Source organism: Trachurus trachurus (genome assembly GCF_905171665.1).
Source record: "Trachurus trachurus genome assembly, chromosome: 19".
NCBI classification, from domain to species: Eukaryota; Metazoa; Chordata; class Actinopteri; order Carangiformes; family Carangidae; genus Trachurus; species Trachurus trachurus.
The window spans coordinates 19877931-20022109 of NC_139913.1; the positions used below are offsets into that span (position 1 = coordinate 19877931).

The 144179-nt window shown below is 42.5% G+C and overlaps 5 protein-coding genes across 7 annotated transcripts in view; 3 read left to right on the forward strand and 2 right to left on the reverse strand.

The window, feature by feature from the left end:
* Positions 1–7058: 7058 nt before the first annotated feature.
* trrap (transformation/transcription domain-associated protein) lies at positions 7059–86187 on the reverse strand. Its single transcript, XM_083994215.1, has 72 exons — positions 86155–86187; positions 85411–85591; positions 84828–84877; positions 84472–84582; positions 84218–84322; positions 83990–84073; positions 83807–83863; positions 83566–83691; positions 82852–82929; positions 82475–82563; positions 81822–81918; positions 80895–81033; positions 80087–80165; positions 79238–79472; positions 78798–79134; positions 78588–78685; positions 78262–78456; positions 77935–78126; positions 77679–77844; positions 77329–77585; positions 76733–76933; positions 74213–74364; positions 71951–72150; positions 71489–71706; positions 71110–71307; positions 70652–70912; positions 70269–70430; positions 69952–70048; positions 69484–69605; positions 67750–67920; positions 67028–67096; positions 65166–65285; positions 64744–64863; positions 64279–64443; positions 63909–64090; positions 63158–63356; positions 59191–59319; positions 57897–58163; positions 57254–57460; positions 54553–54711; positions 54175–54312; positions 53009–53119; positions 52044–52190; positions 50057–50270; positions 49674–49802; positions 47624–47773; positions 46014–46213; positions 45430–45551; positions 43574–43787; positions 43194–43373; positions 42738–42884; positions 42236–42355; positions 40464–40751; positions 39492–39629; positions 39143–39255; positions 38283–38418; positions 36068–36259; positions 33447–33642; positions 32711–32829; positions 32247–32393; positions 31012–31112; positions 28420–28621; positions 26716–26877; positions 22456–22546; positions 21858–22063; positions 20548–20809; positions 14722–14947; positions 14082–14299; positions 13099–13283; positions 11915–12118; positions 10019–10213; positions 7059–8211 (listed from the first exon to the last, which is right to left on the reverse strand). The coding sequence occupies exons 2-72, from the start codon at positions 85508–85510 to the stop codon at positions 7927–7929; spliced, it is 11532 nt and encodes a 3843-aa protein (XP_083850341.1). The 5' UTR covers positions 85511–85591; positions 86155–86187; the 3' UTR covers positions 7059–7926.
* Positions 86188–90416: 4229 nt separating this feature from the next.
* nptx2b (neuronal pentraxin IIb) lies at positions 90417–94697 on the forward strand (the record flags this gene model as incomplete). The annotated part of the gene is made up of 5 exons (XM_083993617.1): positions 90417–90857; positions 91485–91704; positions 92305–92549; positions 92641–92820; positions 94414–94697. The coding sequence occupies 5 exons, from the start codon at positions 90417–90419 to the stop codon at positions 94642–94644; spliced, it is 1317 nt and encodes a 438-aa protein (XP_083849743.1). The 3' UTR covers positions 94645–94697.
* Positions 94698–99138: 4441 nt separating this feature from the next.
* Positions 99139–106765, reverse strand: tmem130 (transmembrane protein 130; the record flags this gene model as incomplete). The annotated part of the gene is made up of 7 exons (XM_083993901.1): positions 99139–99279; positions 99794–99900; positions 105200–105402; positions 105815–105899; positions 106209–106354; positions 106438–106609; positions 106693–106765. The coding sequence occupies 7 exons, from the start codon at positions 106763–106765 to the stop codon at positions 99139–99141; spliced, it is 927 nt and encodes a 308-aa protein (XP_083850027.1).
* A 2266-nt stretch (positions 106766–109031) lies between these two features.
* Positions 109032–134666, forward strand: baiap2l1a (BAR/IMD domain containing adaptor protein 2 like 1a). 2 transcript variants are annotated; one of them, XM_083993999.1, is made up of 14 exons: positions 109032–109269; positions 111015–111090; positions 111226–111312; positions 120107–120168; positions 121443–121514; positions 122180–122314; positions 125683–125835; positions 125944–126087; positions 126681–126798; positions 127292–127496; positions 130230–130289; positions 130382–130532; positions 133937–133977; positions 134098–134666. In XM_083993999.1, the coding sequence occupies exons 1-14, from the start codon at positions 109219–109221 to the stop codon at positions 134168–134170; spliced, it is 1428 nt and encodes a 475-aa protein (XP_083850125.1). In that variant the 5' UTR covers positions 109032–109218; the 3' UTR covers positions 134171–134666. The 2 variants fall into 2 exon arrangements, with proteins under 2 accessions (XP_083850125.1, XP_083850126.1); XM_083994000.1 differs by having other exon boundaries at positions 130385–130532.
* A 2471-nt stretch (positions 134667–137137) lies between these two features.
* Positions 137138–144179, forward strand: part of tecpr1a (tectonin beta-propeller repeat containing 1a) — a 13421-nt gene continuing 6379 nt past the window's right edge. The window contains exons 1-11 of one of the 2 annotated variants that reach the window (XM_083994713.1): positions 137138–137262; positions 138835–139074; positions 139669–139851; positions 139952–140077; positions 140169–140288; positions 140904–141078; positions 141168–141268; positions 141693–141794; positions 141886–142034; positions 142354–142964; positions 143095–143240. In XM_083994713.1, the coding sequence (XP_083850839.1) occupies positions 138850–139074; positions 139669–139851; positions 139952–140077; positions 140169–140288; positions 140904–141078; positions 141168–141268; positions 141693–141794; positions 141886–142034; positions 142354–142964; positions 143095–143240 (1938 nt within the window). In that variant the 5' untranslated portion in view covers positions 137138–137262; positions 138835–138849. The remainder of the gene's footprint in view (positions 137263–138834; positions 139075–139668; positions 139852–139951; positions 140078–140168; positions 140289–140903; positions 141079–141167; positions 141269–141692; positions 141795–141885; positions 142035–142353; positions 142965–143094; positions 143241–144179) is intronic. The other variant, XM_083994714.1, reaches the window with a different exon arrangement.

Consider the following 144179-nt stretch of genomic DNA (forward strand, 5'->3'; position numbering starts at 1 on the left):
CTCTGAGTCCCCAGCCTCTGCTTCCTCGATGGAAGACGTGTCAGTGGGATTGAGGAGATCCTCGAAGTATTCCTTCCACCGCCCGACGATATCCCCAGTCGAGGTCAACAGCTCCCCTCCTCCACTGTAAACAGTGTTGGCGGAGCACTGCTTCCCCCTCCTGAGGCGCCGGATGGTTTGCCAGAATTTCCTCGAGGCCGACCGGTAGTCCTCCTCCATGGCCTCCCCGAACTTTTCCCAGACCCGAGTTTTTGCTTCCGCGACCGCCCGGGCCGCCGTCCGCTTGGCCTGCCGGTACCCGTCAGCTGCCTCGGGGGTCCCCCGAGCTAGCCAGGCTCGGTAGGACTCCTTCTTCAGCTTGACGGCATCCCTTACTTCCGGGCTCCACCACCGGGTTCGGGGATTGCCGCTGCGACAGGCGCCGGAGACCTTACGGCCGCAACTCCGGATGGCCGCGTCAACAATGGAAGTGGAGAACATGGTCCATTCGGACTCAATGTCTCCGGCCTCCCTCGGAATCTGGTCAAAGCTCTCCCGGAGGTGGGAGTTGAAGACCTCCCTGACAGGGGATTCTGCCAGACGTTCCCAGCAGACCCTCACGATACGCTTGGGTCTTCCAGGTCTGACCAGCTTCCTCCCCTGCCAGCGGATCCAACTCACCACCAGGTGGTGATCAGTTGACAGCTCAGCCCCTCTCTTCACCCGAGTGTCCAAGACATACGGCCGGAGGTCAGATGACACGACTACAAAGTCGATCATTGACCTCCGTCCTAGGGTGTCCTGGTGCCACGTGCACTGATGGACACCCTTATGCTCGAACATGGTGTTTGTTATGGACAGACTGTGGCTAGCACAGAAGTCCAATAACAAAACACCGCTCGGGTTCAGATCGGGGAGGCCGTTCCTCCCAATCACACCTCTCCAGGTAACACTGTCGCTGCCCACGTGAGCGTTGAAGTCTCCCAACAGAACGATGGAGTCCCCAGTTGGGGCACTTTCCAGCACCCCTCCCAGGGCCTCCAGGAAGGCCGGGTACTCTGCACTGCCGTTTGGCCCGTAGGCCGAAACGACAGTGAGAGACCTATCCCCGACCCGTAGGCGCAGGGAAGCGACCCTCTCGTTATGCGGGGAGAACTCCAACACATGGCGGCTGAGCTGGGGAGCTATGAGCAAGCCCACACCAGCTCGCCGCCTCTCACCATGGGCAACTCCAGAGTGGAAGAGAGTCCAACCCCTCTCAAGGAGTTGGGTTCCAGAGCCCAGGCTGTGCGTGGAGGTGAGCCCGACTATCTCTAGTCGATACCTCTCAGCCTCCCGCACAAGCTCAGGCTCTTTCCCCCCCAGCGAGGTGACATTCCATGTCCCTAAAGCCAGAGTCGTCATCCGGGGATTGGGTCGCCGGGGCCCCCGCCCACGGCTGCCACCCATATCACACGGCACCTTCCCCTTATGTACCCTCCCGCGGGTGGTGGGCCTACGGGAGGGCGGGCCCACGTCGCTCGTTCGGGCTGCGCCCGGCCGGGTCCCGTGGGCCAAGACCCGGCCACCAGACACTCGCCTGCGAGCCCCGACCCCAGGCCTGGCTCCAGGGTGGGGCCCCGGTAACGCCAGTCCGGGCGACGTACACGTCCTTGCTGTTACTTTTTTCATAAGGGGCCTATACACTGGAGGTAATTTGTGGGTTCAGTCTCTTGCCCAGCGATGCTTTAAAGGAATAGTTCACCAAAACATGGAATTCAGTCATTATTGACATTATTGAGTAGTGCATCTCAGAGTGCATCTGGAGACCCGGGAGGGGGGTTCGTAATCCAACAAAATCCTTATATGAGAGTCATAGCGCCCAAAACAAAAAGGTCCATAAACCTGAAGGGATATAGTCCAGAGTTTACTCGAAAACGGAGTATTCATCAGCATGAGGGTGAGTCAATAATGACTCATGAATGAATTTCATTTTTTGGTGAACTATTCCTTTAACATGAGGACCAGAGGAGCCATGATTCGACCACACACCTTCTGATTAGTGAAGAATAGCCTACCTCCTGAGTCACAGCTGCCCACTAAAGGTTTTAACACCATCAGATGGCCTTCTCTCAGACCTCCATGTTCACTCAATTCCTAAATCCATCACTGGAAAGGAACTTGCTCGTTACTCCATGTTTTCCTCACACAGTAGCATTGACATTGTCCAGCACAGCTCCAGCTGTGTAGCACTGAATCGATGTGTGCAGCACCAGCAGGAAGGTTTGTGAGGAGCCCTGCTGCGCGCAATCTGATTTCTGAAGCACTGTGATGCTCTATATGTTTGACATCAGGAATCATGCAAATGCCTCTCAGCCAGGCTCTTATCTGATTACCATAGCGTTTGATTTAGCAAAAAGAAGAGTTCCCAATCATGGAAATTAAAGAGACCCCTGGTAAGTTAAACTAAAATGGAGGACAAGTAGATGATGTTACACAAAGTACATTCGGAAGAACAGGAGAAAAAGCTTAGCAACACATATTTATAGTATTGCTACAAGTAAAAGAGAGAACTAAAACAGAATTCAGGTCATTCATATTTCATGTATTTCTGTCCTAGTCAGGACTGTTTGTTGCGTTCTGTTCCAAAGCTGGACTCTTACCTGTTTCCACCTGCAACCTACTTAACTATGTCACACGGAGAGAAGAAAAGCAGAAAATTGCCACAGGTCTTATCTCAACCAAACAAAGTAATACAGCAGATAGAGTTGAACATCTTTTTTGACATTCTTTCCGTGACATTTTTTCATGTGAGTAACTGTCCATGGGGGGAAAAAAACAGAACAGGAAGTTTACCTATGGACCCAGGGATACCAGAAATAACTCTTCTGACTTTGCAACTCTGTAGGAAGTGCTGGATTACCTCCGGGGCAAAGTAGGGTAATGCCTCAGGAGCACCACATTAATTCTCACTCAGTTGTTCCTGTGTCAAAATGTGCTGTATATTTTAAATAAAATTGAGTCTAGTCAAATCACTACAGACAGGAGGTCAGTGGGGGCACAGATCATGTTTCATGGGTCCTCAAAATCCTCTTTACAAGTGCAGTGTCAACATTTACTTAGAGATGAACTCAAGTACAAGAACGTGGAATCCAAATACATAGAGAGTGAGAGGCTGTGGCCTTTTTATGATGCAACGTCAGCTGCTGCAGTATGTTTACTCACATGCCGGTGAAGATGTCTCTTAAAATGTAGAAGATGGAAAAAAAAAAACATGGTTTGACATTTTGAGAAATGTATTCATTTGCTTTCTGGCAGAGAGTTGGAAGAGAAGATTGATACTCCTCTCAACCCCTGTCTGTTAAATATGACGCCGCAGGCAGCAGGTGGTTAGCTTAGCATAAGAGACAGGCATGCAAAGTATATCAATACAAATTTAAATCAGCGTGTGAGCCGCTGCATCAATGTCACCAAGAAAAATAGTGACTTTGATTGCTTCCCATACAACTGTGTGTACAGCTTGGGCAATTAAAATCATAATGGCAGATTTTAGACACAGAACTAATGAGCTCAACTCCTCTGAGTGGAAACGCCATTAGAAGTCCTAATGGGCCCGCTTCACCGAGTAACAAAACAAATCCTCAGCTGCTAGATATGAGATGCGCCGCTTCCCAGACTAGAGATCAACACACAGTCATTATTTGATTAATACTGTTTGTTTACATAAAGATACAAAGAAGCTGCTCCCCCCACTGTGTGCTACAAGGCCTGACACAATGTGATGTATAATTGGATGCTGGCTATAAAAGCAGAGGAAGAGTTGGTGGCATCCTGATCTTGAATGATGAATTGTGAGGAGGAATAAAAGAAGTGGATGAGGGAGTTGTAGTGAAGTATTTTTTTTTTTACCACTTTATTCTCTTTCCACTGAAAGAACCTTCATCCAAGTGTCTCTGGACTCAATGTTACACCCACTGATCTGTGTACTTGCGTGCCTACTGTAAGCTTTCATTACACTGTATCCAAAAAGTATCCCTAGAAAAATATTATGACAGCTTAGTTTCTGAGCCCCCGTCTCTCTCTGCAGCCCTCCTCTATCCATCCATCCATCCATCCATCCATCCATCCATCCATCCATCCCCCCGCCCCGCCCCTTCCTTTAGCCGTCCTCAGTGGGGATGAGGATCATTGGAGGGGGAAGATTTCATCATCTGGTCCTGCCAGGATCTATTCCTGCTTTGGTGTGTCCTCTGAGATCTGTGCTCTGTGCCAGCGCTGATGATGATCCAGGCTCTACACCTCCACTCCCACCGGAGCACATCAATCACCTCCACTCCTCTCACACTACTGGAGAGAAAAGGGAGGGAGGTTGTGGAGAGAGGGGGCGTTGGTGTTGAAGCCTTCGCCTTCAATTCACTCTCATCAGGCAGAGACAAAAAGGGAGAAAAAAGATGGAGGTGGGGTTGCCGCAACCGTCACCTCTGCCCCTGTGATGTCTGCCTGCAGTCACCAGATGCCAGGGAAAGAGCCTAAAGGCAGGTTATGACAGATGTGTAGGGGAAGGGGGTGGTGTGTGCGTTCTGCTGTTGCGGATTTCATATTTCACATATCTCTCTGAAATCAGAACAGACACCTGAGGCGTGAAATGGATGCCTGTCCCAACAGAAGGCACCCACAACTTCAAACATAATCACTCAAAAGGACCAAACAGACTGTATCTGCCTCTGTCTCCATTTACGGACGAACTAAATCCCTCCGTTGTGCTTTGTCCCTACTTGACGTGAGGATCATTCCTTGTTGCTGAGGAGACACCTGGTCGCGGGTCACGGGGTTAGCCTGGCTGCCTGACTCTGCCATCCAGGCACAGACTGGTTTTGGCCAAGTCGGGGAAACGATACACGTCGCTGCTCGGCTGCCTCTTTGTTAGGAGGAGATTAAAAACCTGAGATGAGAGATGTTGAGGCACGGTGCCACAGCATCACAGCACGCAGAGCCAAAAAGACAGAGAAGTTCCTCATGTCTCCTCATGCAGAGAGGTGTTTAAGAACAGGTATTGAAAAGTAACGGCACAAAAAAAGCCTTTAAACTATTTGGATTTAAATAAAGATGAATGAAATATCTCAACAACTATTTGATGGATTGTTATGAACTTTGCTACAGATATTTTTTGCCTTGAGGGAATGAAATCCTGGCCGTCCATAAAGACCCACCAGTGTGTCTACGTTTTCACTCATCCTCCTGACTACCAATAGCCAGAGTATGGACTGCAAAGAATGTTTCTGCAGATATTCATGGCTCCCTTTTGATGTTTCTTTAAGAGTTTGATCCCAACTTTTTCCTCCGGCGCAAACATTTCATAGTTTGAGTGAACTATATCAGTAACTTTTGGATGAACTGCCTTGAAATTTGATGACTTAACGTTTCATCTGCATTGAAAAATGACAAATTGGCATCTTCTCCCTGTGCCTGTGTGTGGGTTTTCTCCAGCTTCCTCCCACAGTCCAGAGACATGCACAGTACATTAGCTTAATTAGCAACTTGAAGGTGTGAATTTGAGTGTGAAAGGTTGTTTGTCTCTACATCTGCCATGTGACACACTGCCAACTTATCCATGATGTACCCTGTCCTCATCCAATGTCAATAACCCTATATGGATAAGTGGTATGGATAATGGACAAATGGATGAATGGATGGATAGCTTGGATTCAAGACAACTTTATTAATCCCTTAAAGGGCAATTCCATTTGGCATATGGCTGTAGACTCGTTAGCCTTGTTAATATTTCTAAAAAATATTAATTCTTTTTCTGATTTCTGAGCTCTATGTATGTAACATTTTGGAGGAACTGTGGTGACCGTGGAAGGACACTTGACTATGACATCAACAGGATGTAATACATTTAACACACAGACCTTGTCCTTTGTCATGTTAGCCATTTACCTGATGAAGACCCTGCGGGGCTGAAACATTGTCTCCATTCGCTTCACCTCAAGGCAAGGTTGGTGCTCATGACCATAAAGGACTCTGTGTCTCTACGATGATGTCCAAACATAAAAGAAATAAAATCTGTTAAGTATTTTTAATAGACCTGGTTTATCTTCTCAGGAAACCTTGCAACCTCAATTGAAAGATAAATAAATAAATAAAACGATCTATCAAGCATTTGTAAAGAAACCAATCACAGTCCCACTACACTTATCCAGGAGGGTAAATAAAAAAATAACGAAAAGAAAATTCATGGTGATTGTTGGAAACCACCTTACAGACCTGAGTGTTTCTTTTATTCTGTGGCTCAGGGAGAAGAGAAATGTTGGAGAGAGTGTGTAAACATGTTGTGAGGCAGAGACTGTGTGTGTGGATTGCATAGAGGCGAACAGAGATATAACCTTTGTTTATGAGTGCAGGCGGGCCTGCTGACAGTGTGTATAAGTCAAGCGAGGCCGGCCCACTCTGAGATCTACTGGCACGCATTAATCAAGCACCAGGGGAGGAGACAAACGCCTCAGCACACCTCCGCAGGACTTTCTAACCAGAGGGGGGGAAATGACCACAAGGTTATTGTACCTCCACAAGACAGAGTCGCACTTTTGATTCTGACACTGCTGCGCTGAACTGCCTCTCTATAAATGTCGACTAACTGTGAACCACAAGGAAGACGGCAATAGACTGTTTAACGTCAGAGATCGCTTCGTCTGGAGTCATTTCCCAGCATGAGTTATTACTGCAATAATATCCAAGAGTGCGTCCTTCAGGGTGATTATGGCTGCGACAGTGATGCAGTAGATAAGAAGCGCAGATGGGGATTGTGGGTTATTATTGCTGTTTTACAACTGGTAAAAAGACAACTTAGGAAGGGAACTAATTGAGAGTTTCTCTGTATATTACTTAAGAGCACAGTTGATTCATTCTTTGAATTCATGGGTTGAGAGTGTCTTTTTGTACTCTTAATATCAATATTATTTATGAAAAGATAAAAAAATAAAGATTGCAAGAGATATAAAAGGGAAAAGATCTTCTGTATTAAAAAAGAGCATTTTATTAAAACAAAATGCTTATTTACAAGGCAAGAGATAATACCTCTGTTGGAAAAGGCTTTGTACCTTTACAAAAAGGAGAGGAATATGCATACACAGCCAGCTTGGGAATGATATTTGCATTACAGCAGTTTTAGCTTATAACAGTGTCAATTCCGCCTTAAAGTTCAACTTTGTCACAACGGGCCTGATGGAAAGACGAAACAAATCCAAAGTAAAATGGCTTTCTGAATAGTCGGACATCTTAATAGAGTTCAAGCAGTGGGTATAAAAAATGAAAGAACATCATCTATTATTCACAGGACAACAAAATTCCTCATTCGGCAGGGATGGAGAAAGAAGCTACACAGTTTTCTGCTTAAATAAAAATCCAAAATTTGAAGGACAAAATAGTTTTAGGGAAAGAAATATTCTGGGCGCAGGTGAATGTGACACAGATGCAGCTGAAGCACATGACAGGATGTTCCCATCTCATAAGTTAAAAAAAAAATCCATTAGCTTGAGTGAGTGGCTCATTATGATACCTACACCAATATTTGTACAGCCCTCTCGTCAAGTTAAAGACAGGATGACTGGCATCGTAGATAAGACTCCTTGTCATTTTGTTATAAAAATAAATATAAGTCGAAGGAGGAATTGTGTTTTCATAAAAAGGTCATCTATCAGTCCAGGTATGGGTATTCAACTTACTGGCAGGCCCCGTTTACACTGCCACTGTGACAGTCAGGGTCATTGTTTCAACTTGATTCTTCTCAGCCAACGGATTCAGTGTACTGTGATTGAGTCCGACACGTTCGTGTGGCTTCCATCACAAATGAAAAACAACACACATTTAACAGCTGCTGTCCGTTTGTCACGCGTTTAAATAAAAAAACAAAACAAAAAAACGGACAAAAAGACCTCGTCTCGCCCCGCTCGCTCTCCTCAACCTTTCTCAGAGCCAGGGGTGCCAGGCGGGGTCCATGCGGCACAGATTGTCCAGGCTGTTTGCTGCGGCCACCAGGGTGTTGACTTTACTCTCCCCTCCCTCGAACTGAGCCAAGTTATGAAGGCGGGTCATGATGGCAGTGACGGCCTTCTGGACCAGTGAGACCAACTGCTGGGAGTCCATGTTCTCTGGCTGGCCAGCGGGGGACAAGGGCATTGACGTGTCCTCTTGGGTCTTCTTGTGCCACGCAATGATCTCGTCGCGAAGGACGGCCTTCAGGATGCCGTCCACCTGTCAGACGCAGAGGAAACGAAAGACGTGAATTTCTAGAACTAATGTTGCAAAGGTAAGTAGAACAAAATTTCATTTAACATTTTGTCTGTAGCTGGTTCCACAGTCACCGCTCGTGTTAAGACACTTCTCAGCTTGTGTGGTTTTTTGATTCAGGACAAAATGTGCCTGCAAGAGCTACTGTTTTCTTCATCTCATCAAACTCGTCACAAAAAAATGTGAAAATGTGATTATGTTGCTGTTGCTACAAAATCTTGATGATAAATGCATCTGGTGGGAAATAAAAGTCTGGAAAAATATTACTAACTTAATTTAAGGCCAGTCTTTTTACCCAATTCAATCTGTTTTGACAACAACACAAAAATAACATATTTTCCATATTGTGCATTTTAGTTAATTGTTGACCTTGGAAACAGAGTTTTGGACGTCCCAAAACTAATAAACTAAAGACTAAAAAACATCTTCCTCTACCAAACCTCATGGTCCCTTAGAGGTTATACTCAATAGATGGAGAGTGTGTTTGATTTAAACAGGCGGGATTACAGTTCCCACAAAACACAACTCAAGTTTCATACAACTGAGGACAACCACAAGATGTTGTTGAAAAGCACCAGAGAAAGTGTGGACCTTAGTGGCTATTGCTGTAAAAACATTTACCACTTTTTCACATATTGTTTTGTACTTCAGCAAATATTGCAAAACTCCAGAGGTACATAAACCTCTGCAGTACAACTATATAGGTGGCAACTAATGCATTAATCTGCTCATGAGGTCCCTAGCCAATTTGGTAAGCGCTGCATCTATCTGATTATGTGTCAAGGAATGCTGTTTATATACACTAGGTCTGCCAGTCTCCTGGGCACTCTCCTAAGCCGTGTGTTCAAAATGCCCGTCATGGGAATGTGAGCAATTAAACACGATAAAGCTCCAGTTTGTATGAAGCCATTTCCAATCTCAAACATACACATAAAACAAAGCTGTTAACTCCAATTAAGGATGTGTCAATCATTCTCGGGGAAATCTCTGTGTTGTTAAGAGCTCATTATGATGGCACAGAGCTGAAATACATAACCATCCAAACCATGACGGGCCTCAGCTCCAGCACTCATCACCTAACTACTGTAGGTACATGCTGTTCCTTACTCTTAGTTTAAGTGTTTATATGGTTTCAGGCAGCACTGGATTGTTTATATGGTTTAAGGCTCCACTATATTGAGTGAATGATTGTTGTGTGTTTGCCGTGTTCTCCTGGAAACGTCCATTTTCTCTGACCGCAAGAAACGCTGGCCTCCGGCACTGGTCCTCAACTTGCTCACATCATTGAGTGAGTGTTTATTTACATCTTAAGTGCTCCTGTTCCCTCCACACCGGCCAGACTTTAAGTACCAGCCGGAGCTATACATAGGCACCACACGCCTGTCATTACTGCCCTGCTGCAGATACATTATGCTACACCCTCACTCTGCTCCATTTTTCATTGCATTGTTTTGGTTGTGCCTCGGATAAAAGCACAGAGGAAGTTCACTCGGTTTAAGTCCAAAACAATACTGGGAAAAACTAGTTGTTAAGACGCCGCCTTAGCACAGAAACCCCAACTGCGTTTTATGTGGACATGCCTGATTAAAGCTCTGAGTATATAACAGCTGAAGTGCAAAAACAGTGGTTCAAACCCTCCATCTTCCACCAAGCCTCTTATTATATGGTTTATTCAATCTCTATGTTTATACGTGTAATAAGATGTTGTAATGGGATGTTGAAAACACTGGATGATCATAATAAAGTCACAAGCTCTTGCAGGGAAATTTACCTTGAAGTTGGGCTGTGCGAAGCAGCGCGCCACGGCGATCATGGAGGCGGTGAGCGGGCCCGACACGCCGATGGTGGTCAGGAACTCGGAGATGTTCGGTGTCAGGCGGAACGGAACGGGCCGATTGGCGTCCAGGTCGCCCGTGGCGTCGTTGATGTCAAAGCGGAAGTAGGAGACGTTGAGTTTTCCAGTGTCCTGGAACAGACAGTGGTTGTTAGAAGTCTGACAAATGAGGGTGTGAGGTGAACTGTACAGGTGAGGGTGACATTTTTTTAATAAAGCATTGTTCAGAGGTATCAGCTCAGAGAGCGAAACAGGAAAAAAATATCTATAAATATTCCTCTACATTTTTCTCTCCCTGTGTTCTTAGTCCACGTGGGCCCTAGAAGAAAATGACTCTTCTTCTCCGGGAAGGCTATGGGAGTTACAAAACAAGCTCACGCCGACGAAATGGCTGCCGTTATTGATCCGCGTGCTCTAGACACAGTAACACGTCAAACTATCAGCAGCAGAACATCTATAATCCTCAATTCACTCCCACTCCCCTCTCCTCCGTCGCTCCCCCGCTGACTTAAATTTATACAGCCGAGTTTTCATCTTTAAGCCTGCATTTATGTGCGTGAGGACCGCTACACAAGCAGCCATTCCCGGGCAGATAAGCTCCCTTATATGAAAAGGTGAGTGGCTCTGACAGCTTTATAGCAGAGCATTTCATTCCAGCTCGTGCTCCCTCTCCTCCTCTGCCTCTCCTCCCCTCCCCTCCTTCTCCTTAACCCCCCCTCTTGTCTCCCTCTCTCCTACTGTGATTTGCTCCCACGGGCCCCAGAGGAGGGCCTCGAGGCAGTGGGCTGAAACACCAGCCCCCATGAGGCTCCGATATGCCCACAGACAGCTGGATGTGGAGGAGGCGTTCAGAATGCTAAATCACCGGACTAGTGGCCGGCGACGGCTTCATTTTGGGGCTGGTGTGATGACGCAACAGTGATGTGTTGCCCCGTGGCTGTGAACTTGAGTGTGACAAATGACAGATACTCTGTGATTTTTAAGAACAAATGTCAAGTATCAGAGGAGATACAGAAACAATTCCACCGGGCAACTCGGCCGATTCCTCGAGAGATGAGACACCGCCTTATAAAGACGTAAGTTGAGAGAATAAAGGCTGAAACTGAATTAACACACAGCGGGTGCCCTGTGGACCGACGCCTCGCGGCATCACTCTGCTCTATGAGAGACAACTTAAAGGAATTTAAGGTGTCTGTTTAGATGGGGTTAAGCATGGTGCTACTGCTGCGATGTCCTGCCCTTGCACTCCCTCGCTGTGTTTGTGTTTGTGTGTGCGTACACGCTCCGCACCGTAATCCTCCTGTGTCTAATGGGATCTGCGGAGTGGAACAGGCAGAGAGGGGGCTTAATACCAGCGCTTAGCTGCCCGGAGGAACGCCTGTCAGCAAAGGCCGATTAGGATCAGAGGGGAGGGGTGGCCGAATGACACAATCATCTTTAATAATGACTTTAAGAAAGCTGTCTGCGGACCCTGAGCACCAGACGGATGCATGTGGACTGAGGCACACAGACACACACACAGACACACACACACACACACAATATGGACTCTTTAAATTGAAACGTCTTTGATAGCTGTAGAGCAGGGGAACCGAGTATAACGTTCTGTCAAAACATCCTCCGCATTGACAGTGACTGGCTGACTGATAGGCTCAGCGTGAATGTCACGGGGGAGAAAGGTAAATTCATACGGTCAGATATGAGGGGGGTAATGGAGATCTCTTAATGCATCTGTGAGAGTGTATATCTATTCAATTAGCTTCTGTCACATGGATCCCTCTTGCCCTTGACTGAGGGTTTTATCATGTTTCTGTTTGTGGACGTGTTTCCTACCTGTGCTATCTGCAGCATCTCCGGGTTGAGCCTGTTGAGGTGGAGCATGAACTCCGCCAGGCCGATGAGCGCCAGCTGGATGGTGAACATCTTTCTGAAGGTCCAGTAGTCGGTGGCGTTGGGGAAGGTGTGGAGGGCCCACTCCTTCAGCATGCTGCGAGGCACCATGTTGCCCTGCACCTCCTTCAGGATGTCACGCAGGACCTGGTAGTAGAGACGAAGGAGGTAGAGGTGAGGTATGTGGCTGTGGCTGAGCTCCTATTGATGAGCACATTCAGACTGGTTTTTACTAAATTATATAGTCCAATAGTTAAATATAATGCGGTGTCCACATTTCAGCACTTTGACATTTTCTTAAAGCCAGAATTTGACACAGCATTTTCTAGCTCTCTAAAAGATCAACAATAATAAAAATATGGGTGTTACATTTACATTTAATCAGATTCCATCATAGAGGAGGCCATACAACCAAGATGTTAAATTAAAATGAAGCAACCGGCCTAGTTGGCCTATTTTTTTCGGATTGATCCTTTAGGGAATAGCCAGTCTCTGGGAGCAGCCACCACAATTTTACAGTTTGTGACCTTGAAGTGTTAGAAAATGACACAGCTAGTAGTGCGTTCAGCCAGTCGGGTGAAGGATTTGTGTTGATGGTTTTTAACGAGGAGCACATTATACGGTTGATGTAGTAGCTTGGCTGACAACCACTGATTAATACAGTTATGAGAGCAAATTAGAGCTATTCAGTGAAAAACCACAACACCACATTTGTTGATTTTAATTTTCTCAAATGAAATGAAAAATCAACTGTTCCCCCATGGGTTGAGAACACAAAACAAAAGCAATTACAAAAAAACTAATTGGACAATCTGAAAAATGAATCGTCACAAATCTGAAAACAGCTGTTTGTCTTAACTTTTCAAGAACTTACATTTGGAAACACGTGGTTTAAACAAGAAATTGCTTAAACGCTCATTAAGCCTTCTGTGGCTACTGTGACATGGCTACACAGTGCTACTCTTAAATTACAATTCAACCACCTTGACTGCATATTAATTCAGGGCAAAGAAATGAGGTCACAACTTTACCAAGCATCGCTACTGTGCAAGTGGCATCTATGCTGTGTGAGTGTGTGTGTGTGTGTGTGTGTGTGTGTGTGTGTGTGTATGCAGATGTCTCCATACCTGGTGGCTGGCCTGGGTGCCTCTAGCCTGCACAGTGGCCAGACGATCATAATATCTGGAGATGGGGTTGTCATGTTCGATGCCCTTCTTGGCACAGCGCTGTTTATAGATTTCCACCAGTGACAGAGATGAGGGGTTGTCCTCGACCAGCCGCATCTGAGGCGACACTGCCACCACTCGGGGCACTGGAGAGATGGACGGAGAGGAAGAGGACAGGATACAGGTGAGAGAGAGATGGAGAGGGGAAAGGCGATGAATTGAGGAAAAGGGAGAAGAAGAGAGGAGAGAGAGTGGCAGAAAGAAGAAGGCAACAAGAGGGAAAACAACCAAGTCAGTGACACGAGCTGTAAATACCTGGTTGCACCTACTAGTGAAAAGTCCCCGTTTAACCACAGCATAAACCAGAGATCTAACCCTACAACTAAAACACTCCATGGCTGGTTAACAGCTGCACTGAAGATGTGCCATCCATCAATGCCAGGTGAGGTTAAAGACGGTAATAAGGCTGTGCATGGGCTGCCCAGTGAAAGCAGTCTCAACATTTACATACACTGGCAACCCAAATCGAATCAATAGCAGCCATTTCAGTTGGGAGGAAATGGGTTGGAAGGGACTGTTGAATTCCCCTTCCATATTTCCCCTTAAACAAACCAATCAAGTGCATAAATGGAGAGTGGGCAAACATCTGGGTGGAGGCAAACCACAAGAGGATGACAAGAGAGGAAATAGCGCTTGAAAGCGAATTGAAATGTGTGTGTTTGTGTGTGAGTGGGACAGACGCGGCGAGAGAAAAGAAGAAAAATGAAAGGAGCTGGGCAGTGCCAACTATTCCCAGTGGACAAAAAGGCTGGCGACGGTGCTTCAAAAATAAATACATGAAGATTCGATTTAAAACAAGAAAAATATGCCTAACATAACCCTTGCCAGGTTCCGTTCATTGTCCCTATGTTTTGAAACAACATCTCTCTTCTCCCTAGTCCTACCAGTGAAGAAGAGGTGTCTCTTGGTGGTCTCCTTCCTCTTCTCCAGACAGGGGTTGAGGAGGCGCAGGAGCTGCAGGACCCTCTCTTCTCGTCGTGATTCGGTCAGGCAGGCGTCATTCATCACCAGGTAGGGGTAGATTTTGCCATTGTGACCGCGGATATAGAGACGGCGTGCCGCAGTATTGTGTTTCTGAACAATTTCCACTCTGGGCATGAACCTGGAAAAAGGTGCAGAGAAACAGAAGTGAAGTAATAAATGGTGTTGGGGGGAATGACACAACAGTTCAGTTCTGTGATTCACTGTGATTCACTGCGCCTATAGAGCACTGTAGTGAGAACTTTGTGTTTCTGCGTCTAAAAATGATCAGGATTTATCAAATAAGGACTTAAAGTTTGGATTAAAATCACTAGATAATAAGCACGATGCTTATACTTTGTATGCATTGTTAATACTATTATATTCGTTTGCCTTTTAAAATCATTTACTGAGAAGTGAGAACGAGTACCTGGAGAAGAGAAAAGAGAATCTAAAATGTAATCTGTGCTTGATGGAGCAGAGCTGGTATTTGGCTCACGGCTGGTGTAAATTCACTCCCTGGTTTATTAGCCCCGGGTGTGTGCGTGTACAAAAGCCCTTTACCTTGCAATCTTGATGTAGTAGTGCGTGGGTTTGGGCATGAGGAATTCCCCGGGGATCTCCACCTCGGCCGTCTGCGCGGAGAAGTTGCTGAGGAAGCGGCATTTCTCCTCGATCAGGAAGAACTTGGGCAGCTGCTTGGTCTTGGCCTCCAGGATTTTGATCCACTTTTTCAGCTTGGAGATGAGATTGTGAAGCTTCATGGAGCCAGGCACGCTGAAGTCAAAGTCTGACGGGGGAGGAGAAGAAAAGACATGGTTACAACAAAGATCTCATTATAACACTGGACTTTTTTTAATCTCCAAAACTCTTCAAGTGTCTCCCACTCTTCTAACCTGTCTTTAAAATAAGGAATAAAAAAAGGAGGAAAAAATATATCACTTGTACATCAAATAGCTTTTAAATTACAAGGACCAGGTGAACTTAATGATTTAATATCAATGACTGAGAGAGCAGAATGTGAAATGAAAATTGGATGAAAAAAGGAACAGAAAACCACAGACAAAAGCATGTGCAGGCAGCTGGTGATTTGATAGTGGCCAGATGAAATCCTCAGGCTGGCTCAGGAGGTCTTTTCAGGGGGTCAATGTGATACACTTTTCCTTCTCTAATTCAACTATCCTCAAAAAAAAAGCCCTTCAGCAAGACACTAACCCTCCAACTGCTCCACTGGAGCCGCCAACAGTACAAGACCAACAGTAATGCAGCTCCCAGGTGTGTTTGTGTGTGACCTTTAACCTCCCCCACAGCTATGTGCTCCCATACTTGTGCTATAAATACCACTGTTTCTAAATAACCTTGCCAAATAAAATACTATAGATGGTTACAACACAGGCAAACTGCACACGCACATAGTACTGTCAAAAAAATCAAAAAGATTGAACTTGACAGCTTATTGGCCAGCTGACGTTTCTTTGGAGACAGTGCACTGGCTGTTTGAAACCACAAATGGTTAAGATTAATTAAAGTGTGATCTGGGTATTTACTTTCCTGTTATTTACCCAGTAACATGTACTAAGAACACCTTGTTATTCACAGCGATGGCCTGAGGGAGGGCAGCGGTTACACAAACTTACATCTGGGAAATGTCCATTATAAATATTGTGTTGCGCCGTTGGTCACTCCACTCCAGCCGTGTGTGTGCACCGCAGTGCCTTGCTTAAGAGAACTTCATGGATAAGTTATTCATGGCAGGACGGCAGCACAAGGAGAGCTGTTTGCTCTATCGACTTAAAGCTCCCTGGCGGAGGGAAGGGAGCTGATTAAATTAGAGCTATAAAAATGAGAGTCTTAAAGTATTAAATTCCTGTTTCAAGTCACAACTTATATTGCACATAACATATTGTGATGAGCTGTAGCAATAACAACAGAAGGAGGGGAAGTGAGCCAGGCAGGTTTTCCATTTTAGAGAAAAGCCCCCAGGACATCTCTGTAACATGAATGTGCGCACACACTCGCACACAAACATTCACCTCTCCTATTTCAGTACACCCCGTTGTGCTGCCTGTTATAATGAATCCATGAAACTGCAAGGCCTTGCCATTTCAAACCCGTTCAATCTCTCCCAGAGTGAGACCTCCTAATACTTTAAATAAGCCCTTTAAAACAGCCAATGTTCTTTTCGGAGTGGCCCTATTTCGCTATCCGTCTGCCTGCAATTCACCTGCCTCGATACCAGAGGTAAAATTGAAACAGTCCTGAGAAATTGCAACCCGACAACAATTCAGCACCATAAAAGTGTATAATGCCTACAAATAGAAAAAGCGAGGCATGCTGCACTCCTTCAGAGGCATGAAGCAATATAGTAATATCATTCCATCTTTATTAGATATAAAGCATTTACCTGTTTATCTGGAGACGACTGCACATAGGACAGGCGTTATATTATTAGAACTCCTAACAATGCCTGAATATTTTAAGTAGCGAAGACTAAAATGTTTTGTAAAAACACAAACACACAAGTCTTTTCTGGGACAATTAGTGAACTATATTCCACTTGTATTGTGCTCTAAATGTGTCAGAGATAACTTGGGAGTGATCAGCTGCAACACTTCCGCAGTGTTTGTTAAAATCAGATCAGTGGTGCACGCTGCATGACACATTACATGTGAACAAATGATGCACCCCCCACCCAACCTGAGGCCACTCAGTGAGGGGAAAAAAATAATTCCTTGTTTCAGTTAAATCCAATTAGTAAAACTGACACACGCTGAAGTGCCTCCCTCAGGTCGACCACTGCAAAGTGCTTTAGATTCTGCACATGATGCACAGATTGTAGCTACTTCAATTTCAGTATTTTACAATGTATCCACTGTCTCATTACGTTTAGGGTAATATTCTAAATTGTCATAATTAACCCTGTGATAGAAAATTTGTTTTCTTTGGACCGTGAGTCTTAAAGGCGTGACAATGTTAAAAGTACAGACAGGTGCTGTGAGGAACTGCAGAAGGACTCTGTAGTGAGTGCAATTTAGCTTGTAAGACCAGAGGAGAGTTATTTTCAGTCCCCGTGAACTCATCTTTGACCCCTGCTCTGTCACCTAGCAGGGGGAACGGGATGCTGAGAGAAAGAGTGTGGTGTGGAAAGTAACCAGGCTGCTCTCTGACCTGTGTGTAGAAACCAGGGCTAATATTCTGCCCTACCTGACTTGCCTGATGGACCACAGCAGAGAATCTGCTCTGCTGTACTAAATTATGGATTCAGACTCCGGGGGTGGGCCACCTCGGTATATAGAACCACCATTCCCCCATGTACTGCCCCGTTACCGAGTGGAGGATAGTATGTGTCCCACGAGCGCAGTGAGATGGAGTCGAGTCGACTTTATTATGTCTGATTGGTGGGTTGTGCTTCTGAGCATTTACAGGTCATGACAGCAGCGAGGGTGGGAGGAGAGGAGTTTCTGGCAATAAAAGTTCACATTCAGAGCTTCTGTCTGCTGACTGAATGACGGTACATAGGTCATAGGTACCGAGCCAAATTGCTAAACAGAATTATATTGATTTACATTTAACTATGTTAAATATAATTTTAGCATGACAAATGACTATTCAGGCCCACAGTTCAAAATCCAAGAAACTTGCACATTTTTTTTTTTTCTTCAGAAAAAGCTCTTCTGACAAAAGTCTCTGGAACAGATCCACTGCTAAAACAGTAACTCATGCAAATAGCATTCGCCGTAATTGGATTTGAATGCCTCCCTGCTGCCAAATGTTATATGTGCAAACATAAACCCATATTTTCCGGCCCACAAACCCTGTGAAAGCGAGTGAGCCACTAACGTGGTGCGGGGAATGGGAGCTTGGCTGCTCAGCAGCTCTGTAAACCCTGTTTGTTCCGCTCTAGAAGGCTTGTGTGGTTTCAGTCTCTGTCGGCCCTGCTCCCACGTCGCCGTGGGGACAGCTGGGTAGCGATGGTCGGCAGGCACCCTGCGAGGCAGAAGCCCCGGTGACGCCTGGCTGCGTGAGCACAGCTGGCACTGCAACATCTGGTAAGATTCATCAGCACAGCGCTCACCGTGAGTCTCAATCAGTCTTGTTTGTGTTGTTCATTCAGTCAGTCCATGTGCTGTTCCCATGCTTTTGCCTGCTAATGTCATCACACCTGTCTTCATGTTTCCTCTTAGGCTCTCATTACTAATGTTACTTATGTTGGGTGATGATTTTTTCTCTGGCTGCTTCTTGTTCACTTGTTCTCCAAGTCCACAGCTCTACTGGCCACTCTCAGGACCAGTGGATGGGGAAAGCACAGTAGACACTGTTTACTACTCTGTGAATATGTATGTGCAGTCGGTCCATAGGAGAGGAGCCAGCCAACAGGTTATGTGAACATTGAAAGCTGAAGGAGCTGCGGATGGTCCTCGTTTAAACCAGATCCAGTGGACTGTGTTCAACTCCCTTATGTAACGTAGGAAAACAGCCACGTGGCTTCCAAAAACAGGGGAATGATTGTTTTGAGAAAATGTCTCAGAGGGGGCCTTGGCTTTACAACAACGGCACCTGTCCTGTTGGATTCCACAGCTTGCGTATGAATCTGAACACACAGGCCAAGATACTGGAGGCTTCATCATTAACAAGCAGGCCTCACAAGAACATCCATGAATACCACAGACTTCTTTTTGCTTTCAAATGTGTTTACCCAAAACCCCAAACCTGGGGACAGACCAGAGAACTGCCTCTCACAGAGGACTGTCTTCCAACTCCTGATCTTTGATGCTGCATCAACATCAACAACACCTGAGAGATTACAAAGAATTGGAAAGTAGAAAATGTGCCATAAACGGGGAGTGTGGAGATTCAGCTGGATACAATTTGATATGATAATTCAATGTCGAGTAAAACAAAGACCAACAGATGTTCCTGATGATAGCCCGGCATTAAAAACCTCTGGATTCACCAAGGATGATACGACAGCACAGCATGAATGGTTACTTGTAGGTGATTTGTTCCCAGCCATGTCTATGGTACGATGACTGATCGTGATTGTATTAAGAATATAATATTTACCCTGGTCTTGTTTTGGACTAAAATATAGCAGGTGAATAAAGTGTTTAATCTCTGAGTCAGGTAGAAGTAAACTGATCCAGTATTTTGAAACTATATTCACTTCTGTTGTGGGCAAACAATCTATAAACAGTGCTTTTAATGCAGTGGTTTCCTGACAAAGAAGATAGAACAGCAGGCACAACCTGTAATGTAACAGCAGCTGACTGGGGGCTGGCAGTACTTAGTCTATAGCAATAGATACTTAAATTTACATGTCAGTATAAAGTGGCAAAAGTTGCCCAGTGCCAATATGGTGAAAATCATTTAACTTCCATTGCTATGGCCTTCAGGTGGACTTGGAGTCCATAAAACCTGCATTGGGAATCCATTTTACTCTGACACAAAAAACTGCCAAGAAATAAAGTAATTTCATTACAGTGCGTTTCAGTGGAGAGATATATAGTGTTACAGACTTGCTACTACTACTCAGACTAAAAACTGAACTTTTACACTTTGAGTTCTTTTGCTTATAGTTTTTGTGGAGGAAGGAGCAAAATGAAGTCTTTTGCTATTTTTCATTAAACCTTGGCAGGTTGTTAAGATCAATGCTGCACCAGCTTAGACTGGAAATGCTATGTAATGAAGACATAGAGCAGACACACACACACACACAAAACTATTTTTGACCAACCACTAACCCCAACCCCTGACTGAAATCAAATCATCTGTTTAGAAACCTTAATTACACCGCACAACACCGATGCTCCAGCTGCTCTAAGCGACAGTGCAGTCTCTCCTGACAGCACTAATATGAGCAGCACAAGTGCCCGTGCAGACACAACAAAACCAGTTCAGTATATTGCTGCAGAGGCCAGTTGGGCACCTGGCTCATCATATATACTCGTGTTGACTTACAATAACAGGAGAGCTTCTTTTGTGTGCAGGAAGGTGGTTGATGTCTAAAGGCTTTAGGGAGTGGAGATCAGAGGAGGTGTTGCTGGTTTCACTACCTGGACATTTCTTGCACCTTGTCAGATACTCACAAAGCTGGGTTTTTTTTTCATTGTCTGAAAACGTATTCCTCACGGTTTTTTTTTTGGTCTCTTCAAATTTAAAAGTGTTATGATGAAGTTGGAAAGATGTAATACCAGCGGTGCTGAATGTTAACACGGTTGTCAGGTTTGAAACTTAAGTGAACAAGGAACAAAGTTCAAAAAGCAAACACTGGAAACAGATGGCAGGGATTTGTCAACAACAACCTCAAAAAAAGGACACAACATTTTTGTTTTTCTTTCAATTTGTTATGTATGATTCTGTTTTGTTTTAAAAAAAAATTGAGCAACCAACCTGTTGTGAACTGCCCCTTCATCTTCTGGAAAACGGGGTCCTGGGCTGTGGCCTGAGCGCGGCGGGCTAGGGATTCAGAAGCGGCGCTGGAGAACATGGTGGAAACATTGGAGACGTTCTCCAAGCCGACGCCAAAGGTGCTAACCAGCTTCTTGACAAAGTTGAGCGTATGCGGCGTGATCTTGGCGTCTGACACTGCCCCACTCTTTTCAAAGGCCACTGAATAGCATTTAGCCAGGCCCTGCTGGAGCTGCCTCAGGACCTGCAGAGAGAGTTATATTAATATGAATTAACATGATCTTAATGTTATTCTACAATCTTAGTTAGGTCACATCTTTGTCAAATGGACATAGATTAAAGCTCAAAAAGCTCATCTGACACACATCTATGCAACAAAGACACACACACACACACACAGAAAAGAGAAAGGTGCAGTGGTGTGATGTCGTACAGCAACCGAAGCAGAGGAGCAGGGTGAGGTGATGATGGTGTAGCATTCCTGCGCCCCTGCTTACCCAGTGGAACGAAGCATAGAGCCTGCAGCTGCTGCTGTGCGCCTCAAACCATCACAGATAATCACACGGACACACACACACATCAAAAAACTTCCAGCCCTAAATCCCTTGCTCCATCCCACACACTCATCGCACCCATCCATCAGCTGTCTCAGTCTTCTCTCCCCCCCCACCCACGGACAAGTTCCCCAGTGGAGATGCCGTCCAGAATGGCTAAAACAACTGACAACACCGAGTTCAGTTTGGACTATTGCGTAAAGCCTTACTAATGCGCTGGCAGCCACATAACTTGCTAGGGCAAAAAAAGAGTACGAATTGAAAGAGTGATTGAAGTCGACAACAAAAAGGATTTGAGAAAATTCCAGCTGGGACATAATTAGGTTATGGGGGAAATCTAGTATCTGAAAGTACACTGGCCAATTGGCTATTCTGTCTTCAATATAATCTGTCATTAATATGGTGCCATGGCCTCTTTATGGCAACAGGTTAGTACAGTCAGCGGTGGACAAGACAAGAGATGACCTATTCACAGACAACTTCTATCACCTAAGACTTAAACAGATGTGCTGAACAACAGCAGAGACAGCATCTCCCCAACTGTGGTCATCTGCTTGACCAGGTGGCGTGATACACACATACAGGATTTGCACACTAACTTGCTTTCTCACATATGCACAGGTGCACGACGACAGTCACATCCAGCTGTATTGTTTTCTCACCATCTGATCTGTTGAAATACACAAACGCGTGGCGACAAAGTCAGACACACGCAACCAACACCTTTGTTCTTCTCACCTCTTCGTGCCAGTTCTCCCTGAACCACACCATCTGGTCCACGATGCCCTCCAGGGAAGAGAGCAGGGTGGGGTGTAACTCCCGCTGCATGTGCATGATGCGGCTGCAGCGCCACATCGGGGCAGTGGCCCGGATGGGGCCTGGGTCGGAGGCCCCCGAGTGAGGCTGTGCCCCCACTGAGCTGGGCTGCTGCTGCCCAGATGCATCTGAGGAGAAGAGTGGGTAGGAGGAGGAAAATGGTAGAGAAGGAGATGAGACAGACAGAAAAAAAGGTACACAAAGGAACCAGGAGAAAGCAGGGTAAAAAAAAAAAAAGGATAATCAGGATTGGAGGTGCAAACAGAATGAAAACAAGCTGGCATATTCTACACTTTCTGGCAGTACAAACCATTTTGATGAACAGAAATACAGTCTAGACAGACAACACAGAAGGTTCTGTGGTCCAAAGCACACTGTATTCTATAAACAACTTTTTTCACCCATATGTACTTTAAAATGTAATAACTCGGCATGGTAACTGGAGAAATAAAATAAAAAAAGCTTTTAATGTTCAGAGCGTGGTTAAGAAGAAACACTGCACACAGCTATGTTTACTTACCACTTTTGTAGCGCTCCCTCTGCTCGATCTTGAGCGTCAGGTAAAGGGTGCGGATAGGGAAGTAGACAGCCTGGGGGTACACTCGTCCCACCTAGCAGATAAAAGAGGGTCACAGATTACATTTCAAAGACTCCCCCTCAGGACCACAAAGGAGGGAGAGAGAGAGAGAGAGAAGAGGGAGACAGAGGTGGAGAAGGAGGGGATGGAGAGAGCGAGAGGGACAGAGAGATACTGTTTGTGTCTGGGTGTCAGAGAGAGAGCGAGAGATCATACTGATACAGCCAGAAACCTCTGCTATAACAGAGGGAGTGTTTGAAGCTTTGAGCCAGGGGAGTTATGGAAGTTAAAAACACGTCATGGCTGAATTACAAAACTGAATGTGACTGATGATGAAATTGCCCTCAAGACTTTCAAGAAAAGTCACTGACAACATTGGAAGGCTTAATGGTTGAAGTCGGGACATATGAGGTTTCAAGTTTTAAACGCATAGCAAATTCACCCCAAACTTAGTGGAGTAGGATTCCTTTGATAAGTAATGCAGCAGGTGAATTCAGTGTGTACCTTTGGTGTATAATTTATAAATCTGTCTCAGGTTACAGCTCCGTGTGAAGGTAGGACTAGTTAGCTACATGGCCTGCAGTTCACCATCCAAGATGCATCATGTTCTGAAGTCAAAAGTGCTGATTTCACTGAAAATCTGAAAATCTATTCTAAACCAAGAAATTAATTAACTTTTCAAAAGGAAACTATTTTAAAATGCACACTTGGATATTCTATTTATTTCTGTTGTTTATTCTAACTCAATTTTGAGTTGTATTTAAAATCGCCAATTACTCTCATTATTGCTTCTTAATATGACAGTTTATGGAGGGTGAGTCCTCCATTAGTGAGGGATGCGCATAAGGCAACATAGTGCTACTGTAGCTTTCCTTCATTAATCATTCATTCATTCCTGTAAGCTCAGGTGGCAGAATAGAAACAGTTTATCTAGATACACACCAATTCAGTAAAAGCTGGCAGCAAAATCTCAGACACCCCCCTTCGTTGCCACAATCCCAATTCCACACTTGTCACCAAATTAATTTCTAATTCATAGGAGGGCGCCCACTGTGACACATCGCACACAGAAAATTGCAAAGGAATGAATGAGAGAGGTAAACTAAAGTCGACATTGATGTATGTGTGTGTTTGACACTTGACTATCACCGCGACTGCACAAAGCAAATGCCTAAAGGCACGACATGAGCTGTGACAGAGCTCCCAAAATGCTATGGAGACAAGAGTAAACCCCTGGCATTTTAGCAGAGGTAAAATAAGCTCTTTCCCACAACATTTCCAAATTTGAACACATGAATGAAGATAAATATATACAAACATTTTTATAATTTATCTGCTTCATGTCAAGTATCTTATCTTGGAGGTTTATTTATAATGTGTGGGCTTGTTTGACCATTTACATTCCTCCTTGCCCTGGTACACCTTGTTGTGGTGATGTATTAATAATTATTAAAACGATAACTTACAATAATAATGACTGAAAATACAAAAACAATAACTAGGTTGTTAAAAACTAGAGGAGAGTTTTCCTTTAGATTCTAGGTGGAAGTCATCTGTAAGCCTGGCTTTAGGCCCACTGGTTATTGGGAGAAGACCAAACCACAAGGTTCTCTCAGATCTCAGAGCAAAATTTCACATGCTGCAATTACACAGCTACTTGATCCCTTCTAGGCTCTCGATACGCCTGCAGGGCAGAAAAAGATACCGCCACATCTCAACAACAAAACTGAGCTCAATACTGACTAAAGGTGGGTTGAGGATGGTGGAGGAAGAAGAGAGAAAGGAGAGGGAAACAGAAGAAGCTTTTTCCCCCCTGATATTTTAACCTAAGGCCAAAACCTTTAGGCTTTTCTTCACTCAGTCGACATTCCTCTGATATCCAGCCCAGGTCTTCAGAGGGGCTTTCAAACTGAACAAATCAAGCTTGCACAAAAACTAGCTCAGGTTTAAGGTTGTGAGAGGTGAGAATAGGTCGGCCAACAGCTAACTAGAACATACTGTAGTTCTCCTTAGAGTTGGGACGACTAAAAGAACTGTTCCAGGTCTCGAGTTCTTCAAAAGAGTCCGGTTTCTTAAATGTGAATAACTTTTATTATTAGATGTTCAGTCAGTGGTGTGCTGTAAATGCAGCAGCAAGGCAGGGGAAACTGATGGGATTAACTCAGTGGTAAAAAGGCTGCTGCTGTTGAGGGTCTACGTCTGGGCAGCATGGGCCATACAAAAGGGAAGAAGGAAAATTTCTATGTAATTCACCTACATATAGATAAACATTTTACACTTTCTGTTATAGTTATAATACACATTGGCCACCAGCAAAATACCTTAACTGCTCTTCACTAGCAAAAGAAGAACCACTAAAGTCATGAACCACTCAAAAAAAAATTAGTGTTGCCTCTTACAACTGCAAATTTGCAGTAATATATTAAGAAGCTGGGCTTATGTGTTTAAGTCAAGTGAATACTATACACACAACTCTGCTGCTTATTCAGCAACCACACATTAGCACAACATGCAAGTATGCTGATTCTGCAATTGTTTACACTGGCATTCCTTAATCTCTCATGTTTCCAATTTTTAGGTAATGAATATACAGTAAATGTTCAGACACATGCAAAATGAAAAAATTACACCGCCAAGATGAGAAGTGAAAGACTAGAGTCAGGAGTAACGAGAAGAGGGAGTTCTAAGTGGCAGCTAACAGCAGCATTAAAGATGAAAGAGGAAGTACAGCAGAGAGGAAGAGGAGGAACCAGAGATCAGCACGCTAATGGGAAGATAAGAAATGTCATATTTTGGCGAGGTTGAGGTGGGCTGAGGGGAAGAGGGCGAGCGGTAGACAAGGAGGAGGCAGCAAGGGAGGATGGAAGTGCATGTGGGGAGGGGTGTTGAGATTCTCTGTTAACTTCTGATTCATCTTCCCGACTGCCCCCAGGCGCTCTTCTCCTCACCTTCATCAATATTTCAACATACGTTTTTTAAACATCCCGCCGCCGCAGAGAAACTCTAAATAATTCAGGGACGCGGCAGAGATAAAGCCTGCCATGCATTAAAATGTGGTTCTCTTTACATAAAAAATGGGAGGAAGAAAAGAGTGCCAACCTTTTACCCTTCAGTCATTACAGGGTGATGAGGCCGACCAAAGGAGGGTTCAGTTGGAAAAACCTCTGCATTCATATACATGCAAAAGGCAGCTGCTAGTTGAAGTGATTCAACTCTAACGCAGAGGCTGCAACCTTGTAACAACCAAATGTCCTGCTGAAGTATTCTTTAGATAGATGAACAAGGTACAAAAGTGTTTTATCCATCTAACAATTAATATAATCTAAAAAAAAAAAAAAAATCCAAGACAAAAAACAATAAATGCAAATTATTCAACATTTTCATTTAAGATGCATCAAGATAGGTGGTTAATAGGCTTCACAGTAGACCATCTGCATGTTAAAACATGAAACAGATTGTCAAGTGATCATCACTTCATCACAGCCTTGGTCTGTCTTTTCAGGGTCCTTCTACACATGAAAACTGCATTACCCACTTGGATTTCAAAACCCTGTCTCTTCCCTCTCTTCTCCACATTTCTATCATGTGCTCTATACAATATTCCTGCTCTGCTGAGAGGATTGGTTGTTTGTTATAGGAGACTACTCTTTGAAGATCACCCTCTCCAAATTGTGCAGAAATAATACTCCATTAAGCAAAGCAAATTAGTCCTTGGTTTAATTACTAGCTCTGTTCCCGCAGTGCGGATGCGTACGATATTAACTTTATAATCATTTCTTGAACAAATAATTTAAGAACCAATTCAGCAGGGACTGGTGAAAGCCAATAAATTGCTAAAAGGGACAGTGAAAGAGTCTGAATGCTTAGTTTGGTAAATAGAAAGCAGGAGAGAGGCCACTTTGGCGTGAATGCAGTTAATTTATCTTGATTAGAAAGATGTGCTTGAGCACTAATGCTAACACACCAGCCAGATGTGAACCCCCCCTCCCCCAGAAATGGATGGAGGAAGCCAAAGAAAGCATCAATATTTGATCTGAAGGGCAGGCATCCAGACACGAAATTTAAGAACATGAAAAGTAAAAGCAAGAAGCAATAGATGACATATTCAAAATAGAAAGATTATTTGACAGAAGCTGTTTGACGGATGTTTTCATTGGAAGCTGAAACCAATGATTTTGTCATTTTTGTTTGTTCAGGCCTCACCTGACTGATAAGGTTGAGCAGAGGTTTGCCTTCTGAGCCGACCAGGCAGGTGAGGAGCTGTGGTATCCACGCCAGCCACTGGATGGGTGGGACTCCAATGCAGTACTTGTCCACAGCATCTGCCAGGGTGTTCTTGTCATCAAAGCTGAGCAGCCACAACACCTAGAGGAAAAGACCGGTGAGAAAAGCAGGATGTGAAAAACAAAACAAAACAAATGCAAAACTATCCTGCCAAGGTAGAAATATTCCATGAATTTAACAAAAATAACTATTGTTAGACAAGAGGTAAGGACTCTGTCATTAATCAGACCATTGGTGCTTGGCTTCCCTGGCTCTCTCACAGCAGGGAGGGGACTGCAGAGGAAAGAATGAGTACACCTTCTCCCCATGATCAAAGCTGAGCTAATGTGGAGGTGATCTCTCTTCCCCTGGTGTGCCTCTGTGTGCGTCTAGATTATGATGAAGACATTAACCCCACTCAAACCCCCCAGGCTCTCTTCGGCGAGCCAACCCGGGGTACACAGATTGTGTATAATTACTGATAATGACTGGTCATCTCACTTCATCCATCAGGACTAAGCACTGCCAACCCAGCTTGGCAGCACAATACCAGAGAGGGTCAGCAGAAAAAAAAAGAGAAAAAAATCTAACTGGAATGGGAAGCTCGTATGAGCCATTATTAGACCAGATAATGACAGTAATGTCTGATGTTAACACAGAACATGGCAAGACCATATTTACTATTTATTCAACCTGACACACAGTAGTTGGTAGCTTTGGCGCTCTAGCTGAGCCTTTCCAATCCAACTCTCCTGTGGCTCTTTGAAAAAAAGAGACCCAGCGGGCAGTACACTGAAGTTTTCGCAAATTTCTCGTTCCCCTCCAGCCCATAAATTATAGAAAAGAGTCCAATTTTTAAAAGCCCTTTTTAAAAAGTAAAAAAAAAAATCAAGAGAGAATTTACCTAAATTTGCAATAATTTTCTTGCATTTTGTGCTGTAATTATCCATTTAGATGTTCCTCTTTTTTCTGATATTGAGCACAACCTGACCTGAATATATTATAGCAGAGCACAGGAGCTCTCAACCTAGTGTGAGCATAGAGAGGATGCTTGTTAACAACGAGTCTATGCCTTCACCTCCCAACACGGAGCTGAACTGGTAAGTAGTGTAGCGTTAGACTGTTTGCCATTAAGTCTGTTAACCCCCCCCCCCCCCCCACCCCACCATGTGCCAGAGGATGGCCTTCACCCCACTATTGATCTGCCATGGGAACCCATCCACATTGTATACCCCAGGACTGTAATCGATCAAATTACTTCTCTCTGCTTGTAACTGTGGCAGCATCTGAGAGAGTGGGGGGTGGTGGAGGTGCAGTCCTCTCCTCAGCACCAATAATATATGGACTGGATAGGGTCAGGAAACAAGGGAATTAACTGTGACCCAAGCTGGGGAAAAAAAGCCCAACCGAGGCTTTATTTTTATATATAAAAAACTGATTAGGTGCAGAAACAGTTGCTGACATGCTATTTTCATATGCCCTGGGGGTGGGGGGGTGGGGGTGGGGGGTGGGTTAAGGGTCCAATGAAGACAATAGATAAACAACAGTGATGTATGTTGATTCTACATTTACAAGCAGTCACTAAATTTTGCCCACAACACATACGATCCCCACAACAAGCCTCCTCCTCAGATCCCTTCTCACCTTCGCTAGGTATTTGCGGGACTTGCTTTCGTTCTGGTGGCGGCAGGCGTGGAGGTAGCAGGTGATGGCAGAGACCCCCAAGTGGAGCTGGCGGTCCTTGACAAAGATGTTCTCCAGATAGTCGCCCCACATGGCCCAGGCCTTCACCAAGACATCGTGCATCTGTACAGCTGCTGAAAAGGCCTTGTTGGCCTCCTCTGACCTGGAACAAAGAAGGAGGTGTAGACGGGTTAAAGTGGCGAGGGCGCGTGAGTGAAGGGAGGCAGCTGGAGGGGGAGGAGAGGGAAATGGATTGAGTGAAAGGGAGGCCAGAGGATAGAAGAGAGACACAAAATAAAGAGGGACGCTTAACAGACGGGGGGAGGGCAGAATGAATTGAAGAGCTGGATGTAATATTTGTGTCAAGACTGGAGAGGGGGGTTGGAGGGGCAAAATAAAAAGAGAGGGATGAAGTGTAGGAAACAGATTATGATGATCATATTCTATATTATGTACTGCACATCAATAAGCGCCATATTTTATTTGCTGTAATCTTCAAGGCCTTTCCACTTGGCATTACAGAGTAAGCATTTAACCCAGCATGAATTAATGTCACAGAGGGTTCAGCTGTTTTGCAAGACTGTAATATGAGTTGAACCCAACTCTATCATACTGTGAAGATCAATCCATTTAATACCGGGTGACATACGAGCTTAACGTCTTCGTATTTAATCAGAAATGACAGAGCCTCAGCAAGGTAAAAAATCTCAGCGCATCATCTGTATACAAATACATTGACCGTGAAGAGCATTGCAACCGCTTAGAGAAATCTGCAGCCTGATAAAACCTGAGGATCCTTGGGATTTTTTTTATCCTGCTAGTGCAATCTAGCAGTCACACTTAAAAGTATTCAATTTGGACACCGTTAAGTAGCAGGTAAGGGAACAGGCAGGTGAAATCTGGCATGAGACCCAAGTTTTGACTGCACCAGTTATGCTGACAGGGAAATATATTCTGACTCATCAGCTGTTTTCACCACGCCAAGCAGTTTCTAACCGCTCGCTGGCACCCACTCTGAATAATCTTCACACACCTTTCAGCCTTTGATTAATAAATAAGATGCAAGAGGCACCTCGAGACACACTGCCTCGCAGTCAAAACAAGGAGACAGGCCTGTCAATGGAAAAGGCTTCCTGAGCTACAGTTGGTAAATGGACCTCCATTTTTAGGAGCGCTTCCAGAACTACTCTCCCACTTACTTACTTATAGTGAAATGGTCTCCCAAGCCAATCAATTAAAATGTGTTATTATAAAAGGCATTTTGGCATGTGATTAAGAAATGGGAGCTTGATTGCTATGGGAGTCAGAGCCGAAGACCCTCCAGTAATACTTAATGGGGTTGCCACAGTCACTTTGCCAGTGTTAAAGAACATTAACAGTTTCTACTACCCGGCTCAACAGGAGCGCAGGCACCCAACAGACTGTCAAATCTCTGACACCCGTTTAATTGAATGATCCCAAAATCCTGTGTGCATGTGGATGCACATGCACACACTCACGCATTGCACAAGCACACATTGCACACAACGACTCCTTCTCAACCCCTAACCCCCACTCTGCTGTTAATTCTCCCCCAGTGTAGGGGAAACTTAATGATTGCAATAAACCCTGCTGAGGTGGAGGCAAGTTCTGCTGATCCCATAGATTCCTGCAAATTGCCTCGAGTTAATTATTGAGCTGCATATACATTTATTAAGCCTTCCTCAATTTGTCTTTCACCCCTCAGGATGCCATGTCACGTCAAAGATGATGGGTGAAAAGGGGGGTTGCTGAAGGGGAGGGGCTGTTAAAAAGAGCGCTGCTGTGGGGTGTGCACAGCCCAACAGCATGGAGGGAGCAGTCTAATGCTCCACAGGCAACTCCTGTAGCCAAAAACACATTACTGAGACTGTCACAAGCTGATGACACAGATGTGCATCAACATCGAAGCCACGTCATGGGGGTTACCTAGTAACATAATCTCAGAGATGCGTCAGCGAGAGGAGCTTATTAAATACGAATGCCTTGTCCTCGCAGGAGAAAAAAAACCACTGACACAGTTTTAGGACAATGCGATAACGAACAAAGGGAAGACATTGACAGAGGGAATTGCTTTACATTGTCAGAAACATAAAAGGTGAGAGAAGCTAATCTAAAGTTGGCCATACAGTGACAGGGCCTGTGTTAAGGTGGAGCAGTAGTCAGAAACCTCTGTTACACAGAGATCTGACTGTACTGCTGTTAAAAAGCAGCCTTTGTTACGGTGCCTTTGTTTAGACTGAACCAAACAAGCCGGCGTAACGCTGCCCCGCGTCTGGAATGCAGGTGTGACGGGGAGCACTACGGAGCTGGGCGTCCTGTCCAGCCGTGAAAGCTCTCTTTCACACAGACGTTGGTCCGGCTCCGCGACTACCTCCGCTGCCAACATAGAGGCGGAACAAATGCCCCCCCACTTCTGTGTTTGTACCGTTTTATACTGAACAGCGAGGGGGAATAATAGCACAACATTCCCACCCTGAGCAGCCGCTGTAAAAGCGGCTGAAGACAGACCAGCTGGAGCTCTAGTGGACGTACTTGTTGATTTGAGCCAGGAACATGCCCTTCAGAGCGTAGAACTCCGCCGTCATCTCCTTGGTGAAGTACTTCAGGTTGGTCGACTCTATCACCTCCAAACCCTGACAGATAGAGACATATAGAGATTACACTTCAAACAAAACCGCAGTAAAGGAGATTTGCATTTGAGTGGAACGGAACCCCGGCATTTTGTTTAAGAAGGAGCCATAATTACAGGTGAAAAACAAACAAACTGCAAGGTGTTCATTAAGAAGTAAGAAAAGAGGTGTTAAGGGAACTAAACTTCCATTATGGCGAGCCTCTGATTAGGTGTCCCCTATGTACCGCTGTGACAAACGATGTGTAGCAGGAGAGAGAGACGGAGAGCACCAGAGGATATGAGATAGAAGCGAGAATGAGAGAGAGAGAGAGGAGTGTCTACTGGCACTTTTAATGACTTGTGGTGTGCTGGACTGCTTCTATTAATCAGAGTACTCCATGGGCTTAAGAGCAAGCTCCTGAGTTACACTCTCTTATAAGTCTCCCTGCTATAACTTGTCACCTAGAGCCACCCTTAACACTTCTTGCTCTTACTACTTTTCCCACTCAAAGTATCGCTAACTATGCTTCCAGCTACTGCCAGCAGAAATCCACCCAAGTGCTTAAATGAGACTACATGCATCAAATGTGTTCTTCAGTAGAGATGGGCTCGTTTCAAATTTGGAGCATTCATTACCACGGTCCAAATCTCCTGCAGCTGTGCTAAATTATGGTGCAGATGTTGCATGGGTACGATATATTTATCATGTTTTGATCACACATAATTGGATTGTACAAGCAAAAATGATTTTTGCTCTTTCTGCAGAGTGACTTTGCCAATAAAATATTTCTAGAGTTGCTTGAATAAGCTGAAATGAAAATGGTGAAAATATAAAAATGTGTGTATTTGATTGATATTATTTGAAAGATTTTTAACAGGACAAAAAGACTAAATTTATGTGTGTAATATATTACACATTGTGGGGAGAGTCTTCATAAATAATCCTGGAATAAATATACTGAATACATCAATCTAGTGCAAGTATTTCTCTAGGATAATACCACATTGAAAGACTTCAACACTATTAAGTTACAATATCTGAAGTTTTCTTCAGTAAAACATCAAAGGAATGGGAGCAGAATAAGTCATGTAAGTTTATGGTTGCATATCTATATTTGATGCACAGTAACTGAGAGATGGTCACATCCCATCTTACCTGCATGCATTCATTCTTGCCCATGACGCCAGCCAGCTGCAGATAACATTTGACCTGCTGTCTGATCTTCTGGAAGCAGTCAACAATGGGCACAGTGGGGATGGTGTGGATTCGACTCAGGATGTCCAGAGCCACATTGACCAGACCCTACGGAGACAACAGTGTGATGTCATTTTGCAAATACATTCAACATTTTTTAGAGATCTTAGACTGTTGATACAAATCATGAGTGAGATTGACTGATCCATGGTCTCTCTCTACCAATAATTACTGGCGTTTAAGGTGGTGTGACTTATATCAGTCTCAAATACTTTGTAAAAGCTCCACATGGCAGGTGGTGATGGTTGACTATAAATAGAAATTCCAATGACCAATCACATGTTTTTAATGAAAAACTGGCTGATGATGATCAGTGGGTGATCAATCTGGGCATCCCTACTGAGAAAGACAAAGTGAACCATTACCTGTTTGCGTCCTATCTTGCCGTACTGAATGATAGCAGAAGCCGATGCATGAACTCCTAACATGGCATTGTTGTTGTTTGGATCGTGCTGTGTGTTTGTCTCGTACGCTGTCACGATGGCTGTGGAGAGGAACAATACAATCACAAACATGGCATTGTCATGGTTAAAAAAAAATAAGCAAGAAGAAATGAACTTAGAGCAACATGAACCCTGGGAATATTCTAGCTCTCTGAAAACGCTGCTGTCACAACACAGAGGGCACTGGGGACACCGAATGTATTGAACATGAACAGTAAATGGGCCATGGCGATGAATTTCATCAGGAATATTTCATTTCACTTTAACATGAGTTTGAAGGCTGTCACGTATAAATGAAGTGGATTTCATTGGCATGGTGCTGCAGAACCAGTGCTATTATTTCAGCTCCTCACAGAGCAAGTTGGAGTTCAAGTTGCTTGAGACATCACATTTTGCAGTGGCTGCCTCTCTGAATGGTTTCAAAGTCACTGCGGGAGAGAGCTGGGGCACTGAGTAAGGTAAATACAGTATGTGTGTGTTACGTCCTGCAGTAAGACAGAGTGCTTTAACAAGCTGACATTTGGAGATGCACAGAAACCCTGAGGTGCTTCTGCACTTTGTTACCTTTTAAAGAAGACCCCTTTCTGTTAAACATAAGCAGCAAAAAGAGAGGTCTGCATGATTTCTAAAAAACACAAAAAAAACATGTGTGTCCTACCTTGGTAGTGGTGCTGCCGCCACATGAAGATGCTGCTCCAGTGGGACAGGTCATCTGAAACAATGGGCAGTCGGTTCCTCCAGGTTTTCACCACAGTCTTCATGTCGTGCAGGCTGGTGTTGCGGCCCAGGTTAGCTGGCTGAAGCCCTGCATTAATCTGGGCCGCCTCTTGGAGCTCAATTATCTGCTGTGCCGCCTGGAGAGAAATCATAGGGTTAAACCTGAGCCCTCATACGACATCACTTGACCACACTTCACTCCTTTGACTCTTAACTTTTAACGGCGCATGCCAGATGGCAAATCTGGAGCCACGGCAACTGGTAAATGCTTTTCCGTGATTGCAATGGCTACCTTTTTTGTTTACAAGTAAAATTCTGTGTTCCCAGGCCTGCTCCACAGTCTCCTTCAAAGCTTTGGTCCAGACAGTGGACCAGCTGCGCTTAATCTTGTTAATATTTTGTCCACACATCTAAACAAATGTACGCTCCAAGCCAAATTTCCTGCTTGCTTTGCACGGCATTAGACAGCATTGTGTCCATCTGCTGTCCATCCGCAACGGGTCACTTATTTGTAGTTTATGAAATCTCCTTTTCTTTCATGTTCTTTGAATGCTTTAGAATGAAACACAGGTCTTTTGTATTTCTGCCTCATCTTACTCCCAATATATATTTTTTTCTTTGGTGTTTGATGTCCAGCACAACACCGCAGAATATGCCTAAAAATATCTGAATGAATCTGAGGCAAAAGAAGGGTAAAGGAGCATGATAAGAAATAGTAAGATAAGGTGATACCATGGTTAGAAAGCAAGGTGGATATGTGGGATATGGGCTGTTCGGAGATCAGGGTTTAAGTGGATAGATGGTGTGGGAGATGTGGTGATATAGATGAAAGAAACCAGAAAAAAAGGTGACAGAAAGACAGAAAGAGGGTTCATGAAGTTGCTGCAAAATAAAAGAAAAACTGAAACTCAACACATGGACAGTCAAAAAACATAGAAGTCAAGTAGAAGATGGAGTTAAATTATAAGAAAATACTGCGTGGGTATTGACAGATAAGAAGAAAGAAGACAATGTTAGGGTTTGCCCTCCTCTAGGTCACCAGCTTAAGACTCATTCTTAACAATCCCATGGACTGAAAGCCTCCAAAATGAGATGGATCAAAGCAACCGAAAACCTCTGAGGGCAGCTGAGCTCAGGATCTAAAACACAGCTGCGAAAAAAAAGCAATGCTTTCTCTCAGCATCTTGCTGCAAATTAGCACACTTATTGTTTATTAATGACCCAAGGTAATTTGTATCTCCCCTTTCTAATCAATTAGTAGACTTGGGACTGCCCAAAGCACATGTGAACAAAAACATTTTCTTTGGTATCAGAAATGCAGTCCAAGAATATATTTTTACACCACCAAAATAATTTTGCAGAGAAAATCATAATCATTTCCTACAGCGCTTCAATAACTCGAATATAGCACAGAAAAGACAAGGAGATGGGAAAATGATAAGCGAGGGCTTTCTATCTCATTCCATGAAAAGAAGCCTCATTGATTGGCCCAAAGCTGCTTTGTGAACATATGATCAATCATTCCATTATAACTACTCATCAGTCAATATTAATGCCAACTCTCATAATCAATACGGTGGGTGATAATCCATTGATCGTCAGTTAGTGCTGACAGCTGAGATTTGATGATAACTTGATTCAAATGGTATTTGAACCTTACTGTATTTGTGGAGCCCAGGCTTCTCATTCTCCAAGGCTCATGGAGTCGTGAATGTGAGATATAGAGTTGGGGATGGAGATTTACAACAAGCCGCTTGGCTGGGTAGAGGAATAAATAGCTTGTTTTCTCTCGGCTAGGGTAAATAATTGGACTGCACATATGCGAACGTGCGCATACCCAAATACACACACACAATAACAAAGAGTGTAGTCACCCAATTCAAATACCCATTTTGAAAAGATAAATGTAGTGAATCATAGCTGTACTGAAGACTTACCCCCCCCCCTCCAAAATCAAATCTCCCAAAACAAAATAAATTAGGCAATACAATATTTTTCACAATTATCTGTTAATATCAGCTGATGGCCCATTTCTAACCTTCATTCAGACCGTCCCATTCATCATGTAAATGTAATTCTGCTGCAGGTATTTAATCAAATGGTATCTGATGGCAGGGAAGTAATTACAGCCATTCTAAACTAACTCCCTTTCTTCCCTCCTCTTCTTCCCTCTCCCTTTCTCCCCATGTCCCCCCTTTCTGCTCTCTTTCCACCTTTTTTCAATTTTCATCGCCTTATCCCTTATTTTCTCATTCTCCTTTTTCATCTTTGCCCCCGTCTATTGTAATCTCCCATGGTGGCATCAAAGAGGCTTAAAGGTTTTTGATTTTTTTTTAATCATCTATCTCAATTTTACAAAATGGAGTGAGAGACGGAGATAGAGGCCGTTATCAGTGTTACTCAACAACGCAACGTCTCAGGGCTACGGATGATCTCTCGACATGCATCTCTTCAAGTGCTTATCACAATATAAATGACTTACCGTCACTGCTCTCTTCCTGTGTTAGTGACTGCCACGCCACTCTGAATGGAAAAACTACTTTATGCTTCCGATATACTGACCTGAAGCAGCGGCGTGTGCACATGAGAAACGATGTGCGGCAGCCTCCTCCACTCCCGGATGGCCAGGCTGGAGGCCATCTCCACCAGCCGCTCTATGAAAGTCAGCTGCTGCTCCTCTGGGTGGCAAATGGCCAGGTAGCCGCGGTGCATGTTCACCTTCCAAGCCATCTCCTTGGGGCAGCTCAGCTCCACCTAGGAATTCAAGAAGAAGTTACTTTCCGTATCTACACACAAATCTATAGCAGCAAATGTTTTTCCTCAGAGAATAACAGACAGACAATGAGTAATCTTTTCTTTTTTTTATGTTGCGCTATCAACATAATTTATAAACCTTGATATATAACTACAGTAAGAGAAGATGAGTTATAGTACAAAGCTCAGTCTTACACTGGCAGTAGTCTTAATGGTTGTGTACAACTGTCTCATACAAGATGATCCATGTCTCTTTACTTTTTTCACCATCAGTCTTTAATATTATACCATCTGCCAAAACTAAAATTAAACGTGTGCTTCACTTGATGTTGCCAAGTAATCCTACAGTTTTCTTGTAAACTCCATACCAATAGCATCACAGGTGAGAAGGATGCCAATCACTTCGACGAATCTCACTGAAGGTAATAATAGAGACTGTTTTTATTTCTGAGGTTCTCTGCAGTGTCCTTGTTGACAAAACAATGTTATTGTCTGACTGTAGAGTGTGTGAATAGCTGACTGACTAACTGACAAAAGCTGTTTGTCGCAGCCAAATAACAAAGACTGGAGATTGTGAGCACATACAGGATCTATGCCCTCAGTTAATGTATGTCACATGCTGCTTTTCTGTGCGCACTTCACAGCGATGTGAGGGCTTATGACACTTTGTTTGCATAATTTAGCACTTGTATAAACAATGCAGATTCATTTTCTCAATGGTTTCAGCAGGAGTTTTGTACTAATGCCTATTCAACCTGATGAGCCTGACACAGACGGAGGGAAGAGGGAAAAAGGCTCTGCTATCGATTAAAACGCTGAGTGCATTAACACCAAACAAACAACAGCCCCGGGGAGGCTGCGACGTCAAACGTGTGGTCCGCTGTGGGGTGATTATAAGTGAACGAGAGGTAGACGGAATTAAAACCAACAGGAGGACGAGTGAAAAGAGCAAGAGAGTGAGAAAAGCGCAGTTGTGTATTTGTGTAAGCTCTTCCGATGTTGGAGAAAATTACAGTGATCGGTCAAAGCGCACTTATCAGGGGTGACGCTTGATGAATATCCTGGAGACAGGGCCGCCCTTATCAAGAGCCAGCTGTAATTGAAAGCAGGGATATTTGGACTTTGGCTCTGAGCTGGTGAGCTTTGGGCAGGCAGGTAACTGAAAGCCTTGCTCCTCTCCTCCGCCATAAAACAAATCACCCTGCAGCAGATGCCAGGGTAATTATTCACACACGCAGCTGTCGTAAATATTAGCTGCTAGGGCCGGAGCTACGGAGCGAGGGATGAAGAGATGGAGGTGGAAGTGAGAGTGGAGAGGGTGGAATTAACAAAGAGACGACCACGTGGAGAGAAGAAGGTGGGGGGGGAGTGAGAGACAAAGGAAAGAGAAATGGGTACACAGAGGAAGGAAGGAATGAAACAAGGAGGAGGGGATATAGCGGAGTTGGTGCTGCCATCCAGACAATTTAATTAGGTGTCACCTTAGGACAGAGCGGCTCAATGGATTGGTTCCAAGTCTCCTTGAAAGAGCAAAGCAGGAGTATTTGTTATATGTCCGGTACTATCACGCGCTCGCCACCCGTCCACACTTTGTTTTAGGAAACACGAGGCCAATAAATTAACGGACCAAACAGCTGAACTGCATTTCCACAGCTTTACGGCCAGCTCTCATTCTCCCCAGGGGTGTGGGGCTGTGTGTGTTTTGTGTTTTGTGTGTGTGTGTGGGGACTGGACGGTTTCAATATCAAGTTTCTATATTTCACGCTGACATGAGGCCTGGGCTTAATATACAGCACTGTACCGGAAACTGGGAATAACATGGGAAAAAAAGAGGACGACAGAGTCTCTAGTTCACAGGGTACAAACCTACAGGCTCCAGTGTGTCTGTGATTGTGTTAGTGAGAACCTGTGGTCACCTTTTGGGAGACAGTGAGAGCGCAACCATGTATAAGAGGGTGTTTGTTCATGTGAGCTGAAATCTATACACGCACACGTTCACACGATGCGACCATGCACTCCTCACCTGTACCAGAGCCTCCTTCATGGCAGCCCAGTTGGAAACCCTCCAAGCACACTCCAGCACCAGATAAGGGTTCGAGTGACCTTTGGATTGGCCGTACTCTGTCAATGGTTCCCACTGGTTCAACTCCTTAGAACAGCTGGATGTGAAGACACAAAGTGGGATGAAAAATGTAGGCAACGGAGATAAAGCAGTTAAATATTTGTGATAAAATATATCCTTTCGTATTTGTCCAATTCAGTGTCACTTGAAGCCACCACTGTGGGAGGCTGACTAAAAATTCACTGTTTATCATTCTGACTTTAGAGAAAGAAGAAGGAAAAAAAAGCCTTCTGGGTTTTCCACATTTGCATGGACCCCATGAGGTTTCCCAGCCTCACCCATAGTGTTTGTGTGTCTCATTTTAATTTTATGAAAGATTTGCATCCTAGACTGTGGCAAGTTGGTAAGAAGCCACTTAATTTAGACTGATCACAAAAGGAATGGATTTGATGCAGATTTCCCTGCTGACAGAGACATATTATCCCAGTAACATCGCCTGTGACACATCCGTATATAAACAAAATTGTGTTACAGGCTGCAAAGAAAAAAGGTGACAAGGACTTGTTTATAGTGGAAAAATATAGATGTAAGGCAATTCTGTTTGTTTATTATATTCTTCAAATAATTTGGTTACTAGATTGCCCTGCTGTATAAATCATTCTGTGGTGAACAGAATGAATAAATGTTCAATATTGCCCAGTCTATATAAAGGTATTAAAGTTAAAATCCACTGTGGTTTTGTTCTCTGGTGGTTTTCACTTGATGTGTAAGACAGAGAGCCCTCAGGGATAACAGCATCTTTTCTGTTCCAGAAGTCTTACCGTATCCAGTGGTCCTCCCAGAGCTGGTACTCAGGGAAGATGGCAGGGGAGACGTTACTCCTCTCATGCTCTTTTCTAGCCTTCTCCATCGCTTTCTCGTAGCTTTCCTGGGCCTGAGTAAACAGAGTAAAAGTTTTAGCAGTTTTCGAGAAAAATAAACTGATTTTCAGTGCAACATGCCTTCATGATGCAACTTGGTGTAAATACTGAATATCAGAAACACATGAAACGCAATTTAAAATCAACCCAAACTACAGCCTCCTAAATAATCATGGTGGTGTGTACTTGGCTTGCAGGAGCCAAAGTGTATGTTAAGTAGTTTTGTCGGTTTGTCGAAACTTTCTCTAACCTGTTCAAAGAAGCCGTGCTGTTCGTAGGCGATGGCAGTGGCCGTCTCAGGAATCTTGCACCTCTTCTGCCACAGACCTGCCCACATGTCCTCCTCCTGGAGCAGAGAGTAAAGCTCCGCGAGGGAGTCCAAAATCTCCTGTAGTAAAATAGAACAAAAATGTGGATGGCAGCAGAGCAAATTGGAAAATCTGCAGAGAGGAAACTGTGAATTGATTGGGCAGCTTTGTTAATGAACCTAGTTCAGGATAAGAGGAAGATTTAAACATGAAGCTATAACAGACACAAGCTAAATTATATCTCCAGACCTTCCACAGCGGGAGAAAATGATGAATAAAAAGAACATCCACACTTCTGCAATATAATAAACTCTATTAACCTTAATGTTAACCACTGCCGAGTAATTCATGTATGTACAAAATGATCGAGGCAGTGAGTTAAATTATTAGGTTGATATTGGACTTCAGTAAAATACTTAATCTCAGAAATGAATATAGCTTTAATAATTACATTTATTCCAATGTAGTTTCACCTACAAACACCTCTGAAAAATAATATGTCGCATTTAAGAGGTTAACCCATCAATTAGATTACAGTAGATGAATTAGATGAATTTATTTGTCCTTTTCAAGGAAAATTGTTTTCACTATTGGCCTCGGGAAGTGTAAATTACATTCATTTACATACATTCCCACATTTCATACACCACAAATACATAGAGACATAAGAACATAAGACATAAGACCCCGCACCCCACATTTACATGTACATTCCCCATGGTTATGTTCTTTTCATTGTCTTATTTAGTTCAGCTATGGCAGATGGGATGAAGCTCAAGACAAACATTATATGACTTATCAGATTTATTGTATAGCATGAGAATGATCAATAGACAGTAAATAATAGTGCAAACTACATGAAGAATATAATCTATCAAATCAGTGGATACTTTAAAAGGTTACGGGTGCATTACCTGCTGAGGTGGTGTGATGCTCTCCTGCTCATAGAACTCTGTGCTCTGCTTGGGTTTGCTGTGCAGGCTGAGGCCCTTTTCAAAGGCCTGCTGCTCCAGCATTAGAGTGGAGCGCAGCCAGAGGTTGTGTGTCTTGCCCAAGTACTTCAGCACACAGGGGCGGATGGGAATAGGGGGCACACACTGAGACATGGCCTCCACAAAGCAGTTCAGAGCGCTGGGCTGGCAGTCCCGCTGGGCCTGGTGGCTGCCACTGCACAAGAATGGACTCATTTCTCCTGACAAAGCCTGAAGAGGCGAGAGAGAGAGAGGGGGAGTTAATCAACTACACAGTTTCACTTGAGCAGCAATACACTGACACAGCATATTGATAAAAGTATTCTGTTGCATGTACACCATGCAACGTGATGCTATTTTCCAGTAATAGAGAGTTGTTAAAAAGTTGTTTTTTTTAAATGCAAGAGAAAATAGGTAAGAAGACTGGAAACGCTGACAAATTTTATGCAACCTTCCTGTATACTGAAATGAAAACAAACATGTTCAACAAGTCACTACTGATGCATTAGTTTCCTGTACGGGTAAGCAACATGTAGTTTGTATATAAATATTTACAGTAGATGTAAATAATACAATACAAATATTAGTAGTGTCACAGTGACTTTACGTGTGTTTCCCACTTTGCTGAGTTCTATTCGGATGGCTCCCTGTTTTACTATCAATCTATTCACCTATTTCACACTTCTACTTGAGGCAATGAAAGAAAAAAAAACACAGAGGAAAAAACATGATTTTCTTGTTGAACTGAACTGCACAGAGCTACACAGTATAATCACAAACCTCTCACAACGCCTACATTTCGATAGAATAGACTTTGAGCGTGACCAGGGGGTTAGTGCACCAATAATCATGACTGACACACACTCAGAAATAAATGATGTATTGGTAATGGATATAATTTTCACTGACTGTTGACAGGCTGGAATAATTAATGCTTTGACGGTCACTTTAATTAGGCTGGTGGTGGAGAAGGCCAATATGTCAAATTCCTCCCTATGAAAAATATGCTTTTCTATCATTCCAATGAAATAATAAGCCCAGACATATAATCGCCGAGCGTGAGTAATCAGTCTATTTTTACCGTAAACTGATATGGTGTAATGGTGGCGTGAAATGCAGAGCTGAGGCACACATCAGAATAAACACGTGCCCTATCTGTCACTTAATGTCTGTCACTGGGGGGAAAATATTATTCTGAAACCATCTTTTCTCCTCGCTGCATCTTTCAGCTGTTTAAGAGGGTCAATCACTTGAAATCAAGGCCTTTTCAATGAGTCTCAAAATACTCTACGCGCATCTCATTCGTTAAACTCATTACAGCTTTCCTCCCTCAGCTTTCTCGTTTCCGTATTTAGCAAGAACGAATCTGTCCTCATTAAGTGGAAGTACACACTTTGAGACAGAAAGGGGTGAGCCGAGCTCACGGTTCCTGTCGGCTTGTTAATGTCGTTGTTAAAATATATAAAAGGATATACAAGAACTAGGTGTGTGCATAAAGGATTGTTTTCAAATAAGCACGTTTCGGGTCAAAATTACTTAGAAAAAAAACAAAACATGTCTGTGTTTATGATTTCTATTTGGCCTTTTTTGTTTGTCAACCAATCAACCTTGCTTGTTGACACAGGAAGCATACTAAAACATGCTGTCTAGATATCTCAAGTTTCCACTTATCTGCTCTGGTTGCAACTAAACAGAAGCTACTAAGTTATACTCACATGCTGCTGCCTGTCAGACAGGATCTTCCAGAGGCGAGGGAAGAGCTGAACCCAGGTCCTCTCAGCCAGCGGCGTGGAGATGTGACAGAGCTGGACCAGAGCGTTCAGAAGTGCCCCCGTCTAAAACGCAGACCAGAGAAAAATTATAGCTGCTGACTTGGCGATCTCTGCTTCTTTACTGTCCTACTGGGTGGTTAATTGTATTTGACTGATGTCCAGCGTCAAAATCAGGTTTTGATTTTATAGCCGGAATAAAAAAATCAGCAGGGTTCTGAAAAACTTCTGCACAATAAAGTTTTAACACCTCAAACACTGCAGTATCTTGTAATGCCAGTAGTTACCGCTGAGTAATCGGGGGAAATTTAAAAATCCCTTAACATAATGGTCAGATATATCATCCCCCCCCCAGCCTTGTCAAAACCCAGTCAGTTTAATCAACCCTGCAATGCGCTCTGAAGTAACAGTCAGCGTACGAGCTGGTTCCATGAGGACAAAACCTTACCTTGACTTCCCGCAGCGAGTCAAGGAACTTGTCGTGGCGGTTGGTGAGCATGTGCAGTTGGTTGCCCGTGTCTCTCTCGGCCTGCTCCTTAGTCTTTGGGATGGCAGTCTGGTCACCTGGAGCTAACTCGATGTCTATTTCCACATCCTGCCATGGGCCGTGAGAGAGGAGAGGAAAACAATTATCTTTTCAGAGAGCTTTGACATTTAGTTTCATGTTGGACACAATGCTGTTTTGAAAGGGGATTACATGACATCAACAACTGACAGCCTCTTGGTAATGGCCGAGGGATGAGAACAGAGACTTATTTAACAGACAGACAACGAGGCAAAGCTTTAATCTTTTTCAGGATCACAGTATGTAACACACTCCTAATGGGATAATGTGATGATTTGTGTGGGAGACCATGCCTCCTGATGCATTATGCTGTTTGTGTGTCTGTTTTGCGCGTCTCACCTCCTCCTTGGTCTCACTGTTCTCCCTCTCGCGCGGCTCCTGTTTAACATGCGTTGCCATGGCGAAGGCGGCGCGGTCGTGGCTGTCAGCCAGGTTGATGACGTTGGTGATAGACGGCAGCATGGATCCCTGGCAGCTGGTGCCGATGATGGTGTTTCGTTCACACACCGCCAGCAGCAGCTAATATACACATAGCGCAAACACACACACGCCAAGACGATCAGTAACAGAAAACATGACAAGTGATGGGCAAGACAAGAGGCTGCTGGAACCGGAAAACAAAAGAAAGATTTATTCTCTGAGTCAACAACACATTCTTTTATATTGCTGGATAAAAGCTTAAAGGCCTGCTGAAAGATCACAGACAGTACTCTGTTTACCTCTATGCACTGTTTGATCCAGAAGTGGCTGCCCATGGCCTCCCAGTTCTGAGAGCAGCAGATGTAGAGCAGCCTCTCGTAGACGCGCCGCTTCATGGAGGCATCAAACACCTCAAAGAATTTGGCTCTGATCAGTGGCTGTGTGCAGCGAAGCCCTGAGAGGAACGCCGGCTCTAGCTTGGATGTGATATCGCTTCCCGAAAGGCTCTCATCCCTGAATAATGTGGGGGACAAAACATCTATTTAGCGGAGCCTGCATGCCGCCTTGTACCCATTTTACTTCCATGATTTATGAAAGCAGAATACAGACATTTTGTTGTTGATGAAACATTTAATGCACTTCTGAAACGCATTGAAAGAAGTCACGGCATCGATGCCGAAAACTACACCGAGGCGACTGTGGAAAACAAGTCGCAGTATCAAACAAACCTATGAGCTCAGATTCAGAAACTCAGAAAAATGAGAGCACCTATACCCTGCACTAACTTCACGCTTGTGAAACTTATATTCCAACTTATATGCTTTCAATTATTAACAGTGTTTCTAAAATATTGCTACATGAGTGCAATAAGTTTTTGTCCAAGGACAAGAAGTAATTTCCTTTTTAATGCACAGGCATATATTGATTTTTTTTGGTCATGTTTTTACAACATATTTCAAGGAATTATCTGATAAACTGTTAAATCAAAAGAAAATTAATCAATATTTGCAGCTCATTTTCTTTTATTTCTGCGTAATTGCTCCTAATTAAAAATATATATCAATGACCGAATCAATTTTTATTATATTTAAGAGGCATTTGTAAACAGGGCAGGTAGATTCTAGTATTAAGGGTTATCTAATAGCAACAGTCAAATGCAAGGTGCCAGGAGGTCTGAACAGCCTTGTTGCTGAAGATCAGTGAAATGTGCGGAGACGGCAGTTCACGCTAAATATTGGAGGAAATTAAATCTCTTTGATGTGGATATTGCAGTGGTAGTAAAGCATTAACAGCCATGCATTAAACACTTAAATAACAAATGTCATCACTTTGACATCATCCTGCTGCGGTGAATGCGCCTCATGGGTATGATTCACACAACAGAAGGGGAGAGTGGAAGGTGGGATAAAAGCGACAACAAAAAGGCACGGCTACACCAGCTGCACACTGCCTCTATTTGTGCTACTCTCTTAATCACACATTGTTCGGGAACAGCTGCTTTATCATTTCATTATGATTACTCGCTGTCCATCATGGCTTTACTGCTCGTTTTAAACCTTCTGACATGAAGAGCAGATGGGGTGGAGGGATACAGGCTACATTTGGCTGATTAAATGTGTATGTGTGTAAGACAGAGAGGAAAAAAGAGCGGTGGTTTGATGAATAGCTGGCAGTAGGACAGTCTCTCCCCTTTGGCCTCCACCTGCTGGGTGTCCTGTCATGAGTTGGCCGGAACCTGGCACTACTGTAGCACTGTGAAAGATCAGCTCGCAATATCTATATCACTATCTGCTGTCTGTCTCGCCCCCCTCTGCAGAACAACACCCTCTTCTTCGGCTCTCTTTTTCTATCTACAGCTGCAATTGCTGTTTATTTTAAATGCATTGTTTCTATGTCCCAACTCTAGGCCTTTTCATGATCTATCTTTTCTCATCTTTACTTCTATCTTTCAACAACAACAAAGTAGAATGGTTCACTGCCCATGCTTCAAACTCCCTCCTCCTCATCTCCACTCTCCATTGCTCCTTGACCCAACCTCCCGTGTCTTTTCCCGCCTCAACCTCCCGACCTTCATCCCTCCTGTGAAGATGGATGCAAGGGCGGCATGGCTTTTGCGGCACGGCCATTTGGCCATGTGATGAATGGCAGTAATTACCTGTAGACGTAATTAACGAGGTCCAGGAACTGGGCATTTAACTCAAGTTCATCGGGGAAACGCTTCTCTATATAGGTCATCATCTTCACCAGCAGGATGGACTTCTCGCGCAGGTTCGGCATCTGAAAGGAAGAAGAATGTCGATTAGAAAATAGAAATAAAGGGAGAGGATATAAAAAATAAAAGAGACAGAGCAGAGGGAGAGGGGAGAAAATGAAACACAGATAATCCCTTTAGTTATTTTCCTATAACTGCATTATTGTCCACCTCAGTCCTGTAGTGCTCGCTCTCATTCTACAGCTTAAAAGAAAATAGAGACAGAGACAGCTGTTTGGGTATTATGCTAATTTTAACCTGACTGGATGTAGAAAATATGCTTTGCTTGTTGTTTGTCGAAGGTTTCACACCTTTTAAAATGTACACTGCTGATTCAGTTCTTGGCCCCCCCTCCCCCTTCCATTATAAGAGAAATAATTCGATTATGTACTGAATCAAGTGTTTACTTTGTTTGTAGGCACAATGTTTAAATATTTAACCCTAAAACTTGAGGTTGTTTCAGAGTCTGAGAAATGCGGCTTCCCTACCTGGTTGGCAGCCATGGGCGAGTTGTTTTTCACCCACTCTTCCACGATCTTGACGACAGCGCGGAGGATCTTGGGGTCAGGTGACTTCTCGATCAGCGAGGTGAGGATGACCTGGATGAAGTTCTTCCTCATTTCCATGCTCATGACCGACAATCGAGTCTTCACCAGGTCAAGACTCAGCATTACCAGCTCACTGGTCACTATGAGCACAGAGAAAGCAGAAATATTAACAATTTTAGCATTTTAGCATTTGTACTGCTCCGAGATCAGATATGTAACCTGCCGTTTTATAGGAAATGGCTTTTGTTATTTCCTTCTTTTATTGCTCTTTTAAATCTTCACCTCATGTCCTGAGAGTCAAGCAAACCTTTGACACATCTACACTATATCACCAAAATGGTATGTTAATTACATGGATGTTAAAAAGACAACGGAACAATACAAAGAGTACATCAGTAAAAAATTATATGATTAGAGACACAGCCTTTAGCAGCAACAACCTTGATGGTCAAACAGCCTCTGGTCTTGGTGACTATAACTGCTCCTAGTGGAGAGTTAATGCCTACGTTTCCTGGTACAGTCATTACGGTCCCATTTAAACCTCAGATAGCATCGTACAACTATTACCTCCTGTCTGAGGTAGCATCAGGAATTATGTACTGCCTGTTTCTACAAACCTGGTAAAGCTTAGCTCACAAAAAAAGTGAATAGAACACTTTAATGAATGTTGTTATAGTCATGATAAAACTAGAAAGCCCAAAGCTTTTAAAAAACAAGACTCAACCTCGTGAAAATCTTCACTCGTGCTGGCAGAAAGAACAGTTGTGTTTCCTCGGCAAACAGTGTCTACGCTCTCAAACCCAGAGCAGAACAACACAAGGTGACCGTCTGTTTGCTGTATCCAAAGAGAGGCTGGGACACAATACAGGCTGGGAACTAGAGCTGAGGAACATTCCCTGTGAAACCGGCCTATCTGTGAAGTGGATCTCCCCGAACCACGACACCTATTGAGAACACAGCTAGGGCGACTGATATTCAACTTTTCAAAAGGGGTCTTCAAATGCAGTCAGGCGCAGCTGAGATACATGGGATATCCGAGCTCCTCGGGAGTCTGGGGAAGGTCACCCAGTGAGAGGGCGTGTGTGTGTGTGCCACCAAGCTCACACACATTCAACCCCCTTGTCAGATCAGGGTTGGCGAACACACGCAAACTGACCATCTTGATAATGTCAGCAACCTTTAACTGCAGCCGTGCAGAAGAAGTTCAACAGAAACACGAGCTGAACACAAGACCCGAGGTAAATATTTAAACCAGGTGGTAATAAAAATGCAGTTACCAGGGCAAGACCGAGTGTGGGATGGCTATGTTTGGCAACATTTATTTGCATGTGTTGCAAATGTGTTCGGGTTTGTGTGGACACATGAGTGAGTTGTTTTAATTCATGCTGTATTGTCATGTTGCCAACCAGCCAATACAAGCTCCTCTTAATCATAAAACTAGTTGATCGATTTCTATAATGGCCAAGCATGCTTTATGTGCTTGTTCTTTATGTTTGTGTTTGTGTGTGTGTGTGTGTGTGTTTTCTCAGATGTCCCATTCTCCTATGTACCTGTGCTGTTTTCGGTGACCCCTGGGTTGGCCTGCTGGGGGCTCAGGTGTTCCCGCACCATCTTTTGCAGCGAGCGCATGAACACGGAGATGAGGCGGTCGATGTAACTGGCATTGTAGCTGCAGGCCGACTTCAGTATCATCAGTGTTCCTGGAGGACAGACAAACGGGAGGGGGAGGCAGATGAAGGAGGGGGGAAAAAATTGGAAATACAATAATCTAGACAAGATCCTCAACCTCTGTGCAGCAAGGTAACTGACACATACGCCTGCGGTGAGCTTGTGTTCATTCTCAGAGAACGACTAGGACTGGATTTCTAACAAAAAAAGTTCCAGCGTGTCTCAGAGGCAGAGGAGAGGTATGAGTAACATCCCTCTCTGTTTCTGCTCCCTGGATGGTGGACAAAACGTTAAAATGTCATCCCCCTGGCCAGATGGATGCATCACATTAGTGCTACCTCTTTTTGACAGCAGGATACAAAAAGCTGTTCATTGACCACAACTGCCACTTTGGGAAACCATTTCAAATAGTGTTACCTTTGGACTTCTCTCCAATAGCCATCTGGTCACTGGAGGGCTCTTTATTTGGAGAGCTACTGTACTGTAGGGCTGGGTAAAAATATCGATTCAGCAATGCATTGCAATTCTTTTCTCTGCAATTCAATATCGATTCAGCAATCTTCTGAATCGATTCAAGCCCCTGGCCAGTGGGGGCGCTGCGAGCAACACCCTCGTGTGATTCGCGCTGTACGGACGGGGGCCGCACTAGACCAAACCATAACAATATGGGAGTGAGTAGCAGCAGCAGCGTTAAGCCAGCACCTTCAAACCTGAAAGCAGATGTGGGGATTCATTTTGTATTTATAGGCGCCGATTCCGTGGGTGCTCCGGTGCTCAAGCACCCACTGACCAGGTTGAGCCACCAGATGCGCATTTCTCCGTGCCGCGAAAAAGCTAAAGTCAGACCGACAACTGCCCCCTTGTGTTAAGCACACGTTGTTATTGATATTGTAGCGTCAGACCCGACGACAAGTCAACAACATAACACAAACTTATCTGACAGCTGCTCTCACTTCTTCCTCTGCTCCTCCTCACTCACTCACCTACACACAGACAGGACTCTGTCTTCCTCACACTCACCCCAGCCCCTCAGTTTCTCATCCCACCTGCCCGTACCATACACATTGACAGTCAGTCAGAAATCACAGAACTTAAACATCATAACAAGAACATTACTGCGGGGTCGCTACAATATTTTCAGTTGTGCAGTAGGCTATTATTAATAATATTGTTTTGTATTGTTTTATTACTCAAAATGTTATGAGTTATTTTCCAAGAGGAAAGTAACACATAGCCTAATTTAAATTTAGCTGCACTGTAGTTCAGTGTTAAAGCAGTGTCATATTTTGTTATGCTATGAGTTATACTATGGCTGTTCATAAGGCATGAAACTAAACAAATAATTATTTAAAAAAAAAAAAATCTGGTACTCTTATTTGTGTATTTCTGCTTGATACTGAATCGATATCGAAGCATTTCAATCAATATCGAATCGAATCGATATCGAATCGAATCGTGACCTAATGAATCGAAATCGAATCGAATCGTGAGATTCTCAACAATACCCAGCCCTACTGTACTGTGTTTTAGAACAGTCGCAATTCTCTTAGAATAAGCTTTGATGTGAACTTTTCTCATAAATACTCTGCTACATCTGGGTGGATAACAGTAATGTCTGTACAGGGAGGATGGCCGAAAGAAGCAATCCTTCCCAAGACGACCTTTCCCAAGCCACTGGACTGTGGCCTGAGTTTAAACAGGCCAGATGTTAGCCGGAGCAGCAGCGCCCACCGGCTTGCATTTTAACGACCCACTCACCAGTTTAATTGCTCAAAGTAACCGAGAGGTGGCTCGATTTTGTAGGAAAAAGAGTGGGAGTTTTTTTTTTTAAACAGGGTTTATGAGCAACAAAGTAAGTGTAACAGAGCGCAAGAGGGCAGAGAGGGATTAATGAAAAGAAAGAAGGGACAACCGGAATGCTTAAGGTCTTACCAAAGAGCTGCGTGGGGTTTGTGTTACTTGTGGCTTTTTCGTAGTTGGTAAGTCCCTCATAGATGACTTTGCCCACAGCTGCATACAGACACTCCAATTCCTCATACTTAGACGCCACAGTTGATGTGCCTGGAGAAAGAAAGCAACATTTGTTATAAACAAAGAACAGCTGAAAAGGGAATATCTTGCTTTAAACACATGGCATGGCAAAACAAGCTGAAGAACTGAAGCATTAATGATCATAAACAAACAGAACAACGGTCCAAATATTTTGGCATTCTTTAATGAACACAGCAGGGAGTGAAAGGCAGAGATTCAGTATTAAGTATTACTGCTCTGACTCACTCCCTGTCTGATTTAGGTATTTGGCTCTGGAAACTTACTAGGCTCAGTGGGGAAGATGCTCATGAGGCGAGAGAGGAGGGAGTGGACGGCCCGCAGGACTTTGGTGTTGCCGCAGGTCATGCACGCGGCGATGCCCCGCTGGAGTGGTTTGAAGTGGGCCAGGATGGCTGGGGACTGCAGCACAGTCAGCAGGAAGCACAGGATCTCCAGTCCAGTGCAGATGTTGGAGATGTTCGCCTGCGCCGGTTGCTCCTAAGTGGACACAGAAGAAACAGTGAAACCAGGAGTTAAGCAGAGTAAAAGAAGTGTGCACATCAATAATGTGTGTGATTTTTCTTTTTGTTATAAAACAGAAATATTCAGCACTTTCCCAATAGAGAAGTGTTCTCAGACTTTAACATCTACTATACCTACTACAGTAATGTTTCAAGTTTTAATACAAAGTCAAGTCAACAACCAAAAAAGAAAAGGAAGGAAAAAAAGAAAATCAATATTCTACACACAGAGGTATTTCTCACACAAAAGAACCAAGGCATCGGGATCACTGCTAAACCAAAGATCAATGGCCAACATCAGGTAGTAATTTTGTCTAAATTGCAATCAAGGTTTACGACAATGGCAGGGCCAAGAGGATAATCTGGGACAGATCCATGGCACTAATCTTGGCTAATGAACAAGGTGACTCTTCTGATAAGACTGCTAGTAGATATTAGGGTCCTATTGATTTTTGCACTGTATTAACAGAACGGGACCTTGTCTCTGGGGCCAGGCAGATAGAGCATATGCATGTATTTGCCTGTGTGACTGTGTGCATCTTTTTTTTGTGGATGTCCTCTGCCCCCTCCTAATTTGCCCTCTCACGCCACTCCTCCTGACTCTTAATCACTGTCATGCCAGTACAATGAGATGATAAAAGGTAATCCGATTTAGAGCATTGTTCATTAGTCTGAGTAAGACGGCTGAGCAGGTAGAGCAAGCTCCCGAGGGGGAATGGCCTGTGTATGTGCATCTGCGTAAGACCTACAGTAAGCCTTGTTTGTCAGACCGTTCCTATGGGATCTGGGGGGGGATGATTGTGTGTCTGTGTGTGTGTGTGTTCATAGGCAGAGAGAAAGGCGTGGCCGAACCCCCAGTAGAGAACAAGGGAAGTACGTGACAATTGTCGGCACATGGCGATAACCTCGTCGAACAGTGGCACTGAATCAGACTGCAGAGATGAGTAGAGAGGAGGAGAGCAAGAGATAAAGTGAGAGAAAAGAGGCAGTGATAAGGAGCTGAAAAGAAAAGAGGAGATGAGAGGAAGAAGAGACACAGAGCGAGTGGAGGAGAGATGCAGAGAGTCACAGTGGGGCGATGCAGAAGGCGAGGATGAAGAGTTTAGGATGAGGAGGACTGTGGGGTTGAATGAGAAGGCACAGGCCAACCCGGATAGACTCCTGTTATCTCACCACTGTCATTATTTTGTCATTATGGCAGTTTGCGCCTCACTTCATGTATTACAGATAACAGACAAAGGACTTGGAGGCATTAGAGCAAATACTAAGAGCTTATGCGGGAGAGGGAAACTTCGGGAAGGCGAACAGCAGAGACACATTACTTATCCTTTACTGTTTGCTGCTTATTGCTTTGAGTCGAAAACAACAAGTCTGAATATTTTGAATTTTCTTCAACGCGCTTGCCTAAAACACTTGTGATATACGCTTTCAATAGCAATTTAAAATAATCCCTAACATGCTCACATAAACAAATAAAGTTGCAGGACTTAACATAAGAACAACAATAGTTTTCATCACTGAAAAGAAAATAAAAGCCAGACACTTCCATCAAACGGGAAAAGCTATCACAGGTTTGGACACGGTGATCTTTGACAAAAGTTGTGCAGAATTTAAGCAGTAATGACAGTTTACAAGGCCGCAGACCAACTCTGTCATACCAGAAATGTCACTAACACAAGCATGTCTGGCTGTATGAAATATGCAGACAGCCTAATAAGGTACAGCCGTTCTGAGGGCATCGTCGCCTTACCACTGTCATAAGCAGCTTGTCAAACCACTGTAGCTTGAGCTCAGCACGAGGCCACATGTCAGGCCTGAGGGCAGTCTTCATCAGGCTAACGCAGCGGCGGGACAGCAGCTCCCCCGGCGAGCCCGCCACGTTGGTGCTGTCGTTCACCTGGAACAGAAGAAAAAGGGGGAGATTGGTATGATTATCTTCTTCTGCGACAATGTGTCTTTTATCCTCAATATCACAATGGTGCTCTGATAAGGTAACAAATCACATCAGACATGAGGAGATGAGGCCTTTTGCCATATATTGTCATTTAATTGTAGCAGCTATACTTCAACAGTGGCATAGCCTGGAAGGAGGTCGTCCTTCAATCAGAAAAGCTGTGTTCAAGTCCACATAGCGATAAGCATCACCCTCTGAGCTGTAAGCATCCCTGAATAAAAAAAAACATGAATCCCTCTTAGCTCTAGGAGTGATGTTCTTTGGTTGCTGGGAATCCCTGGAGCCAGGCAAAGATACACTGTTTTTACAGGGATACATTTTGTATCACAATACACTCTGATTAAGCAGAATACAAAGAAAAGATCATGTTTCTATAGACTATTCTGCGAGCAGTGAGTGATCCCCACCGGTTATATTTCACAGAGATGGTTGGGTGAACAGTGAGAATGGAGCTTGGCCCAAAAACAAGTAGGAAAGTCAAGGTGAGTGAAATCTCAACAGTCTATTTCAGGCGTGTGACCAAGGTCATCACTGCCACTAGACCGAGGGACAGCTGTGTGAGGACACGCACACAAAGGACTCTGTGTGTGCGAGATGCGTTCAGGACAGCCACCAGGTGCGTCCGACCTTCGCCGCTGAGAGGTTGGGATGGCTGTGTTCTACCTGGCAGGCGCTATGGATGGCGGAGCTGTACCTGGTGTGTGTCTGTGTGTGAGTGAGATGGAGTGCTGTATGTGAGGCGGTGCTGGTGGAGGTGTTACCTGGCACGCGATCCTGATGAGGAAGTTGACCACGGTGTCCGTATGTTGTTTCTCAACAGGCTTGGTGAGCATCGTCTCTGTGCCTGGCATGGACTGGCTGCGGCCAAACACCTAAAATAAACATACGAGGATATTCAATTAACATGTCAAGGGTTTTTTTTTCTCCTTTGAAAATTGAGCAAAGAAAGCTTCTACTACAAGAGAAGACTTAAACTTTGATTGGCTAGGAAACTGCAGACATTCGTAATAAGACTCTGTGACGGCAGTGCTAACACCACATCGTCTTTCGTTAGAGGGGAATATCAAAGAGCCTGCATTAAGTCAGATTTTGCACTGCACTGCTTGCAGGGAAAAGGAGAATGAAGCCATGGTTTCCTGATAATTATCCTGGCAACTTTCTGAGGAATTAACATTTCCATGGCTCCAGCAGAAACAAATGCTACTGTTGCATTTCCTGACATCAGGCAAAGGAGGCTGGAAATCACGACGGCATTAAGGCCGTAACTACTGAGACTTGTTCTAGTTTCCTGAAAGAACAGTTTAGGTATGAAAGGGATTTTTAACACATCATTATGTACAACGAGCCATCTTAAAGGCACAGTCTGTAATTTGCAGGATGTTGTGTACATAAGGGAACACAACATTGTTGCATCTGCAGTTTTGTTTCCAGAGTATTAATTTTATAAACAACATGCATAATTTGCAATGTATTATACCATATTTCACCAAGAGAAACTGGGTACCATCATTAGAGTGCCATGACAGTGAGCTAGTTTTGCTCTTAATATGAAAAACTGATTTTTGACTTATTAAAGTACTGTATCTAACTTGTATCACAGAAAAACAAATGCAGATTGTAAAGAGGCATGTCTTGCAAAGCGAGCATCTTATTCAGTTTCGGGGCTACAAAGACGACGCACCACAGGCAATTTTTGTCTCAGACGGATGTAAATTAGTTGTTTGAATGATTATAGAACATTCTGAAAGATACTTTCATCAGAGAACGCAGGGACACCTTATGTCGACAGTAAGAAATGTACCTGTTAATTAAAAAGTAATTTATTAAGATGTTATATTGAAACGCTCTAGGAGAGACTGAGCACTGGGGTTTAAACCAGCCACGGGCACATTTTACTGGTATCTGAGAGACGGCTGATTGAACTCACCGTGGAGGCAGCTCCAGCTGCTGTGCGGAACCTCTTGACATCCTGCCCACCGGTAACACCTTCTAGAGAGAGTCCTCTTTTCACAGCTGCCCCGCTGGTTCCTTCACCACCACTAGCCACTTCAGCCTCAGACTCAGGCTGCCATAACGAAAAGACGGTCAGACAGGAGCAGGGAGAGGAGGCCGGGTTAAATTAAACATACATACAGACCAACTCCTACAAGATTATTAATCATGAGCATCTATGGAATATGGGTAAGAACATTAAATATTTTAATGTTTTAGATTAATAGCTGTACCTTGTGAAACTGTGTTGTGTTCAGGCAGCTTCTCTGTTTGTGTTTGAGTGTTTTTGTGTATACATAATCTAAGAACACACCTGTTGGTCTTTGATTCTCTGTAGTTCCCACTTGATGACCACCTCAGCCAGGTCAACAGCCAGTTTCCTTTGCTCTATGGTCACACTGGGGGTGAAACCCAGACGCTGCATTGCACTGATCATGTGCTGCACCAAGTGGTGGCGAACCGGGTAGTACACCTGGGGAAAAAATGAAAGTATTAATGAATTAAATGAATACAAAAATCTAAAATTAAGCATTGAGTTAAAAGACTGAATATCTAGTTCATAGAAGTTTGTGATCTAAACACAAACTGTCAGGTGGGAATAAACTGCATCTTTTAGTCCTGGAGCATCAATGGCAGATGGTCATTGATGCCAATGACATGAGCAATGATAGAAGCAAGGCTGAACAGATGAAAGAGCGGTACATAGAGAAGTCAAAACTTTGATGTAAAATGCCACTGCAGCTATGCGCCTGTTTTGGTAGTCAGGACAACACGCAACTTGACTCAACTCTTTGTAAAAAAAAAAAATAGAAAATAAAAATAAAAAACTCATTCTGATTCTGGTCTGACAGTGAGAGCTGCTGCTGGTCTATGTATCTCAAAAGAGCAACTGCATCCATGTTAATGTACAATTCTTCACCCGGAATGACACAAGAAGACCAAACACACATATATACTATATAATGCCTGAATATTTTTGGTGAACTTAGTCTGCTGAACTAACCACGGCCACCAAATTGAGTCAACTTCATCTTAATTAAGATTAAATAAGAGAAATGATCAAAAATCAAAGGTGACTACATTCATTGTCAGGAAAAGTGTAATTTTTTTCAAACTGCCCACACTCTGCTTTCGATTTTGGGATGACAACACAAGCAAAGTTAAACAGGGTCCTCAATCACTCAGACACTTAGTCAGAAGAGGCAAACTCTGAAGTTGTATTCCCACTTAGTCTCAAGGACATGATGACACACACTTAGCCCCGAACATTCACACTCTAAAGAGTCACACTCAAGAGTCACTTAGCTTCATCGCAAACCGAACTGGGACTCTCAAACACAGAGACGCGCATAGACAAAAGAGCAAGAGATGAGATGTCTATCTGAGGGCTGCTGCCAGTGTCAAAGAATATTAAAGCTTCTCACTTTGAGGGTAATTATGGTCGATAGAGCAGGACTTCACAGCCCCTTAATGACAGAGTGGCTAAGCCCTGTCCATCACGTGTGCACACAGACAAACACGCACGCAATCTCTCCATTTCTTTTATCACACGCATACACACAATCGCACACACACGCACACACAAAGTCTCTCATCTGTCTGTCATTATCTCCTCCCCAGTGTAATTATGCTGATGTGATTACATTAGATTAGTCATCTGGCCCAGTGAGAGCAGCCTGTCAGTGAGATAGAGAGGGGAGCTGAGGAAAATGTCAGTCTTCTGCTAAGAGACTGTCGCTCTCTGACTGGCGAGGCGGCGAAACACTGGCTGAAGGAGCGAGAGGGCAGAAAAGTGCCTTTGAAGTTTAAGGAAGAAGGCGAACATAAAGGCCAATGATCCTTCGCTGGTGTTGACTCGAGCACAGAAAAAGTCTCTTTTTGACTCGGCTGATCATCGCTGTCGGGGCGAGTCTGAGAATGTATCTGCGTTAAGGCGATTACAGGCAGCAGGCGGTTATTATCAACTTCACTGCTCAGAGTTAATGATGCAGAGTTTGACTAGGAGACAACAGAGCACAGAACCATTGTAACCGTTAACACCAACATGGAACTTGAGTTTAAATAACCAAATTAAAACCTGGATGATTTTGTACGGCGTGGTGCAATATCATTCAGAGCGCTCAGTTCATCAGCAAAAGGAGATCAAGGAACGGCAGCTAAATGAACCAATGAGCAGACACCGTTTTCAAAAATAAGTTTTCCTTTTAAAATGCATTACTAGGTCTGTCACAATTATTACAGAATTGCCCGATCACAATTATTTGAGCTAACCACAATTATTTTGCATGATCCTTAAAATTGTTTCCATTGATCTATACAAAAACCACTGGATGAAACTAACAGAAATGTCACATTTCCATTCCATCCACTATTTCCGCACCGTTTGAGGTTTGACTCGTCCTCTTTTAATAAATTTAATAACATCACATTGCCCTCCCTTCTTCTATGGTTTAATTGCACATGAGTGGAGCACCACAAACTGTTTATCTCGAGGCTCTTAATTTCTAATATTCGACGAGTGCATTTCGATGAGCATCTATCATGGATTTAATTTGCCTTTAGGCTTTGCACTAAAGGCAAACAGAAATGCAGTTCTTATTTATATGCGTCAGTGTTTAATGTCAATACATGTCTCTTCTTCCTCATAAGGTGTATGCGTATTATCAAACTATGTTTAGGCTTATACTATAATAGTGGCATAAAATGATCAGAAAAGGACAATTAAATCGTTAATCTCAATTAATTGCGTGGCATTTAATCGTCAACTAGAATTTCATGACAGCCACATGTATTACTATGCATAGTCTCTGTTGAGATCAACACCAGAGCGTTATGGCGAATCACGCAGACAAGTCGATCATGATTATTGTAAAACACAGGGACAGGAATCAGATTTGTTTTGACTCTTCCGTCTGCACCGCCCCTGCAGGGAATCGATACCTTCGATAATGATGGATTGACGGGAGGAAGTGAACTACTGACCGGTGCGCCATTGTTCGTTTCTATCGGCTTACCCTGAAGTGTTGCACGATGAGATGCAGTATGTGGACCAGCTGCGGCACGGTGTGGCCCTCCTCCACGATGATTTTGCGAGTCCAGTGGGTCAACATCTGGTGGCCGTCCTCCATGCGGGCGGGCACAGCTGGTGTCAGGATGGCCATGGCCTGTCGGACGATGGCGCGCGCCTCCATGGTGTGCGCCTTCAGCAGGCTGTGGAAGACCTATACAAAGCACACAAACCACAGTGTATAGTTTGGAGAGACACCTAGGTTCTTCTTTTCTTAACTCTCCTTTAACTATTATTTTCCTTTCTACACATTCATATTTCATTAGGTGTGGGATTCCAGGCAGTACAGACAAACACACACTCTTTTGCTTTCTCTTGCAAGCACATGAACACACCCTACCACATGCTCAGTTCCACTACAGCATCTCTCTCTACATAAACACTATTCCCACTGTAACTGCCCCTATTTTAAGTATTGTGTATTCAGCTGTTATTTCAGTTCAGTTGAGCCTTCGTCATCTTGATGATTTCCTTGTTTTGTCTGCATTCGCACAGATATGTTTTACAAATGTGTCGGGTCGCGTTTTAAATCCACTACAACTTTCATTATGCCTCTTCATATTCCTTTCTCTCCTGGCGTCCCTCCTCACCTGCAGGACGATCTTCTTGTGAATGGCGAACTTTGCGATGATGTGGGCCAGAAGTAAATGGCCGCTGTATTTACAGGCGGGGTCCACGCAGGCTTTGGGCAGCAGGCACGGCCAGGCGAACGTCATGAGGCGGCGCAGCTTGCTGTTGCGCGATTTGTTGTTGTCATGAATGTGGTGGGGGGCGTGCTCCACCAGCAGGGTGGAGAACTGCAGCAAGCAGATTCGAAGCGAGTCCAGCAGGTCGGCTTGCTTCTCTGGGTCCAGAACCTGGGGAGGGAGGGGACAGATGTGAAGTTAAAGAGTGGTAGGTGGAGGTAAAGTTTTTGTTGCCAACAGCAAAGAGTGGCTGGTTTTTGAATGAGTTGCTGATTAATTAATAAGTGGTGAGATGTTCTATGTATAAAACATATTTACTTTATTGTGTGTATAGAACAAAAAGGGCAGAGAACCGACAGAGATCAACACAAGTCTTAGATTACTTGATGCACCTCATCTACATGGATATGAAATAAAACCACATTCTATTGGATATGCTTGGTCCTGAATTACACAAGAATATTGCACTTCTGAGCAATGTTTACTTTCCAAAATTACATTTGAATGACACTGAAGCACAAGAGCAATCTCCTTTCTTTTACATATAGAGAACCCCTTTCAAAAAAAAAAGGAAAAAATAGTCCCCATTCAAAAAATACCCATCAACATCTGAATTCCCTGGAGAGGAGTTAAAGAGGAGAGCAGACAGAAAGAGGGAAGTGAGTGAGGAAATGAGTTTTAACCAGACCGTAGAGGAGCCATTAGCAGCCATTACGACTGGTGTTAGTGATGAGATCTGCCACAGCGCAAACAAACACGCTGACCTTTAGCATGGTCACAGCATGACATTTACACCAGGAATTATAGTGCGGCCTGATGAATGAAACGTGATGGAAGAGAGGGACCGCTGGGATGGTGGGAGGGAGAGAGAAAACAAAGATTGATGGAAGAGATGAAAATGAAGAGGAGAAAGATGGGAAACCGGCAATTATGTGATCGAGTAGAGAAGAATCAGACTAAGTAGGATGTAGTAGCTACTAGCAGCGGACTGAGTGTATGGAGATGTGTTGGGCTGATAAGACATTGTGAGAGGAAATGCAGCAACTGATGAAATCAGAAAAGATGATGGAGAGGCACAGTTGTCGAATAATGAACAGAGAAAGCAGAGGGACGAAGTGAGAGAGAGGGCTTAATGTGAAGAAAGACGTCGAGATGAGAAGAAAAAAAAATGACAGCAGACATTCGTGTGCCTGTATACCTTAGTGATGAAGACACTGGTAATGCTTTCTGGATTGTCTCCTTCAGGGTTGGGTGGTCCAAGCAGCTGCTCGCCTTCCCCCTTCTCAAAGCTGTGCAGGAAGGCTGGATTCAATATGTGTTGCAGCACCTATAAAAATGGGGGTAAAAAAAAACAATGATAAGAAACCCAAAAACATTTCTGCAGTCAATTAGGGGAGTGTGCAACCTTCACTCTCTCAGGTTTTAAAAGCCTAGAATGGATGATTTCACTCAGAGCACACCATCAAGAAAGGAGAAACTAATCAGTGAAATCACCTGGTGTGGCTCCAAAGCTGCTTAAAAAGGAAAAAACCTGCACAGCTCTTCATGGTACATAATTGAGTGATGAAACAGTAATCTACTCCAAATCTATTCTAAAATCAGAAGGACACAGGCCTTTTGCAGATTGATAATAATGGAGGGGGAAACATTTTTGATTCATCAGCAACTGAAAAAAGGAACTTAGGAGCGTAGACAGTTTTGAGGTAGAGTGATGTCAAATATGACCTAAAACGATGGTAATGAAAGAGGCGTGTTGTTTAAAGAATGACAGAAGAATACAATTTAAACTCTAGAGATAAAGTTTGAGAAGGATTACATGCTTTTTTGTCTAAATGCTTTGAAAGAAACAAAACTAAACTCTGCTGAGGCAAAGCTTAGAAGGCTGTTTACCAGCCCAACCCCCCCTCGAAAACCTGTGGGGATGGTTACCAAATGAAGACAAAGGCTTGATTAGCTAGTAAAATGCCGAATAACCCCACCCCAGTACAACTAACGACTGCATTTATTAAAGAAGCTGCTATCTGTTAATGAACCCTCATATTCAATCCATCATTTGGGGGGGAACAGGGCATCGCTCAGTGGAGAACGAGCTGTGCCAGCATATGTTTCCGACTCCCCCATTAGCGCATTATTCACACGCGCTCTGCACAACGACGTACACGCATGGTCGATAGATTCACACGTGCACACATAGAAAAATGCTCAGACACTCCTAAATGAAGACACAAAGAAAATGCATTGAGCCCCAAGTCTGTTCTCCAGTCTCATCTGTTCCTTTAATGCCAATTATAGGATGGGATCCTGCAGGCTGTGTGTGTTGGTGCATGTGTGCACACATAATACCTCTGGGCAAGTCGCCTAAATCTCGTTCTGCAGGTGTCTTAATTATCGTAAATCCCATTTCCATACCCTTAAACAAATAACAAGAGCCTGTTGTGTGTGCCTGTGTGTGTGTGCTTTTTACTGCGGTAATGCTAGGATTCCTCACCCACCACAATAGAGACGAGATGGTGGCAAAGGGGACCCAGAATAATGAAATGCCCCTACACACACTAGGTATGTGCAAATAATATATGGCTTTTATTGTTAAGAAGCCACAGGTAGTCTTGAATAATAATAGTGTGCCAGAACTACAAGCACCTTTAAAAACTTTTTGGCAGTGGAACATTTCTCTCAAAGTGAAGGGCGTCTTATTGTAAGTGTGTGGTCTGAAACCTCACAGAATGCCTCAATCATGTGTAGTCATTCAGCTGCTTTTGTCATTTGTTGACTGCTTCTTAAACAAGCTAATTAAGATGCTTAATACAGTTGCACTCGGGTGTTAATCTGGTTTACCATCAGAAGGTATATTACAACAAGTTTTAAAATGTATCTTGGTGTGAATCATCTATGTTGTTGTTTAATGTGTTATTTGTAAATGTGCAAAACAAACAATTTCAACTAGAATGAAAAACTTGTTCACATATACTTGGAACAGATATAGGTTCCACTCAGCTTGACTTCAATCAGCACTGAGGAGATGTTACCAACTCAGCATGTAGACACTAGACACATTCGGATGTTGTAGAAAACTCTGCTACACTGTACATCTTGTTGTGAACAAAAAAAGAAAGGGGGGGGGGGGCAGCAGAATGTGAAACAGACGTGCTGTGCTTCATAAATTTCATATACTTGTTTGTTTGCTTGTCTGCTCGAAATCTATTGCATGAATAGTCAACGGTTTTGAACGGGGAAAAAAGCAGCACAAAAGCAGTTTTCTGTGAGAATGGTTTGGAAAGAACAAAAGATGCAATACAGGAGCAGCGTGAGGTCAGTCTGTGGTATCATAGATGATTCATTGCTGCTGTCACACACTGTCTCTCTTCTCCCTCTTACACACTCCTCTGTGCCTCGCTAGATGTGAAATATTCTCCCAGACCCCCCTGACGCTACACAAGAACATGAGCCTCTATGCAACTCCTAGGGAAACTGAGAACTGTGCGCACAACACAGACACCTTTCCCGGTAATATAAGGCCGCTGGAAAAACTCTAAAGGCAATTATTTAAATGTTAGTGGACGTAACACCCACACTCATTTTCTTCCTCATGACTCATACACCAATCAACACAGACAGACTTGCACAGAAACACATCTTTTCTCTGTATGTCTGTCTCTCTGTCTCACACAAACACACAACTAGCATCTGCTGTACACCAGAGGAGAACAATTAAAGGAATAAAACAATATTCTATTGTTTTTTGTTTTGTTTTGTTTTGAACTCTGCACTGCTAGAAATCTCATCCTGGAAAAAATGCAGCACAATGTGTTGGCTGGACACTGCCTGCTTTCATTCAGACTTTTTCCACTCCATATGCTACTAGAGGAACAAAAGCTGAAAATGAGCAAAAAAAAGAGCGGAGTGAAGTGAGCAGCATCAAAAACACAAGTGTGTGTCCTTGCATTAGGGTACATTTGCCTGCTTCTTGTATGTGTGTGTGTGTGTGTGTGTGTGTGTGGCTTTGTGCAACTGAGTGCCAGGGCAGGCCTTCCCCCCACTGACCCGTTTGTACTTAACAGCAGTGCTGTTGCTCCTCTGTGCCAGGTTGTGTGTGCCGTTACAGCCCATACAAAAATATGTGTGCGCGCATCTGTCTGTGCGAGTGAGCTTAATTAAAAAGCAGCCCGAACGATTGTAACCACAGCAGGTCAGGTAGGGAGGACAGAGGCATTCATCTGTGAGCCTCTGAGGGTCTAAAACCAGACTGAATGACCTTCCTGACTCGATCAAAGAACTTCTGCTACAAAACACGCCAACCATAAAAGTCACACAGATCAGGTCCCTAAACGGCTGCATTTCCCATTTGATGCTCAAAAAATCCAGCAACATGATTTATGATGCATCTTTCAGCCAAGCACTGGGAAAATATGGTCCATATTTTTTATCAATTTACTAGCAAAAATCCAAAACAACTTAATATGTATTTTTTTCCTCTTTATCCGGTTTTCTAAGCAGGCAAAGCTTAATTTATGCAGCACATTTCATTCTAGGTGGAAGTACAGTGTACTGTGGAAAGCATCAACTATCACCACATAAATGTTACATATGAATTAAAACCCATTAAGAAAATATATTAATGAAGACCTACAACCAATCAGTAAAAAATAATGAGAAATGCAAATTAAAATTTAAACAGTAGAAATAAAAACATAAAATAGTAATGAGACAAACAAGATAAGACATGTAACCAATAAAAGCAACGGAAAAAAATAAAACAGCAATTAAAACCAGGAACCCACAACTCAAAGGCACAAAACTGAAAAGAAAACTTCAAGCTCTATAATTCCTCCTTTTAAACTTCAGTACTTCAAGAAAACAAGAGATATAACAAAACTATTTTACGCATTGTTCAAAACAAACACTCAAACGTATCCATCAGTGCAATCTGATCCTCTGCTTACTTTCTTTTCATGCTTTTCAGATGGCCGATTCAAGTGTGTTAACAATTGTTGTGGTCACATTATATCCATTAAGCCAAGCCAAGCCACAAGTGCTGGTAATATTTTCCTGAGTGGTAAGTCGGTAAGTCTACCTCCAACCACGATTTGAATGTTCCTTCTCAAAGATGATTAGCAAAATTGTAAAAGACATCAGGCATCTAGCCTATTAAATGCCAATATGCATACCTTCGCTTTGAGCTCGTCGTTGAAGTGTGGATCGTTGAATTCGACAAAGCGGAAGAACAGGGCCCGTTTCTGTGCGATTGAGTAGTTCCTGGGAATCTCCTCCTCCATGTATTCCTTCAGGAAGGTCATGTTGCATAAGAAACGACCCGTGAAGGCCCGAAGGAGCTGGAACAGCAGCTCGATCTCCGAGTAGTTTCGCCTTCAGAGCAGAGACGGAGTCAAGTTCAGTGTACAGGTGTGTAAATGTCTACAACTGTGACACTGCATGATGTAATTTTCAAATAATCTTTGATAACAACGTGATTCTGGTAATTAGCATTAAAAGGAAGAGTGACTGAACTCATACTCTCTAAAAGTACTCTGAAGTGGTAGGAGGTTAATTGCAGGGTCTAAAACAAACATCTGTTGAGTGTCTAGCTAAGTGGGTTAGTTCATTCTCAGTAGACAGGGAGGTGGGGGAGGAGGTCATTCAGGATTGGAATTCTGTTAATTAGTAAAAGTTGGGAAATCTAATAACTTTTAAAATCATTACAATTATTAACTTTTAGTCCATACACAGGCTAATAAATATGTGACTAACATGGTTATTTTAGGTTTTAACACTCTACAGATATCAATATATTTCAGACTGAAGTCCTTCTGTTACTCTTGAGTGACTGTTGATGGTGTCATCATTTCATACAAGAACCTTACAACACAGTTTCCTCTTGAACTTTTCACTTTCCATCACAATTTAAATAGCCCTACTTACTTGCAGTAGCTTAAGAGGCAGAAGGCCAGCAGCTTGGGCTCCTTCCAGTTGGTGGCAGCCATGTTGTCTTTGCGGTGTCTCTCCTGGAAGGCCTCACTGACCCAGACTCGTCTGAGTTGGCTGACCAGAGAGTGCTGTCCCGCCAGCCAGCCCTCATCATTCTTCACTATGATGCTGATGATCTGAGCAAATAGGAAGAAGGAGTATGGTTAGAAGTTAAGTGGTGGAAATCACGGAGAGTCATGTAGTAATTATAGGATTCAATACCACGGCTAGGTTAGTTTTACACATGTACACATCTCACCTGTCAAGACATGGCTATGCATACAGTAGGTTCACTTTAGTGTAATTGTATTGAAAATGTGCATACTTTGATGGCTTGAAACTGCAGGTCCAGTCGGGCCGTGGTGGTAGAAGGAGACCCAGGTCGGACAGTTGCTGCAGTGCCCGCAGGAACCAGCAGAGGGACGAAGCGGTTGGGATTAGAGGCCAACACATCTCTTAATGGTTTGGCGTCTTTGTGTTTCAGAAAACTCTGTATATGAAAAAATTGACTTGGTGTAAGTTCGCAAAATCACACATTAAGAGAAAGATGGTCCGTGAACCGTCTCAACAAACTGTAGCAAGACACATGATACAGAAAATTAAGAATTTTTACTGGGAGTGATCCATCTCAATTTGGTTTTAAAAGGACCACTGAGCCTTGCAACGCCCAATATATCCCTGATTAAAGTCCATTACTGAGGCAGCAAAAAAAAGCAAAATGCTGTTCTAATGGCTAATGTGTCGATGAAAAGACTGAAGGGACTGCTACTTAGAGCTGCTAGTCTCTGACCATGAACATGCGGCTCCACTGGGGGTCGTTGAGTGTAGCCTCCATCATGAACAGCTCCACAGTCTGAGATGGGTGACGTGTCAGGAACTTGATCAAAGGCTCCCTGAATGGACTGCCGGCCTGACGCAGGGAAGGAAGAGTGAGGGAGAAGAAGAGAATAGCAAAGGAAACAGACAGACCAGGGAAAATTGAGGTGATTATATGAATGCAAATGTATATTCTATCAGGGTTTTCTGAAGAAATGTACCAAGAAACAGAGTTTACAGATATTCACATCCATTTAAGCATCAATATTTATCATCAAGCTTTTCTTTAAATTTAGGGAGAGCTGCTTACATTGTGCAGATCTATGATGTAATTTTTCATTACTTGTAATAAAAAAGGGTTGGAAAAGCTTTCAAAGAATGGAGAAGATGTCCTACCTCTATGAGCATGGCCCTCTCCGTCTTCATGACTACCTCCAGCAGAGGTTTGACCAGGGTCTGAGGTGCAGCTGGGATCAGGTGGAAAAGGTTAATGATGGCAGAACAGATCTTCATCTCCTACAGAAAGAGTCAGAGAGAGAGAGAACAGAGAGAAGAAGGGAGAGGATGAAGTTTCTGGAGAGACATTGGGACCCGAAACGGACATAATCTGACAGACAGTCTTGATGGACAGCCACTGTGGAAAGACAAAGATGAATCTTAGTCAAAAGACGACTACCATCATCAGGTAACATGACTCCCACCAGGAATGGTGCGGAGCATCCTGCTCAGATGACTTCTTGCATTAAAGGTACAAACAAATAAAAGACAGCATGTACAATAATCTTCATTAACCTAGTATTAGCAAAAAGAGAAGAATTAGACGATTTAATTATTATAAATGTGGGGTTAGAACAAGGCTGAGATGACAGTTGTTTCTGAAGACAATCACAGACACATGGACACAAAAGTACAGGGCAACTTCACCAGCACCACTACTACAACATTGGTTCATAATCACCACCACAACATTGGTTTAACTATGTTTCAATCACTGACAGAAAGTCACCAACAGGGGGCGCAACACCGGGTCAACATCTCACCTCAACGCCCTCCAACGCAGGCTGTACCGGAACGGAAACAATGATCAGAGTCAGCAGAACAGTTTGTGTGTATTTTTGAGTGGTTGTGTGTGTTTGTCTGTCTTTGTTCCATATGGAGGGTGAGGAGATAAGACAGGGTGATAGTGAAATGAATGGGACAGCAGCAACCTTTACGGGTGACCTAGGGAACAACTGCTGTCAGAACTGGGTGAATAACGGCGGCGGGGGGCCACGGTAGAGTGTCCGTGGAGAATCCAACACAGAATCCATGACATTTGCAAGAAAACACTCCGACGGATATCAGGTCATGAATACAGAAACTGACATTTGTTTTTGGTCAAACCATTTCGGTGAAGTAATCATAGTTTTTTTTTTATATACACTCCTCCTCACACCTCATTACTCCACTCCATATTCTCCTTCCCTCTGTCAAAACCCTCTTTAATGCCTACATGTCTTCAGGACGTCATTCTCGGCCCAGCTTCATCCGTCTTTCTCCAATTTTTTGTCTTTATCATGCTTGGCTAATTGACCTCCTGACCCTTGCTTTATTGTCAGTGCCAGCTTTGCTGTCAACAGGCACAAAGACCACGAGCTGGAGGGAGGGAGAGACAAAGGACCAATTTGCATCTAATTAAACAGACCATTTTGAGATGGGGCAGGATGAACTTGCATAAAAGAGAAGGCAGGAAAAAAAGGAGGTTGCTTGATTTCTATGAGGGGGGTGGGGCGGCCGCAAACCACCTCTTTCTCTCTCACCTTTCCTTCGCCTTTACAAGGTTATCTGTCGGGGAAGATAATGAGGAGACGCAGAGCTGGGCCCACCACCGCCTGCCTGGCGCCTAATTAATCATTGATTGTAATATGGCCACTCACAACTCATCTGGGAGGAGGCCACATTGAGGAGGTGTTGACTACATGCGACTATGGCTTTTATGTGTATAAGGGGCTATTTCTCTACTCCCCTCTGTGACAGCTGTTTGGTTTAGGCAGGATAGATCAACTGAATTAAAAAAGGTTCCAGTAGACAGCTGTATTGACCTGTTCTTACAGGAGGCCAAAGCTGCTCCTGTAATATTGCATTACAGCAGGAGTTAAGCTCATGTAGGGGAAAGAAAGAAGACATAATAACAGTTGTATTAGTAATGAAAGCGCCACATTTGTATTACATTTCTCAGCAGCGTGAGATGTGGGGCGGTCTGAACTGTGTGTACTTACGCTGCCATCGCTGCGCTGGCCTCCTTTGTGTGTTATTACAACCACCTCCATCCATTTCCTCAGATGTTGCTGAGAAAGACAGAGACAACAAGATGAGATGTGATTGTGTAATGTGTGTGTATCTGTCTACCTCAATAGGTAGAGCATGACACCAAACAAGAACTGAATATTTACTCAAGAGATTCAAGTAATAAATAACACATGTTCACCTAATAAACAAAACATCTGCTGCAAAGGCTCCTTTAATTATGAAATTATTATAGAGTCACAAGTGCACAGACAACAGTCAAGAGCATCACTGTGTAATAAACATGTGAGCTCTGCTACAGAACTATCAATCTACCACACAACTGCCAAAAAGGATTGTGTCAGCTTGGGTCATACACATTTAAATACTTTACCACTCTTTACTGTGGCTGTAAATAATATGAATATATTTTTATAATGTAAACTACTATTTACTAATTTTGAAGACAAATAGCAAACCTAACTCTGCTCTGCTGACTCTAAGTTTTACAATTTTTAAAATACACATATTCTTAGTAACTTACACAATCTAAAGTTCAAAACATGTAATTAAAAATTGTTAAAAATGTTAGTTGTCATGTTTGCCACACTGATGGCCTGAGAAAATTCATTCTGTGCTGTGAATTGTTTTGAATAAATAGACAGTAAATAAATATTATTGGATGAGGAGGAGGAGGACAGGGTGGGCTTCTCACCATCATCTGGTCACAGAACTTGTCGTTGAAAGAGTTGGGGAAAAGCCGGGTGACGGAGGTTAGGCGGTTCACCACGTTGAGCGTCAGGCTGCGGTAATCACCCAGCATCATTAGGAGCGGACGCATGTGAGTGTGGATCTGGTCCACTTCAATGGTGGCACCTTCAAGGAACTAAAATAGAACATAGGAACATCCTCATTTACAGTTTCACAAATTCCAAATACATTTTTGTCACTCTTAGTTAAATACTGAAAAAGAAAGAAGGTAGAAAATCAATACAGGGTATGGTAATGCAGTTGAAAAACTGTAGGTGTTGTTTATCAACTGAATTCACAAAGTGTTATTATCATAAATCAAACTGAAGGCTTGTTTTTCTCTGATGAACCTATTCAAGCTATACAATATTAGGTCCATGTATATATTTTCCCCAAAGCATTAAACCAAATCATTTTAATTTCCCTTCCAGAAATTATTTTCCTTCCACATCAGACCTGACCTTGTCAGCTTTCTAGTCCCATGAACTGCTCACTACCCCTTGTGTCTCCATTAAGGAACTAAGTCCGCTCAAAGAAGGGCATGGCCAACCGTAAACAAGCACACATGCCAACACCAAACACTGATGACGCACACCCACACCCTCACACAGACGGGAGGGGAATGATGCATGGCAGCCACATTCATTTTCCTCTCAGCACTGAGAACAAACACTCCATCCTGTATCGATTGGGCCATGGCAACGCTCATTAAGGCTGGCAGGGCAGAGATGAAAGAATGGCGAGAGAGCAGAGAATGGCCAGGCAAAAAATAAATAAATAAATCACAGGATAGTGAAAAGGAGTGACAGTGGTAAGGAAAGAAAATGAAGAACATAGAAATGGAGGGAAAAGGGGCTTGGGGGGTAGATGGATAGAGGTTACGATGGTATGGATACTTTGATGAATAGAGGAAGGGCTGGTTCAGGGAGAGTGTGATAAAGCAGAGGGAGGTCCATATGAAGATAACTAGGTGGGGAAATGGTAAGAGGGGAGGATTAACAAAAGACGTCTAAGATGACAAATGATGGGAATGAAACAGATAAATCAATAAGGAAAAGAATAATGAAAAACTAGATAAAAAGAAAAACATTAAATGAAATAAAGATGCAAGTAGATAAATTAAAAGGTGAGAGCATCAGGGTGACCCAGTAGAGGTCCACTTCAAAGAGTCTTCAATCCTGATTAGGAAAGGTCATGTCTGTGTGTCTCAGGCTATGTTTTTGCTCAAAGGGAGTTTGACTCTCAGAGTGCGATATGATGCAGGTCTGAGCTTTCAAAGTAAATCGATTAAGTCTTGAAATTAATTCAAAATCAACTGAAAAACAAACAGGTAGTAAATATAAAGATGCCAAGGTCAAAGTGAAGTAAAAACAGCGTTGCCTGGTGACAAACATGGCTGGATTGTGGATCATGAAAATCTCAAAATACAGCCTCCCAAAGAATTTCCACAGCTTTGTGATGGTGAATGTCAACTATTAAAAAGGACAAAAAACAACATTTTCCTCCTCTGTGTACAATGAAAACCACAATATTAGAAAACCACCAAGTCTAATAAGTGATTTTGGAATTTAGATTTTTTTTTCTGAACTTAAAAAGTCCACAACAAAATATTATGATTAATATGTCAACATGTAAAATGTTATCACCTGATTCTAAGTCAATTACAAAGCAACAAGGAAGTGATAAATGTTGCCCTGACCTTCCTCATGCACGCCTCTCCTGCTTCCTGTAGTTCATTGTTGGTGGAGTTGAGGGCTTTAAACAGTGCAGCGATGATCTTCTCTCTGGACTGTGGCAAGTAATTACAGGCTGCCAGGGCATCTACGCACAAAAGACAGAATATCAATAACACAGACATGAGATGATGATCAAATTAATAAATAATCCTAACATAACAAGATTCTGATCTTTTAAGATTTGAATGAGCTAGTTATTAATCAAGTTCATAGAGGAAAAACAAAGACTCAGCGAAGAACAATAATTATCAAAAAAAAATTCTCCAAACGTGAAAGTAAATAGACTTATAAATTCTATTATAAAATTCTCATGGTAATTTCCCAGAGGATGAGGATTATAGTTTGCATGAAGATTAAGGAACAATTTGCAATGAACACAAAAGGCAAGAGAGCATCAATACCAAAACTCAATATTATACTATCCTACTCACTAAGGGCAGCGATGCGGAGGGGAACCAGAGAGGGGAGACTCTTGTAACATGGCAGTTTCATTAGAGCAGCATCCTCAGCTTCACACAGGTTCAACAGCTTGAAAAAGAAAGGGAAAAAAACACACAAAGGTCAATGATCAGGTATAAAAGCAATGATTATTTAGGTCCACCATGTGTGCATGTCACCACATGTGCAGAAAACTGGTTACTACAATGAACTACAATGTCCCGATTGACCCAATTCTTAATATGGTGTATTAGCAAACAATCTGAAAAGGTGATGTGTGCTCGATGTGTGACTTCGGCATCAGGCGTACCTCAGTGTAGAACACCTTGTGCTCCATGACATTAAGGTCCATTGTGAAGAGACGGGGCTGCAGGGTGGTGCAGAAGGTGTTCCCTTCCATTAGGCCGATCTGGGCGTTGGCGGGCTGGTGGCGCAGCAGGTGTTTCTTGGGAGGAACCATGTCTTGCAACACCTAAAGAGAAGGAAACTCCTTTAAAACACTCTCAGAAGAAGGCATCAGTGCAGGGTGATCAAACACATTTGTTTACTAGTCTATCTTTTGTTCAAAGTGAAAAGAGGTGGATCGTATACAAGTCTTGTTTAGCAAAGCAGGAAATCACAACATACACATGTAAAAAAATAAAAAATAAAATAAAATAAAATAAAAAAAACCTTTACAGTCCCTGGGTTTACCTCTTTGTGTGGTTCCATGATGACAGTAACACTCTTGCCGGTGACCTGAGCAAGCACCTGCAGAGAGTGCATGGCCTGCTTTCTAACAGTGGAGTTGGGGGAGGTGACCTCTCGGACCAAGTCGTGTGTGACCATGTGGAAAGACTTGTCCTGGGCGGCCAGCAGCTCCTCTGTCTTCTCTTCATCCTTCAGTGGAGTGGCACAACGCACCAGTAACTGCTCCAGGGTGGTCTTGGCCATGGCGACTGCTCCATTTGACACCTGTGTGAAAATCAATAAGTTCACAGGTACAATGCCGTGGCAGTTACACAAGCATCATGGGAGAACAAAGGGCAACCAAAGACGGGAACGGATAAATCTTTGCATTTAGTTAAAAAACTAAAAAAACAGCTAAGTCACATCTATCTTTTTCAAATTGTTGTTGAATATTACATAATGCACTTATTTACTCTATTTACCTCTCCTGTGAGGTCCATCATGACAAAGAGCAAGGCCTTAAGGAAGGTGAGCTGGTTCTGCAGCACCCAGATCAGAGGCAATCTCTCCATCAGGAACTTAATGGACACCACACCACCGAGCTTGGCGTACCAGGCCTGCTCATAGCAGCAGGCACACAGTCGCTCCACAATGTACGAGAACAAGGGCAGCTGGCATGCCTGCAGATGTAAACAAGAGGCCAGAGTGATTACCTGACTGTCACTGAAAAACTAAACATACATTTTAAATGAACACATAAATCAAAACACTCAGAGTTATCTTAATAGCCAACATAGGAAGAAACACCTTTCAGGAATTTACAAATGCATGATCCCTCCGACGCCCTCTTTAGTTACTTACCCTCTCCTTTGAACCGAGGATGATACTGGCCACGTCAAAGATGACAGCCAGTGCCACCTCGCCAATCTTACACAGCTCCTTCTCCTCATAGGCCATGCAGATAGCTATGGCATCAATCAGAACCAAGGGATCCATGCCCTTTGAGCCATTCTCCTCACTATGAAACATGGCTGTGCTTGGCTGGCTGCCGAGCTGGTAGCACTGCAGCAAGAATGGCCCTGAGGTCAAAGGATAGGACAAAAATTATGTTTAATGTGAATGTTCATTTTAATATATGCATGTAACTTGAATTTAACTTTCTATACAGCTTTCGTGTTTAATGCAAAATTAAAAGGCCGGGGTTTACGTCAGAGAAAGGACAAAATTGGAAAGTGATAGATTTTCTTGTGCAGTTGGGAATGCCAGGGCAAAACAGAAAGCTAATATTAGACGAAGAGAATACGAAGAGCAGTGGTCCCTCACCACACTGCTGGGCCACGGCGACCATGGTATAATGGCGAATCAGGCTGGCTACGAAGGGCAGCGCGCTGGGCCTCAGGTCCTTTATCACGGCAGACATGAATGCCCCAGTCAGGGCCTGTTCAAACGTTCTGCGGGCAGGCGTGTCTTGTGCTTTGTAGCGGTGAGAGATGATGACATTGGGGATCCACTTCTCAGTGAAGCTAATGGGGGAGAAAACCACACAATGGATTAGAGGATTACATATTAACAAGGACAACATATTAATATGCGACAATGGCGATGAAACTTCCTTTAAGCCGGAAGCCCAAAAAATCATTTAATGGTTTGCGTTCAGCCCATTTGCTCGATATTCCAGAGTAAAGATCCATCTCCATTACTTCTCTGCAGTCCCCCAACCCCGGTATCCCTGATTCTTTTAGTCCTCACATTTTCTTTCTCCTCTCGGTTCCTGCTGCCTCTCTTTCCCTCTGCCTCCCTCATTGTCCCCTGTTGGTATTTTTGTTATTTACTGCAGCTGAAGGCAACTGGGCCGTGGTGTGATTGAGCAGCTGTTTTCTCCATGCTTGAGCTTGTGTTTTATAATGCCACACGCCAGGGGCAGACCTGATGGATCACTTCATTTCATTATTGCCATTTAAAAGACTGCTCTTTGGAGGAGGAGAGAGAAGAAGGGGGACTGAGAGGAAAGGAAAAAGCCAAGCGAGGACTGCGGCGGGTGGAGAAAGTGGGGGTGGCCCAGAATGTCAGATCAATTGCCCTTCATTCATTTGGAGGCTTGCCACTCCACTGCTGCCACGTTCTCCCCTGGTTGGCATTTTATGAATTGCTCTGTGTTGCCTTTTTTTCTAAACTGAAAGGCTTTATTTACAGTGACCAAATACTGAGGCAGAGAGAGATGGTGTGAAGAAAATAAAGGATGGCAGAAAGAAAAAACAAAAGAGTCAAAATCCTTCAGGAGAGAGAGACAATTCCAAAACGAGACATCAGACAAGAGGCGGCGGCAGCGAGGCCTCCTTGATCATAACTGACACACTTCATTATCCCCTCAGAAATCTGCACACAGACGCATTCATGCGCATGTGTGCGTTGGCGCGTAATGACAGGAGAGTGTAAGGGGCATGGTGTAGCGTAAACAGACAGGGGAAAGTCAATTAGCCCCTGCCCAGAGATCAATGATGGTAATGTGACTAACCCACCCGGCACACACCTTCCCCTTCTTGTTTCTCTGCTCATGTATGTGTCTGCTTCGCACTGAAGCCTGCCAGAGGGTAAAGGAGCGCCTGCAAGTGTGTAATTAGCAATTCTCGCCCCTGAGACGGAATTGATGAGCCAATATGTGTTGGGGAGAGCAGGGAAGACAATGACGTGAGAGACTGGAAAATAGGGCATGTCAGCAGGTGGTCAGATCAGACAGGGTGGGTGGAGGTGCTGAGGAAGGGATACGGAGCTGGTGCAGTGGGCGGGGTGGAGAGATGACAGACAGGGAGGGAAGGGGGTAAACAGTGAACATGGGCTAGAGGTCAAGCTCAGGTTAGGCCGTGTAAAGGTTAAAGAGGGGGATGATTGATTGGAGACCTGTTTGTGTGTGGACATAATGTCAAACACATGACATGTAGTTTTATCACCTGCGGTTTATGTAAGACGAAAGCAGCCATCTCTGGCAGCAGCAGCACAAACATAAACATACTGAACATGTCCTGAAAAACAGGTCTGCCAAATATATAAAGTCATGGTAGCAGGGCCAGGAGCACCTGAGTCTAACTACATTTTGGGAGCACAAACAGAGAATTTAGGGGCACAAATTGACTTGCAAAGCAAATATTCACATTTCCTTTTTATTCATGGTCCTCATATACTTCAGATAATACCTGTAATGACAGAGTCCAGGTTCTTTGAGTGTTAGAAAAAAATAAAACTGCACATTTACTACCAGCGGATGAAATCTTTACTTGCACTGTCTCAAATTTTAGGGGCAAAATGTCCTCATTTAGGGGCAGTCTGGAGCCTGTGGTAGCTGTATTCATTCTACACAAATCTGTCCACTCACTGTTAGTAGATACATGCACCATCAAGGACATTCCTTACAATACATCTGACTTTATTCGCCTGGTAAAGAAAAGTCTACCCGTATTTCAGTGCTGAATAGTGCATTTGCTACTGAATTAAAAATGAACTGATTGCAAGTTAATGCTACAGTAGCTGCAGCATCCAGCATCCAGGCAGATGTCAGAGACAAAAATCAAACCCAGATTGTTTACTCACTTGGGATGAGACAGAAGCTGGTAAAGGGCATGCTTGTTGTCATCCAGACTGGTCATGGCCACCAGGAAACACTTAATGACCTCCCAGGCCTGTCGTCTGTAGTAGGGCTCCGTGTTGGCGCTCTTCAGACAGTCCAGAGCCGTCTCTATGGCCTTGGATAGAATATAACAAGCAAATCATTTGCATTCAGAAAAGACAAGTTCCTATGCATGTCGATATTCTTCAATTACTAACGTGAGAATAGAACTGCAGTATGTAACTACATACATAAATATATATGATTAATTTGCAGGAAGTAACATAGACGCCATCTGGCCAAGCAAAGGTCATGATGATTTCTACATTATGGGCTGACAAGCCACAGCAGCCCGGCACTTAAAAGGGAGAAAATGAACTAATTAACGCCACTCAGAACAGAGGAGGGAAGATTAGGAGGATGCGAGAATAGAAAAGGGATGAGAGGAGAGATGAGGACACAGCATAATTGAATTGTGGACCTGTCAGTGTATGAGGATATCAGGATTGTTCTGTCAGGACCAGGACTAGGACAAATATTCTTTTATAAATAGTAGCAGTGGCTTCAGAGCATTGTGACCCAGAATTGTAAATTGGCATTTTGTTAGGTCCGTCTAACTTCCAAATCCTACACAATGACGAAGTGAAAACATGATTCTAGAAAATGTGCAACTTCATTAGCAATCAAAATCTCAGACGTAATATTTACGAAAGCAATACCAACATCCCTTATGTTATCAATAAGGTATCAGTTTGGCCAATTATTAATTACTTCATAAATCCCTTTCCCAGCAATAACAGCTTTGAGCCTTTCTGGATATGTCTCTACAAGCGTTAACACCTGAATTTGTGCAATTGATCTCATTCTTCCTGGAAGATCCTCTAAAGCTCAGTCAGATTAGATGGGAAATGTTTGAACTACCATCTTCAGGTCACTCTATACATGCTCTATTAGGCTGAAATCTGCACAGCTCGTTGCCAGCAAAAAACAGGCAAGATTCCAAATTTCTAGTTTGCACATGACAGTAGCAGAGCATCGCAGTGTCTCTCCAAATTCTAAAGAGGAGATTTCAAAAATAAGATCACATCATCACGATATGCTGTATACCAGTAGCACAGCATCCTTCAGGTATGTTCCAATCATGTTTTTCTCCGCTGATCTATAAGTGAGATATATCAGATACAGTTGCTCCTGTGTAGCCACTATAGACTCAATCTTCATGAAGGCCTGACTGGTGGTCATCCTTACATCAGGTCCTGTCAGATCTGGTTTTGTTGCAAGCTCTGTACTCAGCATCCTGGTGGCTTCAAACATCTTCTATTTCTAAATTATTGAGTCCACTGTTTTCCTGGAGACACTCAATACTTGGAGTTTTGTGCCTTTGCCCTGATCTACACCTCACAACAATTTTATTTAGGAGCTGAATTTCTTCATGGCTTAGTTTTTGTCCAAAGATGCAGGGTGAATTGTGCCACATATGGTCTCCAGTCAAGTTAAGTACACCCAATTTGCAGAAATCTTTAAGAAAAAAACATGTTTTCACTTTACCACTGGATCATTAAGTGTAGTCTGATGGAGAAATGGCAATTGAGATTGACATTTATATGAATACAATACAATAAAGTCGCCAAAAAGTGAAGGGATCTGAATACTCTGAATAAAGTTGCTGTAGATATATAGAAAAAAAAGAAGACTTTGAAAGCAAACCTCTAAGAAAACACTGCTTTCTACTTGAGCCTTTTAAGAGTTCAAACTTGCAGGCAGAACATTTCTTAAGTGTTCACAAAGAAAATAAGATTCAAGAGGAAAACGGGAATTGGAAAAGAACTTGAAAGGCAAAAGAAGCAAGAGAATGTTAGAGATATGCATCTTAAATCCCCTGCGAGTGTTTTTACACGTTCTACCTTGATGAGTTTCAAGTTATTCAGATCACTGTTATTTGATCTCTCCCTCTACCTTAGAGCACTTTAAGCCTTCTCTCCCTCAACGTGCCAGCTAACCGTATGGCTGCACCAAGAGCCTGCAAGAGATTCATGCCTTCAGTCTGTGCATGTGGGTGTGTGCAGCATGTGAGTGTGTGCGGTGCCTCTGCTCATGATGATGGCAAACACACAGATGGATAGCCAGAAAGAAGGAGCAGCCATTAGAGAGAGTAAATAATGCCGTCATGGTGGCCCACACTAGATTGATGATTACTGACTGGGGATGAGGAGGAGAAACAGGAGATGAATTTAATTACCTGGAGGACACACACACATCCCCTCACTCACTCCACTCTCTCACACACACAAAGCCCTGACAAGGATATATGGGTCTCTGTGGAGAACAATAATGAGGAATATCAAGCTGTTTTACGTTTAATTCTTGCTCTCTAAAACTGAAATACAAAAGTGTAAAGGGTGAGAGAGGGGCTTCTCACTGGTTTCTGGTAGTGCTGCAGAGGGAAAACTTTCCTCAGCATTGTGCTGCAAACAACACAAATCAACATTGTCAGTGTATCTTACCTTCTCCATGGGCAGCTGTATGGACGCCTTGCAGTCAGTGAACTCGGCCTTGATGCTGGGCCCCTGGACCTCAGTCACCACGTAGTGCAGCCTCTGAGACTCCTTCAGCATCTTCCTGTTGCTGCCTCCAAACTTCCCCAACACCCGATATGCTACGTGAGAGATGCTCTCTGCTGGATTACGGAGGGTACGCCACAAGGCCTGAAGAGAGGAGGAGAAAAAGCATAAATGGAGGAAAGCGAGTAAGGGCACTGTGCTGCATATTAAAAGATATGTGGGAGAGCTGACTGATGATGAGTCGCTACAAGCTATTAGAAATACTGGTATGGAATCGTATAATCTATTTGGCTTGTGAAAAGGTCAGAATTTCTGGATGAGAGACTTAGGCACAATATTACAAACATGAGATACCTCCCATAGTTCAGTATTACAAAAGAGAAAGAAGTGAGACATGTTGCACCACTGTCTACTGACCACTAGAGGGCACATTTGCTAACGGGAACTGCGCAAAGGATTCAGTAATTGTCAGATCAGCTCTATAAGAATAGCATTCGGCTGTGCAGTGATTGGTCATGACGATCAGAACAACGTCCCACCTGCATGAGCTCAGCCCTGACCGGCTGAATGTGGTCGTAGAGGAAGTCAGGCTGTAGGTTGTCCACGCACAGCTCCAGGGTGCGCAGACCCTGACTAACCAGAGTCTGAGAGCCGTTGAGGGCAGATACCAGCGGATCCATCAGCATGGGTAAGTAGGGCAGCAAGGAGCTCAGACGCACGGGCACCGTCAAACACAACTCCACAAACAGGTCCTTCATGTGCTGCTTGTGAAGACCACTCTGCAGCATGTTCAGACCTAGATGCATAAAAAGGAGATTGGAGAAAAATGATTACACATTCTCACCTTTGTTAAATACAACTTGAGAGAAATCATGTGTGAGGTTTTTACCTTGCAGAAGGTTCGGCAGAAGGGGCAGAAACTCCTGGTAGAGAAGGTCATGGCTGCCTCCACCAATAGAGCGGAAGAGGGCACGGAGGAGCAGGAAGTAGTTGTAGGGTTCCTTGGCCGACTGGGCCAATTCCATAGAGCTGTTCACTATCTTGTGGAGGTGTGGCTGAGGAAAAAAAGGCAGTCGAACTTGTAAAAATGCCTGAGATATAGGAAGAAAGTATTACAAAAATAGGCAAAAAAAAACTCTTGTTACCTTAAGCATTTGTTCATTCTCTGCAGCAAACAGTGACACTGAGCCAAAGACTAGTTTGAAGAGCTTGAGGTAGAGGTTTGAGAGCTCAACGTTTGAGCCCATCTCTGGCAGTCTTTCAAGAAGATACTCCACTAGGATTGTGGCAAAGAGCGCAGATGTTGAGAGGTTGGCCAGGAAAGAGTTTGCCACAATCTGGGAAAAATCAGAGAGCAAGACACGGAAATTGAGCAGGTGAGCAATTCAGACTGAGTATTTCATTAACTGGGGGGGGGGGGGATCACCAATGTTTATAAAACTTGCACATTTTTTGTATGCAATTGCATGTACCTGTAGTGCATAGTTCTTGGAGATTCTCTCCACCATGTATGGCACAGTGGTTTGAAAAATCTCCTTGAATGTGAGTGGATTCATCATGGTGAAGACCCCAGCAAAGTGCTCCAGCACCTCCTTCTCCTCCTTCATGCGCACAGTCTGACAGTTGGCCACCCTGATGTACGTCTGCTGGTTGTTAGCAACCTGTACCTAGTCAAGAGAAACAGTTGTTACACTGGGCCACCGAGTCTGAAACCATTCTCTTCATCAGACCCACATCTTATTGACTCATGCATATTTTTTATCACTGATACTGATAGAGTCTATGTCTTTTGTCATACCTGGTAGATGTCCAAAGCCTGCATGGCATATTTGACCAGCTTGATATAGATTTGGGTCTCCTTTGGCTGAAGCTGCTTGTTAGGAATGAACTGAGCCTCTGGAGAAAATGCAAAAACATAAACAAGAAGTTAGATGGTGCATGTAGTTGCCGCGAAATCTAACCAAATAATCATTGATGCATTTTTATGCTCTGTGTCAAATTCTCTCACCCCCTGGCGCCTTGCAAGAGGTGATGCCCCATGTAATCGTCTTCACTCCACATACTAGCGTCTTGACAAGGCTGCGGCAGTCAGACACCTGAAAAGTCTGCTTGTCTTCTTTCTCCCCGGGCCGGTCAAAGGGTGTTGCTGGGGGTTGAGGCGTTGCGGCGACGGGTGTGGGAGGAGCAGGAGGAGGAAGAGCGGGGGTGGTGGATGGAGTGGGAGTGGCTGGTACGCCAGGTAAAGCCCCGGGGTCTACTACGCCCATCTCCGACTGAGGCTTGCACTTTTTGAAGATGGAAACGAGCTGGTAGCGGGCGATGGTGTGGAACTTCAACACAAACACCTGATGTGAAAGAGAGAGGGGAAACAAATGCTCAAAATTTCTTCATTGTGCATCAAATATGCACCGCTGCTTTTTGTATCGATCCCAGCTCTGAGCTGCTTACCTCCAGCATCCTCATCAGGATGTCCCGCCCGTTGCCGTTCTCCTGCTCTGACTTTGAGCGGATGCAGTCCACCAGGTTGAGCAGCAGTTTGCAGGACATGGTTTGGATGTTACTCGGAAGTGACTCATCATCGATGTTTTTGGCGAAGAGCTGCACGGCCAGGGATAAATCTGTCAGGGGCAGGTTCTGCCGAACGTGGTGCACCAAGTCTGCTAGCGTGCTGTAGGCCAAGGGTCTGGAAAGAAACGAGAGCCATGTCACTGTGGCATTTGCAGGCAGAATTATAGTCATATTTCATGACTGAATGGTAGTGAAAACTGAAAAGTCTGCGCTCCAGTGAACTGGCACCTTCTAAAAAGGCAGAAGTAGTAATCACTAAAGTTTGACAGATAGGGAAAGTAGCTGCAGATGCAACTGAAAGTGGCATATGTGAGGAAGAAAGAGGGGGTGAGGTAATGAGTGACACTGATAGTCCTGCCAGTTCTCATCCAGCTGCCTCATTTGCTATATGGCACTAATGTGAAATGACAGCTATTTTGTTGATGAGGTGAGCCGCTTTGGCATCTGTGGAGGGTTCAAGGAGGTTTTCGACCTCGGGGACGATGCGCGGGCAGTTTGCCCTCTGGAGATGCAGGTGTACATGACAGTTTGACAGTGTGATCCGTGCTGCAGTGTTGCAGTTGCAGTCGGCTTCCCTGAGAAGTTTGGCAGCACTGAGAGCCGCCTGATTAATATGCTAGGACACTTAACATGCACCTGGCTGAGCAATCAACCTCAGGAGAGAAAAAGAAAAGGGCGGGGGCTAGCACCCGAGAGATCGAGTCATCGTGCACAGACACACAAACTCACCTAAGAGTCTCCCGTGCAGTGTAGCCAGAACCGATCAGGATGGATTCATCGAACAGTTTATCCATACAAGGAATAAACTCTGCAACACAAAAGACGTATTTTAATGGCATGCTTCAAAAATACTGTTTTCCCAAGAAAAAGAAGTGCAGCAATACATGTTTGCACCGAATACCAACAAGAGCACAAGGAATGATAGATATGAATATAAATAATAGAAATGCTTGTTGTATTAAATACAATCATTCTGTGGCAGAAAGAGATTTACTAAAACCTAAACACCTAATTTTGGTTACATAGTTTCCCGAGTTTTAAGCAGTTCTACAATGCTAAATCTCCTGCAGAAAATGAGGCAAAAACACTGAAAATAGTTTCAGCTACAGAAGCAAACGTAAACTCACAGTATAATTCAGAAAATCAGCCAAACTGTGCGTCACGGTCTCAAGATTTCTATGATGGGTGGTTGAGCTTTCATTCCATTTCATTCAGTCTCACTTTCCACTGCTTAGTCTCCCAATCTGAATTAGGTTCTACGGCCACACTTTGACAGCAGCTCAAAAAAAAAGTTTTTCAGAAGTGTGAAATGTGAAAATCTAAGCGCGAGCTGGCAAGAACATCTATGCTGTTAATGTTGTGACCAGGACGCACACCTTTAACTTCACACACTTTCTTTGAGGTGAAAAAAAAAGTGCTGAAAAAAAACATTATGTGCATTATGAAAGAAAAATGACCCTGTGAAATAAATTCACCCAGCCTTCTCACATTTCTCTTTCACACCACCTTATATGAATGTGTGCTTGTGTGTACGTACGGCTGCGTAGGTCAGTTGTGAGAATGTGCTTGGCTGCGATGAGAAGTTCCTTGCGGAGGTGCGCCGTCTCCGAGGGGCAGTTGGACAGCAGCTGCAGCATGCCCTTTACCATCTGCTGAGAGTATTTCCCTACCAGGTCCTGATACGCCAGACACACACAACAAAATATGTTTAAAAGCACAGTTAATTAAAAATATACCAATACCGACATCAACTAATTTTCTCCAATAGAATTACCCACATATCTAGGTCAACACCTCATATTTAGGTGTTCAATATCTTAGTTTAATTTTTAATTTCTGCAACGACACAAACTCCCATATTAATGGAATTCTTCTAGGTGAGCTGGAAGTTCTTGATGCAGTATTATCATTGTTTTTTTTACGTTTGTGCCAATTGTGGGTTTTTATTGACTCCTATCCCTGCTACTGCCTGTGAATAGTCAGTAAAGTAGGACATGGTTAAAGAGGTGCCATTCAAGCCTGTTTGGTTTAAAAAACGCAAAGTAAATACAAAGTCTCAATTATATTTTTCAAAGAATCCGTTTTATCTTTATTCTACCCAGCTTCCCTGTCTTCGTATCATATAACACTTTGCTTCCTGCCAATCACCTGGCGCCCACAGGGAGAAATGATATCTTAAGAAAACAAGCCTTCAAAACCACCTTTACTGGATTCATTCCATCTAACATCTTTATATTCAAGGGATGTTTCCTAGTCATTAACTTTAAGCCACATTTGTCTAAAGGCTGAAATTTGAAATGTATCTATGCAGGTATATAAGGTGTAGGATGAAGGAACCACATAATGGTGCTAAGGAAATGGCTTTTACTATTAAAGGCGACCATTTTGCTTTAATGTAGGATGACTCATTGAACCTATTCATCAGCAACGGATGATGAAACACGCAGCCATCAAACAGCTGTACCTGGTAGATTCGAATGATGTAGGCCAGAAACGACAGTGTCTTGATCTGAGCAGCAATGAAGTCTGCATACAGCTCCTTGTTATAAAGCTTGTGTTGCCTGCAAAGGAAACAGAGCGATTTACATACAAAAGCCATTAACTCCCATCAAGGACATTAATGATGTTGTATACCTGCAGTAGGTGGCAATTACACGGGTTGAAATTCTGCATCTACATTTGGGAGCCAATTCTACATGGGTGGCTTGTTTGTTTGCGTCACAGCTGTTACTGCATGTCAGAAAGAAACTCTCCCTATACCTGCCAGACACTGCTGAGGTCTTTTATTCTAAATTAACTCTGCTCCATTTCCTTCTTGTTCAAAACGCTTAACGCAACTCTCTTCCCACCCTGAGAGGGTTTCACCTCCTGCTAAGCCAATTCCTACAATTTTAACTTCTCCAAATGGATTTTAACTCAGTCACTGGCAGGCAAAGTGCCGACCAACACTATCAACAAACTTTGTGTGAGAGAGGAAGAGGGGGGAAAAAATCAATTCTGTTAAACGTGCCCGTTGAAATTTGTTAAAGGCTCGCTCAAACACCTCTCAGACACACTTGCACAGCACACGTACAATATGAGAGTGCATGTTAACAAGCATTCACAAACGCATCTTACCTGGCCTGTGGTGACACCTGGAGCATGATGGTGTTCATGATGAGGGGCACAAACTCGGACACCACATTGTGGATGTTCAGTTTATACAGCTGAGGGGAGAGAGCAAACACACAATCCCAGTTAATGAGAAACTAACCTCATTTTAATATAGACATCATCACAGCTGAAGGAATTCATTCCAAAAAATAATTTATTTATATGTAGTTATAGCCGAAAATATGCTGAAAAATGTTATGTTTCCAATTAAATTGCAGATGAGTCAACTGAGTTTCTGATGTCGAAATCTTTGCAACTTAATTTTCATCTCCATAATTCAGTAAATTTGTTTCCTTTGCATTTACGCTGCTAACTTTACACTCTGGTAGTATTTCACTCACCTGATACATCAGCACCACTATGATGGGCAGCTCTGCCAGCACCTTGAGAGACAAAGACCCCCGTGGAATGATGGTGTGCTAGAGGCAGACATAAAAGGAGAAACATAATGAGACCACTGTAATGAGCGAGCGATTTAACAGCGGGACACACAAGGTGATTGTGATAAATACACCAGCGCTGCAGGACAGATGTACAGGTCAAGTTTTAGTATAAAATGTGCGTTGCCTCTAATGTTTCCAGCAGTCTTGTTGTAATAAAAATACAATTTAATTGGAAGAAAATCTCAGTAAAGGACCAAGTTTCTCAGTGAAACAGATCTTAAGTGCATGTGTTGTAAAACCTTTAGATTACCCTTAGCAGACTGCTGTTTATTTAGTCTTATTAGAATTGCTTTGACCCCACTAACAGTAATTGCTGGCTATAACATTATTAGATACTTACTCAACAGATTTAGTGTCACACTACCAACTTTACATATATTTAGGGATCACTCAGTGGGCGATGATCACATAACTAATCACGTGAAACAGGCGACTGCTCAATGAGAGCATAGTGTACTCTCTACATTTGACTATTTAGAGACTAAGTGCACTTCATGGTATTCTCTGTTGGTGTGTCAAGACAGAACACTACTACCATCCAGTGGTTGGAGACAGTACTGTAAAGGTATTGGGTATAAACACAGGACAAACTGTTGGGTTGGGTAAGCTTACTGTTCGGGTTTCGCTGTCTTCCCTCTCAGGTGCAGTCTTAACCAACACGGAGGTGATCATCCCCACCATTTCTGGAGAGGGAACTGTGTTCTCTGCAATCACCTGTGGGTTCTCAAAGTACCTTGCCTAGTGGGAGCATAGAGAGACGTGGTTAGACAGACATGTTTGGAAAGGGAGAACGGCAGAGGAAAGGACAATGACAAGTTGTCTCCTGTAAGAACATGATGAAGGATGTACTTACAACAACTTTGGGAAGGTCTTTATAAATCTGCTTCACAAAGTCAAGAAAGTGATGAATCTGAAAAGAGAGGAAAATGTAAAACATGATCATCCAAAAGTCCAGATTGTTTCCTTTAATAGGCATCGAACCAGGAAAGATCACTATCTCCAACCTGACTGATTCTTTCACAACTCAAGAACTCACCTCCTGAGAGATTGGAGGGCGGAACTGTTTGTGCAGCTCAATAATGATGCGAAGGCATATTAGGACATTTTCCTCACTTTCAATCTGGAAAAAATACAGGGACAAATTGTGTGACATAACAATACAAAAGTTCATATATGTGTGCCAGTTTAGTTTTAAGGTAACTAAACTGGTGCAAAACAATAATATGCAAAATGTTGTGTTGTTGTGAGAGATTAGGACTCATACCTCCAGGAAGCGAAACATCACAGAGAGGATGTTCTTGGTGTGTGGACGAAGGTGTTCATTTGTTGGGATGCGGTGGATGATCTCCAATACCAGCTTTCTCAATTGCTGAACAAATGGATTACATGTTAAAGCAAATTACCTCACACCTGTTATATAGCTGTATTGTCATACTGCCGATTTGTTACTAAACATCAGTGAAAAGAAAAGGTGTAAGTGAAGTGCAAGAGAGGGCCATTGTATCTTTAGCCACATACCTGTGTAGGTTTTTCTTGAAGGAACTGCACCTCTCCATCTTGAAGAAACGTGAGGAAGCGAGGGATGATGTGCTCCAAAAAGGTGGAGTACTGAGGTGAAGATGTCACATTCTGAAATTGACAAATCAAGACAATGTATGATATGAAGCAACACAGAAAGAACAAAGTTTAAATCTAATTAACATTCATCATTCATTGCTATACTTTCTTCAATGCATCAGAGAAGTATTATTCTAGTTTTTATAGTTTAAAAGAAACTTGAAGAATTAAAAAAAACTTTATCACTTAAAAATTCATCAGCGGAGACAAAGAAAATGAATCCTCTCCATCACACTCAGAACATCCATCAAACTCACCTCAAAGTTCTCGCTGACCTCCTGCATCATCTTCAACTTAGTTTCATCGGCTGGAAGTTGAAGGACAGAGCACCGCCATTAATCACACTTGCTAATGATACGTTTTCACTTTTCATGGCCGTCTCCATGTGCTCAGCAGGGACTCTCAGATCTTATCAGTTTTACTTTCAGCGTCCAGTTTGATCAAGAGGTACATCAAGTAACACACTCACTCAAACACACCCACACAGACAGGCACTCTCCCACATCACACGTACCCTTGACTGGACTAAAGCGTATCGCTCTCATCACATTGCCCATGCTAAGCACATGAATCATAATTTATTTGTTGACACTAAATAGAAATAAGTTATATCCAATAACATGCCATGTATTATTATTGTGAAGGGGAAATGTACTCTTTGAATTTGCAACTACCGGTATGTCAATCCAGACAATAACAAAAATGTTGGAAGAATACTTCGATAATAATCGTTTTCATGTTTACACTTAATTAATCATATAAATAACCATATAACTTGACAAATAACGAACTAAAACATCACTCATATCTTGCAAAATACTTAAATATCTATGAACTTACGAGTGTTGGTGTCAGTGAGCGCTGCAACAAACTGCAGGTACTTCTTCATGAGTGTGGTCTGATCGACCACAGTGGGGCTGGGGGCAGGCACAAAGGCCATGGTTGCAGCTGGGACAGACAGGGTAGCTGTGGAAGGCGGCAGACAGGAGTCTGCACAGGTCTCAGTGTGATTTCATGTACACTGCAGAGATGAGAGGGGAGATATGACTTCAATACATTTGCACTGAGAGCGATGCCAAGTCTCTCAGGTAATGCAGTAAGTAAAGTTATACTTTCTCAATATTTAGATTGGGCGTTGTTACATCAAAAGATAACAAAATCTATAAACAACATGCCTCTTACTGGGGCGCACAATGATGACATCACCGTGAGCATCAGCTAGCACATTTTTTGACAGCATTAGTGAATTAAAACTGGTCGTTTCGGGATTGGAATTGCTTGCCTTGTGTTAATAAGAGGTCTTACGACCTTATTCATGCACTCGAGAAGCTAAAAAAGTCATAGATAACATTAATTCTGCAAAAGACATTAGCAACCGTTAGCTAATAGGCTAGCTTCCATAAAGAAAGAAAGCGCTCGCGCATCCCCCTGACGGTAAACTCTGTTCAAAACAAACCAAACACAGACAGCGGAAAATAGCCACTCCTTCTCGGCATTAAAAACTGTAATACTACCTGTGGAGACTGCGGGAAATAGCCAATATTCCGTTAAGTTTATAGTAAAAAGCAAACGGTTTGCACTTACCGAGCGCCACAGACAGGAAGCTGTCGGTCCGTATCCGCCGCGCTCGTGCTGCTGCTGCCCGGAGCCTGCGACCGGTGAAGATGAGTGATATCCCTCCGCGGATTGTTCATCACATGTTCACTTTAAATGTATATACATCGTGCAATATGTTTAATACACATGTATTCGCACGTTGAAATTATGCAATCGATGTTCAGTTCCGTGGAAACAGGATTTTTTGTTCCAACGGTTTATTCTAGTGCTGACGGAAGGATACAGCATCAAAACCAGTAGTTATAAGACCATCGTTTTCGAAGGTCTTCGGGCTCCAGGGGAAGTCGCTGTGCAGACCACTGCGCCTGCGCGGTGGCGGCAGGTCCTTAGATTTACGTTCAAACTTGGAATTGAACCAGAACTTCATATTCTGAAATCAGGGTCTTATTTGAGGCTGATGCCAGTGTTTCTCTACTTTATGAAAAAAGCAGCTCATGTCTGGCTGCCACTGTTTCTGCGAATGGGGCGGATTTCCTTCGTTTAAATAGGCCTAGACCACAACTATACGAGTTCTTCCTTCAAACCACGGCTGCTATGTCCCACTCCCATCTACATATTTCGTTGTGGCTTTGTGTGAGAATACGTTCTGAATAAACTGTGTTTCATTGTTGTTATACCTTCTTTTCACAGTGCAAATAGCAAACAAACATCTGTGCACCTGTCACCACAAACAGCAGAACTGAGGAGGTAGCCTACAGACATTGTATAACCATGCACTGGTAGGCTATCTCTTGCATGTAAAGTAAAGAGCAGGTACCAGTGTTGGAGTCATAAAGGTCAGCATGGCATTAATGGATTGTTTTAACTAGAACAATTGAGAATGTTTATCGGTTGTTAAATTATTTATGTTTAATATCAGTTATTTTTCAGAGGGTCAGAGGTCGACTTTGAGGAGGAGTCTTCCAAAAGAATTAGAGCTTAAAATGCATTAAAGGAGAATAAACAAGAGCACAAAGGAAGTCAAGCTATCTTGATTACAATGGCTAAAAAGTGACTAATGAAAGATTGTCATAATATGGAATTATGCATGAGGAGCTAAAGTCACCTACTTAATTTATTCTCTGTTTTATAACCAATGTGTCCATACTGTTGCACTAGTTGGTGTGGTTTCTTACCACAAGATGGCAGCCCACTGAAGGTGATTTGGGACTGCAGATTATATTGTGACTTCTTCAGTGCTCAAGGTAAAACAAGCGGAATGCCATGTCTTACTATGAACGCATTTCTTGATCTGAGCCTATCATTTGCCATGATATCCTTTTGATTTAAATGTATGAACATGGGCAAACATTATACTACAGCATTATAAACTGTGTTTTTGAGAACAACACTGGACACCAGGCTGAGTGCTTGGTCTTCAGGGCTTTTTCTTTTCTTTTTTTTCAAATTACAGATTTTCATATGAGGGACAGTGCCCATGGAAAGATGTGCAACATTTAGTAGAGGCGAGCCAGGAGGAGTGTGGAGTATTGGGGTTTAATAATTGATCTTTTTCTTTTCTTTTCAGTTGCCGAAAAATGTTGATGTTTAGTGGTTCTCTGTTTTCATTGATCCTCTGGACTGCTTTTTCATCTCTTCTCTTTTCATTGAGTTGGTCAGTCGAATAAGAATAAACACACCAGTTATGACCGAATATCATACAGTTCATGATCATTTCAAAGACTGTCCCATATCTCGTGACCAAATTTAGCTGCTGTCATGTGCGCTTTGGTGGTTCATAAATAACACTGTGTGAGTAAGGCAGCAAGAATTTAGTTTTTTCTCTCTCTCTCTTTCCCATGACACTTGTTTCAATAGCTTTGGAAATAATGAAGTCTCGTTGAAAGATGGTTTTTATTTTTCTGGCCTAATCTATCAGGACTGTCTCCTGCTCGTATGCTTTGCTAATGGGTTTTAATTCACAATTCTCTCCCTGCACAACATCCTCCTCCATCTATAGAGTGAAGCCACTGGCAAAAGACTGCAGAATGAGATGCTCCTTTCACTGAATGTCACAAATAATGTTCTAGATAATTTGACGTATAGTATGACATTCTCATTCTCTTTTGCGCCCCCTGTTCCATAAGTGGTAATGATCTGCTAAAAGATGTTTGTCTCGGGCTTATTGCACTGTCCTGTTGATTTCATTAATGTTTTTTCTCCCTTTTCCTGATGGGGGCTTTATTCTGAAAGGGAAAGAGAGGAGAGTGGATGACACACTGGTTCTGCAGCTTTCCAAAACTACTCATCTGTCCATTAGATCTATGTTTTTTTCAGTGCACTGTTCCGGCTGCTGATACTCTTATCATGAAGCTGGATCGCCCCTGCATTATTTTCCCTATAAAAAGAAGTGCACTTTCCTTGAGACTGAGTCTGAATAACCAATAATCAACCCTGAAAATCTATTCTTGTATCTAAAGCACCCATGCACATTCACTTTTTATTCATCCAACTGCGCTCCTGGTTTCTGCAGAATAAGAGGATGCGTTCCGCCATGCAGGCAAACTGCACAGCATGTCTCCAGCTCTGTCAGTATATGGTTGTTAGTGGAAAATTTGATTTCATAATGACAGTGTCGTAGATAGTTTAATCAAAGTTGATTTTCTCATTTCCCGGAGCTGTTTATTATGAGTCATATGGTTTATCTTGAACCAGCAGGTAGCTTTTGTCTTTAACACCTGGAGACCAGAAAATAGGCATGATGTCAGAGTAAAATATTCAGTTGCACCGAGGGAGGCAGAGTCTGTCACTGATGATGGTAATTGGTTTGCACAGCAACCCCTGTGTTCTGTAATAGGTATGGTGTTACAGAATTTATAAAATATTGAAGGCTTACTTGACTAGTTTGCACAATAAAAATTCTTAGCTACATCTGTACAATGCTCTTTCCACCACTTACAAATAAAACCTGCTTTAATCATGCTTTTATGATGCATTATTATTATCCTTTTTTTTAATGAGTTAAAAAGTTAGTCGTTGAATAATGGCAGAATAGCCTCACTGATTGACTGGTGACTACAGGCAGTTTCTTTAATTTAACACTATTGATAAGAACATGAAAAAGGGCTTTTCCCTTTCAGATGGTTCAAACTGGCTGAACCTGACAGATCGTAGGCATATTTAATGGACATCAGCCAGTCCTGACAGTTAGCTGATCCCAAACACACTGGTAAGTATGAACGTGAGCGTAAGAATCATGGCTCTAATTAACCAAATAACAGCAATCCTGTCCTCATGTGATACGAGCTCCCTTAGGATGTCTGCTTTAAAGGCCAAAACATAATCTCAAATCCAAACAGCTTCTTTGTTTTGTTTTTTCTTCTCTTTCTTTTTGTCATCCCTGAGTTTCATTTATGAAAATCCACAGAGTATGATGGTGGATGCTCAAAGCACAGTGGTAGGTCTAGCAGTCTGCACCCCAGGCCTCATTGACCTTTCACTGGCAGGCAGGTAGCTGATACTAATTGTTTATCACCACATCCTGTTTCTTCACCATCTGGTTCATTGAAGAGACTCATCTGCCTTAATGACTTGTCATGGTTTTGAAAATGTGTAATTGTGGCTTTAATTTGGCTTGTAAAATACTTTCATATAGCTATTCTGATTTATATTCGAGCAAATATTACTCTATACCACCTTCTATAGCGCACACATATAGGCAACAATGAGGTAAATGAATCAGGGAAAGGGAAAGTGACCCATGTGTCTTTCTTTTTTTTCTTTTGTTTTCAGTCCCGGTGGCTCTCCCCTCATCATCAGCTCCATTGTTGAGATCATTAACTCCTCGCTGTCTCCATTGCTTAATTAACTCTCCGCACAAATTAATAATCTAAAGTCTGTCCCAGCCGGTCCGTGCCGTCATCCTACTACAACCAATCCAGGAGCTTCCACAGACGCCTTTTTTTGGTAATCCTCTTTTCCTTAGAGGAGCTGTCCGATCAGCGCCACACTGCGCTCTGCTTGTGCCAGGAATAGTTCCGTTTACACAAGTCACATTAACCGGGCTTAAAGTGACCCGAGTCGTTCTTTATCGGATTTTCTACTCGGAAATTTCTCTGGTTGCTGGTTAGGTATGGAGCTGCTTTGTAGAAATAGATATACATGATGTTTTCTTTGGAGTAGAGCGCGCTAGAGTACACTTTTGCGCACTGTACTTAAGGGTGGATATCATTAGAGAGTGTTAAGGCTTAAGTGGGAGGCTCTTCACCCCTGCCTGCCTTTCGTTTCCCATGGCGGTGAACGCTGCCGGTATGTTTTCACTTTTGTACGGATTGTTCTGTTTTTGTGCGCTGGTCTCGGGTCAACCGGCGAGCGGCCAGCCGGACGATGGGAAGCGGTACATCTGCCGGGCGATACCCCTGAGCGGCGATGCCAGTTGCCCCGTGACGTTGTTGCCCGAGCTTAACGCCGGGAGCCAAGAAGAGGAGCTCAGAAACACCGTCATGCAGCTACGGGAAACAATTTTACAGCAGAAAGAAACCATTTCCAAACAGGTTGGCACCATCAACGAGTTAACCACCAAACTGTCCCTCTGCGCCTCAGCCACCGACGACAGGAAGTACGACAAGGGGGGCTCATGGGGCAAAGAAAAACAAAATACAATGGGAGATGTTCCCAGAGATCCGAATGACTCAATTGATAGTCTTGGAAAAACCATGCAAGGGCTGAAGGACCGGCTGGAGAACCTGGAGGTAAGGTGCCACCAGTTGCGCAAAGGATATGCCACCCCTGTGCCAAGTCCATGCCATGCCATGCGTAAAAGCACTGTTTGTTTGTTAGTGCGGATTGATAGGATTAGGACACATTGTAAATGCACAGCTCAGCAGCACACCGGCACTTCTGAGAATCCTTAGTGGGCATGGTGGAGATCAAACACAGGAACCAGTGGGAAGAGATTAAATTTGTACCTGCGGCCAAAGTCAGAGTTCTTATCACATGTGTGTTTATATGTGAAGGGTGTAATGTGGTCTGTTGAAAAAGCTTAAAGAATATCTTTCTCACTGTATTTAAATGACAGCCTTACAACATGGAAGCTATAGGTCATTTAGATTGTTTATTTTCTGTTCTTCACATTACATGTGCTTTACATGAGCAAACAGAGATAGTTTCCATGGCTGATCAGGATAAGAAAACTGATCAGAACAATGCAGAAAATGCACTTTTCTCCAATTTCCACTAATGGAAAAATCCTGAATATATATTTAATGGCTTTTCACTCCATCACAGTGATGCAAGGCGTCACATCTCAGGAGACTCATTGTCCCTGATTATTCCTGTGTACTTCCTGCTTATCTTTGCTCTGTCAATCCCTTCCTTAGCAACATCAGATGCGCGCCAACGTATCCGGAGCTGCTTTCCCCAGTGAGCTCCGCGACCTGCTGCAGCGACGGCTCGGGGAGCTGGAGAAACAGCTCCTGAAGAAAGTCAGCAACCTGGAGCAGGAGAAGAGCATGCTGTCCAACGCCACAGCTGCTTACAGGCTGAAGACGGAGAGTACGCTGAACGCCCTCGTGGACAGGATCAGTGAGCTGGAGAAAGGTGCAGGAAAACACAGTCAGATCTACATCACCGACACTGCACAGATAGAATCATGATAAAATAGTGTATGGGGACAGATATAGCACATTAGTGGATATGCTGAGTGAATCGGAGAATGGTACATGATGCTACTAACGCATCCAACCTGGTTTTTCCTATGACACACTAATGGAAATGAAGCAGAGAAGGGCACTCAGGTGTATAAAGAAGTTGAGAGAGCCTGATGAATCAGAGACTGGCGAATAAAATAGAGAGACATGCATATTTTTGACATAAAAGGAACCTTTTGTCAAGGCTGCTTTTCAACCACTACTGTGTGTGTGTGTGTGTGTGTGTGTGTGTGTGTGTGTGTGTGTGTGTGTGTGTGTGTGTGTGTGTGTGTGTGTGTGTGTGTGTGTGTGTGTGTGTGTGTGTGTGTGTGTGTGTGTGTGTGCGTGTGTGTGTGTGTGTGTGCATATGAAACACAAAGAAAGGGGTTTTCACTCTTTCACTCTCAGACCGAGATTTACAAGTTTAAGAAAAGACCTCATAGGACACATCTCACCCTTAACGTCCCCGTCCCTGTCTCATCTCTCTTTCTCCCTGCCCGTCTCATTACAGGAGGGGGAGACTTCAAGTCCCCGGAGCAGTTTAAGCTGTCCCTTCCCCTGAGGACCAACTACCTGTACGGCCGCATCACAAAGAGCCTGCCAGAGATGTACGCCTTCACTCTCTGCATGTGGATCAAGTCCAGCGCCACTCCCGGCATAGGGACGCCCTTCTCATACGGAGTGCCGGGCCAAGCGAATGAAATTGTGCTTATCGAATGGGGCAATAACCCAATAGAGCTTCTCATTAATGACAAGGCAAGTTGTCTCTGGTTTATTATCAGTTCACCTGTTTAATGTGTTGTTATTCACATAACATCAACTAAGTCCAAAGTTTTGTGACCTTTAGGTTGCCCAGTTGCCTTTAGAGGTGCGTGATGGAAGGTGGCACCACATCTGCATCTCCTGGACCACGAGGGACGGCCAATGGGAGGCCTACCAAAACGGAGCGAAGCTGGGAACCGGTGACAACCTGGCGGCCTGGCACCCGATCAAACCAGGGGGGGTCATCATACTGGGGCAGGAGCAGGTAAAGAAGCCAAAACGTCTTTGAGAATGAGTCATCATGTTTGATGCGTCCCTGTGTCTCTTCGCATGTAGACATCAATCTGTGATGATCAAAGAAAGCCGCCACCTACCTGGAATATCATCTTAACAAAGACAGCAACACACACTCACAATTTACCATCAGCTCTCCATGTTCATATCAGCATGAGATAAACACTTGAAAGCCCAATGTCACAGAGCTCTGCCAGTAAGCAGTGTTATTTATGATGCTCCTTGTCCCTTTGCGAACTGCAAGTGAAAACAAGAAAATCAGCCAGAGCTAAAGCAGCAGTAATAAGACGGTGGCAGGTTATCATGACAAAGTAATTATCAAGACAACAGCAGACCTGTCACTGCACACACAAGCTGTGTTTCCCTCTGGACCAATCAGTGCATTATTAGCAATGTGGAAATGGAGTTTTGAGCTGCATCCTTCTGTATAGTTCTGTGAAAATCCACTCAGCAGTGTTTGAAAACCTCTCTGGCCACACGCTGACAACAAAGTACCAAAAGCAGCATCTGGTGAATTTGAATTTAGATGTGTGTTATATAAATGTCATAGTTAGATCATCATAAGAGTTGCTACAAGCATTCACTCATCCTCTGAATCAGTAGTAATAACTTTTTATCTAATGCCATCATCAGGTCGCAGTTTCCATTTGCCTCACTTACATTTGATTTATGCAGCAAATATCTTCAAAACTGATCACATTTCCATCACCCCATCACCCACAGCTGTGCTAAACATCACCATGTGCGTGAATGCTTACGTTAGCCTCTAGCTCAAAGCACCACTGTGCATAAGCTTGGCCTCGGAGAGCGGCTAGCGTGGCTGAAGACTGAAGTGTGATAGTGTTATTAAAATCCAATTGTACAAAATACACATTGCAAACTATGTCCTGTGTAAGAACAGTAGGCCTATGCATTAACAGTAATATACTTACACTGTAGGTTTGTGGAACATAGAGAGACAGTTTCACATTTGCATTTAAAATGCTGAAGGAAAGTAATGAGATACATAATTTCCAGAAGTTTAATCAAAATCCAATCAGTTGATCGCAAATTGTTTTAATCATTTGGATTTTTCATTTCTTATTTATGGAGTTAACAGTTTAATTTGAATTATCAGTATGTTTTATCCTCCAGCATGAAGTTCTGTCACATCAATCTTTTCGCTGCCAGGAGGAAAAATTCTGATAAAAGCATGAAGTCCCAGTTTAATATAGTGAGTCTAGAGATCATGGACTCAACTTATAAAATGCTCACCATGTATTAGTTTTTTAATCATAGATTGTAACCTTCCCCTAAAGGCTGCTAAGATCAAGATAGTCCCAGAAATGAGCATCAAAGATTTGACCTCAGTGTTCTTTCTGGTGTGTGTGCAGCCCAGATAAGTCTGAGGCAATAACACACATTAAACCCAAGAACTATAAGTTTAATCACCAGTCCATCCATTGTCCCACAGATGACCTCCTCCCCCTCACATAAAGATAATTACCTTTCATAATGGTGTTGTTGTTGTTGTTGTTATTGTCTGTGCGGTAAATGTACACCGTCCTGTTTATGGCCCTTACAGGATGTGGTGGGCGGGCGCTTCGACGCCGGACAGGCCTTTGTGGGCGAGCTGAGTCAGGTGAACATATGGGACCGCATTCTGAAGCCGGTGGAGATCCAGTCCATGGCCAACTGTAGTTCTTACATACCTGGGAACGTGGTCTCCTGGCTCGCCAGCAACGTGGAAGTCTTTGGAAGGGGAGCGTTCAAACGGCCCCTGGAGGTGTGTCAGGAGCGGCTGCCTAATGCTTAAAAACTGCCTCTGTGCTCCTCTCTTCATTAAGTGTTTCCATCCACTTAGAGTTTTTTTTTTATTACCTGCTCTCACTGATAGGCAGTTTATGGACTTGATGTTGGTGTCTGCTTTGCACAGAGATACATTAGGGATATGTGAACCATTTGAAAATCAAATACACTGTAAAAACTCAAAATCTTACCAAGAATATGTGTCTTATTTCTAGCCAAAATGTCATTTCTGATGTCATGTCAAAACAAATCAAATTATACTCAAATGAAGACTAGACTTAGACACTTTTTACTTCATTCAAGCATATTTTCACTTGAAATAAGTAGAAAAATCTGATAGTGGAGCAAGTTTTTCTTTCTTATTACAAGCACAAAAAAAACTTGCTTTCACTGGCAGATTTTTCTGCTTATTTCAAGTGAAAATTTGTTTGAAATAAGTGAAAATGATCTAAAAACAAGTTACTTTATAGGTGGTGAGGTGGAAAGAGATTAGTTTTGACTACAAATTATACATTTTGACAAGAAATAAGACAAATATTCTTGGAAAGTTTTTGCAGTGTAGTTACAGACAAAGTTGTAGACAACTGGATCCTGTAGCGATGAAATGTGGTAACACACCAAAGTGCAAATCTTTAATTCTGTGGAGGCAGAACAGTGGCAATCAGAGAGTTACAGTACAGACCGACTTGTTCTCCGCCAGGATTACGGTACTTTACAACTTCACTACACCCACCGTGGAAAAAAAAAAAGGTCCCCTCAGGTATTCCAGCTAACACCCACTTTGCCCCTCCCTCCACACTCGAAAGCTTTGAAGTAATGAAAATCCACCCTGGTCCAGCACAGACGCACGCGTGTGCTGCTACTACTACAAATACATCGAGGTCCAGACTAGCTGACTGTTTGGCAGGGGCATGTGAGCTGGTGTTTGCGTGCTGTGTGGGAGGAAAGATTAAAGGTCTGGCTAATGTTATGTCTCTACCTTAACTAGGAAATGGGCTTAGAGCCAACATCAATCAAACCTCTGATCCTGAAGTGTTCGGGTCATTTTTAAGGGGAAATGAAACTAGGGAAAAAACCACTTGGCACTTTAACATTTGTGTAGTAATGGAGCATACGTGCAATAGCTTTAACTCTCTGATAGAAGTTAGTGAAACCCTTAAGCTATTGGGAAGCTATTCTTCATTTGCATTGATACCAGTGATACTAGTGAGTCTATCACAGTGCTTTTCCTCCTGCCTTGTCCATTGGAACAAACTTGGTGAATCATGTTAAAAGTATTATTATTATTATTATTGATATATAAATCCATCGCTGCTGTGATATATTTTCATCTGGGATTTGTGATGTTGTTGCTGTGGATATTGTAACCAAGCATTCAACACAAAGATGTAACAGACTAGATCAAAACCCTCACAAATGTACATGGTGTACCTTAATCATTTGTATCTGTTGTGTAATTTTCCGTCATTTAGTGTCGATGTCTAAAAAATATTTGAGTTTAGTACTCCTATATGGCGTTAACCACATTGTCTTGTGGCCTTGTAATGGAGACTTAAGTGCCATTGAATGTTTTGTAAGTGGTGAAAACTATTTGCTTTGCCAATAAATATGGAAAATAAAGGAAACTACTGCTGCAAAATGAATTCACTAGTGCCTGTCTTTTGTCTATAAGCTATTACTTTGGATCTCCTTCCCCTGGCAGATGTCTACGCACATGGCAGAGTGTAAAATCACCTTTCGCTCTTATCAGCGATATCTGTCAAGCTGTTAAGGTGACACAGGAGTGACATGAGCAGTTAGTACCACAGGCTGAGCAGGGTCTTTAGACTCAGAAGGCTTTGGTCAAGACAACAACAGGTGTCCTGGGTGGCATTAGCAATGCTTAACAGATGAGAGAGGCCGAAAGGTCAGGGGTGACGTCACACACAGACTCCCTTAGACCAAGCAAGTTCTTCAAACCACACATTCCTCTGAAAACATATTATTTAGGACTCAACATTATAAAGGGTTTTGTTGTGGCAGCCTTGTCAAGTTGTCATGTACTTCAAAGTTTTCCTATTTTTACATCATTTATTTAGCTTGAGTGTTCATGCTCCATATATATATGCACACACATAGGTTCCTCTATTCACAACATGTCATGTTATAGCCTTTTTTCTGTGGGGAATAACATGAAAGCCCTCATTTCAACTCAATCAATAATATTCATGGGAATGGAAAAGATGTCAAATGGCGCCATGTATCTGTTCAAAGTTTAGCAGCGTGTGTTTTATGTCTGATGTTACAAAGCTGAATAAATGGTTAATGGCTGATTTTCATTGTGCCATTTTAAAAGTAATGAGCCATCAAAATGATAATAAATAATAATAAAGTTTATTAAATTTATATAGCACTGTTCACAGACAACAGAAAATATAAAAGGTGTTTCAGCAGTCCACACAAAACAGACACACACAATGGTACTGTATACATAGACACAAGTATTAGACTGGGATAAAATTCAAAAAATGAAAAGCTAAGAACATAATGACAAAGGTTAAAGGTTACCCAAACGCCCGCAGTAGAAACACAAAGCTGAGGTGTAATGAATAATTCTTACAAGAACATTAACTTGAAACTAAAACAGCATGCAAACACAAAACTTAACAAATAAATCAATGTCACAAGGTGCGACAGAAACAAGTTGTGGAGCAAAGGTAGAAATAATGATGTGTAAAATGGAACATCACAGATGGATGTGTAAGTGGGCTTGGCAGTTTCATTATTGACTGGAGAACCACTTGAAATTCACATTAGTCTGGGAAGCTGCACTCATCATTTTTTTGTATATCAACAATGCAACAAATGTGTGTTACATTAATAGGGGCGCTTGAAGTGACTCAGAGAACCGTGCAGTTCCTGTACGTGTTTAAGCATTTGTCCACTCGTTGTTTTGGTCCTGTCCCGCAGCTTTAATATTTGTTTTACCCTCACCGTCTCTGTTTTCAGCACTAAAAACACTAAAAACCCACTGCACACTGTCTGCACACTGTCAGACAGACACGGTTAGCGGCTGGCTGATGAGCTGTGGGTAGAGTAGCTAGACATGACTCTAACTGAATTCTAATGGGTTTGCTGAAAATGTAAATAAATAACTGTTTGCTAATGCGTCCCCCATATGAGTTTAATAAAGTTTATACTGGATGCCAGTGTTGTGTTCACAGCTTAGCTACCCCCAAATGACCAATTAAAAAGAATCTGTCGATGCAGCTTGAATCACAGTGGTCGTGTTTTAGTATTAGGTAGAACATTTCCAACCTGAGAGCTCACAGATATTATTCCACCCACACTGTTGTGAAGACATAATCAAGTTACACTATTACAGAAACACAAACAAATTGCTTCAACTCACTTGTCCTTAATATGATATTTATGGTGACAGTTATGTTTGCTGTTGTGTTGTGGGGAGGAGGTGGAAAGATAACTTACAGATAGGGTAAAGCAAAGGCCTTGTTTTATGTAACATACCAGTGACTTTACAAACCAAAAGTTTTTCACCACAAGGTCGATTCTCAGATAGAAGTGAGGCGTTCGCCGCAGCACCTGCAGCTCCTAACCGCATCTCTGACAGCTGGCATTCATCAGCATCCTCACAATTAATAATGTTGTGACACCTCTAGCCGAGGACAAGCTGTCATTAAACACCATCAAGGTACTAAACAGCAGAAAACTGATCTGATTGACGTCAGCGCTGTGGGAAATGATTCAAGGATTCTGTTTTGTCTGAGCTAATCCATCTTTTTTGTTTGGCTAAATCAGCTTGAAACACTTTGATGTTTCCTCACTTAGTATAATGTCTCATATATTGCAATTTGACAGGATAGGCCCCTGAGGGTTTGTATCTATCTATCTATCTATCTATCTATCTATCTATCTATCTATCTATCTATCTATCTATCTATCTATCTATCTATAGCACTGCACAAGAAACTTAATACAAATGGAACATACTTTAATTCTTTATCTTGAAAGCAAAGCAAAGCAATTCCCAAATTTACACATCAATATGAAAAAGAAGACAAAAAATAAATGAGCAGTCTGGTGCATTCACAGCATGACCTGAAATTAAAACTCATTGTTTAAACATGAGCTGCACTTGAGCCATGAATTTATCATGAGATCATCTGAATGTCAGCCTGAGCTCAGATCACTATCACCTACTTTAGAAAAAATGCACAAGTATTTACAGTAACTTACTAAGCAAGATCGACTAAACCTATAATTTACACAGCTTAGACCATAGTCTTAAACAGGCACTGCGCTTATACAACGTGATTTATTAAAAATCCGTATCAGTCTATATGTTTTGCACAGATTTTTACACATCTTTTATGGCGATATGTAATAAGATGACAAATAGTACTATTGCAAAAGTATCATTGCGTACTCTTCTGACAAAACAAGTCTAGCAACAGTTGCCTACACTGTAACACAGATAGCAGACAGATAAGTGTTTTGATGGTTAAGATGAGTACTGAGTCCCATACTGCAGGATAAGTGGCTCTTTCTCTCCTCGTCCCTCGTTGGCAAAGTTGAAGAGAATCGTGCTTTGATCATCTGCGTCTTGGTTCTTCAGGAATAAAGCATTACTGGCAGTTGCAATCTGCAAAATGACATTGATACAGACAGATGTCAGTCAGTGAAATGTCCTGTTGTTTTTTTTAATTGTTTTTTATTTTAGATTAAATAGAATTACATAAACGTCAATTCAATATTCACTGTGCATTGACTTTTCCAGGTGTTTATACACTGCACAGAATCAGGTGTAATTTATTTCTGGGCTCAGACAGCCTCCTTGTGGTCATTTACAGCATTCAAGTGCAGTCACTGATTCTGTCAATTACACTTGAAATACTTTACGCAAACTGATATAAAAGAATTATTTAATATTAACCACCATCATTTTAACAACAATTTATTACGTAATATGGCCTGGAGGATCTTTATCTAAAATGCTGAACCCAGTTTTCTAATAAGTATCCTGTCATAATCTTTTAACCCAAAATAATGACAAGTTACACTGTCTTGTTCATGTATGATAATAATAATAATACATAATAAAAACATTTTATATAGTTCACGGCAAGACAGAGCTACAAATTGGGTCCTTTAGGTACCTGAAGTCTGTTGTAATGACGAGGGCGGCAGGCGATGACTGTGATGAAGGAGAAAGTTGCAACCAGAACAGCGGCACATGTCAAGATGAAGAACATGTGAGGGTTGGCTGAAAATAACACAAAAACACACGTGTTACCTGTGAATGCAGTAATAAGTAAGTACCTGAGTGAGAGGAAGAAAGCTGTCATGTAATATGAAGTCCAGCTTTTCTCATTTTCAATGTAACTTCCTACTTAGTTAGAAACTGACATTAAAAGCTGGTTATTGTGATTTTCTGTTGTATAACAGCTTCAGTGGAGTCACAGAGGCAGCTAATCCATTGAGCACAGTAGATGTGCTGACCAGTCAGCTTGCTCTACTCTGATATGCCTGGATTCCTCCATTTTCACTGCTGCTTCTCTCTCTGTGGAACTAAAACAGATAAATGGCACATGCAAAGTTTTATCTGAAACACCTCATGACCACTCATTTCAGTTTCAGGAATGCTTTTGATAAATAGAAAAATAAAAACATTTAGCTGTGTGCATCCACTACTATGAATCATCTTGAGGGGACATTGTGACTTAGATTTATTCTTATTCATTCAAATAAAACTGTGAATAATAACGAGTCACATCATTCTTCTCTGAGATATTAAAGAAATCAATTTGGTAAAGGATGATTGGTAACTCTTTAATCTAAGGACAGTGTAGTTATTATAGTAGCCTGCCTATATAGTAAAGTAAATAAATTGCATGACTAGTCATGACAGTCAAGTTGGCCATTAACTGTGTAGTAACAATGTGGTAATGTGAAGAAATTGCCATGAAAAAGCAATCTAGTAAAGTCAGAATAATTCCAGTTTGGACTTGTTTAATTACTGTGAAACTATTAAGTAATTAGGGAGCAGGGGGTAAGACTGAAGCAGAATAACACAGGCAGGTGGGTAATTATGGATTTTCTTTATATTAACAATAATAAACTGTATTAGATCAGAGGTTGTTAAGAAACTAGACTAGTTTTGTTCGTCCCTTTGCACATAAACACTGGAAGTCAATGGTAATATTCGCCACTGTTATTCGCGTATGTGTGGCCGCATGCCAGACATGATGTGGAAGCACCAGCAGTGTTTTAGTAGTTACATAGAATTCCTCTAGGGGTCGACAGAAGTTAGTTTAACCCTGTCTCCTCTAACTGTTGCTATCTATCCATCTACATAAAAATTAACACCAAAATCTAATCTCACGGGACTTCATTTTTACTCTAGGGCTAAATGATCAAGCCATTCATAGCCTATGCCTGTGTAGGAGTCACGAGCAACTTGGTTAATTCCAGATAAACGGGGGTTAGGGAGAGAAGTCTCAGCAATTTGACATATTTTAGCATTTAAAAAAAGAACGGAATAGTTACTTTTCCTGGTAATTAATTACTTTTATCAGTAACCCTGTTACTAACTCAGTTACTATTTGGGGAAGGTAACTAGTAACTATAACTAATTACTTTTTAAAAGTAACGCGCCCAACAATGAACATGTCAGCATAAGCTATGATGTCACAGTCGCTTCTCAGTGACAAAGCAAAAAACGTGATGTCATGTAGAATTCAACATCAGCTGTGATGTCACAGTCTCAGTCCTCTGTGCGGACTTCAAAGGAAAAAAATGTGATGTCATAAAGAATTCTCAAAACTTGTAAATAGCCCCAGAACTTATAAGGCTGTTATTTACAGGCTGGTATCCGTGTTATTTAGTCACACAGTGCAAGAGTACGTCAACATCACATCATAATTTGTTTTGTCACAAAAATGTAAAGTTATTCTGAAGTCATAGAGAATTTTAAAACCTGTATATTTACCCAGAATTTTAAATTCTGGTATATACAGGCTGCTATCTGTGAATCTCACATACACTGAGCCAGAGTATTTGGTCTTCAAACGTACCACGCCATGGCTGGAAGAAAATTCACTTGGGCAGAACTTGCAGAAGCTGCCGAGCAAAGTCCTCCAAACCATGAGAGAGGACAAACTCAAGCATGTCCCAATGAGATGACAGTCTCCTGGAAGAAGATGGGTCAGAGGAAAGAACTGCACCTAGGGAACAGGGAACTGGAAATGCAGTTGGAGGAAATGACAGAGAATGTCAAAGAAAAGGACATTCAGATCCAGAAACTCAAGAAGGCTAAAGATATGTATTTGGACATGTTCCAAAAATGCTCAGATGATCTACAGAGACTGATAGAGAAGGACACCAAGGACAGCAGTTTGAGGAAAGTGGAAGAGTTGGAGGAGGTAATAAAAGTCCTGAAGAGAGAGAACAAGAAGCTGCACACAGAAAGGCTCATCCTGAAGGAGGTGTCCCAAAGACAGCAAGAAAAACACCAAGTCCTTCAGGATGAGAAGCTTACACTGCAGTCCACAAACCAAATCCTGAGGGAAGAAAAAAGAAAACTACAGGCACAAAACCAGGTTCTGCAAAACCTCCAGACTGCCAACGACATGTTGCAGATGGAGAGAGAAAAGCTCCTGGCAGAAAACAACAGGCTTGACACAGAGAAGAGACACCTCCAAGAAAACAACAGCATGTTTCAGGTAGAGAACACAGAACTGAAACATGACAACAACAGGTTTCAGTTGGAGTGGAAAAACCTCCAGGAAATCAATAATGTCCTGCATGCAGATAGGAAAGTTCTCCAAGACAACAACAACGTCCTACAGGTGGAGAACGAACACCTGCAACAGGACAACAACAGGCTCGGAGTGGAGAGGAACAACCTCCAAGAAAAAACCAACATCCTTGAGGTGGAAACCAAAGAATTAAAACAGGACAACAACAGGCTCGGAGCGGAGAGGAACAACCTCCAAGGAAAAAACAACATCCTCGAGGTGGAAACCAAAGAATTAAAACATGACAACAACAGGCTCGGAGTGGAGAGGAACAACCTCCAAGAAAAAACCAACATCCTTGAGGTGGAAACCAAAGAATTAAAACAGGACAACAACAGGCTCGGAGTGGAGAGGAACAACCTCCAAGAAAAAACCAACGTCCTTGAGGTGGAAACCAAAGAATTAAAACAGGACAACAACAGACTCAGAGTGGAGAGGAACAACCTCCAAGAAAAAACCAACGTCCTTGAGGTGGAAACCAAAGAATTAAAACAGGACAACAACAGACTCAGAGTGGAGAGGAACAACCTCCAAGAAAAAAACAACGTCCTTGAGGTGGAAACCAAAGAATTAAAACAAGACAATAACAGGCTCGAAGTGGAGAAGAACAACCACCAAGAAAAAAACAACATCCTTCAGGTGGAGAAAAAACACCTGCTGGCAGACAAGAACCTTCTGCAGGTTGAGAAGGGAAACCTGGAGGACCAAAAAAGAACACTGCAGCTGGACAAGCTGGCTCTCCAGACAGAGAAGCAACAACTGGAGAAGCTGCTCCTGAAGATGCAGAAGAAGAAGAGACGCTTCTGGTTCTGGAAGAGGACCAATGAGGAGCCGGAAGGAGGAAAAGCAAACGAGGATGAGGGTGATGAGAATCAGGTGGTAGAGGGGGCTGCAGCAGCTCCATCCACCTCCTCTCTCCACCCCAACACCTCCTCTCTCCACTCCACTCTAGAAGCTCCAACCACCTCCTCTCTCCACCCCAGTCCACTTTCCTCTGGCTCGTCTTAATATCTCTCTCTCCAATCAATTCTATCTCTCTCTCTCTCTCTCTCTCTCTCTCTCTCTCTCTCTCTCTCTCTCTCGCTCACTCTCTCTCCAATCAATTCTCTCTCTCTCTCTCTCTCTCTCTCTCTCTCTCTCTCTCTCTCTCTCTCTCTCTCTCTCTCTCTCTCTCTCTCTCTCTCTCTCTAAAAAAACCCAAATAAAATACCAAAAAAAAAAGTTTTATTTTGTGCGTGAATTGCGGGTAATTATCTTGATGTTTTCAGGATACCACGATAAAAAAAAAACAGAACTCATACTTTTACAGTAAATTCACTACTTCGTTGAAAACTGTTTCAAACTGTCAAGTATTTAACAAAACTGTGCTTCTACATATTTTTGCACAGAATTTAATAAGGCTGCCCCCAAATAGTCGACCAAGCAAAAAACATTTAGAGCCCTGTCTTGTCAAAATTACAGTAAGTCAAAATCAATGACTGAACTGTATATGAAAGGCTAGGACTTTTAATTTGAAGGGCCAAATCTTGTGACAACCCTAGCCTATGTATGTACCTTGGAGTAGTTCAGCTTTCCATTTCCAGTTTTTATTTACTTTCGGTACCTACTAATTTTACACGGTTAAGTAGGAAAAAAATATAGCCTATACTTTTTTCTTTTCTTTTTTTTATAGTTTTACTATAATTGGAATAAAAACAGGAATGTGTCTGAAAACAAAATTATTCCAATTATATGGGCAACCGTGTATATACAGTAAAAGGGGGAAAAAAATAGCAACCAAGTAAAGTCTTTCTTTCCTGATTGATTTGAATGTCTTTTTTTTAATCGTTTTTGTCATCTTGAAGTCTTATTTTGATAAATAAAATTGCTTTGCCTTGTTCACCCTGGGAAATTTTATACTTTTCCTGGTTAAGTTGAGTGACATCTTGTGTGTGTGTTCATGTTTTGATATTGACAGCCATGATGCTATTGTCAGGTCAAAATAAAAGTAGTGTACTCTAGAGGTTTTAGAGCAGTAGGGAGTCCCAGCTGACAGCAAAACCTGTTAATCATCTCAGGGTCGTTCACAGCGTGAAGTCACATGGGAGTGTGTGAAGTTTTTTTAACGTCACATGACTCGGATCAGGAGTTTGGTGATCAATATGGCTGAAAATAGCATCAAAGGTAAAGTGGTGTAACAAGATGCTTGGCTACAGTAGCTTTGAAAGTGATGTTTGTTCTCCAGGTGATGTTGTAGTTGCTCTAAAGTAGCTGTCAAATTAGCTCCCTCTTTATAGCACACTTTAACCCATTAGGCCTCTCTTCTACAGACTGGGCTGAATAGGATCAATAACAGAAACATGGATCATTCGTGGTTTTATTTAGCAAATGTTTGAATTGTTTAATAGGCTAACTCTAAAATGGTCAACAAGACTTAATTTATTTTCTCTGCCCAATTCCTAAACTGAGTTTCTGTCTTTTTTGTTTCCCCTCCTCCCCCTTTTATCCCCCTCTCCACCTTTTTGTTATGGAAAGTATAGGGGGGGGGGGGGGTCCCATTAAGACCTGCTTACTTACTACTCCAGAAATGATGGTGAGATTAGAATTAAACTTATGCCAAGAGCTGTCTCCAATGGTGCAAAGCAACACCAATGGCAACTGCTGTGTCTGACTGCCACATCTTTTCTTTTACTGAAGTTGCTACCCTTGACATTTTCATTATGTCAATTGGTCAGGCGTATGTGTGTGTGCGTGTGTGTGTGCGTGCATGCGTGCCTGGCCACTCACTGTTTCTCTTGACATAGAGACTGAAGGAGGTCTCCAGCTTGCTGACGTCATTACGAATGCTGATGTCCAGGCAGTGGACGCCAACAGAGGTGAAGGTGTGGTTCAGTTTCAGGGTGTTTTCATACAACATGGTCAGCGTGCAGACCCCCGTTGTGTCTGGTACACAGTTAGGCAGGAAACGCCAGCACACCCACATGGGCGGACTAAGGACACACACAGATTATCATGAATATATATTATCATTATATATAGATCTTAAATATGAAATGAAGAGGAAAATAGGCAGAAGAATAATGGAGTCTTTTTCAAATTGATCAATATGATCTCAGGTCTTTCTTGTAAAAAGACATTTTCTTTTATCTCAATAGGATTTCCTGGTAATATAAAAGGAAAAAATAAATAAAATAAAAATGATTATTTCACACTTGTGCCTATTGAACACATCACATTTGATGGGAAAAAATGAAATGGAGTGAATGATGAATCTCAAGTATCTCATAAAGACATCTGCAGGAAAATTAAAGTGACTTCCACAGGAGTCCGGATAAGATATCTATTCGGTGCACAGAAATTGAGTGGAAGGAAAGAGAAATGAACAAATCAAATGCAGCTTACCTCCCGTCGACGTGAAATGCCAAGCTGGTGTTCTGAGACACCTCATAATCTGAAGGGCCCTTCAGCTCGATTTTTTTGATGGCATCTACAAAATTGATTTCAGTTATTAGTCAATTCAACACTTAGACAGAACTAAACACTGGACCTAAACACAAAATTGCCTCTAATTTAAATCTATTACAAGGGTTCATTTAGTATTGAACATGTAATGGCAGCTACATCAGATCACATCGTTGATGCTGACAGATTTTTTAGGGATTTTTTTGCATTCATTACCAAGCTGGTCATGAAGTCTGTCTTGGTAACATTTGGTAAAATTGTACTTGGAGAACCTTGTCATCTTCTAAGGAACTTAACAAGTTGTTGATGTATTTATGAGTGTAAAACTACAAACCGAGAACTTGAACTTCTGTGGAGTAGACCCCAGTGATTGGAGGAGAAGATTTGTTCACATTGACTCCCACTTGTAGCCGCAGAGTATAGTTCCCTGATTCTGAATAATGATAGCGGACGACTGGCTCTGTCCCTTGGATCACTTCTCTGCGTTGGAGATAGAAGGAAGTATGAATGACAAAGAAAGGCATCCCAAGCCGTAAATGTAAAATAATGAGGTATCCTCATACCCATTGCCTAAATCCCATGTGTATGAGAATTTTGCAGTGCTGAAATTCTTCTGAGGATCAAAGAGCTCAAACATGGTCTCTGTGGGAACATCCGACGCCAGTTCTCCAGTATCTCTCACATAAGTGGCGTTTCCCTCCATTTGATAGAAAACCAGCTTCCCAGCAATATTTTCTGTTCAAAAGGGGAGATATAGCTGCTTTATGATGAAGTCACTATCACTGTATAAGAAATGAATAAAATAAATGATGACCTACCCAAATCTGTCAGTGGGTCTGCCGTCTCTGCCACACCCAGGAGGACCAGGAGAAGAAGCTTCAAGATCCACATGACATTTTTTCTGTAGGAATATGTCCCAAAGTTAAAGTATGGATTTTCCGAAAGGTTAAAATGTCTCGAAAGAGGCAGATTTGTAGATTTACCTGTCCATATCTGCTGGTCCTCTCCCTGTAGATCAGTGGAGGACCTCAAGTAGGAATAAAGTTAATGCTGAAAGCAGACTGATTAGACATGGAGGAGAAGGGGAGGTTGTGGTGATGTCGGAGATAAGAGCTGTAAAGCCTTGAAATTGTCACCATGCGTTTCAGTCATGTGGTTAAGAAAGAACAACCATCTTTTGAATAGGAGGTCACATTCCTCTCAATGAAATGGGACATCTTCTCACGTGTTGCAGGTTGTTTTCTTTGTGTCTATGAGACAGAAATAAGACCTGAAGACTAATTTCCGGGCACTGTGGAGGTGCCACATAATATACATACAGTAATGTCCTTGTATGAAACAGGACATATCCACACGGTGGCACTAAAACCCAAGAATTACACAATCAAAAAGTTATAATTTGTTTGTGTGACTATTCCTAAGCTTGTTAACATGGAATTACTGGGTAATTAAATGTCTGAAACCAAAATAAGGTGAACGAAAACCTCCAAAGACCCCTGCTTTGAGGCCAGTCATGTTTTCATACATACAGACTACAGTACATTGTCACCATCTTAGGAATTTACTTTACTTTTGCGCAGGATTTGTAGGTTATTAATGATAATAAATGATACTGACACACTAAGAGGTATGTAGATTTAAACCAGTCATGATGCCTGCCATTTTCAGAAAAATCAGACTGGAATTGATGCACCAAATGAAAGCCTATATCACCCCCATCAGGCCACATACGGTCATGTCTTTCAGTAAATACCAACCCATGCTTTTAAAATGAACTCTACCCCATGTAACCCTGTGATTGTTTATAGCCTACATCTGGCACATATTGTTTTGATAATGCTACAACCTATTTTTACACAGACACACCTATAGAGTACATCTTTCCTGCATAGGCTACATCATTCCCAACATATTGGAACGCTTTAAATTAGATGTTTGTGGTCACATCACTTATTCAAGACTGACAGCAATGGAATGTAACAGAGTACATTTACATAAGTTGGTTATTGTAGTCTTACTTTTGTTGGCCCTGTGCCCACAAGGTGGCCAAGCCCAAATTTTCTTTCTGTTTTTATTATACACCAAGTCAGTGGTAGCATTGTCATATAACTCAATATTATACAAATGTATACTGACTGACTATTTTAGTTTCTTCATTAATAATTTTTCTGCGTTTACACCTTATCCACACTACTCCTGAATTTGACACTTTTGGAAATAATGGTGACTAATGTTGGGGTAGGGAGATTCTGCTTGGAGCCTTATGGAGTCCTATGGTGGTCCTGTGCTCCTACATCAGCTAAACTACTCTGCTATTGATTAAACTAATGAGCAGCATTAGACACATCATAATACCTACATATACAATCATTTATATAATTATTGTTGAATTTTTGATCATGATGATGACTAGACAGTTAATTTTCTTTGGGTACAAACCTAGTTTAAATTCGACACACATTAAGCAACATTTGTATGTTTTAAAGAGATAGTTCAACATTTTGGCAAATTCGCTTATTGCCTGTGCCATAATTCTTACAGCCTATCATAGGGGTAGGTTGATTACCTTTAGGTAACGGTGCATATTGTTTTGAGATCTGCGGGGCAGAGACGTGAGCTGCTCAGTAAACACAATGGAGGTGAACGGTACAGGTCCCCTGTCCCTCAAAACTCATCAAATATACAATCCAACAACTCCAAAATACACAAGTTTGTGACGTGCACATTCATGGCAGGGACAGGGGACCTGTAAGCCTATACCGTTCTCATTGTGTTCACTGAGCAGCTCACGTCTCTGCCCCGTGGATCTCAAAACAACATGCACCAATAATTAAAGGTATATGAACCTACCCCTATGACTATAGGGATTATGGTAGCTACTGTAGCCTACAGGTAATAGGCGAATTTCCCAAAATGTTGAACTATCCCTTTAAATATTTTTATATAAAAAAAATAAAAACAAACGTTTCATTCACTTTCCTAACTTTTTTTTTTATCTCCCCACGAGAAGCTTAATGTAGCACCTCCCCTGACGTCACGCCCACCCACCCGCCTCGCTCGCTCTCGCGCTCGCGCTCCTCCGCCCTCTTCATCACCACCACGGGGAAGTCCCTCCGCGCCTCAGTCAGTGCGTCCGCCGCCGGCAGATGAGCGTCGCTCTCCTCGGGTGCACAGAGCGGTGAGGGTGCGGATAGTGAGCAAGGTCCGGTTGTTGTGGGAGTTTATCATCGTTAGTGAGTGAGAGAGTGGACACCTGGACTACGAAGCATCTTTTTTTCCCCTCCAGTGTATTTGTTGTTGTTGTTTTTTCTCGACTTGGGGGGCTCGAGAGACCACCTGCCATCATGTCTCGCGCTCCGGAGGATGTGAGCAAGCTTACTGAAAGTACATACAAGGTGAGTGATACAACAAAACGATACATAGTCCGCCCGTTTTTTTACTCGGGGAGGAAGTCAGAGATGGGTTATTAGTGACATTTGTTGCATTTTAACCCCGGCTAATAAACCAGAGGTGCGATTTATGTGAGTGTTTGCTTTATTGAGACTAGTCACGCTTTATGGGAGCTTCATTTCTCTTTATTACCTTGTCATTACCATAAAACAGATCACCTGGTCGAGCGACTGAAACCTGTTGTTTACAAGCGAAAGAAAGTATTTGAGAACTCTAATAACAGCCTGTGGACGCCAACAAAAGCCGAGGGACACACCCTGCTATTTCATTATTAAACAAGAATCACAGTTAACCACAGGTAAACTCCTACTGTCCATCAAAGGTGAGGGGGAGGAAGAAAGAAAGTTTCTCGCAACCCATCAACCAACCTGCACTGCAGAAACTTGATCAATAGTCGATTGTTCGTAAGATCAAACGTGTTTAGTCAATGCAAATTGATCTAATCAAGTTTGCTCTGCTGCCTCTCATATTTGAAAAGCAGATGAGAGTGTGTGTCTGTGTGTGTGCTTGGATTCATGTTCCTGCAAGGACCATATTTAGTCATAATTAAGACTGAAGACCAATAAAATATGAAAACACAGAGGATTATAAATTCATAAATTCAGAGGATTATTTTATGGTTTATTATTTGATTTGATTTGAGGGTTTAAGTTTTTTTTTCAGTGGTGTGACCTTACTGGTTTGCCAATACAGACTCTGTGTGTGTGTGTGTGTGTGTGTGTGTGTGTGTGTGTGTGTGTGTGTGTGTGTGTGTGTGTGTGTGTGTGTGTGTGTGTGTGTGTGTGTGTGTGTGTGTGTGTGAGAGATGTTATTGTTTATGTTCTGCCATTGACTGTCACTTATTAATCTGTTTATTTGTATTCATATTATTTCGTTGTTATATGCTTTGGCAATATAAGCACTGTCTTGTCATGCCAATAAAGCTATTGAAATTGTAAAAAAAAAAATTGAAATTGAGAAAGAGAGAGACAAGACAAGACAGAGATAGAGGCCGAGAGTCATACTTGTGGGCACCAGTTACAGCTGGGAAAGAGAGAGAGGAAACAAGAAAGCTGTTTCTCTCTCTCTCTCTCTCTCTCTCTCTCTCTCTCTCTCTCTCTCTCTCTCCTCCACCACTCTGTTCTTCTCAGTGTAAAGTCATACCTGCCCCTTCATTGTTCCATTGAGGGTGTGCCAGGGGAGTAGAGACAGGGAGGTGAACAGCACTTGATTGTTGAGGCATTTCAATAGGAAAAGAGAGAGAGAGAGAGAGAGAGAGAGAGAGAGAGAGAGAGAGAGAGAGAGAGAGAGAGAGAGAGAGAGAGAGAGGGCGAGTCAGGGGTGGGTGGGAGGAGGAGGGTGACGAGGTTTAAGCCTGAAATAACTATGACTTTATGTGGGACTTCGCTCTTTTGAGGGAGCTGTAAAGCATACGTGAGGGGTCAAGTTAAAAATTGAAAGCTTTATTGTTCTCACATGGTGATATTTATAGAGCGACTGCACAATCACTTGCACCTGTTTTCATGTATTTCTTCACTCCACCCACTTACACAGAAATAGCTTCATGATCTTTATTATTCATGGTTTTAGCCCTTTTCGAAGAGATAATTAAATTAGAGATGTTTGTGAGTAAGCAAAATCAATATATCAGGGGGGAAGTTGTTGTTGTCACTTTCCTTCACACACATGTTATCTCTGCTCTTTGTCCCAGAATGTGATGGAGCAGTTCAACCCGGGCCTGAGGAACCTGGTGAACCTCGGGAAGAACTATGAGAAATCCGTCATAGGTAAACACAGTCTTCACCCTCACTGATACTGCTTTAGTTTGTCAAAAGTCCTCTTACCAAAGCACAAAATGATCGACGGAGAGTTTTTTTTTTTACCAGACTAACTGGATGATATTTTTCTGTCTCCCCACGCAGCTATGACTCTTGCTGGAAAGACCTATTACGATGCAGTCTCCAAGATCGGAGAGAACGCTATCGTGTCTCCAGTCTCCAGAGAGCTCGGTGAGTTTCACACCAGTCCAGGTTAAATCCACCTTCAGTGCAGCGAATTCTCCAGGGGGGGTCTGCTCGATATCTGAGCTTGAACTTGAAAAAGAGGATTATTCCTAGCCTCCATTTCTGTTTAAATAATATATATATAAAGAAACTGTTTGACATGCTCAGAAATAAACATATTCACTTTCTTGAAAAGAATTATATGAAAAGTTCAAAATCCCTCCCACGTCTTCGTGAGATGAACTCTTTGAGGCTTCATCCAGCAGCTCTTTCCCTGACACAAAGCTTGGTAACAGCCAGCCTGCTAGCTCTGTAATTGATATAAACATCTCTCTGTGTTTCTCTACACAAAACCAAAGTGTAAATCTGCCAATATCTGCTTTTCCAAGAGCGTTATAGGCACAGCTATTTCTTGGAGGTTACCTGGCAACCTCAGCAAGACTCCAGGAAGGGACCACCCACAGCTAATAAATGATACCCTGTAAAGCTACAGCTTGTCATTTCATACAAATTAAACTATAAATTAATTAATTAGTGAGGCCAGTTGCCAGGTTTTGCAACATTTGGACAAACTGGTCAAGTCCTTAACCTAATTGGATCTTATCTGTAGCCTTCGCTTTGTCATACAAGCATGAAAATGGTGTCGATCTTAGCATATTAATCTTAGCAACAAGTAAATAAGAGTATCTCCCAAAATGTTGAACTGATTTTTTTAAATCTTGGAACAACAGCTGAGCCTTCCCAAAAACGCTGCTTCTATGCACCGTCATCATAGTGACATAAATTGCCTGGGCGCCATCCAAAATGCAAATCAATTAAATGCAAACATCTGGATATAACACAAATTGAACCCTTGTGGCATAAGCAGTAGCAGCAGAGATGTATTATTATTATCTACCATCTGCCTCTCCCTCTGACTGAAGTGCTTCCTCTGAGAGAGAGGAGTACAGGTCGTCGTACATCCTTCCTCTGACTCATCACCAATTATTCTATCACTGCTAAAAATTTGGAGCTGACCCATTTTGTCCATGGGTCCTAATTCAGTGCAATTACAATTCATCAAGTTGTTTTTTTCCCCGTTCTACTGCGTCACTTCTCCCTACCAGGGGGTTTACAAATTGGCCTCATGAAAGCTCAGCTTGACGTGACAGGCGAGGAATCAGAGCTTGAAAGTGAAAATGGAAAGATAATGCTTCATGAAAATTACGGCCGCTGTGAACATGCGTAGATTTTACGTCACAATCCGTGGCTTTGGAAAAGGAAGGTGTGGATTCATTTTCTGCCGGTGCTTCTGACTGCGTTGACATTTGCATTACTTCACGTTACAAACACATTTTGATGGACTGTCAGACGAGGTGGCAGTGATTTTCAGAGACCTGTCACAGCATGAAAGAGACGAGATTAGGTGTGTCTGTCACATTTGGTGGATGTGTTAATAGAGGGATAAGGATGTCAAAGCAGCAGAGTTGATTATCATAGCAGTAGCAATGTCTATACGGAGGAATCTGTAAAAGATATGTTTCATAATGCGAAAGGGATAGCCATGCCAAGAACAAAATGCAATCTGCCTTGTTCCCATTGTACAGTATTGTACTGGGATTGCTCTTAAATCAAATTAGCAAAACTACAATAGCACTGAAATCTTCTCTCTCATATTCAGAGTGGAGATGATTGTTGTCTTTGCCGTCACTGCAGACTCGCTCTATACCCGTCTGTCACAAAATGTTGGGTCGAGTTTGTCAGGTCACACCTGTCAGTTAACAATTCCCGTATTTCATCACTTCATTAAATGATATGTTCATGTTGGTCGCTGACAGTTTCACCGCATACCGAAAACAACAAGGTGCAGCAGCTTCATGAATGCCATCCCAGGTGCTTCGTCATCTTTGACAGACGAGATGAGAATGGCAGCTTTAACACTCAAGTACCATAGTAAAGGTCTCCATGCCTCTAGTTCCTCCTGTCTTTTTTGTTTTGTTCATTACAGTCATGCTGGCGATTGAGTAGGTGTTATATATGAGCGCGTGGACATGCCTGTAGCTGAGTGTGTGCACACAAAAATAGAAACGACAAAACTGACCACTATGGGCGACAAAATTACATTGCACAGTCCTGTTTGACTCTTAACTACAAGTTTGCAATTCAATAGAAAAGTCTCAAAATGGCCTCTAGCTAAAAAGGCACATGGAATAGCAACCAGTCTCTGACGGCCTGGAGTAGACAGCAGCGAGACGGTGCGAATTCTCTCACACACTGAGTAGCAAACACGCTGAACAAACAGACAGACAGAGGAGACTATCTTCCCACCACTGATCCAGACTCATCCCCTGTTCCTCCATCTGCCTCACCAAACCCACCGCAGGTCCTTTTCAGTCTGTCTGCGGAGGCTCAAACTGCATGGAAATTAGGGGAATTTTACAGAAATTCACGGCCGTACCAGTAAGCAGCAGTGCCAATTTTTGTCAAATATGTGAACAATTTAAAAGTTAAATTTAAAAAAGTGGTAGGATGTAATGACACAATCCTCATCTTACAGAAGAATATTAACCAGTTAGCTCCATCTGCACCACTTTGTTAGTCACAACAATTAATGCCAACAAATATGAACCTCAACTAGCTATAGCAAAACTAAACAAATAGCTCATTTGAACTGATAAGCAATAATAAGTAACCATAATGTAAACCCTGAGTTCAATACACTAAGGGTTTTCACTGCTACAGCCTTATATGGTCTGGTGGCACCAGCTAATGTTAGCTAATGGTGAATGATGAGAGCAAGGGCTCCTAATGCGGGGAAGAGTGCAAAATCATTAACTATGATTAAAGGACAACAAACCGACTTGTCATTAATACAATGTAAAGACCAAATTTGCTTGAGAGAGAAAAGCCTATCAGTTTTTAGTTCAGCTAAATCCCACCAGCCCTTTTATTCTGTGGCGTCCTCCCCTAGCTTTACCTCTTACCACCAGCTACACATTGTCAGGTTATTAAAAATATTACTTTTGGTTGTTTGCAAATTAAATTAAATGAGTAAAAACAACTACTTATTCATACCAGCTTGTAGATATTTTTATTCACTGCAATTATATTATTAATTAGGGGGTCAGATTGGCTGGATTTGATTTTTGGGGGGGTTATAACCCCCCGTAACCACCCATATATTACGCCCATGTATAGGAGTATAAGGTGGTGTGACTGACAGTAGGCTACTGGGTCATTTGCTGACTGTATTCTTCTTCTCTACTTCTCTGCTTGTGCTGCTCCTATATTACATCTTAGCACATCATGGATAGACATTTTACTTTTATTACAAGAGGCAAACAAACTGCTGAGAGGCAGGTTTGTCCGTCGACTGATCCCACACTTGCTCTCAGTCAGATTGACAATGTTTTATTTACAGCAACTGTATGTGCTGTTATCATTTACTCGAGGTCATGGTGCCTACAGTTTGTAGGCTACTTTAAGATCACACATGCTTTTAGCTTTCCATCATAGATGTTAGATATATGTTGCCATTGATTTAGGAATCTGTGCCGTGGCAGCATAGCTGTAATGCCATATATCACACTGTATATTTAAAAGTTTCAGTGGGTGTACAATTAGGAACTTCCTGTGTATGAGTGCAGGGCTGGACTCCACAGGGAGTTGCTATTCCACTCTGAAAAGCAGCAGGTATTGAAGGCCTGAAAATGTTACTGGGGGAAAAAATAGCACGAACCCCACCCCTTCCACCTTTTCTCTGAGCTGTTTCTCGAGCTTTGGTCGAAATTGTTTTTTTGAAATATTGAAGTCCACTGACAGCATGAGAAAAATTGTAATGTCAACCAGAGCGATTCATTCTCTCTCCGGAGAATTGGGATTTGTTGAGTGTTTCCCGCCGATAGCTGCCGCAGCCGGTTCCGTGGAAGGTTGGAGTTGTGGTTAATAAGAGTTTGTGACATTTCAAACATCTGGCTTTCGGCTTTTTTCATGGGTGTGTTTTACTCTCTGGACACGACCCACACTTCTGCCTGTGTCTGTGCATGATGGGCATTATATATCTTTCATTAGAGACACAAACATCACAAGCAGCACCGAGGAATAACACACTTTCCATCATTTTTCTGCCTGCATTATAGTACATGTCTCAGACCACCTGCAGCAGACCCATCTATCTGTCCTGGATAATAATACAAAAAAATACAACTCACTCTCTTTAATGTGTAAGAGGGATTGATGGAAAATAAGAGCTTTATCCTAAACCACTGTCTCCATCTTCAGTAATGCAGTTTATATCTGGGCCAAATAAGAATTGTTACACAGCATCTGTAATAGTTGTTCTTCTTGGGTCAGTAGTATTTGAAAGTGTATCGTTCTCAAAATTTGAAAGGATATTCATGACATAATAGACTATTTTAGCTACATCCGCCTTTGGCTGTGACGTGCAACATCGGAAGTAGACATTATATGAGAACATAAATACCACTGTCATACCTGTCTGTTAACAGTGAAGCCACAGCCAGGAGATTTACATTATATAAACATGCACTACATCCTGTTAGGATATCTCTATGTCTCTGTATGGTGACACTGGCAGCCGTGGCTGGTGCTTTATGTTTCAGGCTGTCCGTCCAGCCCTATTCTTGTGAAAGCAATGTCCACTATCTCAGAAACACCTGAAGGGAATTTGGCACAAACATTTATTTGGACTCAAGGACAAGTCAATTAGATTTTAGTGGTCAGTGGTCAAAAAGTGCATTGTGACCTCACAAAACACGTGTTTGGAAGTAAGGAATTCATATGGTAATGACTAAATACACCTGTCATTGTCATTGTATGGACACATGGATGTAAAATGCATCTGGTGTATGGACATTGAACCGTTAGCTTACTCTTGACCAAGCCAGCTGTGTCCTCCTACTTCCCAGGCTGCTAAGCTAAGCTAATGCTCTTCCTATTCCACCTTCATGTGTAGTGTAAAGACTGAACGTGGCACCAGTCTTCCTATCTAACTCTCAAGTGTTGCTCTTCAGAGAATTGCTGAGGACACTTAGCTGGACAAGATGGTGTAAGGATCTTGGACAGTAAAACATCAGGGTCAGCCACACAGACACAATTGTTTTCCCAAACCAGACAGCTGAAAATGAGTAAAATGGATGCAGGTAGAGGTTGTTTTCAAAGACTGTACTCATGGTTGAGTCAGTTATGACTCCTCTGCCGTCACACTCCACAACTCTCTAATGATCCCAGACCTCAAACAACCTCGTCCTGCAGCCGCCATTAAACTAAGGCTCTCCAGTCCACTGGTAGTTTCCTCTGAGGGACCTGTGAAGGGACCACAGATCCACTTACCGCTCAATAAACCGTGAAGTTGGTGCCTCTAAAACCTCGTCACACTCCAGTCATTTCACAAAAATATCCCATGATTCTCTCCGAACCCTTCTGTGCCCACACAGCATCTCGAGTCTCTTATTAGCTATTACAGACTTCGACCAGTATTTTGGTGGAAAATGACTGTCTTTAAGAACGTTGAACCACCTACTTCATGAGAAAAACGTGATGTACACGTCGTTTTCAAGGTTACTTAAGGTGTTCCTTTAGTTTGCTCTGTTAAGTAAACAGAGGTTTATTATTAATGTCCGGGGTGCAGTTATTTCTATGTGTTTGAGTGATAAATAATGTGCTGTGTGTAACCACAGTTCATCACTCTGTGTTAAGGAAGCTGTCAGAGCTATTGATCGGCAGCTAGCACAGTTAGACATGGTGAATGACAGTAGATGCTCCCACTGATAATCAATACTCAGAGGTGGTAAACACATACACCATTCTGTCTTTTTTTCTGTGTGAACTGTGAAGTGAGTCTATGTAATAGTCTGAATGATTAGAAAATAAAATGAGAATTTTAGGAACCAAGCAGCTTTGACTTTGGTTTTGCAAGTTTGAGTTTGTTTATGCAGTTTTTGCTGGTAAAACAATCTCAGCAGAGCATCCATTAATTTACCAGTTCATGATATTTCACCAGCAGATAGTTTATAACGTCAGTATTGTTAAATTTTCATTTTATCTGAACACTTTGAGGATTTGTAGTTCACGCTTCAGTTGACAAATAAGCTTACCCCAGGGTACTTTTACTAGCTGAGCTGATCCAGAGCTTTTACTAATATCATAATCTCTGCAGTGCTTGTTGGTTTTGGCAATCAGTTTGCAAAGGAGTGGTAAATTTCCAATGACAGGATTTTCCTTTACCCCACAAAGGATGACATGTTTCACTGAGACTTGAATCCTCTTGGAGCAGCAGCCTGTGTGGTAAGAAACAATGACTCATGCAGGAGTTTAACCACAATCACCACTTCATCTGTTTCCAGTATCGATCACAGCAACATCATCATGATTACAAGGAGGGAGTAGCATATCTATGGGAACCTCCAAAAACAGTCTTTTCCCACCTGGAGTGAGACACTATCATCTCCTGAGTCACACAGGAGGTGGCCGTGCTTCATCACCAGGCCTGAACAGACAAACCCAAACCCAGTGATGCATCTCTGTGATGAAACACCATTACTGTACAAGTTGATGACCAATGGTCACCGCAAAGTCAAGCCCTAACTCAGATACTGTTTGCACTTGGCAAATGGTGCCAGTACGTCAGCAAGGTAGTGGCTGTTCTGCCTGCCTCACCTCATACTGCACAGTTTCCTTATCTAGTGCCAGATGGGCAGAGGTTGTGTTGCTAAACTCATAAATCACGTCACCTGTTGAAAATATGTGAGCCATCTTGTAAAAAAAAAAAAAAAAAGGTATTTGATACTGGTGGCCCAAAGATCACATCAATTAAATTTATGTTTTCAGCTTTTACTCTGAATTATGGTGGATTTCTCCGTTGAGTTGAGCAACATGTGCTGACCTAAACAGCTGTTTCAAGTTCATTTTCTCAGTGAGTTACAATAGGTGTTGGATGAGCAAGACGAGGAGAGGAGACGTAAAGCGCTCATGATAATGAATCATGAGTTCGATGAGTGAATCATGGGTGTCGTAGTTTTCCACAGGGATTGTTTTATCAACCTGGTACCAGTCTACATAGAAATGCGTGTAAACACTGCATTGTATATTTTGAAATGAGATTAGATTATCTTGGTACTTTAAATCCCTAAAACAGACCCAGCAACAGGCTGAGAGCAGGAGATAAGATAAAGTGTGTGAGAGCTGCCCCGTGTTGTTGATGAACTTGAATAACCAGTTGATGTTAAAAACCCTGTGTCACCAGGTAGAAAAGGTAAAGGTAAAAAAAAATCAATTATTTACTTTTTACACCTCAGCCCTCACGTTTTATTTCCACATACTTCTTTACAACATTGTACCTTGTCCAGTTTCACCCTCTCATATTGTTTCATGTGACTGATTCATGCAGCTTTCAGTCCTGATTCATCTTCAGCTGTTGAAAAACTCTCTTGCATAGCATTTACAGTCCCCTCGGGCATTTGTTCGCACCTTGTTAACGCCAAAGGTGAAACCTGCAGGTATACAACGGCCTCTTTGAACCCTGTCCCGGTCTTTCCTCGGCCTCCCCCCTCTTCCACCCTCTGCGCAAGCCTGTTGTGTTGGGGCTGTACAAACAGCCCCAGCGCCCAGCACCCACCCCTCCCCTGTAGAAGGACAAAGGCAGCATTTACCAGTACGTTCTGGTGACCTTCAGAGGGCAATGTTGTTGTAGCTGGACGCTGCCTGCTGGATCACAGGAGCCTGTGCTCCGCATCCCCGGGGTTATTACGTTTGTTTGCTTAGAGCGGAGACGACGAACAGGGCAGGAATGTCAGGTGCTGGGTCAAATGTGTACGAGTGTTGAGGCGCTGGTGTTTAGGCGGAGGGTCCTGACATCATCACCTTTTAGAGATTTTCACCTTAAAATCACAAAGTCAACCTCGACACCTGACACCTGTGCTTTCTTTACGTCCGTCTAAGGGTGATGAAACTCGTGTGGGTGTGTGTGTCGCGCACGTCTGCTCTTTTTTCCCCTCACACTGACACTGTCACATGTCCAGATATGTTGTCCCCTACTGTTTTTACAGGTTTCACCAGAACACTGTGTCCTATAGTAAACTTTGAGTCTAGATTTCGCCCCATTGTGATAGAGGTAGCACTATAAACTGCTTAGCTACGATTGTCCACTTCTGTTTACAGTATTGACTCACTGCCATTGTCTCATGTCATATGCTGCTCTATCTACACTGTAGCCTGTCTGTGAATGGAGACTGTTCTGTATCTGGCCACACAATGCTAGAATGTTTCATAGAGATTACTTATTGACAGCTGTTCAAATATAGAAAGGAGATAGGTCATCTGTAAAATGTGGACTGTAAAGATGTAATGCACGATGAAAAACAGGTTGTTTATACAGGAAATGTGTGTTTGTTGTTGACGGCTCTCGGGAAATTATTATACATGACATCTCCTGCTGAATCTGTATCTAGTCACACACTGATTTTGGATGCTGATGGTCTCTGGTGTCCAAATACTCTTTTGGGAAGAAACTGGCTGAGAGCTGAGAGGTAGATGTCTGGGTAAATATGAAGATGCGTTCAACAGCTGGTTATCTCAGCTTTGCACAAAGACAAGAAAGACACGGAAATATAAACAGCATGGTGGTATTTTGTAGTCTTCTCTAATTCTGTGCCAGGAAGCAAATTCATGTCAAACTCTTACTTGAGGATTCCTCTTGACCCTGGTCACAATAGAAACCCCCAAGGCCATACATTCAAAACAAGTTTCTCTTCTTTTGTATTGCTCTCCCAGATACTAACAGTTGTCCTTAATGTCTTTGTAGGTGCAGTTTTAATGGAGATTGCAGAGACCCATAAAAAGGTCCACGATGAGCTTGACGAAAACGTAAGTAGCTTTAAAAGCTGTGACTGGTAATAATACTGTTATCTCTGAAAAAAAATACAACTAAAAAACACATATTGTCTGTGTAGCTATATCCCGATATAGCTTATTCCTGTGTGTTATAGAGCGCCACTGCTGTCCAGAAACTATATAAAAACATATCAGTGAGTCACAGTTTCACTGGGTGATATGCTCATTTATTACTATGAACATGGCCACTGTAATTTATTTTGAGTCGATCCCACACACACCATCCTCCTACTGCTGTAAAGACCTAGGAGCACACCGAATCAAACACCGACAAATGCACCATATATTAATGTCTAAGTAAGGTTTGGTGACGGTGCAGAGCCAGATGCTGTGGGAAATCATTGAGTCTGTTCTTAAAGATCGGCATTTTTAGCTAAAACGAATGGTTTTCTAGTGATGATGTAAAGGTTAAAGCTGGGGAAAGGTATTGAGAAATAATGATAATAGTTGTAGGTTTTGGACTTTTCATAGAATTTATTGACAATAAAAACACAGCACTTCAGCTCCAGCCAGATTCAATTATGTCATTAAGTAATTTAGTGCATTGACCTGTTGAGCCTCGGAGCGGAGTGTCATTCCTGGAGGGACCCCGTGGCCACCAGCGCTCGGCTTATCTACACAAAAACAGACAAAGATCGGCCATTTGTTTCACTCTTGTCTCTGGACAAGTGACCTCTACGACCTTTTGAGCTCATTCCCTTCATTTTTAACAGATTGAAATAGCTGTAGCAAGGGCTGAAAGAAAGTTTGTCAAGAGTGGAAAACCCACACAGAACCTTTCTTTTTTTGGCCCTTCCGCCTCGGGGCTGAAATGTTTCAGATTCCCGCAAGTGATGAGAAGTAAATAGATGTCAAGCATCACCAGTTTTAATATGGATATAACATTTACACACACAGTCTGATGTAAGAAAACCTTTGTGTACAGGTCCTAAAATGCAAATATTAATAACCTGCATGGACGGGAAACTTTCTGTCATTTCCTTATTGCTTTCACGCCCAATTGAAATTTATCTTTGGCAGAGAAAAGTTGTAAATCTTTAACCTTAACAGGCTGATAAGACATGTCTAGTGGGAGGAATCTCATCCTCTCAGAAACCCATTATCATACATTCCACCAGGTCCCTCTGCTCTTATCGTGTCGAGCCATGTGACTGAACTGTACATTGTGTTTAGAACAGCATGCATGTAGGATGATGTATGTTGCAACCAACATGACGTATGTGTGTGTGTGTGTTTTCTCTCTGCAGTTTAAAAGGTTTCACAGGGAGATTATCATTGAGCTGGAAAAGAAGACAGAGATGGATGTGAAATACATGAATGTAAGTGTCACCATATGTAAGCTACTGTTCCTCATCCACCAACCCACCCTCTACCTATTGATGAGAGATTTTAGATTTCAGGAAAATATATACTATATGTATCTTAAAGGGATAGTTCAACATTTTTGGCAAATTGGCCCATTGCCATAATCCCTGTAGTTTTAGGAGTAGGTCCATTATCTTTAATTGTCACAATCCACGCTATGAGATAATAACGGAACGTTATGAGACGGAGTTGTTTTCGAGGCAAATGCAGAGACTGCTTGCCGAAAAACTGCCCCAGACGGGTGTTTACCTAGAAAACAACTCTGTCTCGTAATGTTCCATTATTATCTCATAACGTGGTGAATGTGCAGGTCACAACTTGTCCACAAGAGCATTTTGGAGTTGTTGGATTGTGTATTTGATGAGTTTGATGAGGAAAACCAAGAAATCCCATTAGCCTCCGTAGCGTAACTCGCGGCTCTGATCCGCCGTTCTAAAAATAGCTTGCACCGGCAATTAAAGGTTACAAACCTACTATAGGGATTATGGCAATGGACCAATTTGCCAAAATGTTGAACTATCCCTTTAAAGAAAGGAGTCAGCACTTAGAGTTTAGTCATTAGTTTAGGCACTTGTATGTCCTTTATTTCGCACCCCATGACGTTGAATGTCTCGTATAGGCCACCTTCAAGCGCTACCAGTCGGAGCACAAGCTGAAGCAGGACTCCCTGGAGCGCACTCAGACAGACCTGAAGAAGCTCAGGAGGAAAAGCCAGGGAAAGCACTCATCCAAGTACGAGATCAAAGAGAACGAGGTGAGTGACTGAGACCACACCAACTCCAACCTTTTTCCTCTCCCGCAGAGCGCAGCGTTCACTCGTCTTAATACTTTGTGTGGCTTTTCAAGCGTGGCACTGTTGCTTATGTCCTGATGCCTGCGATAAGATAAGGTGAGGTGGCCAAGATAGCTCTCAGGATGTTACATACTAACGTTGAGAAGGAGGTGTCAAGGCAGAGGCTTTTATGTTAAATGGCGATGCCTTGTGGGACTGAAATTCCAGGTTGTTGCTTCTTCCGCATGTGTTTTTAAATGAATATTATGTAAAGATGTTACATCACTGATAACAGACACTGTGCAAACACCACTTACCCATAATTGTTCTCAGATCTTTACACTCACAGCGGAAGAAATGTCATAGTTCTTTCAGACAAGTGACTAAAACCTAATCTAAGGTGCCACCACGCCTAAAGCTGTTTGCAGATTGTCTGTGTTTGCATACATACAGCAGAATGAGACCATTATACCTCAGCTCAATGTGCTCGGCTTCAGGCAGGCGATATGAAAGGCTCATACAACCAATTTTGCATATGTGTGGATATGTGTTACTGTTTCTACTTTATAATGAAAAGGGAGAGGTTACTGACAGACTTGTGTAACTAGAGTTTTATGATTCAGAGACAGACCGTGTGGAAGCTGCATTTGTCATATGCCACAGTAGACCGAGCTGATCTGCAGCACTTAGGAAAATCCAATTCTCCCAAATTGCCCAAAAGTGATAAGTAAGTTAAGTTATATAAATCCATCCAACTCCTGCATAACTCACCATCCTACCATCTCACTAATGTAGAGTTTGATTTAGATATTAGTTTCCTTATATTATAAGGAATTATAAGAGATTATTATATTGTGTTTTGTATGTATATGTATCATAACTTCTCATGTGTCCAAAACATTCAACATTACCACACATTCTTTCAAAAAAATATCGGAATCACAAAAATCCAAACCACAACAACAGCAATCATCTAAACCCATCAATTGATAAAAACACTGAATCCATTTTCCCATTACAAAAAAAGCTAAATCTGTTCAGTTGTGTGTTAGTAAAATATTTGTGGCACAGTTGTCGGATTTTGAAGGTGACATTTTTTGAGATAGCACAATTATGGCTGCTGCCAGTTTGTGAATGAATGAGATCCTGTGATGACTGCTCCAGCATTGCTCTGTTGGTGCTGCTGATGTTAGAGTCATTATTTGATCTCTGTGCCGTCTGCAGTGTTCCAGTGCGCACTGTGCATCCGAGCAAAGAGTTAGAGAAAATGAGCAACAGGAGAGCGCGTCTATTTACAGCCGTTTACAAGCCGCTGTGGATCAAGTTTTGTGTGTGTGTTCTCATAAAATCTAATCTCTTAAAATCACACTGAAACGACAAACACAGCTAAAACAAATGTCACTGCTGAGTGAACAGAGGTATGCAAACATGACTTTGAGGTTTTTGCTAGTCCGCACTGACATTGCTTTGATGAAGTGGGTTCATTTTTAAGCCGAACAGTTTCTCCTGCAGTATATTTTTTCCAAAAGCCAGGCTGTTGCACGTTGTTGTGGTATTTACATCTTGTTGTCCACCACCAACAAGTGAGTCTTAACACTTCAGACAACGATTTGCTTTGTAAATCAATGTGGTGAGATGAAGCTGGGGCAGCACAGCCTGAGTAATAACTCCCGTCTGTCTCTTGTTTTAATTTATCGGCTGTTTTTATGGCCTCACGTTGATGATGGATGGTGTTTTACCCGGGCTCGTTCCAAGTGAATTATTCACCAAAGACTTTAATTGAAAAGTTTTAACTTCGCTTTTTCCCCCCCTCTTCTTCTAAAATCTGTGTCTGGTGTTTATCCTTGTACTTAAATGCCGTCTATAAAAAAAAGGCACCTGCACAATAAGTCGTCCTATCTAGGTGGAGCTTATAGCATCCTGAGCCTGGCTCTCATGGATGAGCTGACATCGGGGCCCCTCCTCCTCCAGAAGTGGCTTTTTCATTATCTGATAAAAATGACACCGGTGAACTACGAGGGAGACGAGGGCTAACTGCCCAGCGCTCTAATAATCATCTGTAGAGCTGCCGATGATAGCCGAGTCCTGTCTGTCTGCCCTCCCGCCTCCCGCTCGAAGCCTGGGTGATTGTTCGCTGTGAAAATAGGAAAGGATGAGCTTTGATTCACCGTCTAACAGGCTATGGCAGAGAGAGAGAGAGAGAGAAAATGAGACCAGGCTGTAGAAAACAAGAGTCTCTGCTCTTAGACGCAGACTGCTTTACCATCACCATGACAACCTGGGGAAAATGGGAGACATCCGCATGGTGGGTGTAGAATAAAGGGATGGAGGGGGGGCTGAGAAGTCATCTTAAAGAGTTTGATATGTGTCATGTCAGGTCCAGCTGCCCATTTGCAGCTGACATTTGACATCGAATTTGACCTCCCACCGAGCCGAGATCAATCTATGAGCAGCAAGACATCCAAATGGACTTGTTGCAAGGAGGCTTTGATTGCTACACTAGAGTCAACCTCTTCTAATATATAGAATATAAAGATATGGAAGATCCTTTGTACCTGCAGCCATCAGGCTTTTTCATTTTTCTGCAAATGGTAGATACTGGGGATTAAAGCAATTCTTATTCCTATTCCTATTCTTAAACACAACTTATTCTGATAACACAATGACCACAATCTCAGACTGTAAAGGGTGTCAAGGGTCAAGGTCAAGGGTCAACGGTGTTTTATTAACATTGATAAGAACACCATGATTACACAGCACTTCATCAAGCCCTGGAAAGGAAAGCATGGATCAAAGATTTACAGGAAAAAACGACTCAATGGTTCAACTTGAGACAGCAAATAGTTACCAGTGCTAATGTGATTGTAAATACTTTCAGAATGATTTGCAAGGCAGACACAAACTGAAAATAATCCACTAGAAAGAATAAATACTGAAAATCAAATTAAATTATATGAAAAAGTGGTGTAAATTAAATACATAGATAAAAGTATATTATTTTAAATGAAGTAAAGTTCTGTTTATTTTACTATTCTATCATTTTATGTAAAATATTTTTAAATATATTTCAGTTAATTTCCTTTAATTTATTATTTTCTTACATTTCTCTATTTAATTTCCTTGTTATTATCTTCAATTATGTAACAATGTTTTTTTTAATCCTTTTTATTTTTTAAGTATTATTCTAATCATTTTTTTGTTTTATTCATTGATTTATTTGCTTAAGGCACAATACCTTTTCATGAGCCTGAGCAAATTAGGAAAATTTAGTCCTATCACTGTCAAACTGATACTGAACTAGTAATGAATGCAGTCCCCTGACCTATCCTGTCCTGTGACTCTGTCCGCAGTACTTGGAGACCATCTCGTCCCGCCAGATGGACATGCAGAAGTTCATCGCCGACGGCTGCAAAGAGGCTTTTCTGGAGGAGAAGAGACGCTTCTGTTTCCTGGCAGACAAACACTGCATGTTCTCCTATCAAATTACCAACTTCCATGAGAAGGTCAGCCTGGACAGAGATGAACATCCCGCACAGCGAGACCATCTCCATTATGCATTGTTTAACACCTGCTCTCCCTGTGGTTTTTTTTCTGGTCTCTGGTGTTTCCAGGCCAAAGAGATGCTCTCTACGAAGCTCCCCAGCTGGCAGGATAAGTGCAGCGACATCACCAAGGTGCCGGACACGGTGGCGTCTATGATAGAGCGTCTCTCAACCACTCCAGAACAGTCGCCGCTGGTTCAACGCTACAACAGGGTGAGTTTCATCACTGGCATCAAGATGGTGTCCTCTGTGAGATAAGGATTATCTCCTGTCTCCTTTTTTAGAAAGAACTGCTGTTTTGGATTTGAAATGATAAATATATTATAGACTGGTGTGGAAGGCGTTTCAGGATAAAAGCATCTGCAAATAGAGAAGTACATAAATAGGATAAATCTTGAAGGAAAGACTTGCACCAGAGAGTTTTATCTTGTGGCTGTGGCTGGCTGTAGTTTATCTTTTCAAAGGTACACTGATTTCTCATCAGATGGAAGTTGTTGTGAGTGAAGCAGCAGGTTATCATTAGCTGGCTATCAGCCATGGGAAATCCTACATGTACTGTTGTCACCATCTGTTAAAGTCCACTGAATAATTTTTTTTTTGTTTGGCCACGGCTGTTTATTGCTGCGTAGGAGGAAGACAATAAGCTTCAATTGCAGCAGCGATTCTTTGAAATCATTGCCTCGATGAAGGACTTGCACATTAGATCATTCAACGAAAACAAAAGCTTGTTTTGATTTGAATTCTGCCAGCTCATATTAATCATATCTGTGCATCTGCTTATCATGTAATATCTGCTATCTCTTCAGCACAACATCGAGTCGCCTCCTCCAGCACCACCGCTAAAGGCTCAGATAAGTCCGCTAGCCAACATGTTCAACCCAGAGCCCAGGTTCCCTATCACCTCCTCCTCGGACCAGAACTCAGGTAGTGAAACGGATACACCTGTACACCTCTCATAAATGTCTGTGGCATTGTCCAGTCCAGTGTGCTCCTTTAGCAATATGTGTTGGATTTTAGCTTTTTTATCTTTCTGGAGGAGAGTGATGTGAAAAGAGGTCAACACAACAGTCATATATGCAAGTAATCTGTGCAAATATTGGAAATAGCTAACCTGCTTCTGTCTCAGGGTAACAAATTCATCACACCAGCACATTATTATAAGGAAGTGTCATTTTACATTTTACAGTTTATGTAAATATTTAAAAAGCTTGTTGATATATGAGCTCTAGATTTACTGGGAACCTTGTTTTGTTAGCTCAGGACAGAGACATGCTACCCGTTTCCTCATGTCGAATCTAAATCACTGCAAGACGGTGATATAAATGTGTTTTCCAACGTCTCAAACGACTGTTTTTAATCAAATCATCGTGAAGTTTTAATGATCACATCTCTGCTCTGTGTTTCTGTGAACCTCCAGACCAGGGCAGTCTTGGAGAGGGCAGTGTGACGTCCCTGTCGTCTGGTGTCAGCGCGCCCAGGAAGCAGCGGGTCCGGACCATCTTTCCCCACACGTCGGGCAACAACGACACGCTCCTCAGCTTCGACGACAGCGACATCATCACTCTGCTCATCCACGAGGAGAAGGACGGCTGGCTGTACGGAGAGCTGGAGAAGACGGGGCAGTAAGTTTGGACTAAGTTTGTGTGTGTGTAGATCAACTCAGTATTGATAGGGATGATTCTATTTACATCAAATAATTAATTATAAAATGAGATATACCCTTTTTGAAAAATCATCTCTGGTTTTGTAGGTTTAGTTTATTTAGACTCATTCTCACAAACACTCTTCTGCTACAGTAGAAACTGTTAATACTCCCTAACCAGGACCGTTGCTAGGAATTCTGGGCCCCCTGAAAGAATACTAAAGTGGGCCCCTAACATTTCCAGTTTTTTTTTCTTAGACTACATATGTATTATCATTTTTTATTCAGCCTACTTTGTTTGGATGCTAATGCAGCATTACTATGAGTATTGGTACAGGGTCTTATGCAGAATAAATCAGTCATAGAAAGATTAGACTACTGGGGTTTTTTGTGGGCCCTACTGGTCGCTGGGCCCCTAGAATTATCATCACCTTTCTCCCCTATACAACGGCCCTGTCCCTAACACATCAAATAGGCATCAACTAATCTTACTTATCTATGTTTGGTAACAAAATATTATTAAAAGATGATAGCTGGGTAGGATATGTGTTTGTTTTATTAGAATCTTACATAACCTGTTAAAAATGAAGTGTGACTGTGGAATCCCTCCTTCAGATAGTTGATTATATTACCAACTAAAGGGCACACCTACAGAATGAAATGCACTTTCATTATAACAAATATGCAGCAGCATTGACACAAAGGCATTTTTCACATAACTGAGGTGGCAGTTCTAGTTTCTGGCTTATGTTGCTTTATATTTTGCTGTGCTGCTAATACATCGGGCCCAGAAACACAGACTATGTCAGGTATGTTCAACATGACAGTCGTAAAGCCTGATCCCTCCTTCACTCTGCTCTGCCTAACAACAGCACACAAACACACTCAAATTAAATGTCCAGGTACACACACACACACACACACACACACACATACAAACCGGAAGCATCTGGTCTTTCATATGTCACCCAACAATGAACAAATGTTTGATTTTCTTCCCACTGACACATGATGATGTTGAGTGAGTGAAATTAATGTCAACAAAGGTGTTGGAGAGATAGAATTGTGCCTTTGTTCAGCAGCGGAGACTCCAAGTCACCTCCTGTTAGAAGAAAACACAGAAAAAAAAATTCACAGGTGTTGTTTGTATACAAGTCATGTTTGCATGTGTAACCGCAGCAACATCAATCTGTAAAGTAGCCTCTGAGCTGCCTGCGTAATTACAGCCATCCTCAGCTCCTCGGTAGATCAATTAGGACTCATAATGCAGCAGAAAGGATTGCAGCTTACAGAGCTTGTGTCCAAAGCTTTTCATTCCCACTTTGAAACAAATTAATGCAAGCCTTATCTTCTCCCTGGGTGTGTGTGTGTCATTAAGTGGCCTTTTGAGTCAGAGTGGTTTTAATGCAGTCAGTGGCGGTTTGTCAGGAAGAGGACATGTTGGGATAAATCACAGTACATTCTGTTTCTTAGCAACAAATCCAGTGCATTGGTCTGATAAGCCATCTTTTTCGCTAGACGTGACTTGGAGACAACTTCAGAGTCTCACTGAACAAAATCTCTGTCTGTTATATATTTTATGTCTGATGTGTGTGCGTCTGATTCAAGTGTGTTGTCTGTAGGCGTGATCCTCAGCTATTGTAACGCACAAGCCCTTGAACAACACATCACTGGCGGTGTGTTGTGTGCATGCAGAGTGGGGAATGTCAGTATCAGTTTTTCTGCCCTGACTCCTTTATCCAGTCAATTATTGAATGAAGTCCAGCGACTGAACATAATTCAAAAGAGGCATGCATCATTTTAGAGAAATTGATTTTTTAGGGGTATATAATTACGTGATTACACCAAACCCACCCAGGCTGAAAAACACTGAGGTACATCATCTGATTTATTTCTCTCTGTCATCTGAGTCCAAACTACAGAAATATCACACTCACTGAAAACAGAGTGAAACCCCCGCTTCAGTGCTACTGAACAGACATCACAGACATCAACAACCTGTATTGGCCTAATTTTAACTGTATTCAAATGTAGCACCAAGTTCTCTGGCAATCCACTTTAGTGACAATCCACCAAATGTTCTTAAAGTTAGAGTGAGGTTTAGCAGTGTCCTCCACATTATTACATTACATTATACTTTGTTTTACTAAATACTTTATTGGCTCTGTCCAAAGGTATCCAAAACAATTTATGGCCTAAGGCGCAATCTCTTCAAAACAATTGTAAAAAACTAAGTTGATAGACTCCAGGGAGTCAGGTAAGAGCCTGGGGTACAGCCTCCCATAAACAACAACATATTTTTGCACTTAGGTTTTGGACGGCTTAAAGACAGTAAATATATGTGTTAATTACCTGGTGGTATTTTGTCACCTTTTAGACACTGTCAGTGGAACTGCTTCCTTCCTATTCAGTCTTTGTGCCAAGCTAAGCTAATAGGCTGGGGGCGGCAGCTTTGTATGACTGTACAGACAGTACAGTACAGAATGTGTTTTCAATTTCTCATCTAACTTTGGACAAGAAAGAGCACAAGCAGGGATGATTCAACAGCTCAAGTGGCCAGGGTGCACACCAAAAGCATGTAAAAGGTCTGATCAACACGCCCCCAGTCAAAAACAAGATGTCAGTAGTAGATGAGATGTTATTTCGTCATACAATGTAATATTTTATGATGTTTTTGATGATGTGGTGTGTCTGTGTGTGTCTTTCTCATTAGGCGGGGCTGGTTTCCGTCATCCTACTGCAGACCTTATACTGAGTCAGTGATACTAAATAGGTAAGCAAACATCCCAGCATGCCAGGAAGTGGATCAATAATGTGATTACAGCTGATGTTTTGATAGATGAAGCTTTCTGTCATACGCCTCAGCAGCAGTCTGGGAACACCAGTGCGCAGTCTGAGTGTGGTCAGTCTGCCAGAGCAGGAGGAGGACGGGCCGGTGTTGATCCCCCCGCCGGACTACAGCGATGACGCCCCCCCCAGCCCAGTGGTCTCCTCACTGCACTCGCCAAAGAACACGGTTAGTACCAGGACCTGCATAAGCACAAGCCAACCGAGTGCAGTCTGGTGTATTTATTAAACCAGCACAAGATCTTTTTTTTTATATTTATAATTTGGAAAAACACACCAATTTAACTTAGATGATAAGGTAAGGCCACAGGAGGATGCAACGTAGGCCTACCATCCCTGTTCACTGTTCTCCTCTCACATAATGAACTAAACCAAGAGACTTTCTCCTGAAGAGCAGGGAGCGACATCCTGCGTCTGTCTGACTTTTGTTTTGTTTTCTTTGATATAAAGCATCATTGTCTGGTGGAAATGGTATGAGCGTGCTGTGCACAGTTTAATAATGTAATGTTGCTGGTTTTCTCAGTATTAAAGTCGCTGTTTACCACAGAACCTTTTAACAAAATGGTGTGAGAAAAATCCCTTTAGGAAAATCCATAGACAATATAAGGATAATCAAAACAGAACTAAAACAGACTACTCTTTAACATGGATTTAACGTTGGGGAGTTCATGTAACACACTAACATAAACTTTATTTATAGCTGTTTTCCCACACAGGAAGAGATACAATTCTGTACTGTTGGTGTTTGCAGAAAAAAAAATGTTCCAATTGTGGCTGACTGCACATTATTTATTTAGTGTATGATTTATAGTAGTCTGGAAAAACTGGTTGAGGAAATACAAACAAAAACATAGATTTTTAAAAGGTGTTATAAAGGATGATTTATATAAGAAGATCGGCCTGCCGATTGGAAACAGAACGGTCTTCCTTTGTATTTCAAACTAGTGACACACAACACACCTGCAAGCATTAAGCAACAATGTACTTTAAGTCTGCCGCTTTCTCAGCTCTGCAGAGCTTTTCAGCATCATGTTTTGGTTTTGCAGTCTGCCGTTTCAATGTTTTGGTTGGTTCTCAGCTGGCAGATGTACCGACTGTACTTTACTTTCTCAGCAGGCAGGCAAAGTTAGCAATTAGCTTGTAAACTTGTGTGTTTAGGCGAGGCACCAGGTTTCTTTAGAGTGGAGAGCGCTGCCATGTTTGAGTGTCTAAAAAAATGGGCCATGACATGCCCTAGAAAAGGTCTTACATTTCCTGATAGAATATCTTTATAGCTTTACCTAAGTTGTTGCACACTCCACGCCCACACCAAAAAATGTCAAACATTTGACTAATCAGGACTTATCAACATCTCCTTCATGCGTAATCATCGCCTCCACACCCTTCACACAGATCACAGCCAGAGACACACCTCATTTCCTCATTTTATATGATATTTACCCAGGACGATTACTTTCCAAAAATGAAATTCATGCCTTAAAGGTGTTATGTTTGAATTTCATAGATATTTTTTATAGGAAACACCAGGTTTACTTCAGGAATAGAGAGAGCGAGCGATTGGAAGAGAATCAGAGAGTTACAGAGGGAGGCATAAAGGACAAGAGGGTACAGACACAATTTCATTTTGTGCCTGCACTGTGTCAGCTGATTGAAAATGAACTAGTATCTGTCCAGCCAGCAGACAGGCCCAGGCACTCTGTTTTCTCCCTCATCATCACCGCCCTCACTGTTCTGTCTGTACTCAGTGTCCTTTACATCTGCTGGCTCAGGGTTTCACCATCGTATAAACCTACCCATCTTAATACTCTCTTAATCTGACACACGTTTTTTGGAAAAAAAACCCAAAACATTTGTTCAGGTGAAGGCAGGACCTGACGGGCTGACTGTGCTCTTTAGGTTTGTAGTGTTATTATGATTCCAGGGACATGAGTTCCCAGAGTTTTGCTTTCACGTAGCATTGGACTCCCACCTCCTCTACACTTTTGTATTGAGAGGTACAGTACACACACATTTGAGAGATTGGATGCTAGAGTCAGCTGGTTAAGAGTAAGTGGGCAACACCAGCTGCTCAGACGTGACATCAGTAACTCAAGGAGCAGTGATATTGAGAGAAATTGGTTATTCTTAAAACTATTTAGCCAAAGTGCTCTGTTTTAATTGTAAAGCAATGAAATACAAAGAGTGTTAATGTACTTATTTGCTCTGTATCTAAAATAGGCTAGTTAGTTTTAGCAAGGCCAGTTTGTCCCATTTTACTTTTTATTATTTGGGTGCCTCTGCCTTACACTTTGTATATTGTATAACAAACTCTAAAATGTGCATCAAAACTGCTTCAATTACAAAAACAGATCAGAAAAAAACAATGAATTATCTGTAGCCAACATTAGCTGTGAACTGTGTCTTGAAGTTCCCTTATAATTCACATGTTGTTGTTTTTTAATTTTAAAAAAAAAAATGCATATTTATAATGTGTAATATTTTGTTAAAAAATAAATAAATAAATGTATGTAAAACACAGATTAGGTTTTAGTTTTGACTGAGTGTATAGTTGCTGTGTTTTTGGCTGTGTGCGTACTGTACAGTAGATATGTAACTTGCTGCCAACACACACTTGTATTGATTTTAATCCCATGCAGTGAAAATATTACTAATCCTACATGATATGAATATAGATTTTCTTTCCTGCCAAGTTTAGAGTGTTTGAGCATGCTTTTATTTTGAAAATATAAGTAAATTAGGCAATAATTCTCTGAGCCTTTAAAAGTTAGGAAAATCAACAGAAGCTAAACTTGACGTTGTTTTCCTTATGATTTGTGAATAGTTTAATAAGCAGTGAAAGTATGTTACAGATAGGACTCAACCCTGGAAGAAGTGGTGCCTGAAATTGTGGATTCAGGGTTCGAGTGTCATAGGCCAAACTGTGGCTGCATGTTTGATGACTTCTGGAAGTTGTCTGCTCTCTACTGGAAGAGTAGGGTAGTGCATGTTTATTTGTGGCCTGTTGGTGAATCCAACAAACACCTTCCTAATAAGCTCTGTAAGTGAGATGTTATTAAAAAGATATGCATCTCACAAATACACTAAAATCAATTAAGTTCCCTGCAGCAAGTTACATCTTTTATTTTGTGTCTGCACGCTGAATAAATGAATGATAAAAATCTTAGTTTAAGTATGTCCCTCAACTTTATCTTCCCCATGCTCTCTTGGCTCTGTGGAGACGATAAGATTATCATCGCTCTGAGGTGAGAGAAAAAGTGGCGTGTGTCTCTTGCCAGCCTTTCTAGATTGTCTAGATTCCAGCCTCGCTGAGGTCTGAGTTTGTAGCTTAAGTATGTGTCAAAGTTGCACTGTGGCGATTACAGGGAGGGAGGGAGGGAGGGAGGGAGGGAGGGGGTCAACTGTTGATGAGAAATCCTATCAAACCAGTCTGACAGCAGTGACTTTCTTCACAGCTGGAGGGAGGGTGTGGGTTTGTGGTGACTGTGGTGTGAGGTGCTGTGTTTTGAATGTTGTGTGTGTTTTCTCCTTGTCTACTGGATCTTCAAGGGTCTTTTCTTCTGTTTTTGACAACAGGTTTCTTTAGTCAATGGGACTGCAAAGGCTCCTTTTCTAGGGTGAGTGACCTAACACAACTAACACAGACTCACAAGGTTACAGCCCCACAATGTGTATGTTTACCGATCATCACTTTACAGTGGATCTAAAAATGACTTCAACCATTCTCTCGCCTGCAGAGGAGGGAATCCATTTGCCACGGTCAAGCTGAGGCCGACTGTCACGAATGACAGATCAGCACCACACATCTGATGCAGAGCAGGAGGATTTTCACCGCTGTCATGCCTTCAGGGGGGGAATCATGCAACATGGGACCCCTGCAACACTCTCAGTATCACCCTAACCTGACATCTCACCAGCCTGTTAGTGTCTCTCAGTGCCACTCTGTTCTATTAGACGGATCCATTGTTCCTTACCATAAGTGCGTGCTACTGTGCCAAGTGTGCGTTTTACATTAGACAGCACATAACCAACACACAGAAAAACTGGATGTTCTGAAAAGACAAAGAAAATGTTATGCAACCGCTCTGCGATTGTGTTAAAGTAATAATTCAGCCCAAAATGAAAAGTTAGGCTTCATCTAATCGCCATCATGTCACTTAAAGTTGTAATCAAATTGAAAATTACATACATTTTTGTGGCTGCTTCACAATAAAAGACCCCCCACGTTGTGCCAGTTGAGTACCTTTAATGTGAAGCAGCAGATGTTTGAAATTATCAGTTTAAGTCGCTACAGCTCTGACATGGTGTGGAGACAATAAATAGTGAGCAGTCACCAGTGAGATGTGAAATTGCACTGAAGTATATGCATACATTGTTTTCTGGGAATCCCTCATTGCTAGTCAGTCACACTCCAGTGTAAGTGGTTAGTGGTGGAGATCACCATTGACAATGAAAACTCCAATATGGGGAGTTAATTACTGAATGTAAATACACTGAATGTATAATTCTGAAAAATGTTGGCCTTAAACCCTATCAATTGATAAGGATTATAACTTAAAACCAGAAAACACTTTGCCTCAGCCCTCCCCCCAAAGTACTGAAAGATACAGGGCCAACTTTCTGACAAGTTTAAAACACAAAAACCAGTTTCTCCATCTTTTTATTCAAAACATGTTTCCATCATACCAATGCAAACAATTTGTAGATGATTTTCTTGTCAACTACCAAAAAAAAGATTTAAAAAAAAATAGGACAAACATAACGGATATGTGAAAATGCCCGTTTAGGCCTTTGGTTGATACAACACATGCATTACAGTGAAAAAGTTATCTGGAGAAATTTTAGAGACTTTTTATGTTTGCTGTAGTGTATTTGAAGATGTCCGCATTGTGATATGAGGCTGAGATAAAGCAGCTGGGGTTTATTGTGAGTCCAATGATCCCATAAATATCTAAGGACATTTTACTGGCATGTGAATATGGAGGTTAAACCTGCAACTTGATTTATAGGGTGAACTCTCCCCTAACGACTGCCTCTTTGAGCAGAGGGAGTCGTCCTCCGAGAGAGTCAGAAGGTCTTTTCAGGCTTGTTTGTGCTGCTGTCAGTGCAGTGTTTTAAGACAGAATGAACTCAGATGTAAATAGTAGTGACCTGATGCTGATGAAAAAAGACCCCGGCTGTCTTCCTGACTTGCAAACAAAACAAACATAGGCTATACATTGTTATTTCTATTTTTATTATAATTATTTTTGTCTTTTTTTTTAAGAGGCGTGAGAATGAAGGGAGAGTGATGTGTTGGGAAAAAAGGCAAAACAGTATGTCACAGTTTAAAATGAGAAGGCTATTTATATACAGTAAGTTTGTAAGAGATATTTAAATAAGATATAAATATACAGAGGTCCATTCTGTGAAGGTTTCCCTTTAAACATGATAGCCACTGTGCTCGATATTAGCCATGGGTCCCATGCTGATTTTCATTTGACTCCTGGTATGTATTTTATATGGGTAAAATGACATTTTGATGAAGGGAATATTTTTTTCCACTACTCATGGTTCCACTGTTGCTTCATGTAGATTCTGTGAACAATGCAGTTTATGCAAAATAAGTGTACCTTGATGGTAGACATTTGCATTGTACGTGTATTTGGTGGGTCATTGTTTGAAATCAACAAAGTATTATATACCATGTTATTGACTTTACAGGATGTAAGTGTATGATGAGGAACTGATTGATGAAACTTGTTTATTCATCCATAGAAGCCCCACTGATGTTTGTAGGTGAACCTAATGAACCTATCATACTGACATAGTTAATGCCACATGCTTTCTTCACAGTACCTTGCCACTGTGTCGACTAATGTAGTCTTTTTTTCTCAATAAAACATGATGAAGTAAAAATCTGCCTGTGTTGTTATGTTTCACTCAGCTGAATACAAAAAACGTAGGCCTAATAGCTAAAACAAAAAGGTTAAAAGGAGGCCAAGTGACTCAGATGTTTAAAACATATCCTCACATCTGACCTGAACATTATTTATTATTTTCTTGTTTTGTTTTTTTGTCACACTCTGATTTGAGAGTGGTCTTTTCATTTTCCAGCAAGGTTGAAAATGAATAGAATACATTTGTGTTATTATTTCGTATTTAACATTTATTAGGCTGCATCTTCAATGCTACATAAACAGCACTCAAATACTCAATAGCATGCTAAATTAAAAGTTTGCATGGAGCGCAGTTCAGTAAATTGTCTCATCAAATAGGAAAACAACATAGTTACATGTGCAGAATTGCTCTCAGATGAGCCAGAGTGGATATGATGAAATGTTTACAATGTACAAACTGAGTCATAAATCAATCTGACTTTCAAACCCCTGGTCTAGATCACCCATAGACTAGCCTACTTGAAAGACCAGATTTAGAATAGGCCTACTGACATAAATTATTACACAGAATTTGGTCCATCAAAATAATTGTCCACCAAATTGTCAAATATGAAAATATAACAAGTTGAAGTTACAAAATAATATAAAAAATATTAATTTAAGAAGAAAAAAACATACAATGATCTTGTAAAGTTGTTGTTCATGATTAAAAGAATATAAAACACGGGTCTACTTTTTGGGAACTGGACCATAGAGAGGTTATGACCCCTGGAGCTTCTTCGCTGCCGCCTGTTGTTTAATATCTGAGCCGGCAGCGCCCCCTACTGGATGTTACCACCACATACACGCCCTGCCGCGGAAACAGCCAATGGGAACACTTCCTGTTTCACATTGAGGAGAAATTGAGATGAGAATATCCGAGGCTACGTTATGATTTAACCGGCTGTCCATTCACCCCCACTCGCCGAGTGAACCGTGAACTCTCGCCGGTGCCGGCACACGGTGTATGAGAGGAAGCTCGAGGTTGGTTGTCTTTGAACTCTTCGTTAATTTGCTATTTCTAGAGGACTAAGCCTGTAAGCCTGCACCAAAACCGAGCTGAGTGTTGTCGTTGGAGCCTCAAGCTGGTTACTGTGCATTACGCGTTTGTTTGTAGTTAAATACGTCTCGCTGCACACCTGCAGCTTATTGTCAATTAAACGTCAATTGTAGCTCGCGCCCATAGCATGACGTTAATGTCCAGCTACGCCGTAATGCTTGTAATAAACAATGTCAATTTCTTATGTCACTGTACTAGTATCGTTATTGTCGGCACTTTGAAGTTAAATGTCGACCTGTTTTCTGTCACTGCCACGATATTTGTATACGTGCTGAATGTACATTAGGCTATGTAAATAATGTGACAGAGGATACGCCTCAGCAGCAGCAGCAGCATCCCTGTCGGTTACGCAATGTTATGAAATGGAGACCTCATAAAGCGAGCCTAGCGTTATTTACTGTATTTACTGTCAGGTCACATTTCCACACCTAGGCCTGAGGTGTTGTGACCAGGAGGCAAAGTAGGGGGGAGGGGAGGGGGGGTCAGTCGATGACTTTGGGTCAGAACCGGAAAAGTGGAGCAATAGCGGTGTAAACAGCAAAACGAGGATCAGTGCCACGTTAACACATGATCCTGATTACAGTGAAGCTCCACAGTAATCAGGATCATGTGTACAGCTATGGTAAATTGCCTCTTCACTGGCCTGCTATTTTAGACTTTCTAAATTAAGATGATTTTACTGCCTACCTGACATTAGTTAACGTATAATGACAGTGAGGATTGTAACACTGATGGAGTGAGCTGTGCACAACATAACAAAAGAGAGGCCTGAGAGAGAAAGAGTTGTGGTTAAGGTGTCTTGCCATGTCTGTGTTTGTTGTTGATGATGAGTAACTGAGGTTATTCAAATAGAAACTGTAGCGTGCCATGATTATCCACAGGCCAGACTGTAGAGCAGCACCCACGTTTTGTGTAATGTCTTTGCAGCCGTAAAAGCCATGGGCTTTTGGCCATGTCACAGTTGGAACAGCAAAGGTGTAAATAATCAGATTAGTAATGGCTGAGTTATGTTTACCTACTCCAGATTCAGGGTCGTGGTCCTGTGCATGTTAACCCACTGTCACACTGTCGGGGCTTATTTGGATATTTGAATATGGCAGGACTATTGTTAATGTTATTACTAAGATGTGTGACAGCCTGACTGTGTTCATCCGTGTTCTTCAGAGCATTATTTAGACTTATGCCGTATGAAAATGTTTTTGACAGAATGGAAAGTAACATTTCCAACCCCGCAGACCCACCTCTTGATCTTATTATTATTATAATATACATAATACATTTATGATTTTGTTTGAATTGAAGGATGGATCATAAAGTTTTCAAACATACTCTTTTACAAATGCATATTTAATGATTTCAAAATACTGTTATGAAGCAGCAATAATGATTATGAATATTAGTTTCTGTGATGTACTGGAAATAGCAGACTATCATTCATTGTTGTCCATTTGCCAGTTTAGTTACATTGACCCACTATTTTTCCTGCCCCTCCCCAGGTCCTAGGTGCAGCCATGCCCGTCTCCCTGCTGTGGGCAGTGGATGTGTATGGGCGGGTCTACAGCCTGTCCACTGCGGGTCAGCAGTGGGAGCATTGCCGCGATGCCCAGATGGAGTTCAAGCGGGCGACAGCAGCTCAGCAGTGCTGCTGGGGCATCGCCTGCGACAATAACATCTACGTGAACGTCCACGCCTCTGACCTGCCCGTCCGCTACCAGGAGGAGACCTACGAGAATCAAGTGGGTTCCCTCCCGTATTATTTTATACACAAAAAGAACTTAGAGATGTGCAGAGAAGAAGACATGGTTAAGAAGTTAAGAACACCATTACATTTTACTGTGAATAGCCTCTATTTCCTGCACAGACTCTAATAAGTAAGAGTGAAAATGTGGAGTTCCCCATCAGGACCAGTGTAATGTGCGATTGAGAGAGTGAAAAGGGAAAGCAACATCCTCATGCAGCAGAGTTCCACTTCCTCTGTTGCTAATCCTGCTCCTCATGTGCTTCTTTAGGCACACGACTGACCGTGTGCCTAAAGAAGCACATGAGGAGCTTTAATGAATCATTCTGTCATTTTACTTAATGCGAAACTTGAAGAGGGAGAGGGGCAATTAAAATCATGGATCCAAACTTTTGGGACTGTCAGGTTGTGTCAAGCTATGTGCATTAGGTCAGTGCTCTTTAAAGGCAGCGCTGATCTTGTGACTTCCTATTACAGCTCAAGGAAAGTGGCGTTTGGCAGTAAACATGATTGGATTGAATTATAGGGAGACCAGAGGAAAAACAGGTTGTCTTTGACGCTCTGTGTGCTTTTACCTCCGTATGTCTGTCAGCGCTGGAATCCTGTTGATGGTTTCTCTGAGCGATTGTTACCAAGCGACCGCTGGCAGTGGAGTGATGTCACGGGGCTGCAACACCAACCTCTGGACAGTTTTCAGCTTCCCTCTAACAGCTGGCAGTGGGAGGGAGACTGGTATGTGGATGAAAACTTTGAAGGAGATAACACAGAGAAAGGAGTGAGTATATGATGGGTTTTTTTTGTTTGTTTTTTTGTTGCATCTACTTCGGCATCAGTTTATTCCTGCCTTGTGCTAATGACTGAGGTGTGTGTGTCAGCAGGGATGGACCTACGCCATAGACTTCCCCGCCACCTACACCAAAGACAAGAAGTGGAACTCCTGTGTCCGTCGCAGGCGATGGCTTCGTTACAGGAGGTACAAAGCCATGGACACCTGGGCAAAGGTAAGTGTGCATGTGTATCTATGTGTCTGTGTGTCTGTCTGTGTGTGTGTAGTTTGTTCACCAGCATCTCTACTTATGTGTGTACGGACAGATCCCGTCACAGAAGACGACTCTTCCAGATCCCTTCAGCGACATCAGCTGTGGAGGTTGGGAGATCAACGAGGAGCCCAGAGGTCGACTGTCATTGTGGGCTGTGTCCCTTCAGGGCAAGGTACAGCACACACACACACACACACACACACACACACACACACACGGAGCTCAGCCTTAGCCACAGGTCTCCATGACAACGTACTTCAAGTCCCGATCAGCTTGTAATTTTCATAAATTAAGTCAGTTTTAGATGGAACAGCATGTCACTCACTGCTTTCATGTACACTTGCAAATTTACTGGTATTTTCCTCTTTAAAAGAGCAATGATCATAAATTAATTACATAAACACAGTGATACAGCAGAGTTGATAGTTGTATAACGGCTGCCTAAGGATATGATGCAGTTAAAAACAAACATTTGCTGACATGCAGCTCATAAAATACATCAGCCCTCATAGAATAAAACCTTTAATAACTGTGTCTAATGCAATGCATCTGCCTAATCTAATAGATGTTAGGATTCGTGTTAAACACACACACACATACACTAAAAATATGTTTGTGGGTCTGTATTTTTCATTGACCTTGTTAAAGCCCACAGCAAGATCACACACCCACAATCTTGTCACATCAATGTATTTGCATTGTCTGATGCAAATAGCTTTTTTTCCTCCGTTTGGCTGTTTTGCTATCATTGTGGATGATCTAACGCTCTCCTCTTGTCCTCATCCAGGTGTGGTTTAGGGAGGGAATCTATCACCATAATCCTGAGGGCTCTTTGTGGGAGGAGGTGCCTCTCCCTGGGGAGGTAGTCCAGATCAGCTGTGGCCCAGGGGACCTGGTCTGGGCTGTGCTGTGGGAGGGGCAGCTCATTGTCAGGGAGGGCATTGGCCGAGACTGCCCCAAAGGTACACAAACTCACCGGTGGGAGAGGGATGTGTGTGTTTGTGTCTGTTTGTGTTTTTTCTTTATGGAAATGTTATTTTCTGCTTGTCAGGTGCCTCCTGGGCTGCGGTGGACTCTCCTAGTCCTGATGTGGGAGCCATTCATGTAGCTGTGGGAGTCAACGTTGTCTGGGCTGTGACCAAAGACAACAAAGTAAGAAGAAAAAAATAAACATGAAAACTCTACCATGGTCCAATATCTTATTCTTCTTATTTATGTCACATATTTCTCAAATGTCAGTTTAATGGACCAAAATGAATACAGTCTGAAACAACAGCACAGTCGTATTATAGCTAATAAACATCATCATTATCATCCCATGTAGTTATTACCAATACAATAATTCAAAAGCTCTCTGATATATAGGTACAAAACTAAATGCTGTATCTCCTAGACACCAGGCACTATTGTTGTATATTAAGAGTGTGGTCTATATTTCTAGTTAAAAGTTCAGTTATTTATTTTTTTATTATTATATTTTCCCATTCTTCTCTTTGTTGCTTGTTCTACCTTATATTGGTTTTTGTCACTCACATGTGGGTGAAAGTAATATCTCTTTATATCTATTTATCTATAGGTGTGGTTCAGACGTGGTGTGAACTCCCACAATCCTTGTGGCTCTGGCTGGATCAGCATGGTTGGAGAAATGCTCATGATGAACGTGGGACTGAATGACCAGGTGATTTCCTTACAAATGTTAAGGAATAACACATCAGGTATCCTCTCCAGATGCGCACATACTGATGACGATCCGTTACTGTTGTGTGCAGGTGTGGGGGATCGGTTGTGAGGACCGGGCAGTGTACTTCAGACAAGGCGTGACCTCCAGCGAACTCAGCGGGAAAACCTGGAAGGTTATCAGTGTTCCCCGCGATGGAGATCGATCGCACTCCAGTGCCAGCGCCAACAGCCTGCAGAGGTGGAGACGCCTTAGTGAACACACACAGAAAATATGAACATTTTACATCAATTAAACACATGGCTAACACTCAGCTTCACATCAGTTTAATGATCAAGTAAATATTTACAATATGAAGATGTGAAGGAGTGGGACAAATTATACATTAGGTCAATTAGAAAATAATGTTTGAGTATGAATAATGCTCTGACCTGTTCAAAATTCATGCTCAAACCTCTTGGACAATATCACTGGACTGATATGCAGGTCATCATGTCACCACACAGAATATAAAACAAAAGAGCAATTAATTAATTCACTGTCTCTCTCTCTTTCACAGTGCTGGATGTTACTTCTGTGGTGAGGTGCGTGGTCAGTCAGTAGCGAGTGATGTGGAATCAGACACAGAGAAAGGACCTGCAGATGGAGCCGCCTGCCCAGCCACCTCCGACTCGCCGGAGTCCTTCGTCGATGCCCCCTCAGATCTTACCTCCGACCAGCCCTCCGATACCCCCAAACCCCGCATCCCCAAAGTCACCAGCGACAGCTTCATCTCTGAACTCGTCTCCGATCGAGAGCCCTCAAAGACGTTAAGAGATGTCGCGTCTGGCGCTCCTGCTGTTCTGGAGGAGGAGACCATATCTGGAGAAGGAGAGGTCAAAGCTCCCTGTACAGATGTGGCTCTTACCCCCAGTCGGTCTGGAGGTCCCCTCGACCCCCAGTGGAGTAACGTGGACCTGGAGGAGGTGCAGGTCCAGCAGGCCCAGAGCGGAGCGGTGATGGAGTCAGCTGATACCTGCAGCTTGTCATCGGTGGCTACGTACACCCTGGCCTTAGAGGATCCGTATGGGGCAGATGAGCACCCGCTGTGGGCATGGGTTAGCGGAGGAGGCTGCTCTGTGGATAGTCACTCCCAACTCAACTGGTTCAACTGCTCAATGAACACTTCATGTGAGTTCAGTGACGTGGATAAAAGAGGGAGTAAAAAGCTCCAGAGGGCACCAATACCATGCTTACATTTATCTTGGTAAGGTTCCTTTACTGGTGCTAGTCATTAATTTTTTTGTTATTCTTCCTCCAGCTTTGATCCAGTCAGTCCAGTCCATGAGTCTATCTGTAACCCCAGCCCAGACAGCAGCCTGGCGGAGACAAATCTTTGAACAACTCAGTGAGAGAACCAAGAGAGAGATGGATAACTTCAGACATTATGAACAAGCCATAGAACAGGTACATGTTGTGACTCCTAAACTTGACCCTTGTGATATTCCTCCTTTTTTCACTGCTGATGTTTTAGTTTAGTTTATTTCGATCACATCATCAAAAATTATTATTATTATTATTATTTTTTTTTTTTACAAAACAGAGTTCAAAGTAGTAACAAAATATAGTTGGTCAAAAAGGCTGAAGCGAAGCTTATAACTGCCGAACCCTCTTCTCCAGTTTAGTTACAAAACCATAAGCAGTGAGTCTAATGAGAAAGCCACATACATGCGTACATACATACAGTATATACACAGTACAGTACAGTACATAGTACACAATACGTCCCCCACAGACTCGGAGTCCAACCCATGGAGCCCAAAGGACAATTGTGGGACTACGGCATTGGGGTAAGGGGTGTAAATGTCTGGAGAGGAGTGCACAGTATCAATATCCTCTCAGCATTAACGAGTATATTTAGCAGGTGACGGTGAAGTGTGTCTACAGTAAATGTAATACAGAATGTTTTCCACCTACACAACTCAAAAACAAAACAGGTCGAAATCTCAATTTTCGTTGCGAGAAATACATTTTTAGTTTCCTACATTACACAACCAATGTCCATCTTCAACTACAAACATCCTTTGTTGCTCTCAGCATTTTCAAGTTTGTGCTTTTCAAGTATGTTATTTTTAAACATTGATTTTAAATGGGCAACATTTTTTCTCTCTTTATTATCTTCTGATAAACTATTCCAAAGTATCACTCCACAGACAGATATGCACATACTTTTCATCGTGGTACGAGAATACGGTTGCTTTAACTTCCCTCTCCCTCTTAGGTTGTACCCTCCCTCTCTTTCCTCAAACATTTTTGGGATATTTCCTGAATGTCAATGCCATGCTCTGTTTATGCAGCTGTGTTTTCGTCTTTCATTCACTAAAGAACACCTACCCTCTCTGTTAC

Excerpts from the sequence above, each read along its gene's own strand:
- trrap (XM_083994215.1), bottom strand. The coding sequence starts at position 85,510 with ATGGCCTTTGTGCCTGCCCCCAGCCCCACTGTGGTCGATCAGACCACA. Across the intron at positions 64,091-64,278 it reads TGCAGTTTCAAGCCATCAAA|ATCATCAGCATCATAGTGAA; the intron begins GTATGCACATTT and ends CTATTTGCTCAG. Across the intron at positions 43,374-43,573 it reads GGATCAAACAGTGCATAGAG|CTGCTGCTGGCGGTGTGTGA; the intron begins GTAAACAGAGTA and ends TGTGTATATTAG.
- baiap2l1a (XM_083993999.1), top strand. The coding sequence starts at position 109,219 with ATGTCTCGCGCTCCGGAGGATGTGAGCAAGCTTACTGAAAGTACATAC. Across the intron at positions 121,515-122,179 it reads TGGATGTGAAATACATGAAT|GCCACCTTCAAGCGCTACCA; the intron begins GTAAGTGTCACC and ends TGTCTCGTATAG. Across the intron at positions 126,799-127,291 it reads CTCCTCGGACCAGAACTCAG|ACCAGGGCAGTCTTGGAGAG; the intron begins GTAGTGAAACGG and ends GTGAACCTCCAG.